Raw genomic sequence first — 121,145 nt, forward strand, 5'->3', positions numbered from 1 at the left:
CCTGAGGAAGCCTGTTCCACTGAGAAACCACTCTAACTGTCCTCTTCTTTTCTCCTTCTATAAAAATAAAATAGAAACCAAGGTTGAACCTTGTCCACTAATTATTACCATCATAACATTCCATATGGCCTTACAAAACAATTTTGCAAAGCAAAATAATGCATCTTACTATATACCAAGTCCAAAAGCCTGTTTTTACTGCTCATTGGGGAAAAAATCCACAACTCCCCCATACACTGAGGCATTTAACAACTGCACTAAATGCCAGGCACAGCCATGGCTAACGAAGTAAAGACACAGTCTTATAAGTGACATGAAAGATGTCACTTATAAGCCTCACAGTGAACAAGGAGAGGAAAGTAAATCCAAGAGGCAAATTTCTGTTCATAGAAGTGTGGGCTTTTGGAGCACAGTCACTTTAAACCAGATCCCAAAATGATCATGAAAAATAAGTCATCTGAGGGAATAGCAACCGGAAACCAGACAGTCTTTGAACTGATGCCTTGACCAATCAGCGACAGACTGCTTTGCTACATCAGCGTTGGAGGCACCAGGGAGGAAGTTAATCTGGCAAAATGCAGAGATCTACACTTAATACTGGGGCTTTTGGAGTGGATTCCTCAAATGTAGTGAGCTATATCCGCTCCTTGGTATTGTGGGGGAAAGGTGGTGTCAACGTGGATCATAGACATTGCAGGGGGAAAATTTAAAACACTAAGTATTAAAATGGAAATCAAATAATGTGTAGATCAGGGGTAGTCAACCTGTGGTCCTCCAGATGTCCATGGACTACAATTCCCATGAGCCCCTGCCAGTGTTTGCTGGCAGGGACTAATCGGAATTGTAGTCCATGGACATCTGGAAGACCACAGGTTGACTACCCCTGGTGTAGATGACTTTCTTTAATTCGGGGTTACCAGGGATAAAAAGCCTAGCGCAGATTCTACCCAGGACAGAGAAAGCCCTGGCCCTGGTCAAGACCAGATGAGCTTCCTTGAGGCCAGGGATCACCAATTTGTTGATGTTACTAAAGCATATTGCTCTCTGGGGGGCATAGCTAGAGAGGCAGTTCCTCAGGTTCTCAGGGTGGCCTTGAAGGTAATTACCACACTCTTAAGCCTGATCCGGTATTCAACTGGATATGAAGGTTTAGAAGAGAAGAAGAGTTGGTTCTTATATGCTGCTTTTCTCTACCCGAAGGAGTCTCAAAGTGGCATACAGTTGCCTTCCCTTTCCTCTCCCCACAACAGACACCCTGTGAGGTGGGTGAGGCTGAGAGAGCCCTGATATCACTGTTTGGTCAGAACAGCTTGATCAGCGCCTTGCGGAGCCCAAGGTCACCCAGCTGGCTGCATGTGGGGAATGCAGACCTGAACCCGGCTCACCAGATTAGAAGTCCACATTCCTAACCACTACACCAAGCTGGCTCTGAAATGGATGTTCAAATCGTCAGCTAATGGTGCTGTATATCAACTCTATTTGATATCTAGCTTTTCATAGGAGTTGCTGAGTTCAATTTTTGGTGGTGATGGAAAGAGCAGTCAAGTCGCAGCTGAATTATGGTGATCCCATAGTTACCAAGGCTAGAGGTTGTTTGTCATTGACTCTTTCTTGTGGTCTCCTATCCAAGTACTGCTGTGGATGTTTTGACATGGAGGGTCAGCTTTACTGTGCTGGAGTGTGAATTCTTTACTTGATTGTGGTGTGTGGGTGGATTCTGCAATTAAAGGTGTGCATGCTTGGTATGCCATCCTGTATCTGTCTGGCTGACATTTCTTGCCGGTGTCTCTTGTTACTGGCTCTATTTGTTTTCTTCTCCCTCATCCATTTAAGCTCAGCTCCTGCCCTATGGGGAGTATTATTGTCTGAGGCTTGGGTGTTGTGATGAATTCTCTTATGGATATTATGTTTGCGCAGAGAATGTTTTCTCTCCACCATGTCTCCTTCGTGACCGCTTTGTTCCCCCACTGTTTTCTGTGCAGCTCCTGAACTTGTGTCATAACCCACTGTGTATGCATTTGTGTACCTGGTTGCTTATACAAGTGTGGGGAATGTAGGCCTATTTATTTAGGTTGTGTAGCTAATGTGTGTGCAGTGATGGGATGTGCACCCGTTTGTGTGGGAAGCAGTTCACAAGCATGGAGTGTTTCTCTAAACTGGGCTGCCAAACTGTGGCCTACCGTTCAGGGATTTTGAATTGTGGGTGGGTCTAGAGCAGGAAGCCAGCCAAAGTGGTACCCCCCCCCCCATCTTGAATTTCAAGCCTCTGGCAGAGACAATACCAGTAAGAATTTTTCCCCACTCCAGATTGATACTCATGTTTCAGTGGCTTTGTCCTGAGTAGTAGAAAGTACTGCCAAATCACGGCTGACTTGTGGGGATCCCATGGCCTTTCCAAAACAAGAGACATTCAGAAGTGGTTTGCCGTTGCCTGTCTCTGTACAACAAGATCAAAACAGGATGGTTTCGACGTGAATACTGTTCAGAAAACAAAGCCTATCCTAAGGCAACACAATCAACTTAATACAATCCAAAACAAGAGTATTCTCTTTATGTATTCTTTCTTTTCTTTTTCCTTTATTTGCAGGGACTGCTACCAGAACGGCATCCTGGTAATGTCCGTTTTCAATGGAAAACAACTTTCCTCAGTGGGAAGTCCTCCGATAGTAAATTTTCATATACAATAGATCTTGATCCAATTGCTTATTTTAAACCAGTTATAAAATACAAACAGCCACCGGTTCTAAAAAGTGTTGGGAGAAAGGGGTGTTATTCCGAGGGTCTTTAAAGACTGAAAAGGGGGAAGGGAGAGGCCCTGATCTATGTGGAGAAGGCCCTACACGGGGTCCTTGGAAGTGCAGGACCCATCACATGTGCTACATATGCTACATAAACTGTCCCCCCTCCAAAGCATTCATTTTCTCCAGGGGAACTGATCTCTGCAGTCTGGAGATGAGCTGGAATTCCAGGGGATCCCCAGATCCTGCCTGGAGGGTGGTATCCTAACATGCTGTATGATTTTGGGGTTTTTTTTACTCTGAAGTCTGCCTGGAGTCTCATGGGGAAAGAAAGCCTATAAATAAGCTAAACAAATAAAAATAGCTTTCTGGGGTTAATCTAAACCCTTAGGGTTTACTACCCTCAAGCCCTGGAGTTCTTCCAGAATGGTAACTGATCTCCTGACTCAAGAGAAAATGACATTTTCAGATGGCGGACACTGTGACATCTTTGTTGAGTTCTTTCCTCTTCCCAATAACTCCATTCATCCCACTGCCTCCCCCAGCACTGTCCCTAAATCTCCAGGAATTTCCCAGGAAGAGCTCCTTCCTGTGAGAAATGGGCCTCTAGTTATATTGATGATCATTGGGAGGAGCCAGGTGTTTTGGGAAGTGGAAATAGCATCTGTCTGTCCATCCATCCATCCATCCATCCATCCGTCCGTCCGTCCGTCCGTCCGTCCGTCCGTCCGTCCATCCATCCATCCATCCGTCCATCCGTCCATCCATATTTCAATTTATTACCCACTACTCCCAACTGGCTTGTGGCGGTTACAAGAATCTGAATAAAATCCCCAATAAAACTCCACTTAAAACCCCAGACATAAAACACAGAAATCGAAATCAGAAATCAAGAAAAGATACAGCAGGGGGAAAAACCCAATTCCAACAATCAACCCATTACCCCCACTAGCAATCTCATAAAAGGAGGAAGGAAGAGGGGAGCAGATGGAACCATATCATTCAAGAGCAGGGACCACATCAGGATCCAGAGCAAAGATTGACTCCAAAATAGCAGTCTGGAGGAAGTAAGGCCACAATTAACACTAGGCACCTCTGCCACAAATTTTTCATTGTCTTCCCCTTACAGTTTTAGCTGAATCTGGTAGAGTTTCACTGTAGCAGTAGTTTATTATTGCGGTCATAGACCATAAAATACAGATAAAAACGGTAAAAAGCCATCTGAATGAACTAAAATCACATAAATGAATATGAAACTTAAGCATAAACCATCATAATATGCCCTAGCCACTATTACCTCAGGTATCTTCTTTCGAGCTCTGCACAAGCACAGAATTTGGCTACTTGGTCATTTTATAGTTTGTCTAAGCAGGTGTCCTCTGAGCAATTGAGTTCAACCAGGAGTGGGAGAATAAATTTAGACCTTGGCTCTTTATGGTATGAAGGACAATGAAAGAGAACATGCCCTGCAGATTCTCTCTCTCCCATTGTACATATGGAAACATACCAGGACAATGGTTAATGGTTCCTTTCGGTGTGTTCAACAGGAGAACTGGCTTCTATTCCCCACTCTTCCACATGAAACCTGCCAGGGTGAACTTGGACCAGTCACAGTTCTCTCAGAGCTCTCTCAGCCCCACCTACCTCACAAGGTGTCTGTTGTGAAGAAAGGAAGGGAAGGCAATTGTTAGCTGCTTTGAGACACGTGACCTTGGGCCAATCACAGTTCTCTCTCTTAGTATAGAGAGTTGAGTCCTGGTTCTCTTGAAGCTGTCTCAGCCCCACCTCCCTCACAAAATACCTGTGGGGAGGAGGGGAGGGGAAGGCAATTGTAAACTGCTTTGAGACACTTGAGTCCTGCTTGGTGACTCTGGGCTAGTCACAGTTCTCTCAGAGCTCCCTCGGCCTGACTTGCTTCACAAGGTGTGGGGAGAGAAGGGGAGGGGGGAAGGCGATTGTATGCTGCTTTGAGTCTCTTTAAGGTAGAAAAAAGGAGGGTATAAAACCCAACTCGTCTTCTTCACAGTTGTGCACATTATTTGTTTGAAAAGAGAAGAATGGGCAGTACGAACAACCCTAAAACTGTAACAGCTGGAAATCCTGTTGTGCCCCCTTTGGAGCATACATACTTCTTTATAAGTTTGACATTAACATAATGAACCAATTTAAGCAGCAACAGATGTAAGCCTTCTGGGAGAAAACACATATACCCGGGCCATCTATACATATACATATAAGACAGTTCCCAGCATCCTCTAGCAAGGTTGTGGGGGGGGGGGGGGGCTTGCTCATTAAGAAGTGGAATTATGCAAATAGGAGAGTAGCTCTGAGTCTAAATAGATATCATCACCATGAATTGGAAGCTTGCTTAATCTTCCCCAAAGAGGGTCACTGAACAAATTCTCCCAGACATAAAGTCCCTAGAAATACGAATCCCCAAAAGGTGGGGTGTGTGTGTGTGGGGAGGGGGGTACTGTATCGTTCTGCCATTTCTCCATTGATTTTTTAAAATTAAAAATGCATCTGTGTTGTGGCATTACTGCATAGCAATGCAGAAGTGCCTTAAAAAAATTGGGGTTGGGGGAGGGGGGGAGGAAGACATTTTCCATTCACAAGAGACTGCTGTGCTGTGATTGGGGGCTTGCTGTGACTGACACTCCAAGGAACCGGGGGGGGGGGGGGAGAGGGGCGGAGAGACAATGGTGGAGATCAGGTGAAAATACTCAGGCGGCTCCTATCCTATCTATGCTAAATATACATCTCCAATGCCCCCTGTAGGACACCCTTTATATTCTGCTCAATGATGCACACTGCAAATCCTGCATATTCCAGTACTATTAAGCTCAATGAATATGGCTGCTGAATCCCTGCCAGCATGGAGGATGGCAAGCGCCCTTCGGGGCATGCTGGCAGGGACACATGGTAATTGTAGTCCATGGAGATCTGGAGAGCCACTGTTTGGCCATCCCTGGATGATGACTGATCTCCAGAAACTACAGACACAAGCTCAACTGGAGAAACTAGCAGTTTGGGAAGGGGGAGTCTATGGATTACATCCCACCTCCCCAGACATCTTCTTCCCTAGGGTCCCCTTCCCCCAGATCCCTAGGAGCTTTCCAGCCTGTAGTTGGCAACCCTATCTATGAGATTTATTTCCTGATTAACATGCATAGGATTAATTAGCACAGGAAATGGGCCCACCAAAGGTGAGTATAGAGAGGAGACAGGGAATAAGAACACGTCACTGGTAAAAGGCTGGGGGGAAACCCCCAATTTAGTAGATGATGTCCCTTTTTTTTTCTGTTTTGGGATAATCTCCTCTGGAAAGGACAAAGAGGAAGACTGGGAAGAGCAGCTTAAGAAGGAAACTGAATGTAGAGAGAGTTGACAGGAGACAGCCAGTAAGCTGATTAGAAAAGAAGAGGGCAGAGTTGAGAGTCAGGCTTAAAGCAGAGGAAGTTGGCAAGGCCTCCAGACTTTCTCCAAAGGCATTTAATAAGTAGCACATGTGGGCAGAGTAATCTAAGGACGGAGCGGCAGTGGGCCTTAGAAACTAAACTATGCTTGCTGGACGTGTTTCTTTGTGATAAAGGACCTTGACTCGACTTAGAGCCACAGTCTGCAAAACCGAGGAATGTATTTATCCGGAGCCCAGCCCTTGCTTTGCTTTCCTTTCCGATTGTGGGCCGCACGTGCATGCCACATGAGTTGGCAAGAGGTCACGGCCCGTTCCTCCTTCGTGGAAAGGCAGCAGCTTGAGAAGTATTTTTGTTCGAGATGGTTTTCTTTTTCAAGCCATAGGGAGAGAAATTTTAATGCACCTTTGTTGAACGGAATCTGAAATCATGAGGCCAGGGAGAAAAGATTCAGTGGGACATGGAGGTAAACTTTCCAGGAACCCAGAATGACTCATGTTCAAAGGTTCTATAATCACGGATATCCTATGCATCAAAAGTATAAATCAGGGTGTCCAATCTGTGGTTCTCCAGATACCTGTGGACAATTATTTTTATTTTATTTATTAGTTAAATAAATGTATAGGCCACCGCTCCTGCGCAGCCAACGCGTGGCAGCTAACAACAATGCATAAGCAATAAAAATACAGTCATAATTAAACAATAAACATAATTAAACAAAAAAAACATCCCCATTTTATTCCCTCCCCCCCCAACCACACACTAAGCCCTCCCCCCCATCTGCCATACATCCAAGAAAGGTGTCCTATGTTGGAGCCTTGGAGGATGCTGACAGGGGCTCATGGTAACTGTAGTCCATGGGCATCTGGTGAGCTACTGGTTGGCCACCCCTGCTATAAAAATTCATCCTTACACTTTACAGTAAAAGCATGAAGAGTGACAGGACCTTCTGAATTCAAATGCCCACTTTATCTGGATGCTGTTTGTTGCTTTGCTATAAAATTTGTTGCTTTCTATAGCCAAAGAGGGTGGGCCGATCAGAAGCTGGGTCACGTATGTCCTTTTCCCGGGCTACCCCAATGGCACAGGTCAGGCATGTGGCATCTGTTTTGTCTGGCTCCCCCTTCCCACCAGCCATGGCCAGACCCTGCCACCTCCTCCCTGATTTGTTTGAAGTGGCAGATGGAGTGGCCATTGCATCATTCAATTACTACTGATGCAAAAGTGCAGCAAGATTACCATCCTTAGAGGGCAACTACTACACCTCTGTATGAGTTGCTGCTCCTATCTGGAGAATGAGGCTAGATTCCCCACTCATTTGCCACATGCAGACCTTTGGCCAGTCATAGTTCTCGCAGAGTTCTCTTAGCCTCACCTACCTCACAGGTAAGGAATGCGATTGTAAAACACTATGAGATACATGAAGACAGCTGGGCGACCTTGAGCTATTCCCAGTTCTCTCAGAACTCTCATCCCCACCTGCCTCACAGGGTGTCTGTTGTGGGGAGAGGAAGGGCAGATGATTGTAAGCCACTTTGAGACTCCTCTGGGTAGTGAAAAGTGGGGTACAAAAACTCAACTGTCTTGTAACAAAAAAGGCTGCAGCAAATTAAGGCCATAAATGAAGAGACAGAGATTTCTATCCCATGCCTTATTAGTCCCCATACTTTGCCTCTTTCATTGTGGGGTTGGTTCTCCACTGCAGAGCATATTGGTCAAGAGCCAGTTTGGTGTAGTGGTTAGGAGTGCAGACTTCTAATCAGGCACGCCGGGTTTGATTCGATGCTCCCCCACATGTAGCCAGCTGGGTGACCTTGGGCTCGCCACGGCACTGATAAAACTGTTTTGACTGAGCAGTGATATCAGGGCTCTCTCAGCCTCACCCACCTCACAAGGTGTCTGTTGTGGGGAGAGGAAAGGGAAGGTGACTATAAGCCACTTGGAGCCTCCTTTGGGTAGAGAAAAGCGGTATATAAGAACCAACTATTCTTCTTCTTCTGGAATTGGGGATCACTGCAGGTGCACAGGTAGCCGCTTTGAGACTCCTTCAGGTAGAGAAAAACAGCATATAAGAACCAACTCTTCTTCTTCTTCTTCTTCTTCTTCTTCTTCTTCTTCTTCTTCTTCTTCTTCTTCTTCTTCTTCTTCTTCTTCTTCTTCTTCTTCTTCTTCTTCTTCTTCTTCTTCTTCTTCTTCTTCTTCTTCTTCTTCTTCTTCTTCTTCTCCTCCTCCTCCTCCTCCTCCTCCTCCTCCTCCTCCTCCTCCTCCTCCTCCTCCTCCTCCTTCTCCTCCTCCTCCTCCTCCTCTTATTATTCCTCCAGCCTTTTTTGGTCAACAAGAGGAAACTGTTGCACAGTGGAAGACGGCCTCCACAACTGATGAGGCAAGAATGGAAGCAAGTGTTAAGGTCCAAGACGGCTTGAGCCAAGGGGAAAGGCAGGGAAGGAAATACAAATGTTTTCATAAATGAAAATGAAGCCAGAGTCTTAATCCTGGATGTGTCTCATGGTATGGCTCTGTCACTGAGCCTAGAGTCCTTGTCCTCATTCTTGGTTTTGAATGCCAGAATATCTCCCATCTGTCCTCTGAGAAGGGTTTAAAAAAAAATCCTCGAATAAATTCTGATGCAATCTACAACTGTGTGGATAAATAGAAAGGGCATTGGCTTCTGCAGAATGAAGATTGCATGCAGGCTATTTATACTCTCTCGAGTATTAACTACTTTAAGCATGTCCTGTGTAAAAGTGTGTTACGTGAGTCATAATGGTGCTTCTAGGAGGTCTTCCTATTAATCGGGAGCCATGCTGCCATTTTGTCTTTTGGGAACGGTCTCTGCTTTGCTCCTATGCTAAGGTGAGTTGACACACAGTCTTTATATAAGAAAGCCATTAAAATATTCTCTTCAGCTTCTGTTCTAACCCATTAGGAAATAGGATATCCATTTAGAAATATTTTTTGTGAGTCGAGAACCACAATCATACAACAGATTCCTTCCCCTATACACTTATCTGTGTCTTATTTTCTCAGTCACGACTTTATTTCAATTGCTCTGCCTTTCAGTATAACTAGAAAAAAAAAACTGAAAGGCATAGATGTTCCAGCCAGGTTCAAAGTTAAGCCTTTTTCACTCCCGCTGAATCCAGAGTGAAGCATTCTAGCTTAATTTGTGTATCTGGTGAAAGTTCACTAACAAGAAAGACCAAATGTAACAATACTGGATCAATTTCCCTTTCTAAACATTTATACCCTGCTTTGATCCCCTATGGGGGCCTAAGCCAGCTGACCTCATTGATCGTCCCTCCGCCATTTTATCCTTGCAACAACAAGCTGAGAGAAAGTGATTGGCACAAAGTCACCCAGCAACATTTCATAGCAAAACCCTGTTCTCCCAGATCCTCTTTACAGTTCTCTAGACACAAATGTGTTTCCCCCCTGAAAGGAACATGTCATCTAGATATTAAAGATACGTGTAGTTACTGTGTTTTTGTGGGTCAGTTAGTGGTTCGTGGCTGAACCACAAGTTGACAGAACTGTGAGGTTGGTTCACAGACCGAACCTGTTCATGTTGGTTCATGACCCCTGCTTTCTACTTCTTGCTGCTCTTCACATGGAGCATAAAGCAAGGGTTTTCCCAGCAAATGTGACAGGGAGCTTTCTGTTCCTCATGAAAAGCAGCAAGGAGCAGAAAGCATGGGTCATTAACCAATATGAACTGGATTGGATCACGAAGAGCAGAAAGCAGAGGTTTTCCTGCAAAAGGTGGCAGGAAGCAGAAAGCAGAAAGCAGGGGATTACATTTAAACTCCTGCTTTCTGCTCCCAGCCATCTAAATCCCTGATTTCTGTTCTTCATGAACCACCATACACTTTCTTAAACTTTATGAAAGTTCAAGGCAGCTCTTTGGTTTGTGAACATCACTTCGCAAATTATGAACTGGTTAAAATTCATCATGAACTTTCCTTCGAGAACTGGCTCATGCCCATCCCTAGTTACCATGGTATTAAAAAGCAATTGTTTCCTACAGAGCTACTCCAGCAGTCACTGCTGGATGGCAAGGTCATCTTTTTTACCGCAGTTCCATTATTAAAGGTTGATAACAAATATTGAGAACTATAATTAAGAACTATTGACTATGAGGAAAAAACACATTTTTAAGCACCTCTGTATCCTTTGATGGAATCACTTTCAGATGGAATCAAGGACTGTTTGTTCCCTGCAAAACCACGGAGTCACATTTTTCATGATGTAAAGTGTAGTTGAAACCTCCCACCCTCCAAGCCAGCCTGGTGTAGTGTTTAAGAGCTGCATCCTCTAAGTTGGCGAGCCAAGTTTGATTCCTCACCCCTCCATCTTCAGCCAGCTGGGTGACCTTGGACTAGTCACAGCCCTCTGTTCTCACAGAGTGGTCCTGTCAGAGCTCTCTCAGCCCAGCTTACATCATAGGGTGTTTGTTGTGGGGAGAGGACAGGAAGGCAATTGTAAGCTGCATTGAGACTTCTTAGGGTAGTGTAAAGTGGGGCATCAAAACCAACTCTTCTTCTCTAAAGGTTGTTTGCAGTTTGGGGCTTGTTTGTAGTTTGCCAAGCCTCAGAAAGGTCTAAATTATCATTCATTCATTCATTCATTCATTCATTCATTCATTCATTCATTCATTCATTCATTCATTCTAGCAGGAGCCCACTCTGTCATGGTCTTGAACTGAATTGGCCTCCTGCCAGTTTTTAAAATTCGCCACAGCTGCTGTGTGATCGAGGGGAAAGCCATTAGGATCCTTGACCCCCCGAAAAACACCGCGGTGAGTTTGGCCCTTACTTGATGCTGGAAACCAGTGCCCACGGAGAGAAATCCCAGATGCCTCTTCTTTGCTTCCAAAAGTATTGAATGCTTCCCAAACTCTGTAGACTGCCTCCTGTTAAGAATCGCTGTAATGGTTCATGAAATACAAATGCAAAACCTCAGATCTGTTGGCCTGATAAACAACGAGGCCAAATAGAAGGGGAAGGTTTTGGAGGAGGAAAAAATGATGTCTTGTTAAGGGTGAAAAATGTTGACTATTTCACAGTACGAGATTATTTCTTGATGGATTTGATTTATATACCGCCCTCCCCTTGTGGCTCAGGGCGGTTTACAGAGAATATGAAAGCCATTACACAGATGCAATATAGGTTCAATAACTGCACCAGTTAATAATAACAGCAGGATTGGCCCGTGATGTACTTAATGGGCATCTTTCGACTGGGAAGCGGTGGTGGTTCTGGGGACCCAGTAAATGTCAATTCAATTGGCCTCAACCAAATGCCTGCTGGGAAAACTCTATTTTGCAGGCTCCGAGGAACTGTGCTAGCTCTGATAGAGTTAGTAATACTTGTAAAGTAATCCCAAAAGATAAAATATCCTACTAGCACAACAGGGACCAAGGATCTAGCATTCTGCCACCAGGGCTGATTCTGCACTTACTTTGTTTATTCTGTTGTGGATCCTGCTGAATTCAGATCGATTTGAACTCGGGTCTTCCTCTATCCCCCCCCCCATTGAAACAGAAAAGTGTTCTGCACGTGATTAGGGAAGCTCAGAAGTGGGGGGAGCCAAGCACAATGGGAGCCTCTTTCTTTTCTTGAAGGAGGGGGGAAGGATTGGAGACAGCAGAAGAGGGGGAATAAATCCAACAGGAAAATCTCTGACAAGAGAAGTTAGGGCTTCTGGAGCTTCTGTTGAGAGAAGTTACGGCTTCTCCTTTAAGGGAAGCCTTGCAACATGGGAACTGACACCCTGGCCAATAAGGGCTTTTCTACAGCATTGAAGGCAGAAAGTTATTTTGGGGAAAGCAGTCAGCTGCATTCTTACTCATGCCAAATTTTCAATTATCGAGGGTTATATCCACTCCAGAATATTGCGGGGGGAAAGGTAGGGTCACTCCAGATCAATCCTGCTTGTTGCAGATGAAAAATTTAAATTGCCCAAAGTCAAAATGGAAATCACATTCGGTGTAGACAGCAGGGACTGAATCGACCTGGGATTGGAATAAAAGCTCCGTGCAGATTCAGCCCTGCTATTGGACAGAGAATGAGCAGCTGCAACAAACTTGTGTCTCCTCTCCCTGCCACAAAGAACTCTGCTGGGCTGCCAGTTGTGTCAAGCCCAAGGAAGTGAAAGCTTTCTGCCATGACTGACACCACAAGATAGTTTCACTACTTCTGGAAGACCCATTTAGCCTCAAATGGTCACTGTCGAACATATCTCCTTTCCCTTCTCCCTCCTCCTTAGGGAGGCCTTTTTAGTCTCTAAGTCTGCAGGCAAGATCTGTATCTATTAAGCTGCTGTGAGAGATGTTTATTTGACATTTGAACAGAAATACAGTAAACAAACAACGGTTACGAGACATGATCCAGCCATGCCTGCACTCTGTGCATCGTATGTACATATCCTCAGTGTACCTATACAAATCAAAGTGTCTCGCCTGGAGTGCTGTTTTAATCTCCATTAATTTCTATATACAATCAAGCAAGTGCCTGAGTCTCCATTGAAGCCACTTGGGTTCACAGTGTGTGCTAAAACGGATGGTGCCCAACATATTTTTGACGTATGTGCAGATCAAAGCGTTCCCTTGATTTGCAATCAGATTAGACTGATTTCAAAATATTCTAGTGTGACAAGCGTTCGCATTAGTTAAACTCACTCTGTACTCAATTTGCCCAGCTGTCTTTCCCTTCCAAAAAGATACTTGAAAGTGGTTTGCAATGTGGAATAATGGTGAGATGTTTGGTGGTGGTGGTGGTGATGTTTTTATACCTTAAGATGGCCTTTCTAGAATTTAGCACAAACTGTAAAGATGGAAATGTGCTAAAACAGTGGCCCAAATTAAACATCTGAGAATGCTGAAAGAGGTGGACGCAACATTACTTGCCAACTGAAATCAGAGTCCAGTCGCACCTTTAAGACCAACAAATATTTATTCAGGGCGTGAGCTTTCGAGTGCAAGCACTCGTCGTCAGACTCCTTGCACTCGAAAGCTCACACCCTGAATAAATCTCTGTTGGTCTTAAAGGTGCTCCTGGACTCTGATTTTATTGTGCTGCTTCGTAACGTCTTTTGTGCTTCCTTTTTCCCCTGCACGAAGAAGGAAGAAATGAGCAGGAACGGTGTGCTCTTAACAATTTCCCTATGCCCATTATGTGAGAGCTTTTAGTGCATTTAAATCTCCTATGAATCATGGGGGCCGTGGCGGGGGGGGCACAAAGAGTGACGACAAGCTAGCGGATAAAAGCTTTATGAATTATTTAACGTTCAGGAGGGGGGCTCCTCGCAGCAAGCAGAAGACACGTCTGTCGTGACAGCGCTTCTTGATCAACATAAAAACAAAGTCTAGGACCGGCAAGGGAATGACGAGGGAGCGGATTTTGACCCGAGGTGAAGTTAATCTCGAGGATGTCTAAATCAAACCCTTCGCAGAGCAGTGTAGGCCAACAAGGGCGGTTGGACCTGGATCGATGTGGCAAATCCGTCTAAATAATAAAGCAGTTATGCAGGTTCTGTGCCTCAGCCAGCAGGGCAGCGGTAGGGGGAAAGCTACTTCAGAGCCCTCCTGTTGCAGATGTAGAAGGAGAACACCTACTTGTTCTTCTCCCTGTTATTCAGACCTGTATTTGAAAGACTTGGTCTATAGCAGCCTTTCTCAATGTTTTTGCTGCTGAGAAACCCCTGAAATATTCTTCAAACTTCGAGAAACCTCAGAAGTGGTGCAATCATGCAGAATATGGTTGGGAAGCAGAGCTGTGGACATGCCCACCGGGGCCCCTCCCCTTCAGGACCATCACTGGCCACCATGCATGGTCATATCACCTGATAAATGTTTAACTAATTTTATATATAAACACACACACACACACACAAATTAATTAATTCCTACCTATTTGGGAAACCCTTGCAGGGCTGATACCCCAGGGTTTCACAAAACCCTGGTTGGAAAAGCCTGGTATAGTGCTAACATTAATATTATTCATACTTAAACCAGATACCTCCAAAATCTTAGGAAGGTCAGTGGTGGAGCCATCTCCGTTATGTGTGGAAAGGTCCCACCCAGGTTCAATGACAGACCCCCTCCCTTCTGTCTCCTGCCATGCCCCAGTTCTACGTGCCCCAGCCTCTACTTTAAATAACAGCATAGGCTTAATAGCAACTGACTAGGGCCCATTGAATTTCAGCATGCAATGGGTTTTACTACTATTACTATTACTACTACTACTACTACTACTACTACTACTACTACTACCCGTTATCCATGGTTCCTCTATATATCTGTGAAACAGCCTGGGGGGGGGGGTGGAACATGTCCGGCTGTCCGAGTTGGAATAGGGCCAATCAGGGTGCAGCCAGCAACGCTGCCTGCAACCTAATGGCCCTGCCCCTACAGCTCCCGCACTCCCTGGACGCTAGCCACGTTCCTCTCAGACACGCCAGAGACAGAGAGAGACACACAGAGCCCTGCCAGACCGAACACAAACCCTCATTCCCCCAATCACTCCTGCTGCGAGGGAGGCACAGAGAGAGCTGCCCCAAGCTGCTGACAGAGACACAGAGAGAGCCATCCCTGCTGCGAAGGAGGGAGGGAGAGACAGATAGAGCTTCCACAAACTGCACACCAGCCCTCCCTTCCGTCCTACAAACCAGCCTGATTACCTGCTATGCCCCCTGCTGCGAGGCACACCCAGACACTCAGCAAGAGGGAGAGGGAGACACATACAGAGAGATCTGTACCTTCCGGTGACCCCGGGTTCTAGCGCCCATTTCATTACTGCTTGCAATGGGCTTTCTTGCTAGTAATAGCAATAATAGTTTTAAAAAAATCCTGCCCTTCCCTGATAGACTCAGGGTGGGTAACAAATGACTTTAAAAACAATCATACGGATTTCATAAAAATATTACATAATTGATTCGCCTCCTCCTAGTAACAATTCAAACCTTTCTGAGCTCAGGAGGGCTTGTAAAGATACATGGGTTCTCAGGCAGGGAGGACAGTGCCTTGATGTTTACACCTGGCCTCAGCCATAGGGAAAGCTAGTTGCCTGTAGAAGAGGATCAGGTAGGAGCTGATGTGAAAGGTGCCCACCGGGGACCCAAGAGAACTGACCCTGTTCAGTTCAGTGTATTTAGTACACCACTTTGGCCAGATAAAATCTGTTAACAAATACAAGGGCAAACTATTTCAGGATGTGAGATCAAATACAAACATTTCACTATGTGCTAGGGAAGTACAGCAAAAAAATAAGTTTAACAGTTTTGAAATTTTATAACTAAATAAAACTTATACAAGATTAAAAATTTGATATATCTATACAAAAATTAAAAGTTATGTCATTTTTTTGTTATTTATTCTCCTCTAAGTCAGGGGTAGTCAACCTGTGGTCCTCCAGATGTCCACAGACTACAATTCCCATGAGCCCCTGCCAGCATTCGCTGGCAGGGGCTCGTGGGAATTGTAGTCCATGGACATCTGGAGGACCACAGGTTGACTATTCATGCTCTAAGTCACCTTCTATAGGTCCTTAGCTGAGTATTTCGATCTCTGTATGGTTGGGCCTGACCAGCCAGTGGTCTTCGTTGTGTGGCAAATTGCATTTGAGAAAGCAAGGATTTTTGCCAGACGTTGTGGCAGTGTGGAAGATAACCCAGAATGGTCTGACGAAGAAAGGACATTTTCTTAGGCAACCTTCATGCTGAACATATCAACACCTAACATGGCAAAAACAACAACAACAAAAAACACACACACACAACTCAAAGAACCAAACAGCAGTCCAGTATTTATTAACACAATGTATGTTTGCATGAAGTAAATGAACTTCTCTTTGTCACTGTAGTTTCCTGTCCTCTCTCTGTTTGCTTAATAGGTACAGATAGAGGTCAGAAGTAGGTTATGTACGGACATGACACGCATTGTAATGTTGTCTAACAGTTCCACGTTCTCATTGTCATAAATATGACCTACTTATTTTTCAAAAAACAGAACAAAAGGGAGACTGAAAGGAAGGCTGGAAACATCCATTCTGTGAATCTACCAAAGGCTTTACAGAATGGGATGTTTTGGCCTCCCTTTCAGTCTCTCTGAGCTGAGCATTTTTGAGTGTTCATAGTTGCTGTGAACCAAAAGAGACAGCTTTTTGCAGGTGGAAGAAGGAAGAGGTATCCCCTTTGGCTCCACACAAAGGCTGTGCTGGAGAGCATGGGACCTCTGTGGACAAGAACTGTGTGGGATGGGAGCTGTAGTGAGGAGGGGAGTAAGCGAGAAGAAATCTGGCTGGATCTAACCTGAAGTTTGGTAATGCAGGTGCAACCCCTCGCCAAGAATGGAATGAACCAGGAAGGGGTGGAGCTTCTAGGTGCAAAATCACGAAACTCTGGCTCACTTTCTTTGGCCATATCATCCGATCCAACTCAATGGAAAGAGCAATTAAGCTAGGACTGGTCAGTGGTAAAAGGAAACCAGGCCGACAAAGAACACGGTGGTTAGATATGATCACAATGGACACTGGCCAGAGCATTATGCAACTAAAAGAAGTGGTGCAAGATTGAAAAACATGGTGACAGTAGAGCTATGGGTTTGCCAAGAGTCGGACATGACTGAATGGCTAACATCAACATCATCAAGGAGCTCAGGGTTTGGGGAGAGGCCTCAGCATAGTACAATGCCACAGAGTCCACCTTGCAAAGTCATTTTATCTAGGGGGGGGGGCAGAGGTCTAGCGCTCAGTTGCAGTTCTGAGAGCATTTTGGGTCCCACTTAGCGGCTGGCAACCTTAGGCCAGGCAGTAAAAGATGGTTTATTACCACTTGATTTTCCTAAGTCAAGTAGCCCTGGCTGCTTGCTACTCGTCAACAGTATGAATTCATCATACCAGGCACATGTTGTTGTTAGGTGCAAAGTCGTGTCCGGCCCATCGCGACTCCATGGACAAAGATCCTCCAGGCCTTCCTGTCCTCTACCATTCCCCGGAGTCCATAGTACAGTGATGTCTGATCTGTTGTGTCATTTCCACACATTATGCAACCCCCTTGTTGGTTTCTTGCTAACCTCCAGGTCAGAGGTAGTCAAACTGCGGCCCTCCAGATGTCCATGGACTACAATTCCCATAAGCCCCTGCCTTGGACATCTGGAGGGATGCAGTTTGACTACCCCTGCTCCAGGTGAAGGTTGGAGATTCACTGAAATTACAACTGCTCTCCAGATGGCAGAGATCAGCTCCAAGTGCCAGGCCCGGAGGTGGCTGCAGGAGGGGCCAGGGTCTGTGCTGGGCCCAAGGCAGCAAAGAAGCAAAGAAGCAGCCCGGGGGCCACGCTGGGCCTGGCAGTGGTGGTACAACCTGGGAACTGAGCTGGGCTCATTGCCAGCAGCAGCACAACCCCTGAGTTATTCGGGAGAATGTGGGAGGAAATCCCCCCTACAAATATTGAGGGCCCAGACTTGCATACGTCTAAAGATGAACAGAATGCCATAGTGGTTTTACTAGGCAAAAGGCTGGCATATTGTTTGGCTGGAATAAAAAGTTACTGAGAGGTTACTCTGACTCGACCACGGGAAAACAATCTTGGCGATCTGAAATGTGTGCATGCTGTATTTGTGCCGAAAAAACGTAAATCTTAAAAAAAAATTAAATAAAAACGCAACCATACATGTCAATTTCATTTTTGTGTGTATTGGACAAACATTAAACAAGTTCTTCGAGAAAGTTAGGAGCTGCTTCTGGCTCCTTCTCTTACCTGAAGCCAGCTTGGTGTAGTGGTTAGGAGACTTGTAATCTGACAAGCCGGGTAGGATTCTGCACTCCCCCTCGGTGGTCTTCTTTAAGACTATGTCCTTCCCTCTATTTCACAAACATTCCCTTTTTCTTCCTTAGCTCATGATGGGCACCTCTGTTCATCCACATCGGCTGGATTTGACTTCAGCCGACTCGTGCCTTTAGTGGCGGTGCGTTCAGGAGAAATCAGCAGGCAAAGCTTTTCCCAGTAAGGAAGTCAAGATTATTGCCTGCTAATTCCTAAACTAGATTGAAAGGCGGAACTACGGGAACCAGTGGGTTACTCCCAAAATGAAGCCTAAGAAAATGTAATCATGTCTGTCCCCATTATTATTATTATGAGAGCCAGCTTGGTGTTGTGGTTAGGAGTGCAGATTTCTAATCTGGCGAGCCAGGTTTGATCCCCTGCTCCTCCCCCACATGCAGCCAGCTGGGTGACCTTGGACTCACCACAACACTGATAAAGCTGTTTTGATCAAGCAGGAATATCAGGGCTCGCTCAGCCTCACCTCCCTCACAAGGTGTCTGTTCTAGGGAAGGTGATTGTATGCTGCTTTGAGACTCCTTCGGGTAGAGCAAAGTGGAATATAAGAACTCCTCCTCCTCCTCCTCTTCTTCTAAATGTATTTGCTTTTGAAGAAATTGCTGTGGGATTTGGTATGCAGAGTTATGCAGTACGTCTTGAAACATTCCTGAAACTGCTCTTTGAAAACCCACCTACAGGGCTCCTGTCCTGATCATTTGGAGCACCTTGCAAATTAACATTAAGAAAATGGCTGCCGCATTTTTATTTCAGTCGCTGTGCATAATCCCAGCTTCCACCTCCTGGGCTGCCTGAAATACACATTTCCTGGTGCCCCAGGAGGCGCTCTTTCAAATCCCACCCACGGGACAAACAGCCCTTTCTGGCAAATATCTCTTGGACTTCACACAAGCAAGCTGAGGGCTCTGAAAGGAACAGTTTTCTGATCTACTATTGGACTGAGAACGTCAGTTGCCCATGGGGAACGGATTAATGTCTTCCTAAATTCCCAGCCAAACCCAGCAATATTTCCTAGCAGAGGGAATAGCTGTAGCTGAGACCATCTGGTCCTGGGCCTTATTTGTTAAAGTGGTTAGAAAGCAGTCATCTGCCACTTGAGTTGGAGAGAGGACAAATGACTCTTCTTCTCAAGCTATGACTCCTTTATAGCTCCAGAAATAGAAAAGTTTTACAAAAATCTCTTGAAAATATGCTTTCTCATGGGGGTGTTAAAGGCAGGCTTTCTCACCAGGGTTTCGTGAGACCCTGGGGCTTTGCAATGGCCCCGGAACGGTTTCGCCAATTGGGAGGAAATTAATTTTTTATATTTAATTTTTTTAAAAAAAAATTCAGGTGATATTATATGTAGATATGATGACCCCCCTCCCCGCAGTGGTCAATGATGGGTCTGGAGAGGGTGGGGAGGGGCCCCAGCCATACAATCCTTGCTGGCTGAGGTAGGAGTGTCGGATGATGTCCCTTTTGCTGACATGTGACCTCTGGAGGCATGGCAGGGAGGTGTGGCCTGCTGACATCACTTCCTGGTTTTCTCAAAGCCTGAAGAATGTTTCAGGGTTTCTCAGTGGTAAAAAGGTTGAAAAGGGCTGAGTTAAAGGATTAAAGGTATATTCCTCATGAGGTAGAATTGTACAGATATACTTTAACATTTGGTCACATAAGTCAACCGCTATTGATGTTTTAAAAGTTCTGCTATGCAATGATTAAAAGGTAATAGAGAATAGTGCAAAATTCTCTGTTACTTGGTAATCACTGCATTGTAAGTTTGCACCATTTAATTGAGAAATGTATGCATTATACAAATGGCATTATGCAGCTTTTGTTGATTTAAAAGCTGCTTTTGACACTATATGTAGGGGGACGTTTATGGGCAAAACTTGGTAATGCTACAATTGACAAATGCTTATTGTTTTTGATTATTAAGCTTCGCAAGAACACAAGCCTCAGTAAGATTTAGCCATGAGGAACATTTGTCAAACCCAGTATGTACACAGCAAAGTGTGATATGCATATGCCTTCTGCCCCCTTTTCTTTTCAATATTTATACTGATTCCCTTATAAAATCACTTCAGAGTACTGATGTCCACGCCCACAAGTTAGCAGGGGAAAAGTTACCAATACTTACGTATGCTGATGATACAGTAATCTTTTCATAAACCCAAACTGGACTTCAATGAGCCCTGAGATCTTTGACCTCACATTGTCAGGAAGATCATCTAACCATCAACAACACCAAAACTAAAGTAATATGCTTTTTAATAACAGGCACAAAAATCCCATCTGCCAGATTGATGCACACAGAATTGATCAGGCGAAATGTTTTACTGTTTTGGCCATAGTTTTTCAACACAACAGAAGGCAGGCTGCTCATATTCAATCAGTACTTGACGCCACACTCATCTTTTACTGAACGAGAGGTGGAGGTTTTATTCCAGCTGCTGTTGGGCTGTACGTGGCCAAATCCACAGCTTATTTACAGCGCCCAATTGGGCCCTTATTGCTGCATTAGAGAGAATCCAACCTGGCTTTCTAAGAGCCTTGTATAATGTCCCCAAATGTACCAACAGGAGACAGGGCTATTAAAGGTGGAAACCAGGGCTGTCATCTACTGTTGGTTGAAAATTCACCTACAGCCGACAGGTCTAATATGCCTTTTCCCATCAGTTACCCCGCAGCCTGCCTGGACTGCAGAAATAATTTTTAAAAACTATTCACAATGGGCCTAGAACCTGAGCATCTGCTGGAGTCAGATCTTAGGAGAGCAAAAATCTTGGTTCACCAATGTCTCAGACATTGGGTTACAGAACAAAACAACTCTTCCATTCCCAAACAGGGCTTTAAAATCATAGGTAGGGATTTTTGCTGCTCCATTTTTATCAACCACGGTCTTTTTCAGATTTCATTAGGCATTTTCTAGAGCCTGTTTTGATGCTTTCCCAACAACCTTACTCACTGGGAGACTCCAGCACTGGCCCATAGAAGCACATTTATGCCCCTGTAGTGCTAATGAAACTGAGATGGTTTCTCACATCTTACTTTATTGTGAATACCAGGAATGTGTAATTTTGCATTTTGGACATCTCTGTTATAGTAATTGCCTTAATGACTTATTAGCAACCTTCTTACTTGAAGATTACTTCTTACTTGAAGACTGTTTTATGTATCGTTCTCTGTTATGATGTAAACCGCCCTGAGCCTCCGGGGAGGGCGGTATATAAGTATGATAAATAAATAAATAAATAAATAATGTCTCTCATACTCAGTGGCAAAGTTTTGTTATATTGCTAGCAGAATACAGAGTCTGATGGAACTGTTTGTTAATATTACACATTTTTCTTGTGCTTGATTTCTCAGGTTATTATTTTTTTCTGGACAATTGACTGAATAAATATAATGAAGGTAGTGAATGATGTTGTCTTAAGTTCAATTAAATTGGTCAATGTTTCACTTTCATTGAGTAAAAAGGTAGAAGCCAGATTTAATATCTGAGGTGAAACTGTTTAAGATCTCTCATGTTCAAAACTGCATGGAATGACCTTAGTGTTGTAGAAATAATATCTAATAATTTTTCTTTCCTTGCAAGAAAATGCATCTATAGCTTCTAAGCAATACTTTAAAAAATGGGTAGTGGAGAGATGCAAGTTTGGTAGCATGCTATCAGAGAAGTTGGGGAAAGCAGTTAAGTCACAGCAAACTTACGATGACCCCAAAGGGGCTTTTAAAGGCAAGAGATGTTCAGAGGTGGTTTGCCATTGCCTGCCTCTGCATAACAAACCAGGACTTGTGACATTTTCACCTTCCCTCACACCATTTCCTTTTATCTTGTTCTTAGCTAAGCAGTTTTCCCTTTTAAAAACTACTTACTGGCTATTCCACCCAATCGTTTGAACATATATTGGTAAAGGCTGACCCAGCCTACAGAACCAAAGGGAGAGACTAAAAACCTTGTTGTCCTGGTTTGATAAGCAGCACACAAGAGGCTGATGGTGAATCAAACTAATAAAGTGTTTTATTTAACTTTGAGGGGAAATGGTCAGTTGGGAATCAGGTTTAGGACTTATGAGGTGAACAGGCCACAGGAATGAGGTAACTTTGTATATAAAGTATACAAAGATTGAGGTTAATCTGACCAAAAAAATCCGGTTCCTCTGAAGCCATCCAAAATCTGAATGATTCTGATCTCCCCAGGGGTTGTTCTATTGGAATTGTTCAATGAATTAATTATATTTATTGTTAGAATTGTTACTGATATGATGTGTTGTGACTGTTACTTAATATGATGTTCTATGTAGCCCACGTCATTCCACGTAAACCACCCTGGGCCATATGAGGGGGCAGTATAAAAATCTAAGAAAATAAATAAACAGATAATTTGCCACAAAGAAGTAACTGTTTGTTATCCAGGCAGGTCCTTAAAACAAGTAAGATTTCTTGGTAATCTTTTTTTAAAGAAAGCAGCATACGTTTCTTCATTTAACAGTGTGGGCCACAGCCTGAACGGAAACAATGGTATGTCTAGAATCCAATGGATGGCATGATGATGACAACTGTGTCATACTACAATACCTTAAATGTTGTGGGGAGATAAAGGGAAGGCAATTGTAAGCCACTTTGAGAAGCATTTGTGTAGTGAAAACCAACTCTTCTCAGAAATGAAGCAGGAATAATCCTGGTTAGTATTTAAGTGTTGTGGGGAGTGGAAGGGAAGGTAGTGAAAAGCAGGATATCAAGAACAACTTTTCTTCTCAGAAACTAAGCAGGGATAATCCTGGTTAGTAGTTGGAGGGGAGACCACTAAAGAAGCCCAGGGATGCTATGTAGAGGCAAATAATGGCAAACCAGGTCTTGCCTTATAAACCTATAAGGTTGCCATGTCAACTGTGACTTGATGACTCATGAGAGTCTGACGATCACAGGTTATGTGGAACAAATACCTGCTGTGGGACTCCATGATCCTGCCCCCCTCACTGACACTCTCTCTCTCTCTCTCTCTCCCCTCTTGGCTCTCCCACCTACCTGTACTTCCTGGTCCCCCCTCAATCCTTTCCCCAACTCCCCCTTGCCTCTCCCACCTACCTGCCCTTCCTGGTCCCTCCCCTCAATCCATCACCCCCCACACCTTTCCTCTCCTACCTACCACTCTTTCCTGGTCCACCCCCATCCCCTCTTCTTACCTGTTGCAATAATTCTTCAACCCTCTGCTGGCAGCCATGGCATCTCCCCGCCTCCCACACCTGTCCCACTCTGTGGAGAGCAGGGCAGGCCTGGGAACCAGGAGCTGTGGTGACAGAGCAGCCCTGGCTAGCTTCAGGGGTGGCATAGCAGCCCCAGACAGATATAGAGGCCCTGCCTCTGCTGGCTTTGCAGCCGACACCTCAGCTGCGTCCTCCTCTGCACAGGTGCCTCTGCACATTTTCTGGCGTGCTCTCTGAAGTGGGGCTATGGACATCACGTCTGTACCCATTTCTATCCCAGGGGGCGCGCCAGAAGATGTGTTCCACATTAAAAAAAAATGCAGTTTTTCTTGAATTATAATTGTCAGAGTGAATGTTGGTTATGTATGCTTCAGAGTCAATCTCAAGATCAAGTACCGGCCTAAATGCCTTAAAGGGGGGAGGGAATGCAAAGTACATCATCATGTGATGTCTGAAGCAAGCTCTCCCCATCCCAGTGCTGTTGGTTCTTCTGAAAATACTGCCTCTCAGAGAGCGGACGTTTCCCCTGCATCAAGATGGGTAGCCGAGTTCATCAGTCTGTAGCAGTAGAATAAAAGCAAGATTCCCGGAGCACCTTAAAAACAAACAAAATGTGTTGCCGGGATGAGCTTTCCTGCATGACTACTCATTTGGTCAGGCATCTGAAGAAGTGAGAAGTGACTCAGGAAAGCTCATTGCCTGCCACAGTTTTTTGCTAGTTGCTATGGGGCTCCTGGGCTCTTGCTCTTTTCTCTTTCCCCCTCCAGGGTTTAAGAGATGATTCATGCCCCTCTTGAAAAGAAAGCTCCAATGCGGTGGGCGCCCGAGTCCCGGACCGGCATCCAGAAGCCCCCCAGGAATCCCCCCTACGCTTGTTCAGCCTGGTCTGCCTCACGAGGCTGTCGCAGGGAGCCTGGAGAGGACGAGAGGACATGGGCGAGCCGCGCTGGGTCCCCCGCGGGGAGCAAAATCTAAAGTCTCCACCACCAAGCGACCCCTCGGCACTCTCCGGGCTTTCCTCCCGGCCTCCCATCCAAATCCTAGGCAGCGCCGACCCTGCTCCGCTCCGCAGCTTTCCTCGCCGCCCGTCCCGTGCGAAGTGCGCCCCGAGGCGCAGGCACGAGGCATCCATCCGCCCGCCCGCCCAAGCACCGCGGCCGCCGCCGCTTCCCCTCCAGCCTCTCCGCCCGGGACTCGCCGACACGTCGCTCCCCTCGGCGCGCAGGGCCCGTGGACGCGCCCGAAGGAGGCCCGGGGGCGCGCCGGAGAGTGCGTGCGCGTGTGTTCGCGCGCGCGCCCCGAGGCAAGGTCTGCCGCGGCGAGCGGGGATGGGCGGCGGGGAGGCGAGCGGCGGCAGCACCGCCTCCGCCGCAGGGGAAGACGCCGGGCCTGGTTCGCGCCGCGCCGCCGCTCCTGGGCGGCCCCTGCCACTGTGAGCAGCAGCAGCAGCAGCAGCAGCAGCCAGAGAGAGAGAGAGGAGGAGGCGCCGTCCGTCCTCCCTCCCGCCCGCCCGCCGCGGAGGTCCAGCCCTTCGGGGAGGAGCCGGCCCAGCCTGTCCCCCGCGGCCGCGCCAGCAGAGCGGCCAAGTTGCTGCCGCCTTCCCGCCGAGCCCCACCAGCGCGGGCCCCAGCAGGTGAGAGCCCGCCCGCCGCCGCCGCCCATCCCAGGGACCCCCTGCCCGTCGGGGAGAGGCCCGGCCCGGGTGGGGCGCGCCGAGGAGCAGGAGGGCGAGGGGGAGAGGGGCCCGGCGGGGGGCGCGCGTCGGGGCCGAGCGAAGGAGCGAGCGGCGGGGCCGGCCGCCCCGGGGAGCCTCCAGGCGCTGGTCGGGGGGGGGGCATGCGGCGAGAACTCCTGGCCCGCCGGGGAGGGCACGCCGCCCGGAACCCCCCCCCCTCTCTTCCCTCCTTCCCTCCCTGGTCGGGCGCAGCGCTTCCTCCGCCGTCGAGAAGCAGGGCGGCGCGGGGGGACTGAAGCCAGCGGCCATCCCAGCCGGGGGGCGCCGCTCGCTTGCACGCTCGGGGTGGTGGGGGAGCGGAGAGCCCCACCGGCTGCTTGCCCCTCTTTCCGCTCCTCTCGGACGGGGCGCCGCGTCCCACGAACCTCCAGCTCTTGGGGAGAAGGGCCGGAGAGCGCCGCCTCTCCTTCCCTGCAACAGGGAGTCGCAGGAGAACGGCGCTGGCGCCTGCCCGAGACACGCAAAGCCAGAGCTAGAGGGGGGGGGGGTTATGATGCCCGTAGCGCAGTGCCCGAGAACGTATGAATCCAGACAGCCCCCCCCCCCCCAAGTCGTTTAAACCGCTTTCGGGGTTTAGTTGCAGGGAGGCTCGCTTGTTGACGTCAGTTCTTTATATATATAAATCGAGAAAAGATTACGCGCGTTGGCGTGTAACGGGGAAGGAACGCAACTCGCTTGCCTGCTGCTTGGGATCGCCTCGCTCGCTCGCTGCTGCTTGAAACGTGTGGAAAGCGAACGACCTGCTCTCGATTACGTTCGGTTCAGTGCTGATTCATCGTTCTGTTAACTCAGCAATCTGGCGACCTGGGGCTTTTGGTCGGCTGCAGCTGAGAGCTGAGCGGAGTTTTTCTAACAAGGAAAAAGAAAAACTGCAACTTGGCTGTAAGGTATACCACCGTCTGGATTCCTTGGGAACTTTCTCCTGCACTTCTGGAGCTCCCGCCAGCTGGGGAAATGGGTATGGGAAGGACCATGGGGAGAGCTCGATCCATATTCAATATGGAGGCTGTGCTTGCCATTCCTTCTGTCTGCTGTCCCTGGCAAAACTCTTTTGAAGGGGAAAAAGGTCAAATCAACTACAAGGTGTGACGCAAAGGAATCACATTGAGAACTAGGCTTTTCTCACTAAGGTTGCCTGGAGGGGGGGCACTTTCTCAGATGCTCCTAGCAATGCTAGGCAGGTTTTTGGGATGGACTAGATGTGGACCAAGTTCAAATTCACACACTGAGTGACTATAGGCCAGTCACACACTAAGCCTAACCTGCCTTATGGGACAATAAAATCGGAATCCAGTTGCACCTTTAAGACCAACAAAGATTTATTCAAGGTGTGGACTGATTTTTTTTTGTGCTTCTTCAGACCAGCATGGCTACTCATTTGAATCTGCCTTGTGGGGTTCCTGTGAGCCTGAAATGGATGAGGGCAATGTAAGCCATCTTGGATCCTCTTTGGGAAGAAAGACAGGGTAAAAGTAGATAAATAAAAAATCGTGCAGAGAATCCCACAGATACTATACTACTAAAAACTGCAGAATTGCAGTTTTGGCTGCTGCCACATTTGCATCACTCTTTAGGCTAAATATACCTAAGTTCAGAACAAAGTCTGAGTCCAGTGGCATCTTTGAGACCAACCAAGTGTAATTCTGGGTATAAGCTTCCATGTGCAGGCACACTTCAGATATGAAAGCTGAGACCCAGTGTTGTGTCTCTAAGACCTGCTGATGAGCTTGAGCTCCAAGGCAGAGTATAATTGACCAATCAATGCGCAGCCGGATTCAGTCCCTTTAAAGTGAAACTGACCCAAAGCACTCACTGGCGGGAAGAGCCATTCTTTGAGGGTGGTAGCAGTCTTGGTTCAGTTCCGTACTTCTTGTGCCATGCTGGGGTCCTAATAAAGAGCTCAGATCACTGCTGGTGTCTGTGTCCACCTCTGTACCCATGGATTTAACGCCCAGAATAAAACTGTATTGGCCTTAAAGGTGACACTGGACTCAAACTGTATTCTGCTGCTTCAGACCACCTGAATAAATATATCTAAGGCCAGACTGCATGAATGCAAACCATCTTCCATTGGAGTCAGTGGAAAAATAATTATTATTACTTTTAAATTTTTGTGTACTCCACTTTTCTTCCCCATGGGGGCCTAAAGTGGCTTACATTTTATTTATTTATTTATTTGGTTTATTGTTCTTCCCTCCTCTGTTTTATTCTCACAATAACCCTGTGAGGTAGGTTAGACTGACCCAAAGTCACCCAGTGACGAGTTACCACAGGTCTACCAGATATCAGTTCAGCATTAACCACTACACCATATCGGCTCTCTATGGTGGTCTGCAGGTCTTAGGGCCCAGCTCCGATGTAGTCAAGCACAGTAGAGTTGCAGGCAACAAATGCCTGAAGAATATTTCAGGGGTTTCTCAATGAGAAAGGCAGATACAGACAAAAGCATGTTTAGAATCATAGAATCATAGAGTTGGAAGGGGCCATAAAAGCCATCTAGTCCAACCCCCTGCTCAACGCAGGATCAGCTTAAAGCATGCAGGATAAATATCTGTCCAGCCACTGCTTGAAGACTGTCAGTGAGGGGAAGCTAACTACCTCCTTAGATAGTCGATTCCACTGCTTAACTACTCTGACTGAAATTTGTTTTCCTGATATCTAGCCAGTACCATTCTACACTTAGTTTAAACCCATTACTGGGGATCCTATCCTCTGCTGCCTACGGGAACTGCTCCCTGCCCTCCTCCAAGTGACAACATTTCAAATACTTAAAGAGAGAAATCATGTCCCCTCTCAGCCTCCTCTTTGCCAGGCTGAACTTTCCCAAGTCTCCCAGCCTTTCCTTGTAGGGCTTGGTCCTCAGTTTCTCTGACTCTATCCCCTTTGTCGAGTTGGGCAGAACAGCAAAGCTCTCTTTGATTTGTCTAGCACAAAATTGCTGCTTGCGTGAGATTGTGAAAGAAAAAGGATTAAAACTTTCCCCTCCCCCTGCAGTTTTCAACACGTGAAACAAACTTTTGCATATTATTTTAAAAGCCTCTGTGTGACCATTCTAAAACTTGATACACCTTTAACTGACAAACTGCAATTCTGTGCAAGTGTGACTGTTAAACAGGCCAGTATGGGAGCCCTCGAACTGGTGTTACGATGTGAGAGAAATATAACCCAGAAAGTTGAGTAGCTGGTAGGCACTGAAATTAAGTCCTATTGAGTTGAACTGAATGTACTTCGGTCTGTATTCTGCATCCCCTTTGCTTGGGAATACATCCCATAGAATTTGAGGAGTTGCCTCTGAATAAATATGCTAAGGACTTCAACTGTCAACCATAAGCCTAAATGTGCTAATAATCTCTGGAAGCTTTGAGCGCTTTTGGGAAATCTCATGGAATTCAGTGGGATACAAAAAAATATTAGACGAATGGCAACTTAAAATTTGCAAAAATAAGTGAATGCACGGCCATGATGTCGCTTAATTTAAAATGCCTCAGTTTAGAGTGATGTAGTTGTGTCAGTTTTGTAGAATGCAAAGGTGAAAATTTATAGTGCTCAACACTGAACTGAGTGCAACATTTTAAATGTCAGCTAAGGAAAAAAGTGTTTTGTCAACAGCGGCAGGGGAGAGCTGTGGCCTTCCTGGAGGCATCTGTTTGGCCGCCCTGGGGGAGCAGGAAGCTGGAATAGGTAGATCCTTAATTTGATCTAGTAATGCTCTCCATACAGTCCTAACCTAATAGCTTTGCTATTTTTGCACACATTCCCAGGTTTCTCACTGAGTTTTTAAAACCACAAACACACCCTATCCATTGGCAAAAGAAAATGTCCAGTGAGGAGTTCTTTCCACACACATTAACATTTTTCTTTGCTGGTATCTCTGAATGACACGTGTGTCAGATGCTTAAGGGAAGAGGGTCTTTCGCCCTCCCCCCAGAGTGTCTGAGAAACCACTAAGAAGCAGTGAGGCTATTGTACAGAGGAAGGCAATGGGAAACCAGGGCCCATTCCGCACACATAGGATAATGTACTTTCAATGTGCTTTGACAGCCAGATTTTCCTGTGCGGAAATCTACTTTAAAAGTGCATTATGGGGTAGTCAAACTGCGGCCGTCCAGATGTCCATGGACTACAATTCCCATGAGTCTCTGCCAGCATTTGCTGGCAGGACATCTGGAGGGTTGCAGTTTGACTACCCCTGTGTGCAGAATAGGCCCAGCTCTGCTCACCTTTTGCCTTAAACACCTTGTGAGGTGGGATTTCATGGGATTATCATGACTTGGTTGTGACTCGATGTCACACTTCACCTTACTTAATAATCCGAACTTGACAGCTTTAGTCAGAAATGTCCCATTGCTTGTGTGTAGGAGGGTTGAAGTTTTTGCACAATAAAACAAAAGGCCTATGTCAGTCTTGCATATCACCTCTTTATTGATTTAATAAACTGTTGCATGTTAATACTGCCTCATACCTTCAGGCTGAGAGGGAGGCTTGGGCTTTGGAACCAACACCTGGATTTCAACCTGAAGAGGCAGGAAACCCTTCGTAATCCTAGTATCCCATTTCTAAATGCTGTTACCTTACCAGTGCTCTGATAATTAGATACTGTTTGCAGGTGAGAGTCCAAACCTGACTCCTGGCAGAGGTGCATTATTATCTTCCTTGGGCACAGATCCTTCCCCTACAGCAAGAGGTATTTTACACCTCATGGAATCAGCACCATACTATGATTTAGGTACTGTGCCATGAGGGGGGTTGTGGGGGAAGGTTGTTATCAAGGTGCCATTCAGTGGAGTTGTTCCAGGTTGTCCCAAAGCCATGCAAATAGTTTCAGAGGGCAGCCGTTCTGGCCTGCAGCAGAGCAGTTAGATTTGAGTACAGTAGTGACTTAGAAATCGACAAGAGTTTTAGGGAATGCACTCTCGAGATTCAAAGCACTTTTCGTTAGACACAGTAGAGTCTACATTTCTGTTACAACTGATCTCAGTGCTCCCATATTGACATTTTATAGTTATACTTCCATAGAATCTCAGTTTTGCAAACTCAAAAAGATCCACTGTGAAAAGACAGCACAGCTAAGTAAGAATGTATACAATATAGAGAAATAATTCATCCAGTGCTTTAGAAGCACAAACAAACCTAGTAATACTACAAAGGCATTAAGTGCCTGTAGGAATGCCACTGGAAAATGGAAATCCAAACAAGGAAATGGCAAATTCTGTGTTGTGCTCGTGTGCTTCTGTAATGAACTCCGACAAAAACCTTCCTCTCAGTCTTGTATATGTTTAGAAGTTGTTACTCTGCAATTAAACTATGAGGAAACTCATTAGGATATGAACCTTATCTACAGGCCTCTGGGCACCTGTATAGTAAAAGTTTTTGTTGAATTTCCAGGGTCATTCCTACAGCTACGTAATGTCTTTGTAGTATTCCTAGGTTTGTTTGTGCTTTTCTCTATATCATATAAATTGTTTGTGCATTTCTCTATATTGTATAAATTCTTATTTATGTGGTTTTTACATGGTGGATCTTTTATCGTTTGGACAACTGCAATACATTGTGTATCCTATTTTGTATTTTTTTTAGAATCACAGTTTAGCAGCTGAATGTGTATCTGTTTTTAAAATGGCCACACAGAGTCTTTTAAAATAACAAATAGAAGTTTGTTTAATCTGTTTTACACTTCTGTTGTGTCTGAGGAAGAGGGCTTTGTCTCTTAAAAGCATATTTCCTGAAATGCTTGTTAATTTCTAAGCTGCTATTGACTAAAAGTTATGCAAAGCTTGTCTTTTTCAATACACAGATGAATGTTGAGCTATTTCACAGTCAGGCTTGTTCAGACTGGTAGTTGGGAGGAGGGACAGAAGCTAACACTCTCCTGGGATTTCGCCCCAGGGAACTCCCTGAGACTTACTTCACAGTGAATATAGGTGTAGGATTGGAGACCTAGGCCTGTGTGGGCCCTGCAGGGATACTGCTCTTGGCTGTCCACACTGTATCAGCATTCACCAACAGAGATATCTCTGTTCTGCCTTAATGAAAACTAGCAGACTTAAGACTTCTGCCGGAAATAGCCCTGCTGCAGGGAGAGAGACAGACGACTCTTTAAAAGTGAGTGGTTGGGCGCGGAAGAGGATGCAGCCTTTGAGGGAAAACGTAAAAACCGGAGGGAGAAACATGTTCCAGTGGTAGAGCGCTCAAAATAGCTCAGGAGTGTGAGTGAGAGTTTCACGGTGTGCCTACCACTGGTGTAATAGGAACCATCAACAGCCTGTGTTAGTAGTACAGGCCAATGCCGAAGAGTGTGCAACAGTTACTGTTTGCGTCCAGTAGCACCTTAAGAGAGACCACCGAGATATGGGAAGTATAAGGTTTCAAGAATCAGAGCTCCCTTCATCAGATACCTGTCAGTTAAGATGGATTTCCACTCTATGAGGTGGTACCTCTGAAGGAAGATAGTTTCAGAGAATAGCTTTGTTGGTCTGCAGTAGGACTGTTAGTGTGGAGTCCAGGAGCACCTTAAGACAATGATCCCCAACCTTTTTATCACTGGGGTCAACGCTTGACAATTTTACTGAAGCTTGGGGGGGGGGGTAGTCTTTTGCCAAGGGATGTCGCCGCCGCCTAAGCCCCTGCTCCACATGCTTTCCCTCTGGCACCCCTGACATCCCGCCGCCTGCTGGGGGCACTGCCAGCAATAGCTGCGCAGCGCCACGCTGAGGGGGAGCCCCAGCCATGGTGGCCGCTGGAGAGCAACAGAGGTGAGCTGGTGGCAGAGTGGCAGGGCAGCCCCCAAGGCAGCAGCCAGGGAGGAGGATGAGGAGGAGCCGTGGCCTGGTACTGACTGATCCATGGACTGGTCCCGGTCCCCGGACCAGGGGTTAGGGACCACTGCATTAAGAGACCCAACAAAGATTTTCGGGGTATGAGTTTTCAAGAGTCAAAGCTCCCTTTGTCAGGACTGCACTTGGTTAGGATTGTACCGTTTGAGGTTAAATTATCGTTTGTCTCTGGTTAATTTCGTTTTGTTTCTTAATTGTGGCTGTGATCTGTAGATCGTTACTGGTTTGATACCTGGTAATTTACTTGAAATATTTTTTTGGGGGGGGTGTTTGTTACTTGAAATATTTTTTTTGGGGGGTGTTTGTGGGAAATTTCTGTGTTTTTCTCGATGCAGTCTGCTGTGAACAAATCAGAAAAATACAATACAAATGTTTTTGTTCCAATAAGAATTGCTCCTTATCAACACTCCCGGTTAATGGTGTTGAATAGCTATAACATTGCATCCAATGTGGTGGGCATGCTTAATCCATAGGCCCTTAACTAAAGAAGTGTGCTTGCTGGACCTTTTATTGTCTTTCTTTTCATGATTTCCTCCAGGCCAGACAGGCCAGGGATTTCGGTGTGTGTGTGTGTGTGGGGGGGGGGGGACATAATTTGGGCATGGAGAGCCAGTTTGGTATAGTGGTTATGAGTGCAGACTTCAAATCTGGCATGCTGGGTTTGATTCTATGCTCCCCCACATGCAGCCAGCTGGGTGACCTTGGGCTCGCCACGGCGCTGATAAAGCTGTTCTGACCGAGCAGTGATATCAGGGCTCTCTCACCCACCTCACAGGGTGTCTGTTGTGGGGAGAGGAAAGGGAAGACGACTGTAAGCCAATTTGAGACTCCTTCAGGTACAGAAAAGTGGCATATAAGAACCAACTCTTCTTCTTCTGGAATTGGGGGTCACTGCAGGTGCGCAGGTAGTGACGAATTTCCTGCATTCTGCAGAGGGTTGGACTAGATGACCCTGGAACTCCCTTCCGTGATTCTATGATGACAAAGAGCTTGAGTGTCATTCATGAATCTGCCTTCTACTGAATCAGACTTTTGGTCTATCAAGTTCAGTATTGTCTGGCAGTGGCTTTCGAGGGTCTCAAACAGAAGTCTTCCACATCACCTACTGCCTGGTCCTTTTAACTGGAGCTTCTGGGGACTGAGCCTGGGACCTTCTGCATGCCAAGCGGATACTCTGCCACTGAGCCATGGCCCCTCCCTCCCTGGGTGGCTTCAAAAACTTTCTGGATGTTAGCTAGTCTAGTTTTCCAACAGGTTTGAGTGATGTTATAACTGTGCTTGGGAGTTTGACCAATAATCTTCACTGCAGAGTATTAATAGGATTAATTTTATCAGCATCCTGTCAGACACTTTTGATAGTTGATGTATGACACTCGTCAGGAAAAGAGTAGTTGGTGCTGATTATGTCCCGGGACATTCACTAAGAGCAGTGTCCATTCTTGTCCAGTTTACATAAAACCATCAGGTAAGATTACAGGAATGGACTGGAATAAATATGCCAGTGATGCCCGACTCTTTCATGTCAGTCAGGGCCATTTCACACAATATGCAAATCCATGTTTGCCAGCAAATATATAGTTTTTTTTTTTTTTTTGTTCAGGTTGTTTTGAGCAAGCAAATTTTGACAAGATGTACTGGGGACGAATGCAAACCCTTGAACTCCAGTGGACTGTAGTACATGCTGAGAAGGGCTGTTGTGTGTTTTAATGTCCTTGCTGTACTGCTTTGAGCCTAGGATAAAGTATATCTTGTATAAATAAGAATAACCTGCACATTTTGAAGGACACCGTGGCAGTGGTCCAAATGTTTTATTTCCAGATCTACAATAGTGTTCCGTACTGAACACTATTTGAAAACTCAGCTCCTACCAATGCCTCCCTCTCTTTATGCTATTATTTCATGCACACAAAACGGGCTCCCTAAAATATGATTGGTTTTAAAATTTGGAGATGAAATAAAGGATAGGAGTTGGAAATGTGACCTTTCTGTAGCATTAATGCACGTATATATCACTCAGGCTGAAATGCAATTACCACAGCAACTTGTGGCTTGAATTCATCTGAATAATCTTGGGCACACTTTTTAGAAAAATATTTTGATGAACTCATGCATATTAATCTCTTCACATCCACAGAGAATGTCTTGTTAACGGCTGTCTGCACAGCCCAGAGTAGACCCATTAGCACTACCGGGCTGCTTCTGAGAAAAATCACTAGTGTTTTGCATTTGGATCGCTATTCCAGGTTGAAAACATCTGTTATTTCCCTCAGACTATGCCTGCCCTCCTGGGTCTCCTTTTAAAGCTGTCTAAAATCTCCCCACCAGCGAATCAGTGCTTCAGCATCGGATTGCATCGTCGGTCTTAAATATCTGGGGTATTTTGTAGGTGTCGTTTTACCTTCCCAGAAACACCATTTTCCAGGGAGAGGGAGATCCCTCTTTCACTGGCATGGACGTATTGTTTTTGTACATTTAGGCAAGCCCTCCCGCCGTGTCAATCACGGCTTCCCAACCAGTTTAAGACCAGTAGAGCCGCTGAACCTTGGCGTGATTGGTTACAGTATTCTGGGAGGGATTTCGCTAGAAGGAAGGGCTGCAGTCGCTCACGGACAGAGTTCAGGCTGTCTGTGCTTCATCATCTAAAGGAAAATCCCCAGATGAGGCAATACAGTGTTTGCAGTGAGGCGGGAGCAAACAAGCAGCAATAATTGTTCCACAGGAGACTTTCCCCGTCACTATGATGCAATCAAAAAGATAAGGCTGGTGCTACATTGGGAGGTTTCTCTGGCGTGATGAGAGAGCCTGATAGACAGAGCTGCACAAGGTAGGTAGGTGGCTGTTTTTCTTTTCCTGAATGTTTAAAGAGTTTGCTGCTGTGTGGTGCATACCATATGTGAGGCTTAGGGGAGTCAAGGCAATGAGATTTCTCCCGTGCACAAAGGATCCGTGTAGGGGAGCTTGTTCATTGTTTAAGCAGATCTGTCTCCAGGCAATTCAGATTGTTCCCTCCCTGCTTACCGATCTCAAGGATGGTTCAGTCTCCCATTTTAAAAGAAAAGACACCTGTGCCAAATTTTAGGTAAAGGGAAAGGGAGCCATGGGCCTTCTAAAAAGTATTACTTGTCCAAATATATCTGGAGAACTTTGGGCCTTGGAGGGGGAAATTAAAGGACTTTACAGTAGATGTAAAGGGAAGGGAGATCATGGAATTAAAATATTTGGCTTGCTAAATGACTGCAAGCGGAACGTGGCGGTTTTCAGCAAAACTCTGTAGTGACATAAAATAGCTGTCTGTTTCTTATATATCTGTCGCTATTAAAATGTATTCTAGAGAATCTTATACTGGGATCTGTTTGAAATCTCTCCCCTCCCCTTGCCATTTTCAAACTTGGCATCACTCTGGAGTCTACATTAAATCAGGGGGGGGGGCTGGGCTAGTAATAGTTACTGCAGATATCTGATCTGTATCCATTTTTAATGAGAACACACAGTCACTACGATAATTTATCGAGCAGGGATGGCTTTCCAAATGGTGCTCCTATCGTGCTGAAAAGTGTTGGCTTAGTTGATAAGAACTAGTGGCAAGCAGCAGAGATTTGTGATAAATACTCTCGTGGGGGGGGGAAGCTGCTTTTAGGATGAAGGACGGACTTAGAAAAGGAGAATGTGTAGCTCATTTTGCTGTCTCTGGCATTCATTGAATTCAAATGGAAATTTTAGTTTTTTGGGGGTCAGAACTTGTATCCCCCCCCCCCCAATACTGCACTATACTGAAAAAAAATCATCATAAGGAATGAACTGGGCCTAGTTTGTGGTGCTCTGTAAATATTTCTTCTACAGAAGGGTCTAAGCAGGGGTAGTCAACCTGTGGTCCTCCAGATGTCCATGGACTACAATTTCCATGAGCTCCTGTCACAAGTTGACTACCCCTGGTCTAAGGGGTTCCGTACTTGAAGTAATTTGGCCACAAATACTTTGGCCACCTCATGAGAAGGAAGGACTCCCTGGAGAAGAGCCTAATTCTGGGAGCGATTGAGGGCAAAAGAAGAAGGGGACGACAGAGAATGAGGTGGCTGGATGGAGTGACTGAAGCAGTAGGTGTAAGGTTAAATGGACTCCGGGGAATGGTAGAGGACAGGAAGGCCTGGAGGATCATTGTCCATGGGGTCACGATGGGTCAGACACGACTTCACACCTAACAACAACAACTTGAAGTAACCTATGCTTCAACTGGCAGGATGTTTTCAGAATTACACTGGGAATTAGTATTTAAATGTTACTAGAGAAACCAGTATAGGAAAGCAAGAATAGCGGTTTGTTTAGTTTTTAGGAACGCACTTTAAGGAAAGATTCAGCTGTTGCTTGTACACACTGCAGCATTACTGCAGTTAGCAACAACATTTTTTGAGAATGTCATTTATTTGTTTATTCTGGGATTTATGACCCGGCTCTGCCTTTGTGATCTCAGGGTGACCCATTTCTGATAGGTCTTTCTGGAGAGCGTCTGTACACACTCATGGATTTTAGCCTGTGTAAACTTTTTTGTGCATCATGTTAATCTGCCCTGTCTTTTGTTTTTTGGGTCATATGTGGATGGAAATGGCTCTAACAAGTGAATATATCTTCTGAATGATCGGGAAAGGTGCCCGGGAGGTTAATTTTGATTTTGTTTGCTGTCATCGTGGCCTAATTTTGTGCCTTTGTAAAATTGTCAAATTTCACAGAACCCCCTTAACAAAGGGCTCATTGCAATGCACTACAGTTTAAAAAATTTTTCCCCCTGAAACATCCTGTCCAGCATCATGTAAGTATGCTGTCAACGGACAAAAAGGAAGAGGATTTCTTGCGAACAAGGAGCAGTCCTCTGGATCATGGCCTCTTTGTAGGTTGTATTGCAGTTCTCCCCCACCTTTTTTTTTTTTACCGGGGACCAGTCAACACTTGACAATTTTACTGAGGCCCAGATGGGCCTCTTTTTGCCAAGGGATATCGCCGCCACCTGAGTCCTTGCTCCACTTGCTTTCCCGCTGTCCGCTGGGGGTGCTGCTGCACAGTGCCATGCCAAGGGGGAGCCCCAGCCATGGCGGCCGATGGAGAGCACCAAAGCTACGCCGGCGGCAGTGACAGGGCAGCCCCCGAGGCAGCAGCCAGGAAGGAGGACAAGGAGGAGTCACGGACCGGTACCAACTGATCTGCAGACCGGCACCGGTCCCCGGACCGGGGGTTGGGGACCGCTGTTGTAATGTATTAAGAAAACAAACATGCCCATTTAAAAGTAGTCCAGCTATATCTAAACACTATTTGAGTAACATTAGTAATTGTATTTTAACTTAAATATGTCTGGGCATATCCATTTAACTAGGAAATGTTTTTGTTTATCAGCCACTGAATTGTCGCAGGCTTTCACAGCCAGAGTCAACTGGTGGTTGTAGGTTTTCTGGGTTGTGTGGCCGTGGTCTTAGTCCCTGACACTTTGCCAGTAACTCCGGCTGGCATCTTCAGAGGTAGAACATGGCAAAACGGGACTCTCTCCATCCCAAAGCACCAGCCACAGTTACTGGTAAAACATCAGGGACTAAACCTACCAGACCATGGTCACGCAGCCCGGAAAACCCACAACACTTATCAGTCACTGTCTGTTATCGTCCCTGCATACCATACAGCAGGGGTAGTCAAACTGCAGCCCTCCAGATGTCCATGGACTACAATTCCCATGAGCCCCTGCCAGCATTTGCTGGCAGGGGCACATGGGAATTGTAGTCCATGGACATCTGGAGGGCCGCAGTTTGGCTACCCCTGCCATACAGTAAAGTAATATGAAGGCCCTGTTTGTAGCTGTGTGTATTAACTACCAGCTCTCTATAACCACAACTCAATCTGAACTTTTAACAACAACAACAAAAAAATCAGATTGAGTGGAAGATTTTGATTCCCATATTCAGCTTAGGTTTATTTTGCCCTGTACAAGTCCAAATGTTCTTTTGAGGAGATGAGAGAGAGATCAAGCACAATATTGAGGGGTGGGGGTAGTGTGGGAGGATTTTACTCTGGTTTGGGAAGGAATAATCAGTCAGGGCCAAAGAGGCTTCATACCAATGTGTGGGAGTTGCATTCCTGTGTCGAATTGTCCTTTTGCTTGAGTTGCCAACAGCTATTTGCTCTGTTAGTAATTTTGTGCAGCACATCAGTTCTCCTCTTATGGGGCATTGTTGTCTAGACTGCCTAGAATCGTAGATGGGTGGGCCGGCCCCAGGCATGAGATGGGGTTAGAACTAAGATTGCCAGCTCTCAGTTGGGAGATACCTGGAGCCTTTGGGGGTGTAGCTGGGAATGGGTGGGATTTACTTCGGGGAGGGACCACAGTAGATTATAATGCTATGGAGTCCACCCTCCAAAGCAGCCATTTCCTCCAGGGGAATTGATCTCTTCAATCTGGCAATGAGCAATAATTCCAGGAGATCCCCAGGTCCCACTTGGGGACTGACATCTCTAGTTAGAGCCCCTTTGATGATTTCCTTTCCTTTTCTTACTAAGTTAGTAAGCCTTTCCTAGGGTGTCTTGTTCGACCGCAAGAGAAAGGAATACTTTACCTGTAGAGTACAGGACAAGGCTAGGATTTTTTCATACAAATTCAAAAAGATGTGAACTTCTCTATATGTACTCCTCTAAATAAATTACTTCTATGCCTAGTATTGAACTAAGGCACACTGCCCTCAACAAACTCTACATATGTTTTGTGGTTTCTTTGTTCATGTGAATGTAGTTCTTTTCTGATTGGGGACAGGTAGTCAAATATCAGTAGTTCAGTCATCTGCACATCAAAGAAAAATGTGATGGTAATATTGAATGTCCCAGGTGTATATTCAAATAGGTAGTCTACTGGAATCTGATTATATTGTTCCAGGTGTATACTGGTTTATTTGAAAAGGCGTCAGAAATTTGACATGTTGCTGCTTTAGTGCTGTGTAGAATCTAGGGCAGGGGTAGTCAAACTGCGGCCCTCCAGATGTCCATGGACTACAATTCCCAGGAGCCCTTGCCAGCATTCGCCATCTGGAGGGCTGCAGTTTGACTACCCCTGATCTAGGGCCATGATAATGCAGTCTAAACTAAATCCCATTTATTTGAATGGGACAGGTGATTACTTGCTTAAATACCTTCCATTCTAATCAGCTGGACCTAGAAGTGTGGTACGTAGAACGGTCTGTATACTTTGTTTTTATACCAGAGTATATTAGCCATTCTGGATTCCAAAGAATTACAGTATTCTGTTTTGTGGAAAGAGGGATTCTGTTTCTTAATAAATGCATTAAGCTCTTAAATACATTAAGTCCTGTGACTCCGGAGATTACAGACATATAGATCTGTATGTATATAAATAAGGATTCTTATAAAGGTGGTTGTATTTTCATGATCTGAATTTGAAACAGGATGTTTTATATAGATATTTATGTCTAGCATTAGTATAATAAATTATATTTTTCAACAAGTAATGATATTTGTTGCAATGCCATAATCTGAAACTTGCCTGGTATGGTCAGAATTCCATATACTTTATCCACTAGTTCTAACATTCCAACATGGATATTTTATCCACTGGGCCCCTGAGCCTCCCTCCCATGAAACTGATCCTAATGCCTGTACCAAACATTCATGGGTCCATCAGTCTGTTCTAGTTCTGAATTTATTGTTCTTATTGTTTACCATTTATTGTTCCATTGTTCTATGATCAATGACTTCTCTGAATTGTTCCTGTTCCTATGTTCCATGTGAACCTCCTTGAGCCTCCGGGGAGGGCGGCATATATAAATGTAATAAATGAATAAATAAAACTGAGCATTTTAGTTGCCCTACTTTCTACCCTTTCTTGCTCTACAATATTCTTTTTGTGACACAGTGACCAGAACTATACATCATATTCCAAATGCAGCTCAGCAGCGACATTATGACACTTGCTTTTTTGTTTTCTTTGATTTTCCTAATAATCCTTAGCACAGAATATGCCTTTATCACCAGCACTATACACAGAGTCAGCATTCCATTATCCACCATGTCCATGTATCTATTTCCTGTTTAAGTCATTCAGTTTTTCCCCCATTGTGTGTCTGTTTACTCAGATTCAGCCTAATTCACCATGTTTTTGCACATTTATCCAGTTTGGAGAGATCCTGCTGAAACTCTTCACAAACCTATTTGCGTTGCACCATCCTTTATATTTTGGTGTTGACTGTAACTTGGCTGCTGCATTGCTCTTAATTCGAGATAATTTATGTGCAAATTAAATGTCTCTGATCCTAATAACCACACATTGGAGTCCACTGCTTAACTTCTACTTATCTGCATTGTGAAAGTTGTTTACTTCTGCCTTCTGCTTCTTGTTGCTTAGTTATCAGTGGGAGGACCCAGTTAGTTATCAGTGGGAGGACCTGTTTTGTTATTCAGTAACTGATAAACTATCCTAGTTGCTTTGGGCAAGAGGTTTTGCCAAAGGTTTCCTTGGGAAATTCTGCATCCCTCTGATCCACATGCTTGTGAACACTCTTGAAGGACTCCCAAAGATTATTTATTTTTATTTATACTTGGATTTATATTCCACCTCTCACAACTTTTGTCACCTCGAGGCGGCTAACAATTAAAACCATAAGCAATTACCCCATAAAAACCCCATTAAAACAGTAACAATACATACAGCGACACACAAGATGGCAGAAACAAGCTATCCCAACACAATCTACTAAGTCCAGCCAAACAAATCAGCATTAGTTGTTATTATATTACAGGGATGTTCAGTTAGGATGGGACCCCTGACTGAACTCTGGTCAAAAAACACCCCCCCCCCCTCCGGCCTCAACCAAATCCCTGGTGGAAGAGCTCTGTCTTGCAGGCCCTGCAGAACTTAGACAGCTCTGTTAGTGAAGCAAATCTTCCTTTTGCAGAAACCATGAAGATTCTTCTTCAGTAGTTCATGGCTGTGGGTTTAATAATTCACCAGTTTTTCTGCTGATACCACCAACTTATCTGCTGATGCAAGAGGGTGAAAAGATTCTTCTGGTGCTCCCCCATCCAGGCTTTGCTGGGATTCATGAGATGCAGAATATGACTGCTGTAAGAGCAGAAGTGTGGAGGATCTCCCACCCTCTCTCTTGACCAACAGAAGACTAGGGTTGTTCAACACTCCTTTTTATAATAATATTTCCCACCAGCTCACATGGATTGGATGCTACTTGACATGCGGTTCTCCAGTTCTCTCTCTAAGTGTCCTTTTTAATAAATTAGCTTTCCAGTTCCCTTACTAACAAGCTCTTCTGTCTCATCCTAACCTACCTTGGCTGATCTCTTTGAAGAAAAGAAAGGGTAAAAATGCAAGAGGATCAGCGTGGTTGTGAGAAATTCTTTACCATTTTGGATTTGAGTTCTTTAAGAATTCTTGTATGCAAGCCATCTGGATCTTGTGACAGTTTTAATTAATTAGTTACCTTCATCGCTTGTCCTCTCCCCTTGAATCTGTTCTTCAGGCACTGATTCAGAAAACAGCAGTTCCAATGTAGTGTCCCCCAATCTTCCAAGGGGAGGGGCTATTGCTTTGTGGTTGAGCATTTGCTCGGCATGCAGAAGGTCCCATCACAGGTTCAATCCCGGACATCTCCTGTTAAACGTGAATAGTTTATTCAGCTTCTCTGCAACCTTCGTGTCTTCCTTCAATAATCCTTTCATGCCTTTCTTTTTAGTAACCGATCCATGTCCCTGGCTGGTTTCCATTCTTGAGATATTTCTCATTGTTTGGCTCAATCTCATCTTCAGCAAAATGCTGCTTGATTATTTATTTATTTGGATTTTTATACCTCCTATTCTTAACAGTTCTGGGCGGTTTTGTTCCATTTGCCTTACTAGCAGATTACATATTTTTGCCACTTAATTTGGTCTGCGGTAGGACATTTCAAACTGGAGTTCACTAACAGTTTAGAGATCAGGAAGATTTTCATACATTTTATATGCTGTTATTACTTGTTTGGTGTAGTGGTTAGGAGTGCGGACTTCTAATCTGGCAAGCCAGGTTCGATTCTGCACTCCCCCACCTGCAGCCAGCTGGGTGACCTTGGGCTCACCCCAGCACTGATAAAACTGTTCTGACCGGGCAGTGATATCAGGGCTCTCTCAGCCTCACCCACCTCACAGGGTGTCTGTTGTGGGGAGAGGAAAGGGAAGGTGATTGTAAGCTGCTTTGAGACTCCTTTGGGTAGAGAAAAACGACATATAAGAACCAACTCTTCTTCTTCAGTAATATCAGGGCTCTCAGCCTCACCTCCCTCACAGAGTGTCTGTTGTGGGGAGAGGAAAGGGAAGGTGACTGTAAGCTGCTTTGAGCCTCCTTTGGGTAGAGAAAAGTGGCATATAAGAACCATATAAGTGCCATATAAGAACTTCTTCTTCTTCGCAAGGCCGTACACTCATAAGAAGGCCTTTCTACCTTATATGGCTTCCTTGATTCCTTTCATGAACCACGCAGTTGTTATTTTGGTAATTTTTAATGGTCCTTTTTCCTAATCTGTAGTATAAATTTAAATTATTATGGATTTACATAAATTGAAAACATCCTGAAGAGAGCTGTTCCCTCCATCTTTTGATTTGTTTTCCACTTATCCTTTTGCTATTAAAGAAGTTTCCTCTGACAGAAATCAAATGTGGACAGGTATGATTTATTTTTTGAGCCATTTTTTCATGTATTTGAACAGTGTACTATGACAACTGTTCCTAACTGGTTTGGCAATGTCAGGTCCAGGGTTGAGCGCTCTGGTGCGCTTGGGCGAGCACTAACGCCTGAGGTGGTAAGCTCTGTGGTGCCCCCTCTCCCCTCCGCACTGTAGTGCTTGTCACCTTGGGTGTCAGTCTTCGGCCTAGCAACCGGAGCGCGCCGGAGCGCTCAACCCTAGCACAGAAGTGTTTCCTCCTTAGTCAGTCCTGTGGCTAAAAACACGGTTATATATGACACCTGGAAATGTTGTTGCAGCTGGATTGGGTGTTTTCCTGATTGCTTTAAGGCAGGGGTAGTCAAACTGCGGCCCTCCAGATGTCCATGGACTACAATTCCCAGGAGCCCCTGCCAGCGAATGCTGGGGGGCTCCTGGGAATTGTTGTCCATGGACATCTGGAGGGCCGCAGTTTGACTACCCCTGCTTTAAGGTTAAAAGTTATCCGTTATTACAACATTTCCTGCTTGGGTTATCGTTCTTTTTTTTTTTCTTCCCCCACCTCAGATTGTCATTTCCTGAAGATAAGATTCAGGTGTGTGCGTGTTGGTCTGAAGCAGCAGAGCAAAGATTTGAGTCCAGTGGCCCCTTTAAGACCAACCAAGTTTAATTCTGGGTACAAGCTCTCCTGTGCATACACACTTCTTCAGATACATTGAAAGGAAGTTACCAGTCCATACATATTGGTAGAAGGTAAGTAGCAAATTAGCATTAGCATGATAAAAGGCGTTTTAACAGGTCGAAGGACCAAACTGGAATAACAAGCTTAGTTTATATGGTCACCATTTGTTTCTTGGGGTGGGGAAACATTGTGAAGGAAATAAATATATCAGAATCGCAGGTTGATGGGCAGATGTACCCTACTTATCCGTGGAATGATGCAAGTAATTAACGGAGACCCTGCTATCACACACTGTCGCCTTTCAGATATGGAGGCAACCTGAGGTGTGCTTTTAACAAGTCTGTGAGTGGGAAGAAGGAGTTTGGTCGCAGCCTGGGAGGGGGGGGTTGCCTGGTTTTATCTGGGGTTAAGATTTTATGCTTTTATGATGAAGTTTATGTAAGATGATTTTGACCTGCCATGAACCACCATGTGGGAGTGGCAGGATATAAATCAAATCTTATAATATAATATAAATAAATTAATACATAAATAAGACTGTGCAGGATCACTTTCTGTGAGGTGGTGCGGTTAGCTGTGCACTATATTTCCTCTGTCCCCAGACCGGAGAAATATATTCTAATCTACCATTTTAGATTACTTTACATTCTACTGTTCATTACATTTCTTTTTGGTTGCTTTACAGTTCCAAATAAGGATAGATTCAAGTGGATAGCCGTGTTGGTCAGAAGTAGCACAACAGAATCAGAGTCCAGCAGTACCTTTAAGACCAACAAAGATTTATTCAAGGCGTGAGCTTTCGAGTGCAAGCACTGTTCCTCAGACTAATGAACTACCATCATAACAGTGGAAATATATAGCAGAAGCTAATTCTGTTAAATTAGTGCTGTTGTGACACAGTTTACTAATTTAACAGAATTACGTTTTGCTTTATATTTCCACTGTTTTGATGGTAATTCATTAGTCTGAGGAAGAGTGCTTGCACTCGAAAGCTCACGCCTTGAATAAATCTTTGTTGGTCTTAAAGGTGTTACTGGACTCTCATTTTGTAGTTCCAGATAAGATTTTGATATTTATTTTGTTCACCCTCTTCCTGTATGTATGGGCCGGTAACATCCATTTCCACATCTTGGAGAAATGTGCACATGAAAGCTTATACTTTGAATAAAACTTGGTTGGTCTTGAAGGATGCCAGTGGACTTAAGCTTCATTCGGTCGTTACTCCATATTACTCCAGATGTATCATTGGCCATTTTGGGAGGGGGGCAGGTCAATATGACTATATATCGTCATATCACCCAATAAATGTTTAACCAATTAAAAAATATATTAAAAATTAACTCGCACCCATTCAGAAATTCCTTCCAGGGCATCAAGAAACCCCACGGTTTCACAAAATTCTGTTGAGAAAGTTTGGTTTAATCCTTTTAACTGTAGAAACTGGGGATTGAACCTGGGACCCTTAGCATGCCAAGCAGATGATCTGACACTGGGCTACATCCCTAACCTCTAAACACTTCTTACCTTGAAGACCCCATGAAGTAGAGCTGGTTGCAACTGGACAGTGCACTTGATCTTACTTTTTAAATGATTAAGTGTTATATTTCCTACACATTCACTGTATGAACATTGAGTCCTATATCTAGGGGTATTTCATCTGTTTTAAAGCAAGTGTCTAGCCTTAGGGATAGTATATAAACATTTGAAATGTGTGGGCAGTATCCAGTAGAGGCTTGAAAATGAAGATGCATCTTGGGTGGGACTGTGTGATCTCTCTACTGAATTTGTTTGATGGGGGGGGAATCTGCTTTCTGTTACAAGATGAAATTGAGAAACCTAAAATAAAATAGGAGAAGCTGTGTTGGGTTCTTTCCTATGTTTTGTAAGAGTCAAACTGCCTTTAACACTATAAACATTAAAAATTACTCTGCCAAACATAATGTGGTACTTCAGGAAAGTTAGACATGCTTTGTTCGCACTTAGTTTTATCTGATCTCTTGAATTGCTACAGCAAACAAAAGCATAATTTTAGTTCGATGTAACAGGAAGAACCTTGCTTCATTTGCCAAAGATGTTTTGTTTTATTTATGTTTGCTTTGAAACATAAATATGTCAGTAAATTTTTTAATTCCTTTGTGAAGGGAAGGCATAATTCACGCTAGATCGTAGCACCATTACTACTAACATTGTATTAAAATACTAGCAAGTAACAAGGTGAAGTCAAGCTCCTCAGATGGTCTTGATCATAAGATAAGATAAGAATGCCCTTATTGGTATCATTACTAGATTCAATAGTAAAACACTGGAATATATATAGAGAGATAACAATATACAGAGTACTAGCTTTTAAATCAACTACACCTCTAAATTATTTGGTCGCTACTTAATTCAGATACAAACATTTTTCTCTAGAAACTTCTAACCAAAACTTCACTATTTACACATGTAATTTACTTCATCCACATCATGCTTTTTTCTTTGCTGGAGATCTAAAACTGCATACACATAGAGTATTTGCTGGCGTAGTCACTTTCCCCCCCTGAAAAACATGCCTCCAAGTGGGGGGGGGGGGTCGTCCTATACGCCGGATGCACTTCAGTTGGGATAGACATAGCTGCCCATAGTGGCCCATAGTACTGTAAAGTAATGTAACAAACTCTATATTTTGAGTGGAAATGTTGGGGGGTCGTCTTTTACACCCAGTTGTCTTATACGACGGCAAATATGGTAATTCTCCTCATCCCCATTTTATTCACACAACAATGCTGTGAAGTATTAATGCTGAGAGTGTGTGGCTGGCCCAAGGTCATCCAGCAAGCTTCTTGCTGGGATTTGAACCTGGGTCTCCTATTCCGTAGTCTGACACTCTAACCCAAGGTTTTTCAACCAGGGGTTTGTGAAACCCTGGGGTTCCTTGACAGCCCTGGAATGGGTGGGAGATAATTGTTTTAAATATATTTTTAAAAGTTGTTGATACATGGTCATGTTGTCACCCCCCCCCCAATCCCAATCTGGCCAGTGATGGGCCTGGAGGGGAAGGGGAGGGGCCCTGGATGGCCATGTATACAGCTATGCTTCCCAACCATATTCTTTGCCATCGCTTCACTTCTGGGGTTTCTTGAAGCCTGAAGAACGTTCCAGGGGTTTCTCAATGGCAAAAAAGCTGTTCTAACCACTAACAGCACTGGTGAAATGAGGAACTTCAAGGTCAATGTGATTATAATGTTCATGGTCTAGAATCTTCCCTGCCCTTGCTCGGTTAGAGGACGAGCTTGTTGTCATTCTGAGAAGTCATTGAGGCACCCTCCTGTGGTTTGTCTGCATTTCCATTACGGGGACACAGAAGGATGCCGTGCTTTCATCACAGCAGATTTCAAAATACAGTAAATTAGCTGACCTACTACACAATTATCTAGCCTCCCATAAATGTCCCCCCTCCTCTGCTATTGTTGCAGCAAGAATGACTTCCTTTGCAACTGGTGCTCTCCTTCTGCTTTGTGGCCTAAGCTCCACCAGAGCTGTTATCATGTGAAGCCAGCTTTAGAGTAAACTCCGATTTCCTTAATAAGCTCATTGCTATCCTGTAAATAGCATAAAGCAAGGCAAAGCCTAAAACCTTGCTTATGGTGGCTAGTAACTCAGGATATCAGATTAAGTAATCCTGGCGACGACGGCAAGGCCCATTTTAATGACATTGTTTTTGGTAGGTCAGTCTTTCAAGAAGAAGGGGGACAAAGAAAGGCTTGCTCAGACTAAGTTATCCTATCAATTGGCTTGTCTGTTTGATTCCTTGACACATGAGGTCACCTTTGGCCTTTGTAAAATAAAATGTTTAAGCCATGCAGACCTTTTTGGCTTAAGTTTTTGGCTCACTTCTAGAGATTCAAAATTCCCAGAAATTTCAAAGGGAGGGTGGGTGGGACGTTATTCCCCCTTTGTTGGGGAGAAATGGAAATTTGGGGGGAAACTGAAATGTATGCAATATTTTATTAATTTCTTGGATTTCTATACCGCCCTCTCATAAGGCTCAGGGAGGTTTACATGAAACGTTGGGGGCATACATCACAATTGCAACACATAAACAGCAATCACAAAAATTTAACAAAATATTAAATAGAAGATTCAGTTGAACAACAAATTTAGTAAGAACAACTTGAATCTGAACCTCTAGGGAAATCAGTTTGTTTTAGGTCATGGAGGGGGGTGTCTGGGGGAGGGACCAGCGGATGTTGTTGGGTTGGTCAGTCTCAACCAAATGCCTGGTGGAGGCAGGCCCTGTGGAATTATGGGAGTTCAGGCAGGGCCTTGATCTCTTCAGGGAACTTGTTCCACCAGGTGGGGGCCAGGACAGAAAAGGTTGAAGCCCGAAGTGCTTCTTTAGGGCCAGGGATCACCAGCCAGTTGGTGGTAGTTGAGTGTAGGGCTCTTTTGGGCGTATAGGCAGAGAGACGGTCTCTAAAGTACACTAGGCCCAGACTGCGTATGGCCTTGAAGGTGATTACCAAAACTTTAAGCCTGATCTGGAATTTGACTGGAAGCCAGCTGTGTTGTTGAAGTACAGGCCACATGTGGAATCTCCATGGTGTATTGGTGAGAATCCTGGCTGCAGCATTCTGAACCAGTTGCTGTTTCTGGATCAAAGATAAGGGTAGGTGTGTGTAAAGCAAGCTGCAGAAATCTAGTCTAGAGGTGACCTTCACATGGATCACTGTAGCTAGGTGTTCTGGGGCCAAGTAAGGCGTTAGTGGCTTGGCATAGGTGGTAGAAGGCCTACCTCGCTACTCTTGTGACCTGTCCCTCTATGGAGAGGAAGGCATCAAGCATCACACCCAGGTTCCTGACTGAGCTACTCATAGTTGCACTCAGTCCAGGTTGGGTAGGCCTGCTTCCTCTCTTGGTCTCAGAACCTCCGTCATTGAAGAGTTGAGACTCAGTTTTACTGATTTAATAACACCAATGCATCTTCTGTGATGTAGTTAACATATAAAATTATTGTATTTGACATATTTATGAACTTCAGAGGTATTAATGTATTTGTTTTCTATCAGAAAAATTGCACATGCTTGACATGCTCTGTGTTCCCCTAGGACACATGTCTTGATTTTTGTTGAGAGGCAAATTCTGTAGTAAACAAAACAACCCATATAAAACATCAATTAACTCCCACCCATTTGGGAAACCCAGGGCTGTAAAGAAACCCCAGGGTCTCACGAAACTCTGGTTGAGAAAGACTGATCTAGTCCAGTGGTCCCCAACCCTCGGTCTGGGGACCGGTACCGGTCCGTGGATCAGTCAGTACCAGGCTGCGGCTCATCCTCGTCCTCCTCCCCAGCTGCTGTCTTGGGGGCTGCCCTGCAACTCACGTTTGGTGCTCTCCAGTGGCCGCCATGGCTGGGGCTCTCCCTCAGTGTGGCACTGAGCAGCTGCTGCTAGCAGTACCCCGCAGCAGGTGGCAGGAAGTCAGGGGCGCCGGTGGGAAAGCAAGCGGAGCAGGGGCTCTGGCATCGGCGACGTTCCTCGGCAAAAGACTACCCCCCCCCCCAGGCCTCAGTAAGATTGTCAAGCGTTGATCGGTCCCCGGTGATAAAAAGGTTGGGGACCACTGATCTAGTCAATCCCATATTGTTTTTCAGTGCTAAATAAATATACTTTATTTAGTATATTGTAGTGTAGTGTAGACCTCTCCCTGCTAAGAGAAACACTTTTATTTCTTGAAGAAAGCCAATGTATAGGTTTAGTTGAATCATTAAAATATACTGAAGAACTGACAGTGCTATTCAAAGAGAACTGCTAAATAATGTAAACCAAATGGCAAGGCAGCTAATTGGGTACTTGGTTGTTGTACAACATTCTTGATATTAAGAATATTTATTTGCATTGATTTAGGACCATAATGCCCAAGTACATATTTAATTTTATTTAAACTCACACCCAGCAAAATCTCAAGAGTTCTGGTTGGATGACATGCATTAAAATATATCAATACAGAAGTGGAGGTTTAGGGGACTTTTTTACCATTGAGAAACCCCAGAAACATTTTTCAGGCTTCAAAAAATTCCAGAAGTGGAGTGATCATGTAGAATATGGTTGGAAAGTATAGCTGTGTACACACCCATCCAGGGCCCCTCCCCTTCCTACCCCTTCCAGACCCGTCATTGGTCATTTTGGGAGGGAGGCCGGCATGACCTTATATGGTCATATCACGATAAATACTTAACAAGTTTAAAAACACATACACAAAATTAACTCTCGCCCCCTGGGTCTCTGGTCTCTGCCAGTTTTAACAACTACATCATGCTAACTCACATGGTACAATTTCCATTGACATTGGTAGAAAAGTTCTATTAATGGAGTTTCCCCTCAAACTGGACATTTGAGGGAGCACTGGAAAAAATTCTTTGGAAATATTTTCCCTTTTGGAAATGTTTTTGAAAGCAAGGTTTTACTCTCTCACAATGTGGTGAGGGGGACTGGCTCAGAAATAGGTCAACTCCTTGATGTGCAAAAGGTCCCAGGTTCAATCCCTGGCATCTCTAATTAAAAGGACTAGGCAGTAGTTGGTATGAAAGACCTCTGCCTGAGGCCATTGGGAGGGCCTATGGCTCAGTGGTAAAGCCTCTTCTTGACATACAGAAGGTTCCAATTTCAGTCCCCGGACATCTCCAGTTCAATGGGTCAGATACAAGTGAAGGGAATTTATGTTATGAAGATTTTTCTGTCACATAATCAAGAGCATTGGATAACGATAATTCCTTTGTATCCTGTACATATGCAGAATAGCTTCAAGGATATTGTTAGTCACAAAACTTGCTTAATTTGATAAACTGTGTATCACAATAACAGGCTGTTGAAGAGTGCCCTGTTTTCAGGGTAAAGAAGCTGATATTCAGATATGTTGCTAGCCCTCTTATGCATGCATGAAATGGTTCCGGTCCAAATAACATACTTTTGCTTATTGCAGAATTTCTGTGTTCATCCCCCCCCCCTTCAATCTCTTACATCACAAACACAATGTGCTAAGATAACAGAGCAATGCGCAGCTCTCTTTCTCCTTCTTTAGTATTCAATGCTTTTGTCATTCTGCCCTGTGGACAATGCCAATCCTGACTGGGCAAGCTTCTCCTGCTGTCTAGTAAGTGATATTTTAGGGAGATCTTGTGCTCGCGTACATACCTCTAGTGATTTTCCGCCCATTTCCCTCTTGCAAACAATGCTTGGGGAATGGGACTGTTTTCTGCCAGCAGATTCTAGCAGCGCTATTTCTAAGGTTTGTTTTATATTTCCTGGTTTCACATACGGCTTTTAAAAAGTGTCGCCCGTTACAGTGTGCTGCTAATGATGTATAACAGCTTTCGGGGGTGGGAGGGGAACCTGGCAATTTTGAATGCCACTGGAATAATCGTTTTGTTTTCTTTCAGCAGGTCAATGAATTGGAAGTGCCTTTGTGAAGTCACTTGTACAAGACGCAACTTCTCTGTCGTCGCTGGGGTTGGATTTCTGCCGGCTGAACCTTGCGCCGATCTTCTATGTCCTCCGTGGCAGATAACCAGCCGCTTGATGGGAAACTGATTCCAGCATCTAGAAAGCCAGAGGAAAAGATTAGGTTGGGCACGAGAACCACTGAATGTATAACTCTTCGTATGTAGCCGTTGCTAACGCAGAGGACGCAAGCAGCTCAGATGTTATTGAGGAGTGCCGTTGCATGTAAACAAAGCTGAACACCGGAGCGTCAGCAAAACCAATCAACAGGCCAGAAATGCTATGGAGCATGAATACATTGCAGCCAAAAGTTTACAAGTGGCCCATATTGTTTGACTGACAGGCTTGCTGATAAATAGTTGCTCATTCAGTTCTGGGCATCGTGGGCTGTGCTGAACATCGCTGCTGGGAGCTATTTTCTCCGAGAGACGTCGAGTCTTGGAGGGATTTCAAGTCACTCTCAAATCAGTTCTGCGCCATGGCTTTGAATGTCGCTCCTGTCAGGGACACAAAATGGCTGACACTAGAAGTGTGCAGACAGTTTCAGAGGGGAACTTGTTCACGCTCTGACGAAGAATGTAAATTTGCACATCCCCCCAAAAGCTGCCAGGTTGAAAATGGAAGAGTCATTGCCTGCTTTGATTCTCTAAAGGTGAGAATAAATACATGCATGTAGTCGTGGTGGCGGCAAATGGGTGGTCTGTAGCAAATATTTCAAGCGTCATTTGTGTTGAAAGCTTGGTCTAATTGATCATTAAATCCTGAAAAAATATTGCATGGTTGATGGTATTAAGAAAATGTTCTGTGCCCACGTTTTCTGTTTATTTATTTTTCAATTTATAGGTCATCCCTCTCCTGGGGGTCTTGTGTAGATGAATGCAGAACCCTCACAAGTCACACCTCCCTGCCATGCCTTTGGAAGTGCCTACCACCTGCATTAACAGGCTGGCTTGAGGAGGACTGGGTGCAGGAGAGAGACGGGAGGGGGTTTAAGGTGGGAGTAATGGTGCACATTCCACCTCCTCCCAGGCACAGAACCAAGGAAAGATCTCACTCGTGTCTGGAAATGTGGAAGCAGTGGAAGTGGCCAGTTCCCTAGCTTGTGGCTGAGTCCATTTAGGCAGAAGGGGAAAGGCTGTGGACCCCCAGGAGTCCACCAACCCCTGGTTGGGAATCCCTGGTAGAAACTTTCAAAAGTCCACCCCTCCCTTCATCAGGCAGAGGTCTCCACTTCTACTCGTGTCTCATAAAGGGAACTTTTAATATTAAAAGCTTATACCCTGAAAGACTAGTTGGCCTCTAAGACGCTACTGGATTCAAATCGAGCTGTTCTACTGCAGACCAACACAGCTACCTTCTGCAACACATTGTTTCAAATGTATTGGAGCTCTTACATTGTAAAAACAACCACGGGCTCTGATCCAGAGATCCTAATGGGAAGTCACAAGCATGTTCATGCTGCCTTCCAAATAGGTGACTTGCTGCAAGTCCTCTGTTGAGAGAAAGGAGGTACATGTTCGCCTTCCCATCAGTAGGTGGGCTGCTGAGGGAGACAGGTAAGAGCCTCTCTCAACAGCAGTCACATAACTTGCTTCTGTAAACGAAGTTCTCTCGATCGGGGCCAGAGATCTTGACTATCGAATGCATGGGTTTTCCTCACAGCACTCTTGTAAGTATGTGGAATCCAGACCTACAAACTGGGAGTCTTATTCCTGCAAACAAAAGCATGGTTCACATACAACAGCAAACCTTGGTTTGTAGTTCCCTGAATGAACTTATGGGGATCTTAGAATCATAGAGTTGGAAGGGGCCACACAGGCCATCTAGTCCAACCCTCTGCTCAATGCAAGTTCAGCCCAAAACATACTAAAGCATCCAAGAAAAGTGTGTATCCAACCTTTGCTTGAAGACTGCCAATGAGGGGGAGCTCACCACCTCCTTAGGCAGCCTATTCCACTGCTGAACTACTCTGACTGTGAAAATTTTGAACTTGTGTACATGTATTCTGTCCCCTCTTCCTTTTGCATATAGCCATCTAATTAAAGATAGGTTGTCTGTAAGGTATATCTGAAACATAAACTATTTATGTTCCCCAGAAATCATTCTTACAAACCCTGCTTTTGTCCTGATTTTGAAGGAAGAGAGCAATCCATAGTTTGTGATTCAGGTATACTACCCAACTGGCATCTCAGATGTTACAGCAAGCCTCTTGTTTTTCTGATGGAGATGAGTCTGTCTTGTTTGCTGGGTTAGTATTGACTTCTTAGTTTTGAAATCAAATTCCAGTTTGCCTTGATGGTCAAATGGAGTTTGTCCCATTATTACAAACCAGGTTTAAACCTCTGATTTAGTAAACACTGTATTGGCATCAAGTCGTTCTTTTGCATTCCCTCCTTCATTAACATTTATACTTTTTAAAAAGTATGTAAGATGTTTTGAGGTGTTTCCATTTGGAAATGCCCCAGGTTTTTAGGGAAAACGTGTATCCCAATAAGATAATTGGGTTCCTGCAGTATTTCATGATACCTCACCAGATTCAGTTGGCATGCCACGTGTCCGCAAAACCCTAGAACAGGAGTGGCCAAATTCTGGCTCTCCAGATGTTCATGGACTGCAATTACCATAGCAGGGGCTCATGGTAATTGTAGTTCATGGACATCTGGAGAGCTGCAGTTTGCCCACCCCTGCCCTAGAGCCTTGTGAGCATTTCTTTATTTTATATATTTAATTAATTTGTTCCATACCTTTCTCCCCAATAGAGACTCAGAATGGCTTACATCATTCTCCTACATTTTATCCTCACAACAATCCTGTGAGGTAGGCTAAGTTGAAATGGTGTGCGTGGTCCAAAGTCACCCAGTGAGCTTCCATGTCACAAGTGGGAATTCAAACTCGGGTTTTCTGGGTCTTGCACTTCAAACCATTACATCAATTGGTGCCAGACCTTAGAAAAGGGCTCTTGAGTTAATTTCAGTCATTAAACTTCTGCAACAGTTCCTGCCAGTTGTTTGGCTTTCAGATCACACCCTCAGAATTGTCTGTGACTGCGAGTTGCAAGGTTGGATTTGGTAGATTTGCCCTTGAAGCCTTTTGCTCACATACAGCATAAGAATAATAAGTTTTGACAATGCTCTTTTATTATGAGTTGGGCTTTTTGACACAAGCTTGTTAGAATTCTTCTGCAAGTTACACTTTCTGTTTCCTTTTTGGAAATGTTATATGACAATAACAATAGGACCAATTTTTGGCTTAGTGGTGGTATTAGAGAGCCAGCGTGGTGTGGTGGTTAAGTGGTGGATTCTGATCTGGAGAATTGGGTTTGGTTTCCCACTCCTTCTCCATGGAGGCAGCTGGATGGTCAGTCACAGTTCTCCTAAGAGTTTTCTCAGCCTCACTTACTCACAGGGTGTCTGTTGTGTGGAGAGTAAGGGAGGGCGATTGTAAGTCACCTTGAGACTGTTTTAGGTAGTGAAAAGTGGAGTATAAATACCAACTCTCCTTCTCCTCCTCTTCCTCCTCCTGTATCTAATGCTTTCCCACAAGGGCTTGACTTCCATGCTTTCTCTTTGCCAGAATCTCAGATTCTGTGATGTTTTTCTTCCCCTCTGGTCCTTCTTACAAGTAAAATGTTCAGACGCACGGAAGGCACTTAAAGACAGCATGTGTCATCCTGCCAGGATGCCTGTTCAGCAAAACTCTGGCAGCTAGTGAAGCATGGGAGAGAAATAAGCACCGATTTCAACCTTCCATTAAAAGATGTGGTCCTTAAGCATACAGAAAGATCTGAAGAGATGTAGCCTTTAAAAGGAGGGAAGATCTGAAGAGGTCTAGCTTTTAAAAGAAACAGCCCTCAGGAGGAGAAAGGGTCAGGAAAATAAGTTGGCTTAGTTATCTGCAAATCCTTCACACAAATGATTGTCATGGTACCGTGTCCTATTAATGGCCTTAATCCCTGGATTATCATTTTGAATGTAATAGTGTCTCTGGAGATGCTTTCGTTCTGTAGGACAGCGTTAATAAGCATGTTTTTATCACGCCGCATTCTAACCCTTTGGTCTTAATATATATGAATTGTGTTTAAGCCATTTGCCTTGTAGTCTACCATACTACTCAAGCCTTACTTAACCCTCTATTCCTTTAATATCAAACATTGTCTTCCTGGGTACTGTCAGAATCCCACTGCTGTTTTGGATGTCTATGGAAGATTGTAAACTGATGTACTTTTTGTGTGTGTGTAAAATTGAGTACCTAGCTGAGTACCCAGCTTGCCGGAGGGTAGACAGTAATGACTGGGGAAGGCACTGGCAAACCACCCCATATTGAGTCTGCCATGAAAACGCTAGAGGGCATCACCCCAAGGGTCAGACATGACCCGGTGCTTGCACAGGGGATACCTTTACAATTGGACATGTAATTTTCATCACCTTCCACGTTCTCTGTTTGAGGCTTCAAATCCCTCTTATCTTGGGTTATTTGGTGAAATAGTTCTAGATAATTCAGCGGCAGTGAGATTTTACTTTTGAAAGCAGCTTGTGTGAAAATATCCAAACAAAAATAAGGGGAGTGCTAAACTGAAAAGCTTTGTGACACTTGCATCTTACAAAAATGCAAGTCTACCCTTAGAGATTATGCTAAAACTGAGAACTAGGCTCAATTAGATTATGGTGAAGGATCCTAGTTCAGGAGTACAAGATAGGGCACATGTTTTGCATTCAGAAGGTCCCTGGTGGTTCAGTTTCTTCTATACCACCGCTTCAAAGGATCTCAGATAGCATGTTGGCCCAAGCCTTCATGTGACATCTTGGAGGGTTGTTACCAGACAGGGTATATTGTACAGATATTTTAACTTGTCAACATTTCAAGGAATAGAAGTTTTGTTTTGTTCCCGAACAGGTGGAACGTTTCTAATGGCATTCTTGTTTACCAACATTCACAGTGCAATTACCAGACTTACACTGATGTTATCCCAGTGATTGCTTTGTATACAGTATACATAGTGGAAACCTCGCCGTAAAAGAACATACAGACCTCCCTCCTCCTGGTCTGGAATTATTTGCAGAATTAGGTTTAGCCATTATCTAAAGCCATTATCTAAACCACATTGCCATGGTTCATCCATCAGGTTTGAAGTTAAGCAAAAATCTTAATGCATAGAAATGCATACAGGAAGAAAGAGAGAAGGATAGAGAGTGATTTGGGGGGGGGATCATGAAGGTGACTTTTCTCCTTTCACGAATGACTAAGGGGCCTTTGAGTAAGAGTGAGAACATCTACAGCAAGGACACTGCCATATAGACTGTATACCCTACAGCTATGGTCTCTAGCCTTCAGGTGGGATCTGGAGACCTCCTGCCAATCACTAAACAACTTAGAACACTTCCCTGCTGCTTTGATGGATAGACTCTATGGCAGGCTTTTCCGGAGTCCCCAAAATATTTTTCAGGCTTCAAGGAGCCCCAGAATCGGGCTGGAATTGATGTCATCTGGCAATGTCTTTCTGCCATGCCTGAGTTGAACTGGTGTGGGGGGGGAGGTGGCTTGAGGTAGGAGTAGGCATCTAGGTTCCACCCCCTTTCCAGGTACTGTAACCAAGTGAGAATGCAACCCCAAGGTCAGTAGAAACAGCTGATTCTCTGCTTTTACAACAGTGCTGGGAATAGCTTGTGGCCGAGTTCATTAAGACAGGAAATAGCCCTTGAGGAGCTCTCCTAGAGGGCCAGGTCTCTCAGGGAGCCCTGGTAGAAAATCCCTGTTCTGTGGCATTGTATCCAGCTGAAGTCCTTCCATTTCCCAAACCCTGCCCTCCCCAGCTCCACTTGCAAAATTTCTAGGATTTTGCCCACCTAGAGCTGTCAATCCTGCCTACAACTAATGTACAACTAAATACCCTAAAACTAATACTTGTTTGACAGGAAACCTTCCCCCGTCTTTCCAGCATGAATTGGATTCCCTGGTATGTGTGGACTGTGAGGAATTAGTCCTCAAGATAAGTACCGTTCAGGATTAACTTAATTTTGCTTCATAGTAATGTTACCCGAAAAAGTATGCATTCAGGTTTGGAGGTTATCTGGTCTCTTAGAAATCTATAGGTTGACCACTTCTAAGTATTTAAGACTAAAAATGGCAGCCCTTCCTCTCATTTATTCTCATCTAACTCTAAAACAGCTGCACTGATTTCAGTAAGGCTTAACTGACCCTGCAGTAAAATAAATTATTGAGGAGACACTTATGCTAAACTTTTACATAACACACACACACACACACACACAAAATGGATGCCCAATATTTGAGACTTAATAGTTGGAGAGTTAATGCACAATGTTCCTTAGTGTTGTTGCTTAGCAGCAGAAATGGTATTCTGGCAACAAAGAGCTCAGCTCTATACTGACGTATTCTGTGAAAGACAGGTAAAAAAAATACTAAACTTAGCAGATAGTCATGTTATTTCTCAGTTGGACATTTCATTCTATGGTTAAGGTGTCACTTCAGATATAATTGTACGTTTTATTTATTTATTTTTGTATTTATCTACCACCCTTCCCCAAGGGCTCAGAGCACTGTACATATAATTAAAACCGTATACTAATATAAATATACTAGTTAAAAATTCTGGGGCCAAAATTGGGGGACAGTCCTTCAATAGCTGCTCCCTTCCTCTGGAATCGGACACAGAGTGGTGGTGGGAGAGGAATTATTGCATCCCTATCGACTCCCATGTGGGGTTCCCTCAGGAATCAGTCCTTTCCCCCATGTTATTCAACTTCTTTATGTGCCCTTTGGCACAGCTGGTATGGAGCTATGGGCTGGGCTGTCACCAATATGCGGATGATACCCAGCTCTGTCTCCTTATGGACGGCCACCTGGACTTCCCCCCAGATACGTTTGCCAGATGTTTGGAAGCTGTGGCTGGCTGGTTAGAACACAGTTGCCTGAAATTCAACCCCTCCAAGACAGAGGTCCTGTGGCTGGGCAGGAAGGTGGCAGGCCAGGAAGCGTGTCAGCCTTTGATGGCTGAGGTTCAACTTAACATTTCATCTTCAGCAAGGAATTTATTGTTTGTTTGTTTATTATATTTCTATACCACCCTCCCCGGAGGCTCAGGGTGGTTTACATAATGCGTAGAAACGATACAAGAAACAATCCATAACATATAAATAACCATAACATTAATACTACTAACTGATAATTGTAACAGTGGTAACAGTACAACAGTATAAACAGTACAAACAGGTCCAGGAGCAGAATGCATTGATGGATTTCTGGGCGGGGGGGAGGGAGCAGGGTCCCTGCAGATGTTGTTGGCTATGCCTGGTCTCAACCAAATGCCTGGCAGAAGAGCTCCCTTTTGCAGGCCCTGCAGAATTGTTTTAGCTCAGTCAGGGCCCTGATCTCCTCCAGGAGCTCATTCCATGGATATTTGATTGGGTGAACAGGTAACCCTGAACATAGTTAGGGAAACCTTTCTTAGAACCTTGATGCAAAGGAATATTTGGAAAGCGTACAAGTTAGCTTGAAAAGAATGGTGTGTTGAAGCTTAGGAAGGGGACAAAAAGAGTTTTTATAGTTAACATAATATGGCACAAAACATTTTTGCTTGGAATTTAAGAGTATTGAGATCTAGAACTTACAGATTTCCTCAGCTGGAAATTGCTGGTTCAGGTTATTACAATGATTTTTCCATAATGGTAATATACATATGGGATTCTTAGGTATTATAGAACCCCCATCCTAGAAAATCCATGATCCTTTCATCTTTGGGTAGGGTTGCCAACTTCAGATTTAAAATAACTTGGAGATTTGGGAGTGGAGCTTGGGGAGGTTGGACTTAATGGAGGGAAGGAACCTCCGTGGTGTATAATACTATACAAACATCCCATAGTCTGGAGATTAGCTGTAATTCTGGAAGACCTCCAGCCACCACCTGACAGTTGGCATCCCTGTTGCTGGATGCTCACCATCATCGTCATCTGCAGACTTCTTGTTTTTCCCAGGCCATGACATTTCTCCCTTCCACTTGATTCCAATTGGGTCAGTCTTGCTTGGCCAGTGGAGAAGGGCATGAGGTAGGCATGAGTCCCTCCCAGCCCAGAGAAGGCTGCAGGTCAGGGTGCTTTGTTCTCTCTCTAAGTTTGTGGGGCCCATAGAACTGGACCCCTTGGTCCAAGTCGCTTGAAATTGGAGGAGGGGTGTCTTAGTGCAGCCTTTCTCAACTTTCTTACCATGGAGAAACCCCTGGAACATTCTTCAGGCTTTGAGAAACCCCAGTAATGGTGAGATTGTACAGAATAAGGTTGGGAAGCATAGCTGTGTACATGCCCAACTGGGGCCCCTCCCCTTCCCACCCCCTCCAGGTCCATCATTGGCCATTGAGGGGGTTAACATGACCATATATATTTAACTCCCATTCATTTGGGAAACCCTACCAGGGCCATCAAGAAACCCGGGGTTTCATGGAGTCCTAGTTGAGAAAGCCTGCTTTAGTATATAGGAAGCACTAGCTCCCCAGCAATTGTGGTTTTGTTGAAAAAGCCACCTCATCCCAAGCAAAAAAAAGTCCCCTAGATGGTGTTTCTGGGTATGGGAGGTTTTCTGCAAAGGAACCTTCTTCGCTTTGTGAAAGCAGGCAAGCAAGCAATGAACAGACCACAAAGAGGAAGGATAGCAACTATACAGTGTTCAATGGAAAGGTACAACTGGAAGAGTAGGAAAATAACATGACCACACAGGGTTTTTTCTTTTTTAAAATGCTGGTGACTGGCCACTGTCCTAAGCTGCTACCTGGTGGTGGTGGTGGTGTCTTTAGATTAGAGGGAGGATTGTGTTCTATGCAAATTTGGTGCCATTATCTTCATAAACATCTTCTGCAGATGGTCTTTAAGGCCTAGGAAAACTGAAAATAATGCTCACAAACCCCTGGAACCGCAACAAATCACACAGAATTGAATGATGTTGGCTAGATATCAGGAAAAGATTTTTACCTTCAGAATCAACTGTTTAAGGAGGTGGTGAGCTCCCCCTCACTGGCAGTCTTCAAGCAGCGGCTGGACAGATCCTGGATGCTTGAGGCTGATTCTGCATTGAGCAGGGGATTGGACTACATGGCCTGTATGGCCCCTTCCAGCTCTATGATTCTATGAATCCTGAACAGGTAATGTGCTACACCAAACCTAAATATAACAGAGTTTGAGTTCAGTGGCATCTTTAAAACCAACGCAGTTTAATTCTGGGTATAAGCGTTCGTGTGCCTTCACCCAGAATTAAACTCTATTGATTTTAAGCTGATGTCAGATTCAGACTGTGATCTGTGGCTCCAGACCAGCGCAGCTGCCCACCTGAAACAAATTTCAATGGCCACAATTTTTTTTCTGCCTCAAACCTGGGTGTGAAATAATAATGACATTTTCCTCAGTGACCTCCCTTTTGAGGTCTGTTACTTGTCAGTCTGTGGAATAGATGTTAACTTCAAAATCATATCTATTATCCACTTACCAGAGGAATAGGGTAGGCAGTGATTTGTCCTTAACGGGGACTTCACTATAAGCTTGAGTAAAACTGGCACTGCATACTCAAGAGCAGGGGTAGTCAAACTGCGGCCCTCCAGATGTCCATGGACTATAATTCCCAGGAGCCCTTGCCAACATTCGCTGTTTGACCACCCCTGCTCAAGAGCATGAGCTTTTGAGTTCTCCAGAACTCTTCATTATGCAGGATGCCAAAAATCGAAATAAAATGAGCAAACGTTTGCATATGGGAGAGTGGGGGGACCTCTCAGGCCATGATCTTAAGGTCTCCTCATCAGCATCCTCTGTGGGGTGCTTTGTTGACTTCCTTGGGCACAATATGATTGGTATCAAGGTTGTTCTTTTGGTATTTTTAGAACAAGGAGCAAAACATGGAAGCTGTCCAATGGAAAACATAACAAATAGTTGATTAAATGCCTCTTTACCCTTGATCCGAACCAGAAAGCCTAAGAAGGGGCTTTATCCTGGAACATTATCCATTTGGACTGTAAGGTGGCAGATGTGTGTGGGGGGGTCCATCTCAGGTGCTATTATGTTCTGGGGACTTCCTGCACTGTACATAGTTGTCTTACTCTGTGCCTGGCACCGGGTATGTAGAGCGTACCTCAGAACCCTCAAGGGTTTGGGGGCGGGGGGGGGGGATGGTCTTGAACTGGCCCTGGTTAAAGGCTGCGAATGCATCACACACATTCCTCCAGGAATCAGTTCTGTGACACTACATTGCTACCATATGTCCAGCCCACTTGTTCTATATGCATGTATCCCTTTGAATATGGGAATGAGAAACAGCCTATTTCACCTGGACCGTTTACACACTGGGAACTTCACTGCCCCAGCTCCCATCCAGGAGCACAAATCTGGGGCGGATGAGGCCCACCAGGCCAAATATTCCCCCTTGTGGGTGCAGGAAGAGGTGGGGTAACCTGCCATGACTAAAACTCCAGCCTGCAGCCCGGCATGAAACCTCTAGTGCGTAAATGGTCCTGGTCTTTATCACTTTTTGGCTCTTTTCTAACTGTCTTGCACCCCTGAGGAACTTGAATTTTACTGACTCATGCAAGTATAAAGAATTTGTACTAATAATACTTCAGTCACAAACCTTATGTAGCAGCATATTCTGAGAAATTGTGGAAGGCAACTGTGAGATCCAATCACAAATACTGTTGTATTGATTGCATTCTCTTTGAGGAGTAGATCTGTGAGATCACTCATCCAAGTAGCAGAATTATTTCTTAAGCTGTTACTCCCCCGACCCCTTTACTTTTTCCAGCTGTAGTAGCTCTGGAAGTAGAGGATATTCAAGATTCACTGGCTTGTAACAACTTGTTCTAGTAATTATAGATTTGTTTCAAATTGTTGCCTTCTACTAACCGCAGACACTGTCATGTTGAACTGAACAGAACAATTAAGTGCGGAATATAATGATGCTGATTGTTTAAAGAAAATCACAAAAAAAAATATAACATTGCATTCTTTTTGCCTCTCTGTTTAACTTTGAGTTTGCGGCTATTTTTGTTTAACCTGAATATATGTTATGTCAAGTGACATTGTCCATAGAGCAATATTTTCCCACACTATTACACAGTTACAGATCTAAAATACTTTAGGTAGTACTTTTTTCTAGAGGATGGGGGTGAACTGACCAGGAGCAGGGAGGGAAGAAGCCAAAAATAAACATGATGTTCCTGTGTCACCCAGAAATGACATAGGGACATTGGGGGGGGGGGGTGACACTCTGTTTTGTGGACAAAAGCTTTATGGTAATATTTACTTACCATAGAGTTTTGTCCCCAAACCAGAACATTGCCCCATAACATCATCAACATGCCTACATAATTTCCAGTTGACTACTGGAATAAGAAGATGACCATTTTTGTCCATACTTCCGGGTGATGTAGACATGTTGCATTTATTTCTGGCTTCTTGCCTGTTTTTGATAGCCCTGAAAAGGCTCCGAACTGGGGAATCCCCCCCCCCCACCTGGGAACTGATTACCCTAGTGGAAACATTAGTGGATAGAGGACAAAAATGGCCATCTTCCTATTCAAATAAAGGTAAAGGTATCCCCTGTGCAAGCACCGAGTCATGTCTGACCCTTGGGGTGACGCCCTCCAGCGTTTTCATGGCAGACTCAATACGGGGTGGTTTGCCAGTGCCTTCCCCAGTCATTACCGTTTACCCCCCAGCAAGCTGGGTACTCATTTTACCGACCTCGGAAGGATGGAAGGCTGAGTCAACCTTGAGCCGGCTGCTGGGACTGAACTCCCAGCCTCATGAGCAGAGCTTTCAGACGGCTGCCTTACCACTCTGCGCCACAAGAGGCTCTCCTATTCAAATAGAATAGTTCAAATGTTTTGGGGATTTATAATGGTCTGTGAATCTCTAGGTTCTAGTTAAGCACCGCTAACATGAATGATGTATTATAAGTGATCAAATAGGACATAAATTTCACCGGCCTCAATAAATATTTCAAAACTCCAGTCCCACACGGTGTGTTAAAATGGTGCCTTATGTATTGGATCATGTTGCCGGTGTTTCCTGTGTGCTAATAAAGCAACTTTGTGGTCATTTGTGAAATAGAATTTTGTTGAGGCAGTTCTTTTAGTATTGTTAGAGTAATCTGTAGGAATTATCTGCAGCTATATGTCACTGAAAGCTGTTCCTCACTCAAAGGAACGCTGAGTATAATTCTTCTTCTGAAAAATTAAACTCCTTAAAATGCTTGCTTGAAGCGGGGAGTTGGTTCCCCCCTCCAAATCCAAGGTTGCTTAGCGATCAGATGGTGTGAATATTTTCTTCTGCTGGATGGGACTCATCTGTCATCATTCCACTATGACACCCTGCTGGAAAATAGGGGAAGGAAAAGGGACATGATCAAGTATGGTAGCTATTTTTAAGATGAATATATATTTTTAAAATGTAGAAAACATTGTGAACTGAAAGGACCGAGATGAATCACAGTTCAAGCTTTATTGTATTTTTAACCAAAATCTCTTCTAGATGGGCTATGGCAGAAAGAGGAGCTTTTTAATAAATAATTAAACCTTCCTAGTTTTAAGAGAGAGAGAAAAAATAGCACCGTTGTGGCCGTGCAGAAATGAAAGTTGCTAGTCTTGAATTTGGTAACAAAGGCTTGATTTCCTAACTAAACTTGTCTTTGTTTGTGGATGTCTTTTGAGAATAATGAGCACTATACTTTGCTATGCATTTATTCATATTATGGTAGCTTTATATATACTCAGTTATCCAAACTAGGATTGCTGTTCTATAGGATCTTTGCTTCGGTTTTTTTTTTTTTTGTCTAAACCTTTGTGTGTGTGGGGAGCATAACAGCATCTCCTAAGCACCCATGTTCCTTGTTTCATCCCACTTTGATGCAGAATTTCCCAAATTGGTTTGGGATCATTTTGGGGGATAATTGCAGTCAAAGTGACTTCACGTGCTTTGGGGACAGGAAAGTGCATTTTTTTTTGGTAGGTCTGGCCCAAGTCAGGACCATTTTCCTTTCCTCAGTCCTCCATGGTTGCCACAAAGCCACCCCACACACATGGATGGACTTTTTGTTTTTAAAAAACTCACTAATTAACATACTTTGTATGTCAATTACTAATTTAAAACTACCAGATGCAATTGCAACCTTGTTATTCATCTATTGCTGTAGATTCATGCTACGGTAACATGTCAATTTCTTATACTGTAGCAATGTGTCAATTACTGACTTCTTGAAGAAGCCAGAAAAAAGCCTCCTGATGGCGTGGGAGAGGGTATGGCCGCTGGTGTAAGGGAAATGCAGGGATATCTACCATGTGACTGTCACAGCAGTGATGGAAAGTACACCAAAGACCATTGCTGTGTGAATGTAGCCACCTGGCAACTATTGCCATATCCGTGTGTTTTATTTGCACATCTGTATTCTCGCTGGTTTGAGGAGTAGCTACAGTGTAGATTGGGCATGTGCATGTGTGCAAATGTCAGGGAAGCCAGGGATGGGGTCAGTCCTTGCCTTGCTGACCACCTTCTTGTTATGAAGGTTGGGAAATCTTGGGAGATTTTTGGGGGTGAAGGCGGGGTAGGGTGGAATTTGGCAAGGGAAGGAGCTCAGCAGTGGTGTGAAGCTATAGAATTGGTCCTCCAAAGCTGCCATTTTCTCCAGGGAAATTGATTACTGGTTACAGGTAAAGTCTGAAGATTAGTTGTAATTCCAGAAGAACTCAAAGCCTGGCATGGCAGCCTTAGGCGATCTTTATCCTGGCCGTAGGCTCTGTGCAACTAGAGCAACATGTGAATAAGTATGCTTATTGATTAGTTTGTTGTTAACCGGAAGGTTTCAAACAACCAAAGAGAGGAAAGATAAATACTCCATTAACTAACTCAGTAAGATACAAGTCCATATGTAAACACATAAGCTAATAAAATATAAACTGTGAATTTTGAATAATGCAGAGTACATTAAAATAGAACCAGAATGTAGTCTCTCATTTCATACAGACCTAAGGAAAATTACACACTCTAAGTGCTTTGAATTCTATGGACTTGCCATTGTGGGTGAGGGTAAGTTTTCCGATGATCCCTGAAAATATTGGCAGTTCTGTTCTTTATTTTAAGGTTAATTCCAGATGTACCAACAATGCCTGAGCAGGATACATTGATACTTTTATTGTCTAACACTGATCCACATATATATGCACACACAACAAATTGGCTCTTTATGTTCTTGCAGCCAGGAAAATTAGAGTCATAATAGCCATGAAAAAAATGATATCCTAAGACTTTTAAATCCTAAGTATTGTACTTAAATTGTGAGTAGAATTTTATGTGTTATTATCTTTTTAGCTGAATTGTGTGTGCATATTTCATTGTAAAGGCCTCTGGTTAATACAATAAAATCTACCTACTACTATTACTAGTATATAAATGGGAGACCACGGAGGAAGTCTGAAGTAGCTATGCAGAGGCAGCCAGTGGAAAACCACCTTTGAAGGCCTTTTGTCTCAAAAACCCTGTTTGGAGCAATGTTCTTCCTTTTTCTGGTAACAGCTGCTGTGGGTCTCCCTTATGGGGAGGTAAGGTTGCCAGCTCTGAGTTGGGAATACCTGGAGACTTTGGGGATAGAGCCAGGAATGGGTGGGATTTGGGGCAGGTAGGGACCTCAATGAAGTAGAATGCTTCAAAGCAGCCATTTTCTCCTGTGGAACTGATTTATGGAGATGAACTGTAAAACCGGGATGGTTCCCAGGTCTGGCCTTCTTACGGGGAGATGAGTGGAAATGTGAAGGAGTTCTTCCCTCCCTGAAGAGGGCAGTTGGGCAAAGAAGCGGAAATTGGTTAGCGGAAGAGACCTGCCAAGGAACTCTGCACTCTTTTATCTTTTTTTGCTTGTGTTATTCATAGCTATATGAGAGGGCCCACAGTCTTGCACTTTGCCTATCCAAGAACCACGTATGACTCATAAACCATGGTTTGTCAACTCCTGTTCAATCCTATCTCTGCTCATGTGAATTGTGGGGAACCCGTATCTTTTGTTCTAAATCAGTAGTTCTCAACTTGGGGGTCGGGACCCCTTTGGGCGTCGAATGACCCTTTCACAGGGGTCATGGCAGGGTGAGTAGCTTGGCCAGGGGGTGGGGGCACCACCACTGTTGCTGCTCCTCCTGAAGGTGCCCGCCAATTTATATACAACTAGGGGCAAAGCCCGTTGTCTCTAAGAATACAACGGGCGCTAGAGCTTGGCAGTGGGAAGAGGAAGGGGAGGAGTTGTCCAGTCTGTAAGGGCATGGGGTTGTCATGTGTGTTGTGTGGGAGGTTGTGGTGGCATGGTGGCAAATGAGGCCATGGGTGTGGAGATATGGGTGTCAAGAACCTGTGGTGTGGAATGTCCGTTGATTGTGGGAGAGGACTGACCTTTGGGAATTGTGGCATAGTGGTTACAGATGAGCTTTCCAGAGCCATGTCCTCAGATATGTGAAGGGAAAATCAGACTGGAGACTCTTCTTAGGGGAAGATTACATGGCAACCAATTCCCCCCAGTTCTGTGTCATTTCCCTTCTTGTGTGAATTAGGCCACATTCACTGAAATGCCCCTCTGCCCTAATACACATAGGGTAGTCACAGTACACAGGTGTCCACCCTGTTCCTTCTGTCTCCCATATTTTCACTACTGGTAAAATGTTATGTGCCCACATGCTTCTTTCATGGTTGCTCCTTAGAAGAATGGATTTTTGTACCCTATTGCTTACTACCCAAAGGAGTCTCAAAGCGGTTTACAAACACCTTTTCCATTTGTCTCTCCACAATAGTCAACCTGTGAGGTATGTGGGGCTGTGAGAGATCTGAGAGAACTGGGAATGGGCCGCAGTGACCCAGCAGGCCTCAGGTGTCTCAAAGCATTTTCCAATCGTCTTCCCCTTCTCTCCCCATAGCAGACTCCCCATGAGGGAGGTGGAGTAGCGAGCCTCACAGGGAAGCTGGCAACCCTAAGAGGAAGACTGTCTGTGCACAGCAGTCTTGACCTTAGTAAGGTTTTTAATACTGTTTTTTTATTTGCCAGGCCAAGATTATTTACCAGTTACTATTTCAGTTATGATGTGTCTCCAGACATTTACTTGTTCTCTATTTAGTTTCAGGCTGTAAATATTTATATCTTCCTGCACTTTCCAGACTCACAGGACTGATGCTGGTCTGCCTGTCTGCGCCCCAGAATACAAACAGTTGCTGATAAGGGCTGGCCATAACCCATAGGCCAGGAGGGACACTCCTGCACCACTCCCTACCAACTGCAGGCAAAAATGGCTCATTTGAAGGCTGGACTCTGAGGCATTGTACGATTTTGAAGTCCCACCTCCAAACCTCCAGGAATATTTCCAACCCAGGGGTAGCCAACCTACAGGTGTGGCCTGGAGAGCTCCTGGAATTACAGTTTACCTGCAGAGTATAAAGATCAACTCCCCAGGCAGAAAGGGCTACTTTGGACAGGGTTGTGGTAGAGAAGAAACATTTAAGGCTTCCCACACAGGTTGTTGTTGAATTGAAAGACTTGAGGCCTACTGCACAGGGTTGTTGTGCAGATGAAACAGGAGACAAAAGAGCCAGTTTCCTCTGCAGAATAACGCTGTGCAGTGGCCTCAAATCTGCAGAGAGTTGCAAAGAAGAAAGACACATGGCTTGGCTGTGTCTAACCTCCAGGCAGAGCAGTATTTTAAGTGAGAAGGGGCTTTTCTGTGGCCTCCCTGTCAGGCAACTGTTTGGCAGAAGGGGAAAGGCCTCCCTCCCCTCAGTCAGGGGCTGTCAGAGGCTCCTTCGCAGCATGCCTGAAGGGGGGAGGGGGAGCACTCTGCAGCCTCCTGCCAGCTCTGTCAGGGTTCTGAGGCAATTTGCAGTTGGACATGACAGTTAGGACAGCCTTGGGGCGAAAAGGGCTGGCACAGCCTGTCCAAGCCTCTGTTCTCATCCCCCTTGGCAGCCCTGCTGACCTCCTCTCCCTTTGGTGGTCAGGAGCAGACTGGCAGCCAGACTGGGCTGGGTGAATGGAATTTTGGTCTGTCCTGGTGAGGGGCCAATAGGAAGGCACTTTGCACACCTCCCCATTGGCTGCTTGGCCCTGGATGGACACTCGGAGGGCCCAATCAGGAGCCGCTTCGTGGCTCCTGATTGGGCCCTCTGAGTTTTTATCCTGGACAGGGCCCGCCCTAACTCCTCCCCAGGTGGCCTTACTCTTTTATTTAATAGGACCCTGTCCTATTTAAAGATCATGAACAATGGATCTTCATGCCACTAGTCAATTTCAGTGTAATTTCTGTGAAAGGACACTTGCATAATTTTATGGTTGGGGGTCACCACAACAGGAGGAACTGTATTAAAGGGTTGCGGCATTAGGAAGGTTGAGAACCACTGTTCTAAATGCTGATGGACAGTATCTGATAGAAAATGCCTTTATTAACTTTCTGAAGTGTTAGGCGGCATGCTGTGCAGTGGTAGAAAATAGGGTTGTGCACTTTGGCGTGATTCGGCCGTCTCAGCGAACACCAAAGCCTGAAGTGGCATGTAGGAGACCCATGGCAGGGAGAGGAGGGGTGGTGGCAGCGTGCCGGCTGGCCGGTGGCCACACATAAGCACAAAGTGCACATGTGTGCTGCCACCGACTGGCATGCTGCTGCCACCCCTCCTCTCCACACCGCGGTGCTGGCCGCCTTGGGTTTTGGTGATTGCCGAGGCAGCCGAACTGAGCCAAAGCACACAACCCTAGTAGAAATACCTATTTCCACTTTCTCCTGGCAACAGTTTTTGTCACAGGATGTATGTAATGACCTAATAGGGGGGGGAGGGGGAGGCGCTACATGTAAGGACTCCAGCGCTAGACAAGAATATTCAGGAAAAAAAACATGACGGATAAGAGTAGCATTGTCTTTGTAGTCTAAAAGGAGCATCCTGGTAGTTAGAGATAAGTCTGGCCTCCCCCACCCAGCGTCTGTGACTGAGAGAGCCTGTCGTTCCTATGTCATGCCTACAATAGGAGTATAGCGTCTCCCTACTAAATCTCATATCCTTTCGCAATCATCTTTTAGAATACACGTAAACTCTGGCCAGGAGTTAGAACCTTGCTAGAAGTTAGAAATCTTTACGTGAATAAAGATTTATTTATTTATTTTAAACTGTACCTGCAAACTGCAGATAAGCAACTGCAAGTAAAATGAAACTTGAATGATCCCCTTTTCCTCCTCCCAATCTTTGTTTATATATAATGGTGCTTCCTTAGTTTTTAATCCTACCCAATGAATTCTTTATTATTCTCCCAATAAACAGGTCTGTGTTTCATATTCTTTCTCTCATTGCCAAGACTCAGTAGCTAAACCCATGCTTTATTAATAACACAGCTGCAGTTTTGACATTGACATTAAGTGCAAACCCCCCCCCCCTTTTTTTTCCAGCTTCTAGGCTTCCAACCCCTCCCCATACTTATGAAACATTTTCATCCGCCTGCTTTTTTTAAACAAACATTGCATCTTCCTCACCTCTTTGTGTGAAGAATTATTTTTGCCTATTTAACGAAGAATGAATACTAAAGTAATACAAAGCCTCTGTATATATATATATTGTTCATAAAGCAGTAATGCTCACACTCTTGATTAAATGAGACTTGCGTTGTGTCAGACATTTAGCGCATGCAGAATAAAAATGGAGTCCTTGATTTAGCCTGTAGAGCAAGCCATTTGTATTCACTAAGCAAAGACCTGAGTTTCTGAAGTCGGGCATTATATATTGGACACTGGGTAATGTCTTACTATCTATCAAATGTATATTCCACTTTCCTTCTGTTACAAAGATTGCCAAGGTAGCTAACAATTTAAAACACACACACATGTATGAATGTATGTATCTCCATTAAAGTCAAACTCCTCCCAAACCTAGGTCATCAACTCAACAACTTTAAAAAGAGTTTTATAAAAAGAGAGTGAAAGACGGAAAGCCATCAGAAAATCATTTGCATGCATCTAGCTCCAGGGTGTGTGTGTGTATCTTCTTAACAGATCTTAACAGATCTCCCCATCCTTGCAGAATCTTGGTATTCCTGTAAGTATAAACCCACGCTGTCCATGCCAGCTTATGCAATATGGATTTGGATCCAATACTCTCTTTTCAAGTAAGTGCTCCTTGCAGATGTCCAGAGGGTGGAAAACAGGAATTCTTAATTTCATAGCTATTCCCTTGTCCCTAAGCCAGGGGTCCTTTATAATTATAGGGCAAAACTATATTTGAATTCAGAGCAAGAGATCAACTAATACCCAACATAAAAGCATTTGTACTACGTTACCAAGGATATTTCTTGATAATGTGAAGGGTAGCTTGATAACATGAAGGCTACGCTTACTGGCAATGTCATATGTCATTAATGGTTAAAAATTACTAGGCATGCTGGCTTAGGAAATGTTTGAATTCAAACATAGGAAGCTTGATTTAAATCCATGATTTGTTGAGTTTCTTCATCTTGATGGTTTAATATATAATTTAAAGTAGCGTTTCATGCACTCTTTATTTAACTCAGTCCCCCCTGTGGTTTTTAATAGTAATAATATGTATACTAGCTCTTCTTTACCCAAAAATCAACAGTGGATTTTCTCTTCAGCTGTGGCTGCTGCAGTTGGGGGAGGGGGAGGAGAAGAGCTAATTCCTGGAGCTGGGACTGAGATAGGCCATAGCTGTATAAATCTCCCCCCCCCCCAAAAAAAAAAGCTGATGATAAGACGCCAGTTCTTGCCTTGTCTGCTGGAGTATTGTAAAGGTTGACAATGGCGTGAGACAGCAGTCCACAAGGGTTAGTAAATTCTGCTCTTAGACATACCTCTGGGGATCTTGATCCTTCTCTGTACTGGTTGGAGCACTGCAAAGTTCAGAGGATTCTTAAAAATATCTCAATTTGAGGTCGTGTTACCAGCTCCCTGCCAGGTGTGGGGGAGCCCCCACCCTGGGGTCCCTCCCCCGGGGGCCAGTCAGCTGACCTAAGGGAACCTAATGCCAAGAAAACTAGGTCTTGGCCTGTGTCCCTAGAAACACAGCAATGTCACTGGTGACATTACTACATCTCTGGCAACACAAGACACTTCTAACAAATGCCAGGATTTCCCTGTACTAGCAGCGATGCTAAGATGTTGCTTCTGGTGTGTCATCAGCAATGCAGGCCTAATATTCTTGCTGATAAGTCTCCCCACCCCACTCCCACTGGTTGCCAGAGAGTACCTGGCAACCCTAAGTCAGCATTTGTCCCCTTTCTTATGTCATCTCTGTGAGGAAATACTTGTATAACATAATAAAGCCACTGCAAATAGGTGGCTTGTCAGTATCTTCAGACCAGTTCATTGTATTGGTCTCTCTCTTGGCTTTGTCAGATCACTTCCCTGAAGATATTAGCTGGCCAGAGACCCCTGACTGAAATGGGTAAACCTTTTTCCTGGATGGCCAGGTATTCTCCTCTAAGAGTATCACATATTCCAAAATACAGGCCTTCTTTGTCGGCTGTATCCTCTAGGTAAACTGGATGCTAAGTGGAAGAATCTAGAAATGCTAATACACCTGTGCTCTGTATATGTTGCTAAGAGCAACCAGATCTTTCAGGATATGTTCTGTGTAGGCTACAGCTAGAGAATAAAACCTGCCTTGGTGGGTGTGACATACAGGAGGCTGTCCAGGCCATGAATGTGGTAGAGTCAGTCACATGTGAGTGTCTGAGCTGATTGGGATCTGACATCCTGTTGCCTTTGGGAAAAGGGATTCAGTTTTGAGGGACGTACAGGAGCTGATGCTTCCAGGTCTGATGTAACAAGAGGGCCAGATGTGGGAGCTTTAGTGTTACCACAGGAGGAGGGCAGAGTGACAGTCTAGGCCTGCCTCTGGTAGGAAGCACTCCAGTGAAAACTGAAGTTGTTCTATTGGGGAAAGGACAAAGTGGTGGAACTAGAACCCCTGCCGTGTTTGAGAAGTTCTAATCTAGTATTTGCCCTGGCCTGGGTAGCCCAGGCTAGCTTGATCTCATCGGATCTCAGAAGCTAAGCGAGGTTAGCCCTCACTAGTATTTGGCCGGGAGCGTTCCAAGGAAATCCAGGGTTGCTACGCAGAGGAAGGCAATGGCAAACCACCTCTGAACATCTCTTGCCTGGAAAACCTGACAGGGTCACCATAAGTCAGCTGTGACATGGTGGCACCTACCACCACCAGCAATCTGGTGTTCAAGTTTAGGGAGCCTGGAAGAATCCTGCCTGTTTCTAAGGAAAGACCCTGGGAGATAACAGGCCCAATCAATGTCATGCTGAAGTTGTTTGAAACTGTGAAAGCTTCTGTGATTCTAAGAAGTGACTGTGTACTTCAAACAGAACTTGAAGCCTTCGTTAAGGAATGAGGAAATAAGTGCCTCAACCAGGCTATGTCTTGTCTGCGATCTGAAGTTCAGAGAAGTCTCATAAGTTAAGCAAACTGTTTTTGTTGTTCTCTTCTCCTCTTGCCTCAGAGGTCTGTGGAGTCCTGTGGAGTCCTGCTGTAACTCCTGCTGGGTTTAAACTTCAAGTACAACGATATAGGCTAGATATCAGGAAAAGATTTTTCACAGTCAGAGTAGTTCAGCAGTGGAATAGGCTGCCTAAGGAGGTGGTGAGCTCCCCCTCACTGGCAGTCTTCAAGCAAAGGCTGGATACACACTTTTCTTGGATGCTTTAGGATGCTTTGGGCTAATCCTGCATTGAACAGGGGGTTGGACTAGATGGCCTGTATGGCCCCTTCCAACTCTATGATTCTATGATTCTAACTCAAATAAAATTGCCTCACAAAAGTGAATCCTGGGCCATGCTAAACAGTCTTGATATGGGAAGGACTGGGAGACAGCACTGAAAGGTTGCTCATGCCGATATAAAACCCAAAGTAACTTAACTGATTAGTCTTCTCTCTGTTAATTGTGCCTGTGCCACTTATCACTGGTTGTTAAATGAATTATGAGTTTGCTCTATATATACTGAAGGTACGTTCTGGGGTAACCTTAATTATTCTGATGCCTGTTGTGGAAATGCAATTATATATCCAGACATTTGGAAGCTGTAGTGGAAAACTTCAGAGGTGCAGAACTTTAAAAAGGCCGTAAGGGGTACCACAAGAGAAGGCAACATATTTAGATATTGACAATGCTGGGTAAGTTGGAACGATATGAGATTGAGTGGGGAAAGCTGTCTGGATCTAAGCCATTCTTTTCTAACCTTCCATCTCTCCCTCCTTGCTGTACAGCACGCTGTTGAGACTCTACCTGGTGGCCGATTACTTTGTTACGCAGCTGATGATTGTGATGCTAAATGCCGTATGCTGAAATGTGTGCCTCCTGATTTCATTTGAACCCGTTTCTGTGTAATGTGATTAAGCGACCGATGTGACATCCTGGATATAAGCCAAGAAAGTCACTGCAGTCCATACAGTCATCTGATCCCTCCGAAACACTAAACTATTGCAGATCCTTTTAAAAAAAATAAAAATAAATGCCAAAACAGGTAATAATATACCGTTTTGCAGGGCCGTTGTACAAGAGAGAACTGCAAATACCTTCATCCTCCGACACATTTGAAAACTCAGCTAGAAATTAATGGCAGGAACAACTTGATCCAGCAGAAAACGGCAGCAGCAATGGTAGCGCAGCAGATGCAATTTATGTTCCCAGGAACACCCCTTCAGCCTGTGGTAAGTACCTTTCAAGGAACGGTAGTCAATTTGCGCTGCCTTCATCAGCCAGCCCCAGCTAACCTGTCCAAGGCATTGTGGGCATGTAATATTTTCAGCTTCACCTTCAGATTGCGTTATTGAAATGCACCAAAATGTTTTACAGGCTGTTTGAGGATTTTTTAAAAGGAAAAAGTCAGCATTTTCTGTGTGTATTAACTATTGCAAGAGTTTGAGGCCTTTGCACTACTTTCAGAGCCGGGCAATTCACTCCTGATTAAGGCTGTTGCTAAAAATGTACAATCTGATCCACAGAACTGCAGATGATCTGCAATGTTTAATTAAATGTTTAATTAAATCTTTCTATCACTTGATTTGAATTAATTTTAGTCAAATTAGTATCAGTTATTGGATTTATTATGTATGGCCATAGCCATATGAAACATAAATAAAACAAATAAAAATAAAGTAAGATAAACAGTAGAAAATACAAAAGTTCAGATTAAAACAAATACTAGATACCAGAGAAATTCTTATATTAAAACAGTGTAAGTGAAACCAACAAAAAAACCCACAGTTTAGAAAAGCTGGTACACCTGCTGTGTATTTGTTTCCAAAACTTTTGCTTGTTTGGCTTGTGGGGAGAGGAAAGGGAAGGTGAATTGAGCCTCCTTCAGGTAGAGAAAAGTGGCATATAAGAACCAACTCTTCTTCTTCTTCTTCTTCTTCTTCTTCTTCTTCTTCTTCTTCTAAAATGTGAACATCTTAAATTTGACTACAAAACATTTGCCATAGAGAAGTTATAACTCTTGCATTTTCTACTGGTATCCTTGTCCGGGATCCTTTACAATTTAATTATCATAATTTCAGACATATCTGTAAAACAGATGTCTGCAGGGCTGGCAGAAAAAAAATGTTTCTTTAGGCGGGAAAAATTAAGTTTGAAGTCGCATAGGAAAATGAATTATTATTATTCCCCTCTTCACCCATGAAGCTGCAGTCATTGGGGCATCTACAATAAGATTTGGCTAACACCTATGCATTTCTTAATATGTAACTTACATCTATGCTGTAATCTAAATAAAATCATACAGATTTAGTGTGTCTTCATTTGTAATGAACTGTAGTTCATAACAGAACCATCCTACACAGAGCTATACCTTTCTAGGTCTGTTGAAGTTAGGAGTGCGTAACTCTGTTTAGGATTGCACTGTAATTCTCTGGACTGGCGGCAGATAAAAAGACTGCTTTTCAGAAAGATCAAGCCAACTATGTGCCATTCACAGTTCCACCCCAAGCAGAGTTACATCCTTGGTAAGTAATTGACTTTAGTGGACTTGGAAGCGTGCAACTCTGCTCAGGACTGCACTGTAAATATTCCATTCTCTTCACTCTATATAAACAACAGTTCGCCCTTTGCTATCTTTCTCCATATTTATTGTACATTTTGATGTTTGTGCATGCACTCCTTCCCCCACTGCTGTCGGTTTTTAGAATCTGCAAGCTGAACTGTTTGTATAATAAGGTGAGGTCAAAGTTTACATTTTAACGTCTGTTTTAGAAGGCTTGGACTTTGTAACTGGAGCCACCCCCTCAGCAGAATGTGGTATATTCTAAATGTTAGACATGCTAGTCATGATTTTCAAACTGTTTATTAAAAAGGATTTACTAATGGAATTACATCTGTTTGGAAACATCCAGCAGTTCTGCATGGTGAGCCCTGACCTAACACACACTGTAAAACCTTCTTTCAGCAATCGTCGGATCTGTCTTCTGGAAATTGCAGCTGCGTCCTTCTTTCTATCATATTGTTCAGTCATTACCTTCTGCAAATGCCCAGGGTGTTTCCAAACTCTGTTTAGGATTGCACCGTAATTCTCTGGATTGACGGCAGATTAAAAAGATTGATTTCACGAAGGCACTGTGTGCCATTCACTGCAGCAGTCTCATGCTGTCTTGACCCAGTTTGTCTTCTGGTTCTTTCCTCCTTAAGAACGATAATTTGTCTGGATGATAACTGCCTTTGCTACACCTGTACTCCCGCAGTTGCCTGAACTGCATTTGTGCAAAATGATTCTGTGCGGTGTGAACCGTTGCAGCAGTGTACATGTAAGTGTGCGATGTGAATTACTCATTGCTGGAGACCCACAACACCTGTGCTGATGGTAGAGCTCCACAACAGGAATGCTGCTCTGAGGAATCAGTATCCAGGCTAAAAATGCAGCAAATTTAGACCAATGAACTTTTATTTAGTATCTGGCTGCTTCATTCATTCGATACACACAGGTGGGTGTGGAAGAAGTCAAGCAGTTAAGTGGCAAGACAGCCCTCTGCTTCCCTGTAACATTTACACAGTTTTCTCTCTCTTTCTCTTCTCTTTCTTAGCCCTCCTTTCCTGTAGGGCCGACATTAGGATCCAACACAGCGTTAAGCTTTGCACCGTATTTAACACCTGTCACTTCCGGGGTTGGATTAGTACCTACTGAAATTGTTCCTACACAACCTGTCATTGTTCCTGGAAGCCCCCCTGTCACAGTTCCTGGGTCCACCACGACACAGAAGCTCCTCAGGACAGACAAACTGGAGGTATGGCAGGCGTCACTCTGCTGATGCATGCATTTAATGCTCAGTAGGCAAAGAAGAAAGAAAATGTGCTCTTTGACACAGGAAAAAACAAGTAGCTGACCTCTGTTTCGGTTCAGCATAGAAACTGTAAATATGCTGCCTATCTGGTACTAGCAGGAAATGAATTTAAGGTGGGCAGCCGTGTTGATCTGAAGCAACGGAACAAAGTTTGAGTCCAGTGGCACCTTTAAGACCAACACAGCTTAATTCTGGGTATAAGCTTTCTTAAAGCTTTTATCCAAAATTAAATTTTGTTGGTCTTAAAAGTGCCACTGGACACAAACTTTGTTCTGTAGTGGGAATAACTGTTATCATTACACTAGGGGCCAAGTCTGTTGCATTCAGGAATACAATGGGTGCTAGATTGGGGGGGGGGTGGAAGAATTCTGTGGACAGCCTCCCCCCACCCCCCCAGGACCTGGAAAGGTGGCAGGCTGGAGGCCCCTGGGAAGGGAACTCACTGGCAGGGGCAGCTCTCATGCAGCTGGAATGTGCAGGCTCTGAGCCTTGGAGGGAAGTGGAAGGAGGAGGGGGTGGTCAGGGGTGGTGGATGGAAGGCGATTGGCTGGGTAATGGACATACAGGCAAGCCGGTTGGAGGAGGAGGCACTCAGGGGCGGGACAGCAGCCCTGAGTGGGTGTTAAGTAGTACTGAATGGCACTTAAGCCATGAGACACACTCCTCCTCCAAGGCCTTACCAGAAATATTAAATGGAACAGATATGTCAGGAGTGGCCAAACTGTGGTTGTCCAGATGTCCATGGACTATAGTTGTAGTAGTAGTTGCTGTTATTAATTACATTTATAGTCCACCTTCCTCCTTGGTGGGACTCAAGGCGGATTACATAATATCCCATAAAATCTCCAATCCTTTAAAACCATACATCTCCAGATGGCAGAAAGAAAATCCTCCCACCTCCCCACAATCATCCACAAAGGGGTTCTATCAATGATAAAGTGAAGCCCCCAAAGATCTTAAGCAAACCTGTCTCAACCAAAGACCTGGTGGAAGAGCTCCATTTTGCAGGCCCTGCGGAACTTTGACAGCTCTCTCTGGGCCCTCAGCTCTCCCGATAGCTCATTCCACCAGGCTGGGGCCAGGACTGAAAAAGCTCTGGCCTGGGTCGAGGGCAGGTATACCTGTCCCGGGCCGGGGATCACTAACAGATTAGTACCCGCAGAGCAAAGAGCCCTGCAGGGGGCATAAAGGGACAAGTGGTCCCTCAGATAGGCAGGGCCCAAGCTGCTTATGGCGTTAAAGGTAAAACTAAGACCTTGATCTTCATCAGGACCATGATTGGAAAGCAGCGTAGCTGTCTCAGCACAGGCTGGATATCCTCCAAGATGAATGAGTGAGGACCCTAGCGTTCTGTACCAGATGGAGTTGCTGGGTCAAGAACAAGGGTCGACCAATGTAGAGCAGGTTACAGAAGTCCAATCTAGAGGTGACCATCACATGGATCACTGTGGCCAAACAGTCCGGGGTCATGTAGGGCACTAGTAGCATCACTTGTCGAAGACCCTCCGTGCTGGCGGGGTTCATTGGAATCGTAGTCCGTGGACATCTGGAGACCCACAGTTGGCCACCCCTGCTCTAACGGTAACTCATGGGGGAATACAGTTAACAATCATTACTTCTTAATTTCTCTCTTTGTTCTATCTGTGACTGCCCCACCTCTCCCCTGCTGACCGAGTATGCACAATGACTGTTGTTTTGCGCACCAGGTATGCAGGGAGTTCCAGCGAGGCAACTGCGCTCGGGGCGAAACCGACTGCCGCTTTGCACATCCAGCAGACAGCACAATGATTGATACAAATGACAACACCGTAACTGTTTGTATGGATTACATAAAAGGGCGCTGCATGAGGGAGAAATGCAAATATTTTCACCCTCCTGCTCACTTGCAGGCCAAAATCAAAGCTGCTCAGCACCAAGCCAACCAGGCCGCAGTGGCCGCCCAGGCAGCCGCTGCCGCGGCTACAGTGATGGTAAGTGCAAGGCGGCCGAATTACGGCTTTTGCATCGCTTAAGAGTATTATTTAGCTTGACTCCGTTCCCGGAAATATAAATTTCTGTTATGAACTAGCCAGGCCCGCCCTCTTCTCAGCAACCCAGTATTGTTCCCTCCCCTTGATACTTTCAGCACAATAGGTACCTTCTTGGGGCACAGTGAGCGACATTTCTTTCCCTTTGCACTCTTGTCCTGATGAACATTATTGTTCTTTTTTTTACAAATGGCTTTGGGTCAAGTTTTGGTGCTCAGAAATATTGCTCAGAAATTTGAATGAACAGGTCTGCTAATTCAGGGGTAGTCAACCTGTGGTCCTCCAGATTAGCGATCCCCAACCTGTGGTCCGTGGACCGCATGTGGTCTGTCGACTAATTGGAGGTGGGCCGCGAAGGACGCCTCCCCCCCCCAGCACTTTACAACACACTTTGGGGGCCATTGTCTCCCATCACTCCCAGATGGGAGAAACAAGCTCAGGGTTCCAATTGATTTGTCATTGTCATGAGTTAAAATTTCCATGAAAAATAAATGTTCCTTATGTTCATTGTTGTGCCGTGTCTGTATCTTATTTTGAAGGGATGTTTAAACATTACCATAGCGATCAGAGAGTGTTAGGGCAGTGGTTGAGATTAGAGGAGTAAACTAACCCCCTCCCCCGGGCCTCAGTAAAATTGTCAAGCGTTGAGAGGTCCCCAGTGATAAAAAGGTTGGGGACCACTGCTCCAGATGGAAATTGTAGTCCATGGACATCTGGAGGACCACAGGTTGACTACCCCTCCGCTAATTTATGTAGGCAGCACTTGGAACAGTCATCTCTGGGTGACTGGGCTTGCATCCAAACTACTGTGAATGGAAGGGGGTTTGGAGAAGGGGATCTTTGCTGCTCTCCCAATGCAGCCCTTAACTCCCATCTGAAAAGTTAGAGGAGTTCTTGGCAGCTGTTTATATTTCCTGACCTCTCCCATTGGGTGCAAGAGCTTGATCAAGAGAGGGGGGAAATGTCAGCTCATTCCTCAAGCCTGGTGCCCCATTTCCCATGCTGCTTGAGGGTACTCAGTACAAAGTTTTTGGGGTTTTTTTTTTTGGGGGGGGGAGCTGCTATTAGAAAGGAAGACTGGCAAAAATCTTTTCCAATTTCCTTCTGTTCATGGCAGTTTGAATCCCAGCAATGACAGTGATGTGACTGAAAGGAAGGTCAGATATTTGATTCAATATTCCCAGCAAAATTAATCAAAAGTTAGGTAAGAGGAACTGAGAGAGGCTGGCTCTGTTTGTGTGTGTATTACATAAGCATGACAACTAGAAGAGAATCTTGAATTCCCCGCACATTTTCATATGATGATGATTCGTACCATATTAACGCACACTTCTGATTTAATAGATTTAATAAAGTAGCATGATTAAAATGACATAAGTTTGAATGGCACCTTCAGAATGATCTGCCATAGATTCAGTACTTAGGGGGTGGGGAGGAGTGAAAGTACATGGTGACCAGCTGGTTGTATGTTGGAAGCTTCTCAAGGACATAAAAATGGCACCATTTGGTGGATATGCTTTGTCTCTATCCTCCAAGAATGATCTTATGCACTGACATTTCATAATAGTGAAATAAAGGCAAGCCTTGTCTTGGTGGTGGTAGAAGAAAATGTTAGCCAGTCACAAGCCCTAAAGACAGGCTTTCTCAAATTTTTTAACATTGAGAAACCCCTGAAACATTCCTCAGGCTTTGAGAAACTGCAGAAGTGGCATGATCATACAAAATATGGTTGGGAAGCATAGGTGTGCACATGCTCACTTGGCCCTCCCCTTCCCACCCCCTCCAAGCCCATCATTGACCAATTTGGGGGGGGTCAACATGACCATATATGTTCATATCACTCAATAAACGTTTAACAAATTGAAGAAATATATAAAAATTAATTAACTCCCACCCATTCGGGAAGCCCTTCTAGAGCATGAAAACCTGGTTGAAAAAGCCCAGCTTAATGAATTGACGTGGTATCTTGACACAATTACAAGAGTCATGTGAAATGCAAAGCTTCTGTGTAGAAAGCTTTTGACTCAGTTCTTTGCGCTGCATTGCATTCCATCATTTGAACTACTCATAGGTTTTAAAGTCAAAAGTCAAATTTCATATCAGATTCCTTTCCGCAAAGACCCAATAATAAAGTCGTTAAAAAATAATAATTTCCTTTGGTTCTGAGGTGAGACTGATAAGTATGTTCCTTGAGAGTAGGTCAGGAAGGGCATAAATACTGTTTTTTGGATTCTGTAGCACTGTTTCAGGTTCAGGTTTTTCTGGTCTTCTGGAATTATTTGGTTACTTTTATTCCTGGAGAGGGGGTTGGAATGAGGTTTTTTTCTTCCAACCAGATGGCATTGAAGTTGCAGGGCAGCTAATAGTCCCTGTCAAATAAAGATTTTTTATTTATTTATTTATTTATTTATTTATTTATTTATTTATTTATTTATTTATTTATTTATTTATTTATTTATTTGATTAATTAATTTGTATCCTGCCATTCCCAGACAATCTGGTTCACGGCTGCTTACAATGTTAAAAATCTAATGTTAAAAATGTTAAAAAACCTTATAAATACAAGTTAAAAGCCGATAAAACAGAGAAAAACACTAATCCAAAAGATGGCCGTCAGACAATCCTAAGCCCCTATTCCTCCAATTCCTTCTACTCCCAGCTGTGTCCATCCAATGTAAGTCTGGGGGCGATGGTAGGCCCCCTCCCAGGGGTCCAGATTGTACAAGCACCTCCCCCCATTTCAAGCAAATTCGACCAAGGGGTGCAATTCCATGGACCCTGAGGAAGGTTCACCCAGCCACCTGATTTGCAGCTGTACAGACTGGGAGGGGAAAAATGGCCCTGGGAAAAGACCCACCACCACAGGGGAGGGAAGGAGAAGGACCCAGCCAGGCTCTGTGGGGTTTTGCACCTGGTTTACGCTGTCCGCAAGCTGCCATGTCCCGTTGCCCAGCAAACCAGTTAAAAGGCGGGCAGGACAACCTTGGGATCCTTAAAATACCAACCCCTGATATTCCTGAATATTACTGGAAATATATGGGACCTGAATACTGGTATTCCCAAGAGTCCTGGTTGCCATTCTGGATACTTAAATATATTATTTATCCAAATTTATCCAAATTTATCCAAAAGGTACATGGCAGTTTCTTGCTACTTTTGGAATGTGTTAGTTTCCCCCCCTAGCAATGTTTATGGCGCCTGATGGTAGCCAAGTGGTATTTATTGGGTTAGATAAATAAGAAGCAGGCAGAATTTTCTTCTCATGAAGAGCTTGCTCAGCATACAGATCAAAGAAGCATTGTCCTCATTCCTGGCACCGGCCAAGTAATTAAACAGATGTGAGTAGTGGCCATTGTATGGACAGCGCATCCAGCTTCACTACGCTGCCTTTCAGAAGTAACACGGCACTGTAAATGAAGTTTTGTATTCAGCAAAGTTCTGCCTCTGCCTATCAAAGGAAAAAAAATCATTATCAAAGTCTGAACTGGCTTTGGGGAGAAAAAGACACCTTTTAATGGGCCCAGCATTCTACAACATAAAAATGTGCAATTTGGAAGTATGTGTAGCACATGTCATAAGCCTTCCCCATCGCCAGGTTCTTGTGTGCAAAACATTAGAATTATTTTTATCTTTCCCTGTCAGCAACTGTCCACTGTTAACCTGAACGGTTCGTGTCAAAAAACAATGTAAGGCTTAGGGGTGATTGCTTTTGGTTATTGGGCAATCCATGTACTAGAGCTACAAAAAACTATTTTTCTCTTTAAACTTGTGTTTAGGGTTTGTTGCTGTGAAATATTTAATGTGATTTAATTCTGTGATTTTTAAAAATTTAAATTAAAAACACATCCCCTTTTTTATAACCAAAGACTCCCATGCATTTTGAATAAATGTTCTTCTCAACAAAAGGGGTTTCAAATTTGACAGCAGTACCCTAGCATAAATTCACCAGCAGAAACAAAAGACATCAGAAACAGGCTAAATTTAAAACCAACTTAAAGGGCACGTTTTTTTTAAATAGTGTCCTGAAAAACTAAACATAGGCTTAAAAGGAAGAGAGTTCTGTAGTAAGTTGACAACCAAGGAGAAATCCTTGTTTCATGTGTCCTGCTGCCAACTTCTGGGGAGCATGGATCAAGGCCTCTCCAGATACTTTGAGGGATCACATAAATTTATGCTGGAGACGTGATTTTTAATGTGTTCTGGTCCCAAGCTGTTCGAAGGCTTTAGAAGACTGAGGCAGTGCCTTGAATTGATCTGGAAACAAATGGAAATCTGTAATAACTTGGGTGTCCTGTACTCAAACTAGCTACAATCGGCTAGATACTGAGCAGGTTGAAGTTTCCAGTCACTTTGTAAGCACTGCCCTACCCTGTATGTTTTAATAGTCTGTGTCTTGTATGTTGTCCGCGTGGTGTAGAAGTTAAAAGCAGCAGACTCTAATCTAGAGAACCGGGTTTGATTCCAAACTCCTCCACATGCAGCCAGCTGGGTGATCTTGGGCTGGTCACAGTTCTCCTAGAGCTGCTCTTGCAGAGCTGCTCTTTGAACTTTATAAATTTTGCAAAGAAAAAAAAGGCCAAAACATACACACATGAATTTTGTAGTGGTACGAATGCAGCAAATGTCCCTTGGTAGGCACTTCTCATCAGTTAGCATCAAACTCTTCACCCATGGCCCTTTCTAATTTATTTTAAGGTACAAGTTTCAAGTGATTCCTTGACTTTAGGGGGACTCTGTTCTGGCTGTGCCTCAAGGATCAGAATATACTTTTTGCAGACCTGAAGATTAACATCTGAGGGGGTGACCTATTGTGCTGACTTGTGTCAAAATTGCTTATTGGTTTATTAAACTAGTCCACACTTTTCTCACTGAATATAATTTTGATACCACGAAACAATGTCACATGACAAATGTTTTCTGTCAGAGATAGTAGTCAGACTGTCCTCTTTCCTTGTTCCTTAACGGGTGGAGTAGCCCCATATAGCAGTAGATTCTTTGTACCACAGATAAATCCCCCCCCCCCAACATATTCAGTCCAAGCATCATAGGCAGAGGTGGGCAAACTGTGGCCCTCCAGATGTCCATGGACTACAATTCCCATGAGAATTGTAGTCCATGGACATCTGGAGGGCCACAGTTTGCCCACCCCTGATAATAGGTAGGCAGGCTGGGAGAGGCTTCCACTTGGAGCCCTGGATAGCTACCGCTGAGTGAAGCAGACCAGGGCGGGCTTCATGTTTTGATTCTGAGCCAGACTCCATATAAGGCAGCTTCATATGTAAAGGTAGCTGAGAGCAGGATGGAGAAGGGACTTCTGCCTGAAATCTCAGAGAGTCTCTGCCTGTCAGAGCAGACAACACAAGAAGCGCTGTTTGACTTTGTTCATTAAGCAGTATGCTTCCTTGAGGTATTTTACAGTGTGTCATCAGCTCCCTAATTTTTAGCCTTGGAACGTCAAGTACAATTTTTCATTTGCAAGGAGTGGTGATTTTTATTAGTCTCTTTTACTGAGAACTTGGGATAACTCATGTTATGAAACACCCCCCAACTAAATATGCGGAGTCTTAATTAAATGTCATGTGTGTTCCTCCTCAACTTAATGCGGTAAGTTTGCCGAAAGAAAGCTAAGCTGCTGATCTTTAGGATAGCAAAAGGATTAAAAACTGAATTTGATGATAAGTTAGTGTACCGAAACCAAAACTGATGTTGATGTTAAAGCTTATTCTTTATGTGCTTTTAAAATATATTTCTCCCCAGTAACATTAACCCTCTTAAGTTTGTCCCTGTGCTCGTTATATTAGATAAAAACAAAATCTTTTAGTTCTTTGGATTTTGAATGTTAGTGTTGGAAAGTTAATTTAAACATTTTAATATGGCGTAACTAACTTATCAGAAATTCTGTTAGGAAAACTCTGTAATATCTATGCTTTTCTATGTAGTGGTACCGCTTTATTGATGCTTATAAATGCTTAATGGTGTCTGCAAGCTGCTGTTTTTAATCAACTTTCCTAAATTTCAAACATCTATATTTTACTCTCTTATATGCTTTTAACTAAGGTATAGTAGATGCATTTTTGCTTCAGTACTAATTCAAGGTGTAATATTCATCTCTTTAGAAAACAAAAAAACATTTTTGTTGTTGTGCATGCCTAGTGTTTTGTATGTTGTATATTGCATTCAGTATATTTTTTTCCTTCTCACCTATCCACAATGCAATGCCGTTCCCATGATGCACCTCTGCTTGCTGTTTACCTGTATGTTAATTCGCTTGAATCCCATTGGCCCACTGCCATCATGTGCTCGCTGCCTGTTATTAAAAGACTCAGTCGACTGCCAAAGCAATGAAGCGACCTCTCGAAGCAGCTGTAGATCTGGTACTTTGACCTTTCACCTTTTGCTTTGCATGTAGCTTTTTTCCAAAATGCAAATGATTTTTTTAATGTTAACTGAATTCTCTTGTATTAGTAATTTCATTAAAAAAAAAAAAAGAATCAGTATTTAGCCATCTCATTTTCATATGTAGTTGTTGCCATGCAGCTTAACTTCTTCCTTTAACGTGGTTTCATTTTAAGTATACATTTATTTTAAAAGTTGAAAAGAGGGGGAAAAAAACTGCCTTTGTAATTGAAGATGCTCGTGCTGTACTAATTAACATAGCTAACAATCCATATTTAACTCTTTAAAGAAAAAAAATCATGTAATAATGCAGTACAAATGCTGTTTTTCTCCTGCAATTTTAAGTCCTGTTTTCTGACAGAACTTTTGTTTTCTTTAAGCTCCCTTTTGTCCCCTCCCCCATTGTTATTGTGGTGCTATAATTTTAGTTTAATTGTACCATGCTTTTAATACACTCGGTAACCAAAAATAGTCCTGCCCATTTGACATTGCTGTTGTTTTGAACTAATGTGCATGGCAAGGCATCTTCAACAGATTTTAAAAACAGTTACCACGTTTTTTTAAATATATATATATATATATATATTAGAGTTAGAGACCATCTCTTGTAGGTTCCATTCGCCTCACCATGTCTTTATCCCCTTCCTATTCACAGGCCTTTCCTCCCGGCGTCCTTCACCCTTTACCAAAGAGGCAAGCGATTGAGAAAAGCAACGGTGCCAGTGCTGTTTTTAATCCCAGTTTCTTGCACTACCAGCAAGCTCTAGCTAGTGCACAACTGCAGCAGCACGCAGCGTTTATTCCAACAGGTATGCCGTTTTATAGAGTCAAAAATAAATAAATAATATAATCACCATAAAAACTTGCTCAGCAAAGGAACGTCTGTTTTGCCGGGTCCCTGTGTTGCCTGATTTGAGTAAGTTCACAGGGAATTGTTCAGGTCAGGATATCAGCAAACACTTTGGGCTTCAGTACTTTCGGAGAAGATTAGGCCTTGAACATTCTCAGAATGCTAAGGATCCCAAGTTTGGGCCCCAGCATTTCCAGTTGAAAGGGTCCAGTAGGAGGTAATGTGAATGGCCTCAACCTTGGAGAGTTGGTGCCACTCTAAGCAGACACCACTGACTATGATGGGCCAGTTGTCTGATTCAGTACAAGGCAGCTTCGTGTGTTCAAGAAAGTACGTAGGGTTGGCCATTCTCATGTGTTGTAGCAGCCTCTTGAGCATGGGACTTGGATCTACTGGAAAGTTCCTGCATGCACAAGTGAGAGTGTGGTGGGAAAGAAGCTCGCTCTAGCCCCCTGCGCTAAATTAAACTTGGCGTATCCTGAACTGTTTTTCCACTTGGGCAAGATGTTCTACAAGACATTTCTGGGCAATTTAAGGTTCAGGGAGGAAAGTGCTAGTTCTTGCGCAAGAGCCAAGGCAAGCAGAACTGCACTGTTTACCTTTCCGCTTGTGCATTGCTGAATTCAAGCCAAGCTATTGTCTGTCCTACTTTTGACAGGTTTTTCTGTCTGCTTGAACTGCGTCCTATAGCACAGGGGTAGTCAACCTGTGGCCCTCCAGATGTTCATAGACTACAATTCCCATGAGCCGGGGCTCATGGGAATTGTAGTCCATGGACATCTGGAGGACCACAGGTTGACTACCCCTGCTGTAGCACACCTTTCTACCACAGGTTTATTGGGAATATGAGGAGAAAGGACCCTAGACTTAGATTTGCTAGGAGTATGCTAAGTGCTCGTAATTGCTTCTTCTGTCCTTTCCAAGTGTATCTTGCATGATATTTTCTGCTTCTACACAATCCCAACTCCACGGAGATCTCCTTGCTAATACTCAGACTCTTCTGATATTCCTATAAAGTATCAAACGTGTTGGTTACCCTCAGACAGAAATGATAAGTCAGGAAGAGCGTGTGAGTCCCATGAATGTGAGGTCACTGTCCAAAGATAAAACCTGTGATCAGGCAACAGCAGAGAATATAGGTTATGAACAATATTTTACCCTCATCAGACCAAATTGTTCCTATACCCTTTCTCCATCTCTTTTTATTTGTCCTCTGCTACCTCCATGCTTGTCAACAGCGTTTCAAACGGTCCAAAACAAAATTTCGGAAGCCTGAGTTTCCAAAGGCAGGGCAGAATATAAATCCCACAATAAATATAATAAAATACAGAAATATTCCATTTTGCATAATTTATTCTTAGACAATCATCTGAGTTGTTTTGTTGGCACAAAATCCTGACTCCTTTTGTGCAGAAGATGGAAAGATGCTTTTAACATGACAAGTTAGGCTGAGTCATGTGACAGCTTTAATTTTCATAACCAGGTAGTTTGTTGTGCAGATATCTCTCTCCTGGTTCTTTGGTCAACCACTGGTACTTAAATGCATTTATACGTGGTTCATCTGGAATGGAATGCTAGCAAGATAAGAGTTCCATCACCCACTTAGAACTTACTTCATGATGCCACGCTAAACAGATTTACACTTTTCAGTTAAGTTAGTGTGCTTAGAAGGATGAAAATCTGCATAGGTCAAGTGTTGTTATACTTCAGAGCTAGTGTGGGCATTGTTGTAGTCAGTTATGCCCCACAATAAACTGAGTATTCTAGCTGTATAGCCAATCAACGGAGCCTCTGAAACTCAGGGTGTATGGAAGACTGTAGAATTCCATGACTTTTTTTTTTTTTGATTTCCTATTATTCTGTTTTCAGAAAAAGCTCATGTGATCCCATGTTCGTGCACATGAAAAATCTTTCAAAACATTGGGTTGGGTTGAGCTAAGCTTACCTGCTTCATGTTGCAGAATTCTTCATTCTGCAACCCACACCACTTGTTTCCATGCATGTTCCCATGATCCCTAGCACAACTGTTTGGGGTGCTTGGCGGAGAACCCTGTGCCTGTTACGACCAGGGGAAAAACTAATTGAATCCGCCCCAGTGACACCATCAGTTCTTCTGCGAATGAAGTTAGCTAAGAAAATATCATTAGGAGTTTTACCAGTAATTTTTCCAGGCAGTTTATTTTTTGTTTTATTCCTGGGGGAAGAAGGAGGACAGCATAACACATAAATCATACTTTCCTGTGGATAGAACTTCTCCCCTTCTGGCCCGTGCACATGTCAAAATGGCAATTGAAGCAGTAAACAGGGCTGCCAAAATTTGAAGTGAAGCACCCCTTTGTATCTAGCTCAGGATTAAACTAGTCGAAGTACTCAGAAATCTGTGGTTAGATTTTTCCCATCCCCTTTTAAAGCTAAACTGTAGCTGCACGAGATTTCAATTTAAATGCAACAGAGAAAGCAACCCTTGTCTTGGGCATCAGCAGCTTATGAATATAAGTAAGCGCATATTCATAAAACCTTGTTAGGTTTATTTGTTCTTCTTCGTAGGAAAAAAACAATACATGTCCAAGTAATTTAAAAAAATCTTATTCATTGGAAAGGCAGGAATAAGAATTAAATACTTAAGACTTCTAGGTGTAGCCTGGGACCACCAACAGACAGATTACCCATTTCATAGAGTTCTCACTCAAGACAAGGTTGCATGAATAGGAACAATGTGAGTTACTTGACTGATTTTTTATGATGCCGTAATACCTTTTAAGGTATCCTTGGAAACGCAGAGGTATTTTTACAGGGTCCCCCCCCTTCTTCTGTTTTGCATCTTTCATTGAGAGTCTAAGAGCACATCATATTGTTCTTTGGTCCCATCATGAAACTATTGGGAAAACGTTGCAACATTTGGCGAACGTTGCAAGAGGCAGTGGGGAATCTGTCTGCTGAGACCCATGTGGTGTCCCTCCTACAGAAACATCCTCACCAATCCCATTTACCACTTTGCACAGTGACTTCTAAAGCTTTTCACCCCCCAACTGGGATATCTTGGACCAGCCCGATCTTGTTACATCCCAGAAGCTAAGCAGGGCCAGCCTGGGTTAGTACTTGGATAGGAGACCATCAAGGCCAGGAAAACTCTAGGGCAGGGGTAGTCAAACTGCGGCCCTCCAGATGTCCAAGGACTACAATTCCCAGCTGGCAGAGGCTTATGGGAGTTGTAGTCCATAGACATCTGGAGAGCCACAGTTTGGCCACCCCTGCCCTAGGGGCTCACTATAAGTTGGCTGCGACTTGACAGCATTTTCCAGCCACCATCACCACCAAACACGATTACTTTCCATATCATGTTCACTCTGGTAATTGCCAGTCCTTTGCTTTTGTAACGTTCTCGTGCTTAGCCTTTGGAGGCTTCCACGCTGGGGCTTCTCAGGCATTTCTGTGCCTCCTGTATATGGAGCAGATATACTTCCTTGTACGCGGATGCTGAATCGCCATGGAAAAGGGGCAGGGAACCCAAATAAATAGCTACATGCTTATCTCAACGAGTTGGTTCCCTACAGAGAAAACAGGGTAGAATTCACTGCTTGAAACGTCCCTTAAACTCCTGAATACCCCAAGCTAAGGCAGGCTTTGGATGTCACAAAGCTTTTCAATCTGTGTTGACGACATGGGTTCCAGAAAACCTACAGACCAAGCTTATCCACCCTAGCACATTTTTGGCAGTAAATAAAAGCAAACAGGGATGAGTGGTAAGTTTGTGAAGCAGAGATTTAGCATTTCTTGCATCTTCCTTACTTTTTAAAGTGCTTGGTGCCCTTGTAGGTTCTTCAGTGCCTCTGACCAGTTAATGCTTTTATGGCAGCCCCACGTGAAAGTAGGAAGAGTTACTCCTAAGTATCTCTTTATTGATGGGCATATGGGAAAATGCATGTATGTTTTTGCTTTGTGGTGGTCTTAACTGAGATTCCCAGTAAACCTATATGGAAATATTGGAGTCGTTTTCTCTTTCTTCCCCCCCCCCCCTCTTGCAGAAATTGCATGCTGTTGCTACAATCCACAGGCCGCAAACACATTGATTCTTTCAGAAATCCTGCAAAGGAATTGCTTTATGAATTGTTAGGCTAAGTTAGTGTGCACTTAAGAATAACTGATTGGTAATGTGAAGCCTGGTGGTGTTATGGTCTCAGAAACAGCTTTAAAAAAAGTGAAAATGCTTTTTTTTTTCTTTAAGAGAGTGTAGTAATGGCAGTACTGATTTAATTCTCTGAAAGTTGTCCATTCATTATAAGGTCATTCATAGTTTGCTGGCTGTACTTTACATTTCTCATTTAAATGGGAAAATAGTTAGACGTTTTTTTTCTTTTTTTAATCCTGACTTGTTACAATTTGAAGAAGAGAGAAGAAGCGATGGTTTCTTGGATCCCACTTTTTACTACCTTAAGGAGTCTCAAAGAGGCTTACAGTCACCTACCTTTCCTCTTCCCACAACAGGCACCCTGTGTGGTGCTGAGAGAGCTCTGGGAGAACTATGACTGGCCCAAGATAACACAGCTAGCTGCATGTGGAAGGGCGGGGATTGCAACTTGGTTCTCCAGATTAGAAATTGTCACTCTTAAGCACGATACCAGCCTTTCCCAACCGTTGAATTACCCTTGAAACATTATTCAGGCTTTGAGAAACTTCAGAAGGAGCACAATTGTGTAGAAAATGGTTGGGAAGCATAGCTGTGCCATCCGGGGCCCCTCCCCTTCCCACCCCCTCCAGGCTCATCATTGGCCATTTTGGGAGGGGGGTCAACATGACCATATATGGTCATATCGCCCAATAGATGTTTAACAGATTAAAAAATATATATTCAAAATTAATTAACTCCCACCCATTCAGTAAACCCTTCCAGAGCCATCAAGAAACCTCAGGGTTTCACAAAACCTGTACTACAGCAGTCTGGCTCTATGCAATAACACTTGTGGAAAGGAATTTTTCAACCAAACTTCTCTTGTAACTCGCCATGCTCCCTGAAATCCTGCCTTTGGGGATTTGGGGGGGGGGGGGTGGCATAATCCTTGGAACAGCTTGGGAACAAAGCAAAGACCTGCAGAAGGTGAAATTTGCTTTCCTCATTCTCAAAGTGGAAAACTTAGAATCCAAACCTTTAATATGTTATAATTGCAAAGCTTCCTATGCCCCAGGGAACACTAGTTAGAACAGATTCCAAGGTTACCAAAGGATGTAAAAAAAAATAATGGCATATTAAGCACTACACATGGATCAAAGATATAAAATGCTAACTGAAAAAATTAACTTCTAGTTGAGTGCGAATGTTTTTAGATTTGGTAGCTAGTAACGTCTTGACCTGGATGGCCTGGATCCATCATGTTTCTGTTAATAAAAGGATTTCCATCCACAGGACACAACTTTCTTACCACCGTCTCCCACTGCAGCCCCAAATGCCCTCCCCCAGTGCTGTTCCTAGGGGTCCTTTGACCCCAAAGAGCATCAAAGTATGCATGTATGTATGTGTGGGTGTGGGGGGGGGGGCTTTTGGACTTCCAGAAGACAGGGGAATTAAGGAAGTCATGATTTTCTGACAAAACCCTGTCAGTGGAAATGGCTAGCCAGGCGGAAATATTTTTCCTTAGCGGTGTGTAACACAAATATACCTCAGTCCAATGAATATTTATTTGGCAATAAGTGATCTGATTCCCAAGGATGGTGCCTCTGATAGTGTGTGCAAAGTGTTGTCAAGTCACGGCCGATTCACAGTCACCTCGTAGGATTTCTAAGGCAAGTGAGAAGCAGAGGTGGTTGACCATTGCCTTTCTCTGCAGAGCCTTTCCAGATGGTCTCTCTTCCAAGTAGCTACCCTGCGCAGCTTCCAAAATCCCAAGAGATTGGCCCATACCGTGCCCCCTCCTCTCCTCATGTGATTGCGGTCTAGGCTAAAACTTTCCTCACTCTCGAATACTGTGGAAATTACTTCTGAGAAGGCCTGCTTAGGATGAGGTAACAGAGGTGCAGTTGTAAGCAGACCTGCCATGAAGTAAATTTATCGAACTTGGCAAGGTTTGCTTCAGTGTAAAAGAATTAAAAGTTGAGCTGCAGACAGTGGGTTGGATCCTATGGATTTGCTCCACTAAGAGTAGCACCTTCCTCTAAGGCAAAGTGCCTAAACTCGACACTTGGGGCTCTTCTCTTGTGTGGGGAAAGGCAACTTGGTGTGGAGGAAGAAATCCATACGATCCATCCCAGAATGCAGCACTGGTTACAGTTGTAAGAGCTAGACCAGGGGTAGTCAAACTGCGGCCCTCCAGATGTCCGTGGACTACAATTCCCAGGAGCCCCTGCCAGCGAATGCTGGCAGGGGATCCTGGGAATTGTAGTCCACGGACATCTGGAGGGCCGCAGTTTGACTACCCCTGAGCTAGACTATTCAGGAGGAAAGCTTTTTTAATGACTAGCTCCTATTTTTGGAAGAAAATATTAAATGCAGCCTTGCATGGCGCCTCCTCCGAAGGGCGATCTGTGGCATATTTTGAAAACAAATGTTTAAATTAACTGTTTACAAATATGGTTTGAGCCCATTGGCCCCTTTAAAATCAGCAAAAGTTTTATTCAAAGTATATAAGCTTTTGTGTACAAGCACACTTCTTCAGTTAGTGAATCAGAATTTCCTCAAACATTACCTATAGGAAAGGGGGAGCAGGTTGCGAGGAAGGGCTGGTTAGAGTCAAGATGCATTAGTAACCGGGCAATTCAGGTTGAGATTGGATTAAGGCGGTTGATGAGATCTGTGAATTTCTAATCAGGTTTTCCAGGCACCCCCTGCCCTTCCTATATGTAATGGTTAAGGAAATCTTGTTTTGGGTGCTTGCACACAAAAACTCATACCTTGAGTAAAACTTCATTGATCTTAAAGGTGCCACTACACTCACATTTTGTTCTGCTGGTTCAGACCAACACGGCTTCCCCAGCTGAATCCGTTTACAAATATGTGAGCATTTGTATTAGCATTCTCTCTTCTCCAAGTCTGTCCTCCCTCTCTGTTCAGCGTCATATACAGTCTTCATCCAGGAAACATACCTCCCAGTTCCTTGGCATGGGCTCATTTCTGTTTCCCAACAGAACAAACTGGTACCAAACATACTATTAAGATTTGGGTTGCAAAGAATAAAAAACAATCCAGGGACAGGTGTTCTTTTCCATATTGCACAATGCTGAAAGAACTGTAAAAACAAACAAACGAAAAGTCAACGGTTTCTGGATTGGCCCCTACCCACCTCTGAATTATTTCTGCTTGAATCCATATGCCCAATAGTATGTTAGTGTCATGAAACCAAAATGCTTTGTTCTGGAGCTATGAACGACCTTTTTGAAGTTGTATTGAACTAACGTTGGCTTCTCCTTGGGAATGCTTAGATCTCACTTTGAATGTTAACTCTAAACAGCTAACCTGTTTCTTCCCTTTATTCACTTTTTTCCCCCACCTATCATTGCATGACACAACAGGGTCAGTTTTGTGCATGACACCTGCTACCAGTATTGGTAGGTTTCCAACTTCTTTATTGATCTTTTTTTTTTTTAAAAAAATTGTATTCTGTCTCTTCCTTTGTTTTGGAGGAACTAAAACGTAGACAATTGCTTTAATTTGATGGGTCATTTGGATTTTTTGCTTGAACTGTTAAAAATATTCGGTTTGTTTAAAAGAGAAACAAAAACAAACAAAACCTGCTGCTTAGATGCAACATCACTTGCTGTAACGATCCCACTGCAAAAAAGCACAAATACCATGAATTCCAATCTGCTTTTCTGTTTTCCAAATTTTTTCTCTTGCTATATTTTATATTGCTAGCATTATTAAATCATAAAATATTGAAAAGCAGGCTAATTTCATCAGTGTTTTGAAGTTTCATAGTGGTGTGCCTATTTCTCCCTTTTGCTGTGCTGTAAAAAAAAAAGGTTTTTATCAGCGTTTCCCAGAAGCAATCTTGCAACAGAAAGTATTAACAAATCTTCGGTCTGAAATGTATTTTGCATTAAATTATGTTTCACATTAAATGGCATCATAACCACATTGCAAGTGGAAAAAAACTTGCTTTTTTCTGATTAAAGGCAAAAAATGGAAATTTGCATAATCAGATTATTTGGACAGATTTATTTTAATTTGATACTTCCCATGTCTTTGAAGAACTTTTTGCAATCATCTTTTTTCCCCCAATACAGACTTTTGTGGGTTTGTAGGAACGGTCACAATAAATGCAAAATTAAGTTATGTAAAACTGAATTGGAGTAAATGACCAGGAAAAAAAAACTACTCTCCTCCTTGGCATCAAATACATTACTAATTAATTAGGGAAAGGGCTATGGATTTTGTTTCAGAACAAACCATAAAATAAATCATAATTATGATTAAAAATTATACAAAATTAAAGGCACATGTATAATTTGTCTTTTCGTAAGTAAGGCAGAAATTTAAAAGTTAATCTGAAATAGGAAATTAACAATAGTAAACAATTGCTAGTTATAGTTTGCAAAGTTTAGACTAGAAGTACATTGTATTTGCATTTAGGTTTATTAGGATGGGAGGGTTGGGAGGGTGCAGAATAAGGGAGAATTAAAAAAAAAAACCTTTTGTACTTACTTAAAGTTTGTACCAGAAGTGACAAATGGTCCCAGAATTCTAGGTAAACCTGTAGAATAAACCCACAGAGTTTCTACCAGTTCCTTGAACAATGCTTCCAGTAAGAACTTCCAAGAAATATACAAGTCTTACATGAGAAATCCCCAGCCCCAGTTGGGGGCCTGGCAGCCCTAAGTTATATGAGTGTAAACCCATTCTGTCACATATAAATTGTAACAAATACCAAAAAAGGGGGGACGACGACACTGTAACTGGAACCATAAAAACCCAACTGACGACAGATAGGTTGAATGTCTGTATTCATGTTAAAATTATATAACTCTAATTGTGCACAATTTAAAGCCTTTAGGAATTAAAAACATATATACAGCCCATGGGCTATTGCAAAACAATGTGCTATGCACTATATGAACCAATAGACTGGCGTGTTTCGCCTCCTATAGGGCCTTCTTCAAAAGTCTGGTTTTAACATACACCAGTTCATTACACATATGCACAGCAGCCAATAAAAGCTCCAAAGTAAGAGCTGTAAAGTATCAGAGTCACTCAATAAATGAAGATAATCTATTTATCACTCATTAGCTCTCTTCCAGAGGCTGCCCAAAATTTCAGTGCTGTGTTCCCTTATTAGTGCATGTATTGCAATGAGTGAATACATGCACTAATCAGAGAACACACCGTTGTAGGCTAACATCCCTAGGTGCCCCTTAGGGTGGTTTTTCAGGATGTAGTAGGAGGGGGAGGCAGAGAAGTCATGCATCTTTATACAGAAATTTTCAATGAGATCCAATCCATAGTGAGAAATAATATGACCCACCCCTTGAGATAAAATGTAGTGGCTTCAACAGAGGAGAGGCATGATCTCAGAGGAGAGGAGATTATTTTAGCAGAATATCCTTAATTGACGGCAGTGGAGAAAGTGGTGACAGATGAAGGAGGTTTCTAAGGAAGGGGATCATTGGATCGCCTGAAGGGCTGCAGTAGCAGCTGAAGGAAATGGGTGAACCAGTGTCAGGAAAGGGAATTGTCCCCTATGCAGCCAGGCAGAAGAGCAGCCTTGATGGGTCCAAGATTTAAATGTCTGGGAAGATAATGTGTACAACAGTGGCAGGGAGACTGAGAGAAATTTCAGGAGTTGGAGGGCTTACCAGTAGTTGAGTAGAAGAAAACAAGAAGAAATTCAGGGGGAAACACGGGGAAGGCCAACCTTTCAGCAGAAAAGTTTAATCGGTCCATTGACTACACTGCAATTGTAAGGGGAAAGTATGCAGGATATAAACACTGTGAATTCAGAAAACAGAGAAATTTTTTTAAAGTATATAGTTGAATTTCAAATATAAGTAATTTTACTTTCTATGTCTTTTACATTTTGGCAGGGAACTTGGACTTCTATAATTTGAACAAATTTTGAGTCCAGTCGTACCTTTAGGACCAGCAAAGTTTTATTCAAGGTATGAGCTTTTCTGCGCACAAAAGCTTATACCTTGAATTACATTTTTGTTGGTCCTAAAGGTGCCGTTCGACTCAAAACTTGTTCTGCTGCTTCAGACCAACCAACATGGCTCCCTACTTGATTCTATAATTTGAGGAATACTTGTCCCCCCTCCCCCCACATAATCCATCCATTTTCATGAAGGCATGATTTGAACATCGCTATAGTTAATAAAAAACACAACGCCCTCCCCCCCCAAAAAAAATTCTTTAAAAACAAACAAAAAACATTTTTGCTTCTGTTCTGGGAACCGCCGATAACTGTGACAAACTTCCTTTAAATTGTACTTGTAATAAGCTATTTTCCCTTTTGTTTTATTTCTCTGCCATGCTTCCTTGCTTTGCATTGTGGTTGCATGCCATCTGCTGGTTTAACCCATGATGGCTTGCTGCTCTGATATTCACCATGCCAAAAATGCCACTTCCATTGCCATAATGCTACACACTCCTGTTCATTGCTTCCATGGCTCCCCTCCTGAAAAGTACCCATGATGCACAGCGCTACGTCCGCCACTGTCTCTGCAGCAACAACTCCTGCAACAAGTGTCCCCTTCGCCGCAACAGCCACAGCCAATCAGGTTTGCTCCTTTTTAAAGCTTTCTTTCACAAATCCCAAACTCTAAATGAGTGCTGGTACCGATTTAAAACAAAACGACAACCAGAAAAAAAATTCTCCCAGAGAATTTTTTTTCCCCTTCATGTTTCTTACCCATCAAACTTTATTTTGAAACAGTTCTGTAGCAAGTATTTTATGGGCAGGTTGCACTTATTTAGAGTTAACATTTATTTGCAAAGAATGGTGTAGCTTTGTGGTAGTGTTGCACTATTTGTTTTCTCTTTTTCTTTATTGTGTGGTTTCCTAACACTGTGTAATTAACCCTACTGAGATAAGAGTCGTTTTAGTGGTGATCTAGTTATAATATAGAAATTGTCCAATTGGTTTCTGAATTCTGGAGGGACGACCGTGTTAAACCAGGTTTCGAATGTTAACTTTGTTTTTCTCATGTAGTACGTATACTAACCGGTCTTTTCCTGAAGGCTGAAACAAGCTGCAAATGATTCAGTCAGCTGAGAATAACACCCGGAGGACAGGGAATCCTTCATATTTGTGCTTAGCATGACAATGTGGAAAGTTGTATTTTTCTTTTCCTGCGATAAGCTTGAAAAATCGTAATTTCCTGTCCATTATTTTTTTTTAATCTGCGAGTAATCCACGCAATTGCTGATCACTGCCGTTCCATGTTCTGTCACTTTGCATATTTGTAATAGAGCCATCCATGTCAAAAATGCACTTACCAGCAACAGCTGCAAAGTGCCCCATGTAGGATTTGCATCCAGACAGATACAGAAAATGGGAAGCAGCTTTAGTATGTGTGTGGATGATTTTAGAATGTGTATGGAGCACTTTGACTACTGTTTGTGAGCTGTTGGTGAGAAGGATGGGTTACACACGAGATGCAGTGAAACAACTCGTAATAGAATCTGTTCCCTTTTGTCTGGCACTACGATTGCCATTTTAGCGCATCCTCCTCCAAATTCTCTTGGTAGCTAGAGCAATCTTTCCAACCTTTTTGACCATGGAGAAGCTCCTGAAATCATTTTTTCAGCCTTCGAGGAGCCCTGGAAGTGTTGTCAGCTGGCCCCACCTCCCTGCCATGTCCCCAGAAATTACATGTCAGCAAAAGTGACATCATCACCTGCGTTAACAGGCAGTCTTGAGGGGGGCAGAGGCTGGATGCGGTTTAAAGCGGGAGTAGGCATACAGGCACCGCCCCCTCCCAAGCACAGAAACCATGAGAAATCTCATTTACGCACGGGAGGGGGAGCAATGAAAGTGGCCGGTTCCCAACTTGTGGCTGAGTACATTAAGACAGGAGGGGAAATGGTATGGACCCCCTCCAGAGTGCCCACGGACCCTGGATGGGAATCTCTGAGCTAGAGAAATGGTTCAGGTTCAGGGAGGGAAGCAAAACAGCTGCTAATAGTGGAAACAACAGAAAGTTGCAGATCAGGCGTCTCAGGGGAGGACATGACACCTTCCATTTCCTCTCCTCACAGCAGACACCCTGTGGGTTGGGTGAGGCTGAGAGAGCCCTGATATCACTGCTTGGTCAGAACAGCTTTATCAGTGTTGTGGCGAGCCCAAGGTCACCCAGCTGGCCGCATGTGGAGGAAGAAAAAGAGTTGGTTCTTATTAGCTGCTTTTCTTTAGCCAAAGGAGTCTCAAAGAGGCTTCCAATTGCCTTCCCAGCTGGCTGCATGGGGAGGAGCGGGAAATATTACCCAGCTTGTCAGAAGTCGCTGATCACAACCACTACACCAAACGGGGATTGGACAGGTTCATGGTGTGCATGTCTGTCAGCAGCTATTAGTCATGTTGACTAAAAACATATATGCAGTCCATGGACTACTGCAAAACAATGTGCTATGCACTATATGAACCAATAGACTGACATGTTTCAGCTCCTATAGGGCCTTCTTCAAAAGTCTGGTTTTAACATACACCAGTTCATTACACATATGCACAGCAGCCAGTAAGAGCTGTAAAGTATCAGAGTCACTTAATAAATGAAGATGTCTATTTATCAGTCATTGGCTCTCTTCCAGAGAGAGAGCAAATGACTGATAAATGTGGGACAAAAAATTAAAAGGTATTTGCCCGCTGGCAGAAGGTGACAAAAGGAGACAGATGAGTCTAAAATTTCCAGAGTTTTGGTGCCACAACAAAGAAGGCCCTCTCCTGGGTTACCATCCACCTAATCGGCAAAGGCGAAACACTTGAAGTGAATTCTCAAAAGATGACTGCAGTGGTTGGATAGGTTGATAACGTAGTCTGTAGGTATGTTGGTCCCAGACCATGTATTACTTTCAAGGCCCACTACCTTTAATTGTGCCTGGAGACAGATTGGGAGCTAGTGTAGACGGGCCACGACTGGAGTGATACTGTCCTGATGACCCACTCCAGACAACATCCTGGGTTCAGCATTCTGCAGTAACTGAAGTTTCTGAACTCTTTTCAAGCGCAGTACCACATTGAGTGCATTGTAGAGTCTAATCTAGAACAGGGGTAGTCAACCTGTGGTCCTCCAGATATTCATGAACTACAATTCCCATGAGCCCCTGCCAGCATTTGCTGGCAGGGGCTCATGGGAATGGTAGTCCATGAACATCTGGAGGATCACAGGTTGACTACCCCTGATCTAGAACACTCAGAGTATGTGACCCTTTCCTGCCTTACATGAATGATTGCAGAAGCTAAGCAGGGTTGGCCTTGGTTGGCATTTGGATGGGAGACCTCCAAGGTAATCTAGGCAGAGGCAGGCAATGGAAAACCACTCCTGCCCATCTGCCAAACAGTCCTACAGTTGTAGGATCTCCTGGCTACACTACACCCATGCCATATGATAAATAGATAAATCATTAATCGTACATTACTGTATGTAAGAATACTTACTGCAAGGCGAGGTTATGTGAAAGTGTTTGTTATTGCTACAGATTCAAGATAAAATTAAGGTACAGAAACATGAATATGGTTAATTAAAACCCTTGTTTTAAATCCTATGGCTTTTTATTTGTTTTACTGGGAAGGAATTCTTCAACTGATTTGATATTGTAAGGCCTTTGCTGAGGAGTAGGGAAGTTGCTGGAGTAGTTTAAAATTAATTTTATTGGCTGACAATTGTGCCCTAAAATTATTTTTGAAAAGGATCGATCATTGTGTACCCATGCCTCCTTCAAAGGATAACACAACCTACTTCGGGGGGTATAAAGTGCAATATATCCTCCATCTGAAGATTAATAGCTTATGTCCATCATATACGGTAGAGAATAGGTTGGTAGAACAATACAGTAGTTCATTATTAGCAGCAACAGTAAATTAAAAGTTAAGCACTAAAATTGACAATGTTCTCTGAAGGATATTATATGTACCTAGATCAGCCTTTCTCAATCTTTTTACTGTCAAGAAACCCCTGAAACATTCTTCAGTCTTTGAGAACCCCCAGATGTGGTGCAATTGGGCAGAATACGATTGGGGAGCATAGGTGTGGACATGCCCACTGGGCCCCTCCCCTTCCTATCCCTCTAGGTCCATCATTGGCCATGGGAGGAGGGAGGTCAACATGACCATACATGGTCATATCGCCCAATAAATGTTTACCCAATTAAAAATATATTTAATTAAAATTAACTCCCACCCATTCGGGAAACCCTTCCAGGGCTGTCAAGAAAGCCTGGCCTAGAAGAACAAACCCACCTTTCCAGATTTCACATAACAGTCAAAAACCATTTTGTATTGTATAATTTGCTGGAAACATGACATCATTTCCTGCAAGGGTAATCTTGTAAGATGCTGCAAGACAGGTTTTCTCTGCCCACATGTACCTGCTTTGCTGCCCATGTTAAAGGAACTGAAAGGAGAAAATGTGACTTTGCTTACATGAAAGACCGGCATAGTGTAGTTCTTAAGTGCAGCGGACTGTAATCCGGAGAACCGGGTTTGATTTCCCACTCCTCCACATGCAGCCAGCTGGGTGACCTTGGGCATTTCCACACATTAGTAAAAATACCGTCACGCTCGCGGAATGGCTAAGTGTGATATTATATTGTGGCTGCCTTCCCCCCCCCCCTCACCTCTTTGCTGTGTCGCTTTGGTCTGCCGCCTTTTTGCGCTTCTCACCCTCCACAAATGCTGCTGGAAATGGCGGAAGAGAGCAACGTGCTTTACACACGACTCTCTTTTGCCTGTCAATCAATCCAGGCAACCAATCCCCTTTCTCCAACAGTTTAAAGGTCCCACAGTGCCCACTAATTTTCTAAATCATACTTCTCCATTGCAATGCGTATGCATAGAATCATAGATGCATAGTGCTTTTGAACGCCACCCCTTATGGGATCACAAGTAGGCTTGTGCATGAAGGGCCCGATTCGGCTGCTTTGGCGCCCATGGAAGTCAGCGGCATCATAGACTATAATGGGAATGTCAGTGGTCCCGCCTTTCCCAGGGCCTGGAGGTGAGGGTTTGTGGTATAGCCTCCTTTCAGGGTAGCTCTGGGAGGCTCTTCCCTGACTCCAAATTTCAAAATGATTGGTCCAAGGGGTTCACGTCTAGGGGCTCCCGAAGAAGGTGCCTCCATCCCTCCATTATATCCAATGGGAAAGGTGAGAACACCTTTGATAAATGAGTAAATTAATATTGTTCCTGATTTTTTTGTGTGGGGGAAGTAGAAAACTTTCAAGATACACACTTTGTTGAATGAAATATTTTACTAGTAAAAAACCCCGCTGCAGTCAGGAATTCAGCAGCCACTAGCGGGGTAGTGGAGTGGGGAGACAGACAGAAAGAATGACAGGAAGACAGAGAGAATGACATGAAGACAGACAGAGAGAATGACAGAAAGAAAGAAAGAGAGAGAGAGAGAGAGAGAGAGAGAGAATATAATCAGAGTCCAGTAGTACCTTTAAGACCAACATAGATTTATTCAAGATGTGAGCTTTCGAGTGCAAGCACCCTTCGCCAGACTATGATCTTCTTACATGACAGGGAATATATAGCAAAAAGCAGTTCTATTACATCAGTAGACTGTGTCACAACCAAATACAGCCAATGATAATCCTTTGTCAAAACAGCCAATCAATCCCCTACTTCACAAAGAGAAACCAAAATGCTGCTATTAGAGATCAAAGGCTATCACCTCCCCATATGTTGCTTGCTCCATACAACTGTGAGACATTCCTCCCAGGCAATTGTTGGTAACTATCCCAAGGCCAGGGAGTCAAAGTCAAAATTCCACTACAATGCCATATCTTACAGTGATATCATCACAAATAAAATACATAGTGAGGAATATGGATACAGAAGTTGAACAAGGTTAGCATGAATAGTGAGATTAAAAGCCTTTGTCCCTATTGAGTCCTGGGTATGTCATGGTATTGAGTTTTGTAATAACAGCAGCAGAAAGAGAGAAAGAAAGACAGACAGGAAAAAAGGCAGAAGGAAGGAAGGGAGGGAGGGAGGAAGGAAGGAAAGCAGGAAAGGGAGGAAAGAAAAGCAGCCTCCCTCCTCCTCCCTGGCCTCCTCAAGGACCAAAAATGGTGTTGCGGTTGGGAGCTGGCTCCTGGCCACAGCGCCATTTTAAATGGAAAGCCCCCCCCCCACCCCCAGCCAGCTTCCCATTGGGCCTGGAAGCCCTAATGCTGCCTTTGCAAGTTGACGTGAGGGCTTCCCGGCCCAAGGGGGAAGGGGAAAGCCTCCCCCCTCCCTCCCATTGGGCCGGGAAGCCCTCATGCTGCCTTGAAAGACCCCCCTCTCCCCCGCTGACTTCCTGGCTCAAAGGGAATGGAGGCCCCCACCCGCAGGGAACTTGCATGTGTCCTTGGGAGTGTACAGGGGCAAACTGGAGGCAATGCCTCCAGATTGCCCCCGGCCGGGAGTGGGCATTGCCTGCCTGTTATTTTTACAGCGAACCCGATGTTAAAGATTTCTGGCATCGCCTATTTGCTCGTCTGCCTATTCGTTTCTCCAGGAAGTTCGCCATTTTTCTCATCCCCAAGAACAAGAGAGATGGAGGCGGGAGCAAGGGCGGGATGCTGCCGACGACTTTAGTGCATTTGAGCCTCCATACCTTCCTTCTACTGGTTGCCTGTTGGTTGCTCTCTGGTCGTTAGTGCTTTTTAGGATGGTGAATTCACTTTTTGGGATTCCCAGAGAAGCACTTTAAAATGGAGGATGTAGCGAGCAGTCAGCAGGCCAGATGCTGGATATGGGCTACATCATGTGAAGGGGCTGGAATATTCAGCTCGCATTTGACTGGTATGACACTACATTTAAAGGGTGCAGAAATCTCCATAGTTTTCTCAGGACTCTCTCAGTGCCACCTACTTCACAGTGTGTCTGTTGTGGGGAAAAGGAGAGAACATGATTGTAAGGTTCCTTATGGTACAGATAAGTCGTGTATAAAACCCAACTTTTCTTAGTTATTTACGTTTTTATACTGCCCTCCTTGGTAGCTCAGGGCGGTTCACGAGGAACATGAAATCTAGTAAGTCATATACAATGGGAATTTAGTAACTGCATCAATATCAACAATGACAATAACATCAACAACAATGAACATTTAATATTTAATTTTTTGCAATTTAACTATTAACATTTCGACCATCAACCTGCAGATTGATCAGATTGGGGGTGGGGTGGGTATGGAGGCCCCATACATGTTGTCGGTTCACTGGCCTCAATCACCTGCTTGGCGGAAGCGCTCCATTTTGGGGGCTCTGTGGAACTCTGCTACCTCTGTCAGGGCCCAGTTCTCCTCAGGGAGCTGGGTGAGGCTAGGCATGCTTCTTTGGGAGCAGGGATCACCAGCCAGTTTGAGTTGACTGTAATGTTCTTTGGGGGGCATAGATAGGGAGGTAATTCCTCAGGTACACTGGGCCCATTCCATATATGGCCTTTTGATTGACAGTTCTGCAGATATCTGTTGTTTGGACAGTAATGTTTACAGTCACTAAAGAATGTCAGGCTCAGAAAATTTATGGTGCATAGAAACAGACAAGCTGTGTCCTTTGCAACTTTAGGTGACCTTCATTAGGCATCTTCAAGGCGTTTAAGGAGGGAGAAATTGAGTACAGGAATATTGATAGTCACCACTAAGCGTATACACATGGTCAAGCTGCGCCAGGGTGAATTTTACACCGCAGGGTGTCTTGGTCAGTGGTATCGTTCTGCCAAATAGTTTAAAAAAAAAACACACATTAGCTGCTAGTCATTGGTTTATGCACATCAAAACAGTTGTGTGGGTTCACATTGTATGTCAAAATGGGGAGCCATCATAATTGCTGTATAACAAACCTGGAAACTTTCAGTGCATTTGAGAGGCTCTCCTTCCTGCCATGAGGCCATAACTAGATAACTAGATCAATGAGTAGAGACCATAAACATTCTCACTTAGCAGATGCTCTTTTATAGCAAAACTGAAGTACTCTACAGCAGGGGTAGTCAACCTGTGGTCCTCCAGATGTCCATGGACTACAATTCCCATTCCCTATGGACATCTGGAGGACCACAGGTTGACTACCCCTGCTCTACAGTAAGATGTCAACTAGACTAGGGAAGGAACTCCAAAATAACATTGAAGATTTTTGACTGAGGAAATCAATCCTTTCTGCATATGCATAATAGGTTTATTGTAATCAAGAGAGGACTTTGCTTCAGAGTGAGGTTTTGAATCAATTTGACCACACTTGTGGCACAAACTTATGCAGATTTCCTCCAGTCTACATTGACAAATCAATGGGATTGCATTGGTAATATGCCAGTCAAAGAAAGCAATATAAAATCTCTCTGTAGCTAAAAATTTATGGCTTGGTTACATTTTGCTTTTTCTTGTAAATTTGGTCATGGATTGAATGCAGTCAAGAGGTGAAGCCAGTGATGTATCTTTTAATCAGTTCTGTGGATTAAGAAGGAATGTCAGTTGAGCAGGTCTGTATTTTTGGCCATCTAATCTGTTTTCAAGCCAGAAATTACTTTTAACCCTGCCTTGAGTCGGCTCGTGTTCTGCCGATGTGGAAGGAGCCTTTTTCCTTTAATTGAAATGAGATAAGCATCTGCCTTGTCCATTGTCTTTGAGCGAAGCAGTCCCTGTGTCAGTCACTGCCAGAGGCCACGTTTTAGGGCTTATTGTCCCTGCATAATAATGTGGCGGTTGCAGAGTGAAGATGCATTCACAGAAGATGCTAAGGACGTCTTTCGACTATAGGAAGGTTGAATTTTGACAGCTGATGAGTTGCAAAGACCAAGCTACGTCCCTTTTCAGTGATAACGATAGCTCCTGGAAACGTGTTTAATTAGAATGATCTAGTGACTGCTGGGTGTGCTGTTCATAGGAATGGGACATTCTTCACTGGGTGGCTGTTCATCAGGACTTGAGCCTAGCAGGAGGAACAGAATGTAGATAACAGCTAGTTTAGTCTACTTTTGCAGATAGAGCACAAGGCACGTACTATGTGCTTCCTTGTCATACTTCATAAGCAAGTTGGAGGCTCACAGAAGTAGAAGAAGATTTGGTTCTTATATGCCGCTTTCCCCTACCCGAAGGAAGCTCAAAGCAGCTTACAGTCACCTTCCCATTCCTCTCCCCACAACAGACACCCTGTGGGGTGGGTGAGGCTGAGAGAGCCCTGATATCACTGCTCGGTCAGAACAGTTTTATCAGTGCCATGGTGAGCCCAAGGTCACCCAGCTGGCTGCATGTGGGGGAGTGCAGAATCGAACCTGGCATGCCAGATTAGAAGCCCGCACTCCTAACCACTACACCAAACTGGCTCTCTGAAGTACTACACTCTGGAGTAATAACCTTTTTGGAATTCACTACCAATGGGTGCAGTGATGGCCACCAGCACTGATAACTCCAAGAAGGAATTAGGCAGATTCATGGAGGACTAGTCTGTTAGGAGCTAATTTCCATGGTGATTAATGGGGAGCAACACATATAGAGGCAGTAAACATCTCCCCCCTTGGCTGGCCATCTAAGGTTGTCTGATATGGGAAACAGGATGTTAGATTAGATGGACCAATTTGGGCAGTAGCAGCTATTTATACTTATAGCAGTTGAAATAAGCCCACTTCCAGTCCATGGTCTGTCTCCCCTGCCTCTTATTTTCTCAGCCTTGAGACTCCATCAGGTTAACATGGATAGAGAGGTTGTTGACAGGTTAACATGGATAGAGAGGTTGTCGAGAGGCATTTAGCTGCACTGGATGAGTTCAAATCCCCTGGTCCAGATGAAATGCACCCAAGAGTGCTCAAAGAACTTTCCAGAGAACTTGCACAGCCCTTGTCCATCATCTTCGGGACCTCTTTAAGGACTGGAGATGTCCCGGAGGACTGGAAGAGAGCAAACGTTATTCTGATCTTCTCTTCAAAAAAGGGAGGAAGGATGACCCGGGAAACTACAGACCAGTGAGTCTGACCTCTGTTGTGGGGAAGATAATGGAGCAGATATTAAAGGGAGCAATCTGCAAACATCTGGAGGACAATTTGGCGATCCAAAGAAGTCAGCATGGATTTGTCTCCAACAGGTCCTGTCAGACCAACCTGGTTTCCTTTTTTGACCAAGTAACAGGTTTGCTGGATCGGGGAAATTCAGTTGATGTCATTTACTTGGATTTTAGTAAAGCTTTTGACAAGGTTTCCCATGATGTTCTGATGGATAAATTGAAGGACTGCAATCTGGATTTTCAGATAGTTAAGTGGATAGGGAATTGGTTAGAGAACCGCACTCAAAGAGTTGTTTTCAATGGTGTTTCACCAGACTGGAGAGAGGTGAGTAGCGGGGTATCTCAGGGCTCGGTGCTCGGCTCAGTACTTTTTAACATATTTATTAATGATCTAGATGAGGGGGTGGAGGGACTACTCATCAAGTTTGCAGATGACACCAAATTGGGAGGACTGGCAAATATTCCAGAAGATAGAGACAGAGTTCAACAAGATCTGAACACAATGGGAAAATGGACAAATGAGAACAAGATGCAATTTAATAAAGATAAGTGTAAAGTTCTGCATCTGGGTCAGAAAAATGAAAAGCATTCCTACTGGATGGGGGATACGCTTCTAGGTAACACTGTGTGTGAACGAGACCTTGGGGTACTTGTGGATTGTAAACTAAACATGAGCAGGCAGTGTGATGCAGCGGTAAAAAAGGCAAATGCCATTTTGGGCTGTATCAACAGGGGCATCACATCAAAATCACAAGATGTCATAGTCCCATTGTATACGACACTGGTCAGACCACACCTGGAGTACGGTGTGCAGTTCTGGAGGCCTCACTTCAAGAAGGACGTAGATAAAATTGAAAGGGTACAGAGGAGAGCGACGAAGATGATCTGGGGCCAAGGGACCAAGCCCTATGAAGATAGCTTGAGGGACTTGGGAATGTTCAGCCTGGAGAAAAGGAGGTTGAGAGGGGACATGATAGCTCTCTTTAAGTATTTGAAAGGTTGTCACTTGGAGGAGGGCAGGATGCTGTTTCTGTTGGCTGCAGAGGAGAGGACACGCAGTAATGGGTTTAAACTTCAAGTACAACGATATAGGCGAGATATCAGGAAATAATTTTTCACAGTCAGAGTAGTTCAGCAGTGGAATAGGCTGCCTAAGGAGGTGGTGAGCTTCCTCTCACTGGCAGTCTTCAAGCAAAGGTTGGATACACACTTTTCTTGGATGCTTAGGGCTGATCCTGCGTTGAGCAGGGGGTTGGACTAGATGGCCTGTATGGCCCCTTCCAACTCTTTGATTCTATGATTCTATGATTCCCAGCTATAGGAAGAAGAAGAAGAGTTGGTTCTTATATGCCCCTTTTCTCTACCCGAAGGAGGCTCAAAGCGGCTTACATTGGCCTTCCCTTTCCTCTCCCCACAACAGACACCCTGTGAGGGAGGTGAGGCTGAGAGAGCCCTGATATCACTGCTCGATCAGAACAGTTTTATCAGTGCCCTGGCGAGTCCAAGGTCACCCATCTGGCTGCATGTGGAGGAGTGGGGAATCAAACCCAGCTCGCCAGATTAGAAGTCCGCACTCCTAACCACTATACCAAGCTGGCTCTCTCCCTCACCAGATTCCGGGCATGACGTTCTGCTGGGCTGGACGGCCGATACAAAAATATTCCTCTTCTGGAATAGGTGTATTCATTTGGACCAGGGAAAATTGAGTCCAGAGGGCATGTTTTGCTCTGTTGCCCTTTCTATCAAGCAGTTTTGCCCACTATTGACAATTTCCCAGGTCATCCAAATTAGGAATATGTCAGTTTAACCTTTGGCGAATTCTCGCATCATTCTCTCTTAACTGTGAGATTCTTGCTGTTGCTTGTAAAATACATCAACAGCAGGCGACCTAATATTTTATTTTAAAAATTTGTGTTGTTTTAATTTATATTTTTTATTTTATACTTGCTGATTATTTATGTACACATTTATTCTTATCCTTTTTCTTACTTTGCTGATTGGTCTAAGACCATATAAATAAATATATAATCTCACAGCTAATGAGTTTTTGTGTTTTGGTCATCTGCAGATGAGGCAATATTTTGTTGTGATTCGCAAGACACATTGCACATTGGTAGTGAAAATGTGCAGTAAATGGATAGATTCTTGTTTAAGGCAGCTTCAAAGTTTAGCCGGAATATATGCTGGAAACTGTTACTGCAGAGGGGAAAATTGCAGTCAAACATTTATTTTTAGGACTGAAGTGTGGGCTCTGCATTAGCATAGAGCAGGGGTAGTCAAACTGCGGCCCTCCAGATGTCCATGGACTACAATTCCCAGGAGCCCCCTGCCAGCGTTCGCTGGCAGGGGGCTCCTGGGAATTGTAGTCCATGAACATCTGGAGGGCCACAGTTTGACTACCCCTGGCATAGAGTGTCGTGATTCCTAGTATCCGATGATATCAGTTGATACAACTGAATTGTGTTCATTGAAACCACCAGCTGCTACCAAATGAAAAAGACAAATATGCCATTTTTCAAATAATATCTTTCTTAGAAAAGAAATCCGGCAAGCAAATCCACAAAAAGTATAAGATTTCACTAGCTTACCAAATTCAGTAGTCATTCATGACCTGAAAGAAAAGAGCTGTCAATTTTAAATACCTTCTCTGCTTCTATGGGTAGTCTGTTCTTACCACAACCAATCCAGTGAGTGGCTGTATACAGATCCTGAACTAAATCCTTCATTATTGGTACCTACCTACCTACCTACCTACCTACCTACCTACCTACCTACCTACCTACCTACCTATCTATCTATCTATCTATCTATCTATCTATCTATCTATCTATCTATCTATCTATCTATCTATCTATCTATCTATCTATCGTATTTATAAACTGCTGCTTCTGAGCCAGCCATCTGGCGGCAGTTAACAAAAAAGCTTAAAACAACAGTCTAAAACTGTTAAAACCAATCCCCTGCCCACCCACTGCAGTACTCCTACTGTAGGCGAATTTCTCGGGGTTGGTGCCAGAAGTTGGCACTTAAAGGAGTGGCCCAAGCTCTTGCCCCTGCCTGGCAGAAAAACTCCATCTTACAAGCCCTGTGGAACTATACAAATTCCATCACGGCCCTCAGTTCTAAAAGCTCATTCCATCAGGGAGGGGCCAGGGCCGAAAGGGGGCATGATAGTTTCTCAAGAACTGGCTAAGCATATTAAGTGTCCTAGAATCCTATCCAACTTCTAGTTTGAAATCTACCTATCAAAGAAGGAATTATATGACGGGAGAATCACAGGTTAACATGGCGCCCTGAATCATTCAGAGAGAACAGCCTGAACCTACCCAGATTTTGGAATACGATTGTGTGCTTGATCTCTGGAGAAACCGCTGCTTGGATATATCCTCAGAAAAAAAAATCGTTTCCAATTCCCTGGCCTGCAAAATAGATAAATAAATTATTAGTGAAACATGAACTGTATTGAAAAAGCCCACCCCTACCAATTAATTCACCTCTCCTTTTAGATGTTTTCAAATTATTGGTGAGCACCTCTTACTGACTTCAGCAAGAGGATGGCTAAGCTTTGGGTTTGCGGTAACCACAGACATCTTCCTGGTTTCCTCTTGTAAATTGCACTGTGGCTGTCCCTCCATCTAGATCAGCAGTTCTCAACCGCTCTGAAGCCGCAACCCCAACTGCGGCAGCAGGGGTGGTGTGTGGATGTGTGCACACGGGCGCAAAGATGCACAACAGTCTGGAGGTGGCGTGGAGGCGACCAGTGTCGTGGTTCCGACACCGCCCTCCACCACCTCCTGCAGCCGCCGCTGCCGACCACTGCCACGGCAGCAGCAACCAACCTGGAGACCCCGCAGAAGGGGCCAGGCGACCCCAAATGGGGTTCCGACTTCAGGGTTGAGAACCACTGATCTAGAGATTACCGTTAACATAAAAGAGATATGTGGCTGTTTCTGATTGTAGCTCTCTATTCCTTGTCCTCCTGTACAGTTCAGCTCTCTTTAAATGTAAGACATATTTAGGAATGTGCTTGTTTGTCTAAATTATTCTTGGTTCCTTGCGGGTGTGCAGTTAAAAAGGAAATACAAGCGTCGCTCGGAAATGCCTGCATGTCATAAAAGTTTCGTTAATAAAATCTCAGGTGAAACTGTGTTTCTGTTTTTAGGCCACACGAGAAAACACTAATATCAGTGTGTGTGTGTGTGTTTTCTTCTAACTCCTGCCACACATCCCAACAGGTATTTCTTTTCTTCTAACAGATAATACTCAAGTAGCCAACCGGAATGGAATGGAATGTCAAGAGGCGTCATTGAGAACAGCCAAGCACTGCTACTGTACATACTACCCTGTCTCTTCCTCGATAGAATTGCCGCAAACTGCATGCTAATGAGTTTGTTCGTCCGGACAAATCACAAACACTAAAGGAGCTAGTGCCGCTATATCATATAGGAATATTAAATATGGTATGCTTAGTATATTCCAAACTAATCTAGTTAACTACCTGATGCTAGCTGTGATGGTTCAAGACATTAAAAAAGGGTAACGTTTTACTTTTGAAAGGTTTTGTACGACACCGTTTACTTCTTAGGAGTATCGTCTTGCCACCATAACTATAGCTAATGTAAGTAGTCCTATTCATGTATTATTGTAGGGTTCACAACTTTATGAATCTTTCAATGTTAGCAATAAGCGATTTACATTGGCCACTAAGCCCAGGATCCAAAGAACTCCACGACATGCTCCACACGGCTAGCGCCACTCTCTTCAATGGGCAGTTTCGCCCAACGCCACAGGGCAAATCACTTGAAACGGCAGCACATCTCAGTAGTACTCTGTAATGATAGCAGAGGAGTCTGCTGCTCCAATCGGGGAGCTAAGTTTAAAAAAAAAACAAAAAACTCCACTGGGCATGTGCAAGCACTTGGTTACCCCAGGGTAACTCTTTGGATCCTGGCCAATCTACACAAACTGGAGATTTTAACTTTTAACCCTTTGACAATTTTTGTACTCTCTTAAAAACCTCACTTCTCAGCTAGGCAGTTGAGGCCAAGATAGAGGCGATGGTGAAAGGCGGAACCCTCGGTTGCCGCAGGTCAGCCCACTAAAAATCCCCAAGAGTGAATCCAAGCTAAAGCACAAATGGCCGAGATGCACAGTTGATATTAGACTTGTATGGAGAAGCCGTATCGGAATCGCAGCGTTCTAGAGCTAAAGTTAAACCTCCTTTGCACGGTGTGGTTTCCATACCCTTGACAAAGTCTTGACTATGTTATTTTACAAAGAGAGAAAATATTTTTTAAAAGAAAGCCTTTGCAGAAGTGCCTAAATTTTGCCACGTCAGACTTGAAAAGAAGTGATCCTGAGGTCTCTAATTGAATCTATACCAAGTGGTGAAGCTTTTCAGATTTACAATCAGGTTACCAAAAAAAAGAACTTGTTATGAAATAACTTCTTCCCAACTAGAGAAAAACGGGGCTATAGCATGATAATCTAATTTAATTAAAACTGGCTGCAGTCATTGAAAACTTGATAGATGACTTTAATCTAGATGTTAGGAGAATTTGAATGTGATATAGAGAGAGCTTCAATTTATTCATTCTTACTGTTGCCGTATTTTTAAAAACTGGGTTAAAGAAGTTGTAATCGGATTACAGCACAGAGAGAGAAACTAGTTCTTTTAACCTTTTTTTTCCTTTAAAAGTTTATTTTATGTCACAGAAAATGAAGATATCTTTAATACAACTATATACATATTATATATATACACACATATATATGGACAAAACAGATTTTAATGTTTACTTTTTTAAATACATGTTGATTTACAAGGTAATTATATACATTTGATTAATGTAGAAGGTTTGTTTTTGAGATTTATTTCCTACACTGTACCAAATATGTCATTTCACATTTTATATGTTGCATATATATATATATATATATCTCACAGGAAATCATAGTTTTTAAATTATTGTTTATAAAACAAAAAAGCAGCTGTTCTATGGAAATATGTATAACTGTTTGAAACATCTGTTTTTTCCATGTGAACATTATGAATGATTGCAGTATTTTAACTTAGCCTTTTCAGATTGATTCTAAACTCTTCAGCATTGACGGTACTGCCTGTTTCAAAAGACCATAAGCACTAACTGAATATTTGTTTAATGGAATTATTTTCCATTGTTAAATTTGTTTTTCAAAATGTCTAATATCTGTTTATATTAAAACTGTAGATTTGATCACCTAAAAGGGGGAAAGACCCAAGGAATCTAATGGTAAACATAGTGCTTGTAATCTTGCATTTCTTTTAATTTGTGAGGAATACGTATCTTCTTTTATTTTTACTTGTAAATTTTTCTCGGTATAATTAGGTTTCGGATATGGCAGTTTACCTACATCCGTAGGTTTGGGTTTTATGGTTTTGGGTTTTTGTTTTTTGTTTTTTTTAATGAACCATTTAAACATTTGGTAGTTTGTTGGAAAATACTAAATGGTAATTTATGTATATTTAAATATTTAAACTGTAGAAGGCAAACATTTTAGTGAACATATTATTTTCTTAGAATCACTCTAATATTATTTTCTGCCCGTTAGAGGTCAGATATCAATATATATGAATTTTACTCCTGGACAAAGAGAGAAAATGTATTTTTTAAAAAAAGAATCCCATTGTATTGGCATATGTTTCTTCTGTTGCTACATATTCTTAACATGCTTAAGTCAGTCATTAAATCGTTCGCTCCAGAATAGCTGCACTGACGGCAACACAGTGATGGTGAAAACAGTCGTTTTGAGGATTACCGTTTCCGAGTAGAGACAGAGGCTGTGCAAACGGGGACCAGCATCTGTAGGGATGAAGTCCATTCTTTGCTTTGAATGTGGCTGCCCCTCCGTAGCAAGCAGTATACTCACAGTGTCTGAGGTCTAACCTGTTTTCTTGGAACTTCCCAAGAATGCAGAAATCTGCTCATTCCTAACATGTCCTGATTCACCAATTTGTTGACAAGTTCTTGGTGTTTTTCCCCTTAAGTGCCACCATTCCTCCTAGAGTGTGTTCCTACCCCTTGCTGCTTCTACCTTGGCCTTGTTCACCTGCCTTCCTGCTACTTCCTGATTTATGCATCATGCCAGACCTGATTCCCCCTTTCTCTGCTGTCCAGCCAGCCAAGGGAGCACTGTTGCTCCATCCAGACCTCGGCCCTGTCATTCAAACCCTCAAGCTATGGGCATATCCTGGCTTACCTTCCAAAGGGCTGGGTTTTTCCTTTTAATCCTTTGCAATCTAAAAAAAAAAAAATCAAACAGGCCACTTCCTTCTTTTGTTGCTTGTGACTCCTTATCCTAGCACCAGGCCTTGTCCTGAATTGAATGCCTTAGCCTAGGCTTAGCTTCTACTAGAATGTATCACACTTAAGAACTAGCACTGTCAACGCAATCCAGCATCCTGGCAACGTAAGCCCAATCCGGCATGTCGGTGGGCATATGACAGGGAGAAACCCCAGTGTCACTATGTGTGAATGGCAAATAAAAAGGTCACCATCAGGGAAATGAACTTCAGCCTATTGAGGGTGGAACACATTATAAAAATATAATACCGGTATTTATTAATCAAGTTAAAACCCAAGGCGTGTAGCTCAGACTCATTAAAATCAGTACTTACTGGTATTATGTTTTTATGATTCTGTTCCACCCTATGTAAGTTCATTTCTCTGGTGTTGAAATTTTTAGGTTCTTGACTTTTGGGTCTGGATATTTTGTCCTTTTTGTTTTGCCAAATAAAAGACAAGAAACTTATTAGTTAAACGTTCCCTTTGCTTGTATTCTTGGGTATTCTAATGCCGACTTACAAAGAACATCCCTGCAGGATCAGACCAGTGATCCGTCTGGTCCAGCATCCAGCTTCTGACAGTGGCCCATGTGTTGCTCTGGAGGGGCCAGTGAACCAGGCATACAAAATCTTCCCTCAGCAGCTATCGCTGTGAAAGCAAAACTTGTATCGCCCATCCTTACTCCTTCCTGCCCATGCTGAACCGGACTTTGCATCGCCTCTGTTGCTCTCGCTACCAGTCTGTTCTCACAGTAAATATGAAAATGCTAAGTGTACCAGAGCATGGTTTTATTTATTTATTATAGAGTAATTTTGTAGAATCTCATTGAATTTGGGAAGATCTAAAACTATTTTTCTGTATAAATATTGTTTGCCAAAACTTCATTTATATTTTGGAAAAGAATATCTAATGGTAAAAGCAACCCTAAGTTGGCTTTATTTTTTAATTTCAAGACGTCCCTCAAAAGAACCATGAAATGGGCCAACGGAGACAGATAGTACAAAAAAAAAAGTAAAGAAACGGGGACCTAATGTCCAAGATACTGGAGATGTCTCAGAATTTTATTTTCTATAAAAAGCGCTTCACCAAAATACCTTAATTTACCCATACGAAATAACCAGTGGCGAACCTTTTACACTGCACATTCTCACCAACAGTTCAAATAAATTTCTTCTCTTATTCCATATATTGTAACTCATCTAGCAACCAGTTTTTTTTTAAATCCATATATGACTTTGTTGACATTATTTAATTATTAAATGTGCAACCATGGAAATAAAAAGGAGCATTTTAAAATTATCCCAATGCTTTGGTGTTATTTCATGGCTAAGCAGAGAGAAGAAAAATGGTGGTGTAATAGCAGCTGAAGAAAAATGACCCCCCACCTTTTTTTTAAGGGACAAGCAATAAAAACAGAGCTGGAGACAGATGACTTTGTTTGCTGGGTTGTCATGCCTGCCCTTGTCAGTCCTTGCGGGGATGGTACTGATTGTCTTTTAACCAATGTTATGGGCACAGTTTCCATTGCACAGAGACCTGTAGACTGGGGCTGATTCTGCACTAACTTTGGATCCTGTTGGATTCAGATCAATTTGAACTCGGGTTGTCCTCTATTCCCCTCCCCTCCCCATTGAAACAAAAAAGTGTTCTGCGCGTGGTTAGGAAAGATCAGAAGGGGGGGGAGCCAAGCGCAGCAGGAGCCTCTTTCCTGGGGGAGAGGGAGGATTAGAGACAGCAGAGGAAGGGGAATAAATCCAAGAGGCAAATCTCTGCCAAGAGAAGTTAGGGCTTCTGGAGTCTCTGCTGAGAGAAGTTAGGGCTTTCCCTTTAAGGGAAGCCTTGCAACCGGGGAACAAGGAAGCCTTTGAACTAACGCCCTGGCCAATCAGGGCTTTTCTACAGCGTTGGAGGCTCCAGGCAGCTAGTTCGGGAAAAGCAGAGAGCTGCACCTTTACTCATACTGATTTTTCAAATATTGAGGGTTATATCTAGTCCAGGATATCATGAGGGAAAGGTAGGGTCACTCTGAATCAATCCTGCTTGTTGCAGAGGGAGAATTTAAGGGACCCAAAATCAGAATGGAAATCACATTCAGTGTAGACAGTAGGGATTGAATCGACCTGGGATTGGAATAGAAGCTCCGTGCAGATTCAGCCTAGATGTCTCTTCTGATGGAGGCAACCTCTTCACTAACCCCTTTCCATCTGGCATTGGGAGCATCTGTAAAAGGTTGTAAACTATACAAGTGCTGTAAAGCAATAGTCTTTGCGTGCTAAGCTGGGTTTGCAGTAATTTTGTTGGCTTTTTGACTAAGCAAGATGCCTAGAGAATCACGATCCAGCATTTTGGCTTCTTAACCAGGCAAGATGCTTGGAGAGCCACAACCTGATGTTCTAAGCTCTTTAAAGAGTTGAAATTGGTGTGCTTGAGGAGTCCTGGTCCAGAGAGTCCTGCATGGTTATGCCATTTGAAACTCAGCTCCAGGCAGGAGGAGAGGAAATGAGTCTGTTTCTTTTCCAAGGCTAGTAACATTGTGGGTTACAAGGGCAGATTTAAGGGGTGAAATCACGTAGGTGGTCATGCTGGAATGGAGGGTTGCTATAGACCGTTTACGCACTGGGAACTTCACTGCCCCAGCTCCTGTGCAAGAGCACAAATTGGGGGCAGATGAGGTTCACTGGGCCAAATGTTCCCCCATGTGGGTGCAGGAAGAGGTAGGGCAACCTGCCACGACTAAAATTCCAGCCTGCAGCTTGGCATGAAACATCCAGTGCATATACAGTCATATAGAGGTGGAAGCAATCCCCTCAATGTTGGTGTAAAATTTCTTAAAGGAGGTTTGCCTCATTTTAAAGACATTGCATGTGTGCACACACATGCATGTGCATACTTATTGGCTTCAAAACTGATCTGTCAACCTTCATTTCTTGCTCTGCGCAGTTACACATTCAACTTTTCAACAATTTGCGCACAATGGTACGTGCGATGGCAGGGGTTCATGGGAATTGTAGTCCATGGACATCTGGAGAGCCACAGTTTGGCTACCACTGCTATATATACTTTTGCACATGCTAAATTACACACTTTCAATACACTTTGCAACAGGTTTTGCTGGGTAAAACAGCCTTTCTCAGTCTTTGCCGTTAAGAAACCCCTGAAACATTCTTCAGGCTTCAAGAAAATTGATAGATTCATGTCAGCAGACCACACCTCCCTGCCACACCCCTGGAATTAATGTCACTAGAAGTGACATTACCCAGACCCGCCCCCACAGGATATGGCATCACAGTCTCTTGCACCCTGCACCCACAAGACCAGAAATGGCCAGCAAGGTTGGGACAGGCATCCATTGCTGCATCAGCCCATGCTAACCCTCCCCATGCAGTTAAGCTAAAATGCGAGTATTTAGTTGCTAACACAAACTTCAGCCAGCAAAGATTTTTATGACCTGAGCCCCTTTCCTTTCCATCCCCTCCAGGCCCATCATTGGCCATGTTGGGAGGGGGGGGACTGGGTTAACATGACTATATATGGTAATACCACCATATAGATTATTTTTAATTAAACAAATTATTAAAATTAACTCCCACCCAGTCGGAGAAACCCAGGGCTGTCAAGAAACCTCAGGGGTTCATGAAACCCTTGTTGGGGAAGCCTGGGGCTTTTAAGCACGCGTTGGATAATGCACCTTAGAAGTAGATTATTCTGTTCCACACAGGAAAATCCAGCTGCAAAAGCACATTGAAAGTGCATTACCCAATGTGTGCATAACAGGTCCTGGAGTAAAATGACAAATCCACTTGCAAATGGTTGAAGTGGATTGAAACTGCCTTTTTAGCGCAGGCGCACAATAAATAATGCCGGTTCAATCCACTTCAGCATTCATTTGCTGGTGAATCTTGTCCTTTCACACAGTAAGATCCAGTTGCAAGTGCATCGAAAGTGGATCAAGGTGACACACCTGCGAAAAGCCCAATAATAAAGCTATTAAAGTAACTTTTTGTTGTCAGGCAGACAGTACCCTACTAGATAGATACAGATTACCTTTAATGGCATCAAAGGCATACTACTTTGTGTCCTACTGGTAAAAAGGAGAGGAGAATGTGATTAAATGCTTTGCCACACTGCCATCTTCTGGTGATTATCTGGGGCATCTAATATTTTTTAAAAAATGGGTGGTGAGTCCGTGTTAGTTTTGGTGTCTGATGCTTATTATAGTTCACTGATCTATATTTTCAGCTACACATTTTTGGTGTGGTTTCTTGATCACAGTTGTCAGGGCCACATTTGCTATTTCAATTATTTTTTAAGACTTAATTTTGTGCAGAAACTTAAAAGTTACAGAAAGAAGAAGAGTTGGTTCTTATATAACACTTTTTTCTACCCAAAGGAGTCTCAAAGCGGCTTACAGTCGCCTTCCATTTCCTCTCCCCACAACAGACACCCTGTGGGGTGGGTGAGGCTGAGAGAGCCCTAATATCACTGCTGGGTCTGAACAGTTTTATCAGTGCCGTGGCTAGTCCAAGGTAACCCAGCTGGCTGCATGTGGGGGAGTGCAGAATCGAACCTGGCATGCCAAATTAGAAGTCCACTCTCCTAACCACTATACCCAGCTGGAATGGTAGGAAAGTTTGTGGAGAAATACCTAATGCCTAGCATGGCTGAGGTCCCCGACCATGCGATGAAAAACCTCTTACCATTTTCACCCCAAGCCAAATTCCAATGTTTCTTGGGATACAAACTGTCCCACCATTGTTTCTGTGTGGCCATTGTGTTTCATAGTCCCCAGAGCCTGAAGACATCCTTTCATCTGAGGGGGGATGTTTCTTCAGAGTATAACAACCCCTGCCCTGCTGCTTACTGAATAACTTATATCCATTCATTGATTTATAGAGCAATTTTTTAGAATGTTCCGTTTGAAACAAGAAACACTCTGGTTTGAATCAAAGATATTAGAAAACTAATACACTTTAATTATAGAGATACACTTCTAAATTTAATAATTTCCAATATTGTTGGTATTTTGGCATGCCAGATTAGAAGCCCGCTCTCCTAACCACTACACCCAGCTGGCTCTCAGAGGATTTGTCCACAATTCCCTTCTCTAGATCACTTCCCTGTGATCTGTGGCAGGGATCCTCGAAGCAGTACCCATGGCTGCCCTGCTGCCTACCAACATTTTACCTGGCGCCCGCCAAGTGTTTTTAGAAAGTGGGTGGTCTTTTTGCCCAGGAAGGCTTCTGACTGGCCAGGGGAGATTCTTTGAACAGACACCTGTGGACAGCCATGTGGGTCTGAAGCAACGGAACAAAGTTTGAGTCCAGCAACACCTTTAAGACCCACAAAAGTTCAGTCCTGGATATAAGCTTTTGTGTGCATGCACGCAAAAGTTTATACCCAGAATTAAACCGGAGTTGTCAACTTTTGGCAGGGCCTGCAAGACAGAGCTCTTCCGCCAGGCATATGGTTCAGGCCAGGGCGGGGCCCCATTACTCAGTCTGGGATCCCCCATGTCTGTCATGTCCACCTGTTGATCTGATTCCCCACCCCCACCAGCAGGATAACAGGAATGTTGACCCCTGGCTGATCGAGGGGATGCGTTTAGTTAGTGGATTTTTCGACAGTGGACTCAAACTTTGCTCTGTTACTATTAGAATTATACCTAGCCTCGTTCCCTGAGATTCTGCCATTGGCTTCACCTCCTACTGAAGACCTTTGGGGGATGCTCAGAATTCTAAGGGCACCTACAGGTTCAAAAAGGTTCAAGGTTGACTCAGCCTTCCATCCTTCCGAGGTCGGTAAAATGAGTACCCAGCTTGCTGGGGGGTAAACGGTAATGACTGGGGAAGGCACTGGCAAACCACCCCATATTGAGTCTGCCATGAAAACGCTAGAGGGCGTCACCCCAAGGGTCAGACATGACCCGGTGCTTGCACAGGGGATACCTTTACCTTTAGAATGATACCAGCTAGATATCAGGAAAAAATGTTCACAAAGCAGTTCAGAAGTGGAGTCGACTCCCTAAGGAGGTGGCGAGCTCCCCCTGTTTTCAAGCAGTAGCTGGACAGATCTTGGATGCTTTAGGCTGATCCTGCACTCAGCAGGGGTATGTCCCATATGACCCCTTCCTATTCTATGATTCTGAGCAGGCAGGCTGAATTGGTAGTGGAGGACACTGTTCTTCTGTTGTTCCTACCTGGCCAGATATTCCCAAAATGTGGGGAAAGTGCTGCTTACCCTTATCGAAACTATGGGGAAGTGGCCTTCCACAAAAGCCCTCTTCTCCTCCCAAGAGAACATTTACATGAAACTCACTGGAAGAGGGGTTTGGGGATGGGAAATCTCACCAATATGTGAGTGACGCCCAGCTCTGCTCCTCCCTAACAGGTGGGATACTAAACAAATACAGGAATAAGGTAATTGGACAGAGAAGGGCCAATAAAATGAAGCTTCTTGTTGTTAGTTGCGAAGTCGTGTCTGACCCATTGCAACCCCATGGACAATGATACTCCAGGCCTTCCTGTCCTCTACCATTCCCCGGAGTCCATTTAAGTTTGCTTCAGTTACTCCATCCATCCACCTCGCTCTCTGTCGTCCCCTTCTTCTTTTGCCCTCAATTGCTCCCAGCATTAGGCTCTTCTCCAGGGAGTCCTTAGTTCTCATGAGGTGGCCAAAGTATTTGAGTTTCATCTTCAGGATCTGGCCTTCTAAGGACCAGTCAGGGCTGATCTCCTCTAGGACTGACCGGTTTCTTCGCCTTGCAGTCCAAGGGACTCACAAGAGTCTTCTCCAGCTCCAGAGTTCAAAACCCCCCAATTCTTTGATGCTCGGCCTTCCTTATGGTCCAACTTTCGCAGCCATACATTGCAACTGGGAAGACCATAGCCTTAACTAAACGCATTTTTGTTGGCAGGGTGATGTCTCTGCTTTTTAGGATGCTGTCTAGATTTGCCATAGCTTTCCTCCCCAGGAGCAAGTGTCTTTTAATTTCTTTGCTGCAGTCCCCATCTGCAGTGATCTTGGAGCCCAGGAAAATATAATCTGTCACTACCTCCATTTCTTCTCCATCTATTTACCAGGAATTGAGAGGGCTGGATGCCATGATCTTCATTTTCTTGATGTTGTTTCAAGCCAGCTTTTGCTTTTAAGTGAAGCTTAAATGTAGACAAATCTGAGGGACTTACTGTTGGTCAATGATAAACCATTTGGGGAATTAAGATCCGGCTTGTTCTGCCTACTCAGGCTTCTAACTGAGGCTTTAGACCATCAGTTTTATTATTCTATATGGCCTATTTCCCAGCTACTGAAACTGATGTTTTTACAGCCGACTTTTCAAATTGTTTTATCCTGCTGAGGAGGGAGTGGTTTATACTGCTGGGGTTAATTTTATTGTGTTGGCTTTATTGATTGTTGTCTCGTTTTACATTTTTTTTTATTGCCAGCTGTCTTGAACAGGTCTCTGGAGAGGTGTCATGGAAATTTCCTAAATTAATTAATTACTCTTGATTTAATTACTTTATTGACTTCTGATTTAACCATATGTTCGGAGAAAGGATGTGCGGTGCTAAGCTCTGCCAAAAGGCACAGATAGAAACCACTGAATTGATTTGTCCCCCCTCTCCCAACATACAGAAGATTTTGCCTTCATAATTCATCCAGAATTACTGGGATTGTGGCACTTTATGAGACTTATTTTCAGGATCCCAATAATTACTGCAGTTTAGCATTTCCCCTCCTCTCCCCCAATAAGCACTCTCGGAGGCATTTGGAGTAGAGGAGAAGAGCAGGTTTCTTGTACCCCACTGCTTCCTACAGCAAGGAGTCCCAAGGTGGCTTCCAATTGCCTCCCCTTCCTCTGCCCACAACAGACCCCCTATAAAGAAAGTGAGGCTGAAGAGCTCTGAGAGAACAGGGACTGGTCCAAGGTCACCCAGCTGGCTAACTAACTGACCCTAACTTCTAATGAAATGTGCATGTTTTTAAATTCTTTGAAAACCAAGTTTAGCTGGAAGGCAGGAAGAAAACGTATCAGTGAAATGAAACAATAATTAACAAATTGGTGGGGGCATAGAGAAAAGCAAACAATCCAGGGCAAGGCAAGACAAATTGTGTGAAGTATTATCTAAAATCCAACATCACTTAACCTTCTATCACCAAACATTTTTCCCATTTCCGAATAACACAGCTTGTGCAAGGTGGTTGCATGAAAATGCCATTTTCCTCTTTGGCAAATAATTACATTCCAAGGCATGAATGCTGAGTTTTAACCCTAACAGTGCAATTCACTCTTGGTTAGCTTTGATTTTCATAGCTAGGTTTTCTTTCCACTTGCCCTTTCCATCAAGGTGTGCCCTGTCTCCCTTGAAGGTCAGTTTCAAACTTCTGTACTTCCTGTGTGTGTTTAAAACGGGTTCCGTTTCATGATGATCCCAATAGAACCCAAACTATCAGTTACCGAGCAACTGGAAATGAATGCTGGTT

General features: G+C 43.8%; 1 protein-coding gene across 12 annotated transcripts; it reads left to right on the plus strand.

Moving 5' to 3' along the window:
* Positions 1-24,505: 24,505 nt before the first annotated feature.
* Positions 24,506-113,963, plus strand: MBNL2 (muscleblind like splicing regulator 2). 12 transcript variants are annotated; one of them, XM_077343907.1, is made up of 10 exons: positions 24,509-24,814; positions 43,005-43,190; positions 50,538-51,250; positions 73,158-73,322; positions 75,687-75,887; positions 77,651-77,914; positions 84,292-84,345; positions 85,023-85,176; positions 92,718-92,753; positions 109,596-113,963. In XM_077343907.1, the coding sequence occupies exons 3-10, from the start codon at positions 51,077-51,079 to the stop codon at positions 109,721-109,723; spliced, it is 1,176 nt and encodes a 391-aa protein (XP_077200022.1). In that variant the 5' UTR covers positions 24,509-24,814; positions 43,005-43,190; positions 50,538-51,076; the 3' UTR covers positions 109,724-113,963. The 12 variants fall into 12 exon arrangements, with proteins under 12 accessions (XP_077200030.1, XP_077200022.1, XP_077200027.1 ...); XM_077343912.1 differs by lacking the exon at positions 43,005-43,190 and adding an exon at positions 95,824-95,918; XM_077343904.1 differs by lacking the exon at positions 43,005-43,190.
* The last annotated feature ends 7,182 nt before the right edge of the window (positions 113,964-121,145 follow it).

This window comes from Paroedura picta, chromosome 6 (genome assembly GCF_049243985.1).
Source record: "Paroedura picta isolate Pp20150507F chromosome 6, Ppicta_v3.0, whole genome shotgun sequence".
Lineage (NCBI taxonomy): Eukaryota > Metazoa > Chordata > Lepidosauria > Squamata > Gekkonidae > Paroedura > Paroedura picta.

What these genes read in the sequence shown, in the direction of transcription:
- MBNL2 (XM_077343907.1), top strand. Translation starts at nt 51,077, where the DNA reads ATGGCTTTGAATGTCGCTCCTGTCAGGGACACAAAATGGCTGACACTA. An exon ending in CTGCCGCGGCTACAGTGATG is followed by an intron (nt 77,915 to 84,291) that starts GTAAGTGCAAGG and finishes TGTTATTAAAAG; the next exon opens with ACTCAGTCGACTGCCAAAGC. An exon ending in GACACCTGCTACCAGTATTG is followed by an intron (nt 92,754 to 109,595) that starts GTAGGTTTCCAA and finishes TTCTTCTAACAG; the next exon opens with ATAATACTCAAGTAGCCAAC.